At 50.3% G+C, this 140,672-nt stretch overlaps 5 protein-coding genes and 1 long non-coding RNA gene across 9 annotated transcripts; 4 read left to right on the top strand and 2 right to left on the bottom strand.

Annotated features, from left to right (window-relative positions):
• Positions 1-22,501: 22,501 nt before the first annotated feature.
• EEF2KMT (eukaryotic elongation factor 2 lysine methyltransferase) lies at positions 22,502-35,597 on the top strand. Its single transcript, XM_061208653.1, has 8 exons — positions 22,502-22,657; positions 24,517-24,579; positions 26,472-26,552; positions 27,164-27,265; positions 31,674-31,807; positions 31,891-32,186; positions 33,443-33,592; positions 35,342-35,597. Exons 1-8 carry the CDS (start codon positions 22,562-22,564, stop codon positions 35,440-35,442), a joined length of 1,023 nt encoding a protein of 340 aa, XP_061064636.1. The 5' UTR covers positions 22,502-22,561; the 3' UTR covers positions 35,443-35,597.
• On the bottom strand, positions 34,759-47,055 carry ALG1 (ALG1 chitobiosyldiphosphodolichol beta-mannosyltransferase). The gene is made up of 13 exons (XM_061208652.1): positions 46,849-47,055; positions 45,836-45,913; positions 45,599-45,702; positions 44,073-44,221; positions 42,507-42,596; positions 42,059-42,169; positions 41,187-41,308; positions 40,966-41,004; positions 40,585-40,644; positions 39,760-39,870; positions 38,524-38,638; positions 37,546-37,621; positions 34,759-36,429 (listed from the first exon to the last, which is right to left on the bottom strand). Exons 1-13 carry the CDS (start codon positions 47,048-47,050, stop codon positions 36,298-36,300), a joined length of 1,389 nt encoding a protein of 462 aa, XP_061064635.1. The 5' UTR covers positions 47,051-47,055; the 3' UTR covers positions 34,759-36,297.
• Positions 47,056-52,574: 5,519 nt separating this feature from the next.
• On the top strand, positions 52,575-64,439 carry C13H16orf89 (chromosome 13 C16orf89 homolog). The gene is made up of 8 exons (XM_061209853.1): positions 52,575-52,791; positions 56,608-56,757; positions 58,150-58,300; positions 59,604-59,721; positions 61,078-61,213; positions 61,883-61,987; positions 63,455-63,541; positions 64,309-64,439. The coding sequence occupies exons 1-8, from the start codon at positions 52,581-52,583 to the stop codon at positions 64,437-64,439; spliced, it is 1,089 nt and encodes a 362-aa protein (XP_061065836.1). The 5' UTR covers positions 52,575-52,580.
• A 13,525-nt stretch (positions 64,440-77,964) lies between these two features.
• Positions 77,965-90,063, top strand: NAGPA (N-acetylglucosamine-1-phosphodiester alpha-N-acetylglucosaminidase). Of its 4 annotated transcripts, XR_009703165.1 has the most exons (13): positions 77,965-78,056; positions 78,146-78,604; positions 79,598-79,737; positions 80,715-80,823; positions 81,895-82,023; positions 82,508-82,713; positions 82,818-82,865; positions 83,910-84,038; positions 84,200-84,331; positions 84,418-84,481; positions 85,907-86,182; positions 88,577-88,712; positions 89,964-90,063. XR_009703165.1 is itself a non-coding variant. In XM_061208251.1 (11 exons), the coding sequence occupies exons 1-11, from the start codon at positions 77,971-77,973 to the stop codon at positions 86,115-86,117; spliced, it is 1,710 nt and encodes a 569-aa protein (XP_061064234.1). In that variant the 5' UTR covers positions 77,965-77,970; the 3' UTR covers positions 86,118-86,844. The 4 variants fall into 4 exon arrangements, 3 of the variants coding, with proteins under 3 accessions (XP_061064234.1, XP_061064233.1, XP_061064235.1); XM_061208251.1 differs by lacking the exons at positions 88,577-88,712; positions 89,964-90,063 and having other exon boundaries at positions 78,149-78,604; positions 85,907-86,844; XM_061208250.1 differs by lacking the exons at positions 88,577-88,712; positions 89,964-90,063 and having other exon boundaries at positions 85,907-86,844.
• Positions 90,064-93,427: 3,364 nt separating this feature from the next.
• On the top strand, positions 93,428-99,500 carry LOC133103062 (uncharacterized). Its single transcript, XR_009703171.1, has 3 exons — positions 93,428-93,558; positions 93,760-93,882; positions 99,440-99,500. It is a non-coding gene; the product is annotated as an uncharacterized LOC133103062 (long non-coding RNA).
• Positions 96,377-133,497, bottom strand: SEC14L5 (SEC14 like lipid binding 5). Its single transcript, XM_061208293.1, has 15 exons — positions 133,435-133,497; positions 119,011-119,160; positions 118,462-118,593; positions 116,083-116,211; positions 115,312-115,504; positions 111,620-111,732; positions 109,284-109,473; positions 107,632-107,720; positions 107,468-107,538; positions 105,699-105,870; positions 101,920-102,054; positions 101,010-101,144; positions 100,327-100,554; positions 98,791-98,969; positions 96,377-96,511 (listed from the first exon to the last, which is right to left on the bottom strand). Exons 1-15 carry the CDS (start codon positions 133,495-133,497, stop codon positions 96,406-96,408), a joined length of 2,085 nt encoding a protein of 694 aa, XP_061064276.1. The 3' UTR covers positions 96,377-96,405.
• Between the last annotated feature and the right edge of the window lie 7,175 nt (positions 133,498-140,672).

The raw sequence follows: 140,672 nt of genomic DNA, 5'->3' as shown, positions 1-140,672 counted from the left end.
ACTCTGGATGTGTAGACTTGGGTAAGTGTGGTTTTGAGCCCCAGTGGGGGCTGTTTTTCCACCAGTGTCTTGGCTGTAGGGCTGAACTTGTCTGCTTGAGATTGGAGCACTGGGTTGATTTAAGGTGTTTCATTGACTTGATTTAGCAGCTGTTCGTCCTCATTGATTTCATACTAGCTGGTTAATAAGACCTTTCTTCTTTGGTTTGGGGAATGTGAACTTAATGAAGCGCTGGACCCCACAAATCAGGAGGAAAATGAAGACATGTTTACAGCTTAATATGGTAGGTTGGTTCAAAGGAACTACTGAATGAAACAAGTAGGTCCTTAAAATATTGTTAAACAACTGAATGCATAATAAAGTGTGTCTATGCCCAAATGGTCTACTGGCAAATAGTTACTGTTCCACCTGAAAATTAGTAGGTAGGAATTGAGCAAATGTTTGGGGGGGGAAGGGAGATGCTCTTATTGAGTATATTAGGTTATGCATTTTATTTTAATTCCACTAAAGGTTTATTTTATAGGTTTATTTAATGATTTAACTATTATGTATAGGTTTATTTTCATCCCACTACAGTATTTTTTTCCCAAATTGACTTTGGACTAAATCAAGGTCAGCTTCCTACTTCTTCAGTTTGTACCTGGCCGCCTACATATGGGGCAGAGGATGGGAGGGAATTTGTTCAATTAAATCCAACAAACATTTGTTGAATGCCTACTAAGGGCAAAGGTCTCTGCTTTGTGCCAGGGAGACACCAAAATAAATAAGGCACAGCCCTACTCTCAGCCACGCCAGGGAGCAACAGTTGTAAGAAACAGAAGGCAAGGCTCTAACAGGGAAACTCATGAGGATGGGAACCAAATTAGAGGGAATCAGGGAATAGAAACTGCAATTATAGAAACCAAACTTCCTCCTCTGGCTCTCAGAAGCCCTGTGGTCTTTCTCATCAGCCCCATGGGCTTTCTTGTCTCTGCTTCCCTCGCTCGTGACCACCTTTCTCTTTTCACTCCTGGTTCCTCATGGGAGACAGCAGAGCCCACCACCAGCTGGTTAGTTACTGTCTCTTGGTTCAAGTCTTGAGAAAGACAGAATTGGGTTTCCGGCCAACCAACTGAACATAGGGAGGAGACTTGGTACAAATACGGTGCCTAAACCTGCCTTTCAGCAGGGTCTATGAGTAGGGGAATTCCAAGAGAAAATACCTGTGAGTACTGCAGGCACCAACACACTCTATTTTTTAACTCTCTCCCGCCCCCTAGAGGGTAAATACCATGAGACAGTTTACGATAGTACTTGGCTCAAAATATTTGAGAAAGGGAGGGAGAAAGGAAGGGGTTGGATCAAACTCTAGACTTCCTGGCTTCCTAAATTCACTGTGCAAGTATTTGGAAATAAATAAACATCAGTCCCTGAGAACCAGGGGAAGGAGTTGAATCTAGCTGGGTTCTTTCCCAGACCTGAAATGCTCGGCTGGGTGAAATACCTGTACCTTGCCATAACTGATACAGTGTGGGAGTATGCATTGTACCCTGATTAAAGCATAATTAGCAAGCAGCAGGAATCCCATTCACTAGGAGAGCTCATCCTACTTCCTGTTTCACTTGCATAATTACCCACGTCGCCAGACACTGAAATGACAGTAATGACAGACTCTCAGAATGATACAGCCAGAAAGCCCCTTGGAAACCATTAACCACATTCATTCTACATACATGGAAACTGAGGCCCAGAGAGAGCAAGGGCTTACAAGAGCCAAGGCCAGGTGTCCTGCCTCCAAGCCCAGCTCCACTTGTGCAGCATCATGTGACCCAAGTGAAACCAGCTCCTTTGCAGTCTCTGGAACTCCAGGCACAGCCAACACTATCGCCTTCACGTAGTTTTTCCAGCCAGTCCCCCCATGGTCTCCAGAACAGAAAATGCAATTCAAGTAAAACCATGATAGCTGCTCCCTGCAGCTGCTTGTTTCTTAGCTTCCCCTCTCCTCTGTCTTGTTTTGCCCACGTTCCATAACTGGCCCTTGACCAGGATAAAGAGGCCTGAGAGGCGGGAAGGAGGAACTGACAGGGCAGTGGAAACTCTGCTGGGTCTCATGAGTGGTCCCCAGCCACCGGCTGGATTTAGAACATGCCTTTAAGTGTCAGGGTGGAAATAACCCAAACACTTACTGGGACGAGCCATGCCACAGAATGGAAAGGTCATGCTCCCTGAGCTCATTTTAGGTTAGTTGTTTGAAACTTGGGTAATATCGCTTTGAGGGGAAAATGGATTCTATGATTGGTTCCCAGGCTAGCCTACTTAACTGATGTTATAATTGACCTCTGGGTCCCAGGGCATGGAAGCCAGAATCCATAGGGTGCAGGAAGAGGAATTTTCTTTGCCCGTGGCTTCCTCCAATCCCTCCTGCCACGTCCTCCCAGTGGCTCTGGACCCCCATATTTCCCCAGATACCAGAGTGATCCAGGTTCTGATGGCTGCCTGCCCTCCCCCTGGTCCCTTAAGGAGGGGGGCAGTGGGCTACTGTCAACCCAGATTTTGAAGCAAGGGGCAGTCTGCTGGAACTAATCCACATGCAAGTGTGAATGACAAACAGCCCCTGAACCAGTGGTTCTGACATGTCAGCGGGCACTAAAACCACCTGGAGAGACTGTTAAAATGCAGACTCCTGGACCCCACCCCATGACTGTAAATTCAGCAAGGGCTACAGTGGGGACCCGGGAATCTGTGTTTTTAACAAGCTACTCAATTGATTCTAATGTTGATGGTAGAAAATACCGTGGAGAAACACCAGAACAGGTGAAATGGCAGGTGTTCATAATTCCGGAGGGATTTTTCTCTTTACTGGGTGGAGAGTCACATAGACCGGGATTCAGGATATTACAGGTTTAAAAAAAAAAAAAAAAAAAAAGGCAAAGGAGCGCTCCCGGGGTGAATTATCTCTGTGCTTCCATGTCATCTGCTGCGATGGCATGGCTCAGCCATCAGGAAGCTGTAACAAGAGGGTTTCTTGTAGATTTCAAGAGCCTTCCATTATTCATTTGTGAGGCTCCAAAGATTCTTGCCCATTTGGCTTCTACCTACCCCTAACAGAGTACTCTCACTCATGGTATTCACAGGCTGCAATGCTCAACATCATCAGGTATTCAGGAAATGCAACTAAAAACCACAATGAGATACTGACACCTGCTAAGCTGCCCATAATCAGAAAAAGGAAAATAGCAAGTGTTGGCAAGGATGTGGGGAAACTGGAACCCTTGAACATTGGTAGTGGGAATGTAAAATGATGCAGCCACTGTGGAAAATAGTTTGGTAGTTCCTCAAAAAGTTAAACATAGAGTTACCATATGACCCAGCAATTCTACTCCTAGGTTTAGACCCAAGAGAATTGAAAGCAGGGACTCAAACAGATACTTGCACACGAATGTTCATAGCAGCATTATCCATAGCAGCCAAGAAATGGAAACAACCCAAATGTCTATCAATTGATGGATGGATAAACAAATTCTGGTCTATCCAGACAATGGAATATTATGCAGCCATAAAAAGGAATGAAGTATAGATTCATGCTATGATGGGGATGAAGCTGGGAAACATGATTCTCAGTGAAAGAAGCCAGACACAAAAGGCCACATATTGTATGAGTCCAATTATATGAAATGTCCAGAATAAGTAAATCCATAGAGACAGAAAGCAGATTAGTGGCCGCCAGAGGCCGTGGGAACAGAAGGCTGTGGAGTGACTGCTAGCAGGTAGAGTCTCTTCTGGGGGTGATGAAAACGTACTAGAACTAGAAAGAGGTAGTGGTTGCACAACATTGTGAATGTACTAAATGTCACAGAATTGTTCACTTTAAAATGTTAATGGGGTTTCCCTGGTGGCACAGTGGTTAAGAATCCACCTGCCAATGCAGGGGACACGGGTTCGAGCCCTGGTCTGGGAAGATCCCACGTGCTGCGAAGCAACTAAGTTTGTGCACCACAACTACTGAGTCTGCGCTCAAGAGCCCACGAACCACAACTACTGAGACCACATGCCACAACTACTGAAGCCCGCACACCTAGAGTCCGTGCTCTGCAACAAGAGAAGCCACCGCAATGAGAAGCCCGCGCAGCGCAACAAAGAGTAGCTCCCACTCACCGCAACCAGAGAAAAGCCCACGCACAGCAACAGACCCAACGCAGCCAAATAAATAAATAAATAAATAAATAAAATTTTTAAAAAATAAAATGCTAATGGTTGGGACTTCCCTGGAGGTCCAGTGGTTAAGACTCCTTACTTCCACTGCAGGGGGTGCAGGTTCAATCCCTGGTTGGGGACTAAGATCCCACATGCCGCGCGGTGCAGCCCAAAAAAAAAAAGGTAATGGTTAATTTTATGTTAATTTTACCTGGGGTGGGGAGGAGCAGGAGCTGTAATCAAATTTCCCAGGTTCCACACCCAACTCTGCCTCATGACCTTGAGCAAACTCTGTGCCTCCGTTTCCTGCAAAGAGGGAAAGCTCTAAGGGGGCTATAATAGTTCCCACCTTACAGGGCTATTGGAAGCTTTAGATGAGTTAATGTTCCCAAAGTAACTCGGAAAAAGGCGTTGGCGTATGGCATGATGGTAAATGTGTGCCATGATTCCATCACATAGACCCTACTCCCCATTACACATGCAAACCAAGGCTTGTTCAAGTTCACAGAGCAAGTTCAGAAGCCAAGTCAGGGTTGGCACCCAGCTCTCATGGACTCGAAGTCCATGTTCTTCCCCTGTCAACCATCTGACTTGATCCCTGACCAAATCTTGACACCTCGAGGTCCCAATCCCTGGTAGCAGCACAACTGCTTTCTGGTGACCCCACTCATGGTTGGCTGTCAGGCCTGCCGGCAAGGCAGAAGCCACAACTGTGTTTGCTTCTTCCCCATTGAAAGCTTTGGCCACCCTAGGGGGACTTTACCCACCAGCAGTCTGGCAGCGACTCTGACCCAGTGGAGAGCTTTTCCCTTCTCTGTGCCCATGACCATCAAGTTCTAGTCACAGAATGTCCCTCTTACCATGGACATTGGAGACGTCATCACTATCTTATTACAGTCAGTAGGGTCACCCAGAGGCTTCATCTCCCAGGAGGCGAGGGAGTGGACACTCAGCTCTCTCCTTGGATCTTTCAGCTCCCTCTTTAGACTGGCCTCCACGTGCGGTCCCCTTTTCTCTGGTGCAATGTAAGATCACAGGGGTTTTTTCCATATCTGGTTCAATTGTTCTCAAGAACAATCTAGCTTACGTTCCCCCAGTATCTGTCTTCTTTCCCTAAGCAGAAAGAAAGAAGTCTGCACCCATCTATGTCTAGAAATCCTTCCTGGGACTTCCCTGGTGGTCCAGTGGTTAAGACTCCACACTTCCAATGTGGGGCAGGGGCAGGGGGGCGGGTTTGATCCCTTGTCAGGGAATGAGGATCCCACATGCCACGTGGCAAAAAAAAAAAAAAAAAAAAGAAAGATAGATAGAAATCCTTCCTGATTCCCTTGGTTGCCTCAAACAGCGCAGCCTGTGGGAGTCCTAGGAGAAACCCTGGGATGTTTGCCGAGAATCAGGCCCACTGGATGTTCCATATAGAATCAGATCGTCACAAGCAAATGAGGAAACTCGTCCCACAGGAAGTGTCCAAATCCCAGGTTCTCAGCTTCTGGACACAGCATAACCCGAGGAACTTGGCCTCCCCACCCCCTGCCTTCCCCCCTCCCTCATCAGCTTCCACAGCCAACACCAACTTCTCCCAGGGCTGTGAGGTCTGTTCCAGGGAGCAGATCCAATCTGACAGGTGTGAGATGTGATGACCCTTCCTTTGTGGCTGCCAATGTTTACATCCCAGAAAAACAAGTCTGAAGCCCAGAGGGACAGCCCCAGGATTAAGTAGGCCAACCGGAAGGATGTTGGGGGAGGTGGTCTTAAGAACACATGGACACCCCTGGCAGCATCCGTTCACAGAACTTACCAGTACCTTCTCTCCTTTATTCCCAAGGTCGCTGTATCGAAGATCACGGAGTCATTCACAACATGATGTTTAACACAGAGACACTCTGGAAGTATTCCTTCAAGACCACACAGAACAAGACTGAGTGGTGGGACAATGGCATTCTCCCCCTCTGGATCACAGCCCAGAGACAGGTACCACCAGAAACCCTGGGCTGACTTGCTGGGACATCGTCTCTCATTCCTAGGCATGTGGGTGGGGGGTTAGACATTGGGTAGCCTTGGGCAAATGACTTAACCTCTCTAAGCGTCTGTTTCCCTAAATGTGGTATAGGGATCATGATGATGCTCTTATTTAATAGAGTTCATGTAAGGATTAAATGAGATGTGCACTTAATGCATATCTCAGTAAGTTTTAGCTGTTATGGATGGATGAGGCTCCATGAGGGCAGAGTTGGCTTAATCATGATTGCACCTCCAGGGTTCATCATAGGGTCTGGACCCAGCAGCTCTTTAATAAATATCTCTTCATACACTTGCCTCTGACTTAGGCATAAAAGCCCTTAGGAACAAAGTTGACCACTCAAGGCATGAAAACTCTGATGAGAACATTTGCTTGAAAAGTATCCCAGCAGCCATTCATTATTGCTTTGAAAAGGCAGAAATCAGATTTGTGCGTTGAACTCCCAGCCCCAAACCTGTTGCCGGCTTTTGCATTTTCTCAATGAGCTTCCAGAGTCATCACTTCAGAACAGATCTTCCTCCTCTTCCCCCAAGACACCAGCCTTGGCTCCAAAGCTTCCTTGGGTCCTGACACTTCGTCTCTGTGCTCCCAGCCCATGCCATGCACATTACATTGCAAGGGGGTGTAATTGCAGCAGCTCAGAACACAGTCCGTGGACTTATACTCCCAGAGCTGGGTCCAACCAGCTCCACCCTTCTCCAGCTATGTGACCTTCAGCAATGACCTCCACTCTGTGCTTGATTTGCCCCACCCGTAGAATGAGGATGGACAGAATCCCTGCTTCATAGGCTTATTGGGAGGATTAACTGTGATAACGCATTTAAGTTACTTGGCACTAACTGGTCGAAATGATCAGTCATTCTTATGAATGGAGGCTGAACCATTTTAGCAGGACTTCAGCTACAGGTCACTACAGCTCTAGGCCAGAACTATCCAATGGAACATTCTGTGATAACGGACATGTTCTATTCTGCATGGTCCAATGTGGAAGCCACAAGCCACAGGTGGTAATTGAGCCCTTGAAATGTGACTGGTAAGACTGAGGAACTGAATGTTTAATTGTATTTCATTTTAATTAACTTCAATTTAAATCTAAATACTACACAGGCGAGGGGCTACCATATTGGACAACACAGCTCTAGAAGAATCACAGGGGGCTGTCAATGACCCTACTCTACCTCAGGTTCATTTTCTCCCCCTAAGTGTTGGGCTCTAGAGTCCTTCCTCTTCTGTCACATTTTTAAACTTTGAGGCATAGACCATGCAAATAAACTCTGTCCATACAAGAAAAATAACAACCATAGCACTCACTATGCACGAGGCCCTGATTTAAGTGCTTTACGTATATTAAGTTATCACAACCCTGAGGTGGGTGCTAAGGTTATGCCCCTTTAACAGATGAGTAAACTGAGGCACCAGGTGATACCATAACTTCTCACAGTCACAAAGCTAGTGAGAGGCAGAGCCGGGATTTGAACTCACTCTGGGTTCAGCAACTCTTAACTCTTAACCATGACATAATATTTCTTCAGTGGCCAAAGCATTTAGTCATGGATTTCGGAGTGAATCTTTTATCTGCCTAGCTGCTAAGAAGGTCTGGATAGCCTTCCTTAATTCACTATTCAAAACCCAGGGCCTCTCTTGCTAAGGAATTTGTTCACTGGCATGAGGCTTCTGGTGGCATTCTCCCTTCCTGGTGTTTTCTTATACATGGTTCTTGTCTCCTTGTCATTTATTTGCAGGACTTTGTTTCCTCCTGCTCAATTCATAATCAGAGTGCTTTTCTTCTTTGCTGAATTCATAAGCAGTTGTGCAAAAAGAGGGTCTGGTGCAGGGCCAGGTGACTGACAACACACCACTTGTTTGGCAAGCGAATGTCAAGTTGGTGCATCGTGTTCTGCCATTAGCAGCTCCTGCCCGGGACAGGGCCATCAGCCAGCTCCCTGAGGAGGTGGTGCAAAAGCTCCTGTAATCAGAGCAAACCTGCGGCCCCGGGTCAACCCCTCCTGCCCCGGAAACAGGGGGACAAATGCCAAATGCCATTCGGGGGCACATCTGCATTGTCGGGCAGGGCTGCAGGAGGGTGGTCTGCCCTGTACCCATCACTGGAAAATTCCATCCTTCTTCTGAGTTTCTTCCAGGCAGGCTTTGTGGAGACTGATGCGTTAACCTTTAATAGGGCTAAAATGTTTTCCGTCAGTGACATTAATACTGCCAGAGTCTATCATGATTCATGAGAATCGGTGTCCCTTGGCAGATGATGCCTAGGAGATGGGATTCCCAACCACCTTTGTCTCCACCAACCACGGCCCACGAGTGTATCCACACTCCATCAGGACTTCCCTAATGGTCAGGCTCTGAACAGAGAGGCTCCAATGAGAGCAGGCTGGGATTTTAAATGAGCTCCTGGGATAACTGAACCTGATCAATGGCTGAGGTGTTTCACCAAGTTCAGTAAGTCCTAATTCTCAGAGAAAGGCAGACAGCCATGACTGTGAGACCCAGGAAAACCATAAAAACCTAGGAGCATGTTTCTCCTCTCTATGGAAGAGCCACAGATCATATTAAGATGTGAAATGGCAGAGGGATGATGTGGGTGAGATCCTCATGTCTTCCAAGACAGGACCATGGTAGGCTACCACCAGGAGGGGATTTGGAGAGAGGGTGGGGAGGGCAGCTATGGTTCTCGGTGTCAGCCAGGTCTCCAGACAATAGCTTCCAAACTTGGAAGAGGTGTGAGAAAGAGGGTGCCGTCAGCTTCTGCTTAGAAAAGTATTAATAGAAACATAATGCATCCCAGTATTGGCTCAAGCCGTGTCTATCATGCATCATAAAGATTCTGAGAATAATAATCCGACCTCCGAAAACGTGTGGGAGGGGGAGAAAACACAGAATCTTGGCCATCTAGCTTCCTTCTGTTCAGTGACGCCTCCAGAATACAGAAAAGCAATGAAAACACTCAGAACCAACCTCAACTTCTGAATTTCAAAAACATGGAGTCCATCTCTTTCCTCTCAGCCATTCCCTAGAACAAGTAACTAACTCCTTTCCCTAAACCACTAAACATACTCTGCACCAAAGCACAACTGTGATGAACACTTCACAGGCCTTCCTAAAACCCATGTGCTTTTTGACATTAATTCAGTCCCCTAAAAAAGGAGACAAGACAGAAAAAACCAAACTAAAACTCTTTCCTTAATGATTGGTTCTGAAGAGTTTTGGTAGATTCTGTACAAAACCCAACAGTCAGGCTTTGACATAAGAAGTACCAACTCTTGTTTTAAAGAAGCAACTTAAGAGTAATAGCCACACTGATGCAACACTACACTAAGGAAGGATAATGCACCCAGTAAAACTAGCGATTTTCCAACTGCTATTGCTACTGGAAACACTGATTATGCTAATTAAAGGGTAGAATAGTAAATACCCACTCTTTTGCATCCAATTAAGTGCTGAGATTGTTTCTCAGAAGTATCTGTAGAAAATAGCACTTTTGCTTATCATAGGTCCCAAATAAACAGGGTCAAGTGTGTGTGTGTGTGTGTCTGTGTGTACACATGCTCACACACACATTTCTCTCTGAAGCTCATTTCACAAAGCAGCATAAATCCTCAAATTCCTATGGGACCAAGTGAGAAAAATCATAGTTTCCTAAGACTACAGCTTGGGATACCTTTAAAGAAAGAGTAGGTGTTGAGGGACTTCCCTGGTGGCGCAGTGGTTAAGAATCCACCTGCCAATGCAGGGCACACTGGTTCAATCCCTGGTCCGGGAGGATCCCACATGCCACGGAACAACTGGGTCCGTGCACCACAACTACTGAGCCTGTGCTCTAGAGCCCAGGAGCCACAACTACTGAGCGCACGTGCCACAACTACTGAAGCCCACGTGCCTAGAGCCCATGCCCCGCAACAAGAGAAGCCACCGCAATGAGAAGCCCGCACACCTCAGCGAAGAGCAGCCCCCGCTCGCTGCAACTAGAAAAAGCCCACATGCAGCAGCGGAGACCCAACGCAGCCAAATAAATAAATTAAAAAAAAAAGAAAGAAAGAAAGAAACAATATGTGTTGAGAACATAGCACAAGAAAACAATTTCAAGTTGGGAACATCTGAGATTTAATAGGCAAATACTTAACTGGATATGCAGGGCTGCCTAAGACCCTCACAATGTCAATGTCAGCTTATTCTAAATAATAAAATAGCCAGTCAAACTATGTTCTACAAAATGTTAGAAGCTTCATCCTTCCAGTCAATTCCATACTTGACAGCAAAGTCAATTTACATGGATGTTAAAGTACCGTCGCTAAAAACTGAGAGTTATGTCTAATGCCAATCAGAAATGCAATAGATATTAGAGGATTTTCAAGTTACAGCAACCATAGAAATTCTATTATCAGAAAGGAAAATGTGTTACCTGTAGAGGTTACAAATAAGATGCTAGAAACCAAAAGCGAAAGCATTTCTGTAACTATTTCCATAAGTTAATCAAGAGTGAGAATAGGATGGGTTTTCCACCCCTAAAAGGGGACATGATTCATGCATTCGTTCAACACATATTTAATCAGCAGTCAGCACTTACTCTGAGCCAGGCCTGTTCTAGGTCCCAGGAAAAGTACGTTCAACAAGATCAGCATAGCCCCTGATTTCCCAGAGCTCACATTCTAGAGGAGGGAACTAGATAATAAAAAAGTAAGCAAATTAAGGTAATTTCAGGTTGGGGAAAGTGCTTTAGAGAAAATAAAACTGGATCTCAAAATAGGAAATTAATGCTGGAGGGCAGAGGGGACAATATTTCACCTACAGTTACGGATAGCAGAGCTTCTGGAACTTTGCAAAGTACTTAGTATTAAGACTTCTGTCTTAGGTCAAGCTTCCTAAAAGCAGAGCCTGAGGCAGGGATGTGGTGCTCATAATGTATTGAGGGAGAGTTCTCAGGAGATGGGAGTGAGGAAAACTGACAGGGCAGGAGGAGGACCTAAGTGAGACGTGGCCTCAGCTGGAGACCAGCTTCAGCCTGATCTCACGGGGAGCACTTGGAACATGAATTGCACCCCCAAGTCATCCCACCCTGAAGCCAGGGAGCTGGCTTTATGTCCTGACGTCAATCACTGGCCATGAGCTGCTGGGGATAGAGGAGCAGTATAGGATACCTGCCCAGGTGAGGCAGGATTTGGCCACTTGGCAAGGGAATTTTCCAGAACATGGGGGAACTGAGAGACATTAGCAGCCACCCTCATGGAAATGGGTGTGGGTGCAGGCCCAGTAAGGGGATCTGGGTGGGGTACCAACAGCATCCCCTACAACTTCCAAATTTGTTTCCTGCTTCTCTCTCTCAAATGGTACATGGGAAGTTTTGGCATTACGCTTAGTTATGCTTTTCTGCCCATTTGTAGACCAGATAGCCACAACCCAGGTGCCATTATTCCACAATTCTTCCCTGTAATTTAGTCTCCATACCAAATTGACACCGTTACACCAGCACCCTCTCTTGGTTCTTTTAAAGCCAATGAACTTTACAGTGTTTTTCAGAACATCCAAATCTTGGGTGATACAAGAAGTGTCCCAGAACAGCCCTCAAGTTAATAGCCAAGATGAAGGAAAATACTTGCTCCCCAAATAAGCAGGTCAGTCTTTCATGGAACCAGAAATCTATCAAGCTTATACTATGTGCCCAGTCCTGGTTGAGGAGCTGCTTTACAACAGAAACTACTTAGTGAGATGGGTCCATCTTATTGTTAACTCGTTGGTGAGTGTACATAAAATTATTTTATTTTCCTAACAATTTTACCAAGCTTTGTCAAAATCTAGCTTTCTGCTGGGGAGCAAATCACTTAATATTTTCATGACTTTGAAATCACTTGTGTTGTTAACACAGCCTCATTTTCGGTCTTAAGACTCAGTTCGGCTCAGAGTAAATCCTTCATCTTGTAACCAAGTCAAAGCTCTGCTCCCCTGCATGCTCCCTACCCTCACCGTAAGCCCTCTGGTGGCCCCAGAAGCCTGGGGTAGAAGGAGTATGGTCTACTCCTCTCAGGCCCCCCACACCTCTTTCCCTGGTTTACCCACTGGTGACAAGGAGAGGGAAGAGATGGCAGCTCCTCCCATGATGGCTTGGTGGTAGGCCAGGGCCCTTTTCCTGTTGGCTGTAATCTACTGCCCTGTGTAGTTGCCCATGGCCTAACATAGAAGATAAAGGTCACTGGGCCCCACTGACAAGGGCTTCAGGGTCAAGCAGCAACCCCAGGCCCTGCCCGGGCCTTATAAGACTCAGCTGCATTTCATGGCTGACCAACCCCATTCCTCTGACGTAAGGAATCCCATGCCCCATGCTGCAGCCATTTCTGCCATGACTGGAGGCTCCAATCTCATCTTCCTTCTGCAGACTCCAACCTTGGGGTCTACAGGCACATTTCAGATCCACCTTCAGGACCCCTCAGGAGACAGAAACTGGAGGAGATAATCATTGCCCCCTCTTCGTCTGACCATGCGGTCTGGCCCATTGCTCTTTGTTCCTCTCCAGGAAACTAAAAGCTGAGCTCATTGAACACTAACTAACATGCTCCACATGCATTTAGTCCTCACAACCACCCCACGAGGTGGCATTAACATCCCCGTTTTACAGATGAGGAAACAGAGGTGGAGAGCATCTGAGTGACATGCGTCCAAGTAGGAGAGAAAAGATAAACCCAGGCAATCCAGCATCGAGCACACCTTTAACTGCCCTATTGTTGCCTCTGGGTTGGGCGTCAAGCCCAGTGGCTGAGCAGACATCTGCACAGGGAACAAGATGACAGTCTCCCCTTCACGCAAACACCCCCAAATTTCATAAACATTATACATGGGAACCAGTTAGGCAGATTCTCCCCTCTCCAACAGCCCCAGAGGAAATCCACAGATCTTATCTCATTGGCTCTGACTGGGACCTGGGCCCAAGGCTGAACCAATTGCTGTGGCCAGGGAATGCAGCATCCTCTGACTGGCCAGGCCAGAGCCACATCCTACCTCTGGAGCCTGATGTGGACCCAACACATCTTGCATGGAGCATGAGTAGGGAGGAGAGCCACCAGGGGATGTCAGATGCTCCAAACCAGCAGACGGGGGAGGGGGTGCTGGGCAGGCAATCATAATAGCTGTCCACTGCACACACCGGGGAAGGCTTGTGGTGGCTTCTTAGGTCTAGAGGCAAAGAAAAGAGTGCCTACTATGGCCAAAACACAATGCCCAATACTTTATCTTAAAGTTACCTGGATTAACCCTCACAAAAATCCCATCAATTTTTTGGCATTTTACAGGTAGGAACACTGAACCACTAAGAGATTAAACTCACTCACCATCACCAACTTAGAAAGTGCCATTTTTCTTCCATTCTAAGGAACTGTTTTTTTCATTTTGCCGTCCCAAACTGGAACGCATATGCCAGTCACTGGAGTGTCGTGGTTTCATAGGCAGCATTTTTCTTCATAGGAGCACATAACATAATGGCAGGTCTCACAATTAACGGTGTTTTAGATTCCACGAGAGCCTGGTGATGCCAGGAACGAAGCCCAATCCCGTCTGACTCTGAAGCCACATGTTTTCCATGCCTTTGGACTGGGGCAGGGATGCTGACACGTTGGACTTTGCACATTATGAGAAAGATAGGAGAAATGGCCCTGATAGACTTTTCTTCTTGCACTTGCAGGGGAGGAAAACAGCGTCATTCCACTATCCCGGGGGAGGCGCCAAGTACAAAGGGGAGGCCATCCAGCGGTCCCTGGTGGAGCCGTACACCGACCCGGACAGCAACGAGACGGAGTGGAGGGAGAACATCGATACCGTCATGAACTGGTTCAGTAAGGAAGACTTTGACTTCATGACTCTGTACTATGGAGAGCCGGATAACGTGGGACGCCGCTTTGGGCCTGAGACAGAGAACAGGAGGGTGATGACTCAGCAAATCGACAGAACCATCGGGTACCTGTTGGAAGCCACTGAGAGGCACAGCTTGACTGAGCACCTCAATGTCATCATCACATCTGACCACGGCATGACCACTGTGAAAAAGAAGCCCAAAGTCACTGAGATCCTCCTGACCAACTACATCAGCTTCAGGGACTTGGTCAAGTTTGATATTGTGGACTCTGGCAGCTTTGGGATGCTCCTGCCCAAACCAGAGCAAGAGGAAGCCGTTTACCAAGCGCTGAAAAATGCACACCTTCACCTCAATGTCTACAAGAGGGAGGAATTTCCAGAACGCTTCCATTTTGCCAAACACGAGCGGGTCTTGCCAATCGTGATGTATGCTGACTCTGGTTATAACATCAGTGGGGTGAGTAGATTCTAAAATGAATAAATTCCATCTTGAATTTGGAAGGCAGTCACTAGGAAGGACCGTTCTGAAAAAAATTAAAACATAAGTGCATGCATGATGAGTTGCAACCCACTGTTTTCCAAGTGTTCCCCACCCCCTACCCCACATCCCAGACAACCCATCCCGTCCCACGCTACCATTACGCAATGATAATGACACACATCCCTGACCAAGGTTAAGTGCCCAGGGCTATGTTAAAAATTTAACATGAGCTATTTCATTTTTGTCTTCCCAACAACCCTAAAGATAGGTACTCTTATCTCCCCATTTTAACGAGGAAGAAACTAAAGCTAGAGAGAAGTGATTTGGGATTAGAAGTGTAAGGCTGATGTCTGAACCCAAGCCTATGTGTTTGATCATTACGCACAGATCACCAGGAGATTGACCCAAAAAAACACCTTCTGGTTCCCATTTCCATATATCCAGAAAAAGGCAATCCTGTTCACTTAAAAATTTATACACAGATGCCCATAGCAGCATTATTCATAATAAACAAAAGGTGGAAACAACCCAAATGCCCATCAACTGATGAATGCGTAAACAAATTACGGTCTATCCATACAGTGGAATATTATGTAACGATTAAAAGGAAACCAAGTACGATACATGTTATAATTTGAATGAACCTTGAGAACATTATGCTCAGTGAAAGAAGTCAGATGCAAAAGACCACATATTGTATGATTCCATTTAAACGAAATGTCCAGAATACACAAATCTATAGACACAGGGCATAGACTGGTGTTTGTCTAGGGCCGGGGGAAGTTGGAGGGAATGGGGAGTAATGGCTGAAGGGTACAGGCTTTCTTTTTGGGGTGATGTAAGTGTTCTAAAATTGGTTGTGATGATAGTTTCACAACTCTATGAATACACCAGAAATCACTGAATTGTATACTTTAAATGGGTATATTGCATTGTTTATGAATTATATCTCAACAAAGCCATTATGAAAAAAATAAGGAAGCCTAAAGAAGAAAGTACCAAAATCAATGCTAATTGTGAGACATAAGTGAGGTCTTTTTTTTTCTTTTAACTACTAACCAATAATTCATGGCAGAACAAAGTTTAGGTGATGTTTAAATATCACATGACAGAAGACCATCCCAGGTACAGCCTGAAGAATCCTTGTCTAGGACTTCCCTGGTGGCACAGTGGTTAAGAATCCGCCTGCCAATGCAGGGGACACGGGTTCGAGCCCTGGTCCGGGAAGATCCCACATGCCGCGGAGCAACTAAGCCCGTGCGCCACAGCTACTGAGCCTGCGCTCTAGAGCCCGCGAGCCTAGAGCCCTTGCTCCGCAACAAGTGAAGCCACCGCAATGAGAAGCCCACGCACTGCAACAAAGAGTAGACACCCCTCGCCGCAACTAGAGCAAAGCCCGTGCGCAGCAACGAAGACCCAATGCAGCCAAAAATAAATTAATTAATTAATCAATTTAAAAAATAATAATTAAAAAAAAAAAAGAATCCTTGTCTAAGGCTATGAACAGGAGTCAAACATTATGTTTGCAATCTGTATACTCAGCTTGCTACAAGTCCAGAGTATAACAGGTATGTGAAAACTCATAAGCTTATTGTTTATTGTTAGTGGAAACATTCACAGTAAAATGCAACACTTTATTGGTATTTTGTAATCCTTCAAGTGGCCTGGAGCTAAGGCCTTGCCAAGAAAAGATTCCATAGCCACTGGCCTCTTTTTAAACCTGGTTCATGATGTAACAGGTTGAGAGGGACGTTAAGACATTTAATCAAACAGTCATATTCCCAGAGTGACCAACCATTTAGTCTGAGGAACAGGATGCTGTGATGAGTTTAATCTTCCAGAAAACTGACCATTAGACAGAAAATCCTTTGGGTCTCAATGCTCTCGTTAAATCCACTTCTCAGATTCCCACCCACCTGCCTGCCTTGATGGGCGTGACTCTTCTCACTTCAGGACTGAGGAGCTTGCAAAGCACATGAGGCCATCACTGGGGGGCACTTAACAGTTCTTAACAGGCTGCTCCATGGCCTCAAAGGCCGTTGGACCAGTTTGTTTAGACAGGTGAGGGAGCCTAAGCTGAACAGACAAGCGCTTTCCATATTGAACAAGCCAACTAGGAGACCAACTTTTCAATATACAGAGCATCACATGTCTTACATGCCAGAATATATGTTGGTCCTAAGAAAATATAAACAGTGCTGTGCTGTGACTGATGTTACCTAGTCATTTGAAAAGGAGGACAGACAAAAACCTACCCAGCATTCACTAAGCAATTACCTACAGTCCTTACTCCCTCCTCTCTAATCCTCTCCCCGACCCCAAAATGATATAGATAGATAGATGCACTTTTGTGCCTTAAGAAACATACCTGGCTCTAGAACCAGTCTGGGTTCAGAAACCTGCTCCAACACTGGCTACTACATGACTCAGGGCAGTTTCCTCATCTGTAAAATGGGGATGATAATGATAGTGCCCTCACTTTATAAAGCATTCAGAACAATTCACAGTACACAGTAAGCCCTCTATGTTTAAGCCTATTATAACTGTCAGTATTACTATCTTAATGCTGTTTCTAATGGGTATGTTTTTCTTTATTCTCTTCCTTAAAGATCTTCCATTCCTTCCTCTCTCTGCCACTGCAGACAGCAGTGTCCTTCCTTGTCATTTAAGTTTTCAAAGATTTCCTGGATCCAACAAGCATGACATTAACTAAAGGGCAGTTTTCTTTCAGGGGACTGGAATCTAAAATGGCTCTTTTGTTATTATTATTTTTTAGCAAATTATATTTCAGCAAAGGAGATCATGGCTTTGATAATGTCTACATGGACATGAAGATCATATTCAGAGCTTTTGGGCCAGATCTCAAGAAGAATCACCTGGCTGAGCCTTTTGACAGCATCCACATCTACCCCCTCATGTGTAAGCTCCTGGGGGTTACCCCTGTGCCCCACAACGGCTCCCTGGCAGTCACCCAGGAAATGCTTATAGACGCTTATGACCAGCAGCCAGGTAAGATAAAAAAGCCACCACTAAGAGATTGGTAGTGTGTCCTGAGACAGAAAAGATTCAAAAGGGGGTTTCCTGAATGGGGGAAAAGTCAAGCAGAATAATCCTGTTTCCTGGCAGCTTCAGTGCCCCCAGCACAAGATTATCAGCAGCAGCTCTGAACAGGTAGCAGAAGTAGGAAATCCCTCGCTGTGTTGGTGACATTTTATATAGTGCCTTTGGGGCAAAAAGGAAGGCTCTCCACAGAGGAAGTCAGGCGATAATCCTTCTGAGCCTCGGCAAGCATTTGTAGTCTGCCCCCAGATGCCCCTTGTAGATTCTGAATAGCAGCCTTCCTTCAGCAACTCTGTGCATGCGGGTGCCTGGAGGAAAGCTGCTCACAGGGGAGGAACGAAGCCTTAGCACTCTACTCATGGCTAAAGAGAGGGGCAGGGGTTCCTGTAAATGAGGTTGCGAATTCTGAAGACTTCAAAATCCTAAATCTGGGTGACATAAAGGAAGAAAGGAGGCATCTCTGGGAATTCATTTGTTTACAAACACTGGCCAGCTTTTCTTCTGCGGGGAGAGACTTAGAACACTGCCGGATGATTTATCAAATGCTTAGAGCAACCACACTTAATTGAAATGGAGTACAAAGAACAGCTTCCTACACCATTTTCCTTCCTTCCAAGCCACTGCCCACAATCTTCTTGTGAATTTACTGGAAGCAGGCTGTTTTGCAGAAAACTAAGTGAATGAATGCCAATTCTCTTAGTTATGAGAAATTTTTTTTTTAAGTTTTAGAGTTTTGCTACAACTCTTTGGCCCCTACTGCCTGTCCCATAGTCCTGGGAGCCTGAGGTAAGGTGTGTTTGACCACCAGTTACTGATAAGCAGGACATCCCACCAACTGATTTTCAGCGAATTGGCTTTTGGCAAAGTGGTCACTAGGCAAATGGGTCATTTGGCGAAGAGGTTGTTTAGTAAATCGGCTTTCAACTACTTGCCCGAAGAGATTTCTCTACAGTGAGCACTTTCTTAGGTTAAATGTACATTTTGTTTCCATAATTAATATTCACTAGCACCTCGATGGGAAACTTCCCAAGGACCCAGGAGCAGCCTCTTAATCAGATCATTTAAAACCACCTGATTTTTTATTAACAGGAGCGGACAGGCAGAGGGCATCTGCTCTCCAAAACACAGCGATTGGTCTCGGGATTGTCGCAGTTCTTGTGGTTCTGTTTGTTGCTGGTGTGACACTCACGGCCTTTGGTTGGAAAAGAAGTGAGTAGTCTCTGCGGGTCTTCTGTGGTTGATCAGTGCACATAGTAATAATCCATTTCAACCACTTCCTGAGTGCCTAGGGGTCCAGCACTTTGACAACCCAGTAACCAGGGATATCCTCGTGGGCTTGCATCCTGGACAGTCGTACAGGGCCCAGGACTCAGAACAGCCCCCAGCTTGGTCTGATCTCGAAAATCTTGATTTTTTTAACAAAGGCCCCATTTTCATTTTGCAGTGGGCCCCAAAAATTATGTTCCGGTTGCATGCGTTTACCAGGGCTGCTGTAACAAAATAACACACACTGCGTGGCTTATAACAACAGAAATTTGTTGTTTCACAGAACTGGAGGCTAGAAGTCTGAGATCAAGGTATCCACATGATCCCTCTGAAATCTGTAGGGGAGAATCCTTCCTTGCTTCTCCTAGCTTCTGGTGGTTGCCAGCGATCCTCAGCATTCCTTGGCTTGTAGACACAATCTCTGCCTCCACCGTCACACGGCCAACTTCTCCCTGTGTCTCTGTCTTCGCATGGTGTTCTCTCCTCTTATAAGGACACCAGTCATGGGATTTACGGCCCCCTGTATTCCAGTATGACCTCCTCCCATCTTAATAATACCTACAGAGACCTTATTTCCAAATAAGGTCACACTCCTATGTACCCGGGGTCAGGACTTCCAACATATCCTTTTGGGGGAACACAATTCAACCCATAACACTGGTCCTGCCACCAACCAAAGCATTCTATGGACCTGTTGCACCTCTTTCTACATTTCCATAGTTATATCAGGAGATTGAGCCTCCCGCAACCCTTATTACACCCAATCCTGACCATTCCTCTACGTTCAAAGAGTCCCTGACTCAACAGCACGGGGGCCTCCTGAACACTGTAAACAGCCTAAGGAAAGTCAGAACTTTACTTAACCTTAACTCCATTACAAAGCCCACATTTAACGTAATTTATATTTGAACTATAAAATTTTCCTATAAGTTGAAACATGACCTATAAAGGTCTCTACACCCTGAAGCAACATTTTAGAAAGAAATCAGTTGGTCTTTTTCTACAGAAACCATTAGCCATAGGAGAGATAAAGGAAAAACCTCAAGGTACTGATTGAATGGCCAGTCCCACAGCATAATTTCTAGAAGGCAACCATTCCATACAGTTAAAATGCATTAGCTTTTTATCATCATCATTAAAGAAAGCCTCAAACCCAAAGGGTGAACCTTTACTATAACATGTGCACATACACATCTCCTCTGCCACTGACAGGACTGATTGGATATACCCTAATGCTTCTTTAAACATCAACACCACCTGGAATTTTCACTTTTTATGTTAAACAGCAGTCCTAAACTTCACTTACACCTGAACACACCACACCTGTGGGGTCCATGGGACATTACAAATCCCTTCAGTGCCTTGATCCTTCCAAGTTCAGATCTGAGATGTATTACCTTATGATCTTTGTCCCCACACCAAGAGCCCACACACAAAGATAAAGGTATCTTCTGTGTGCGGGTCAGTGGTGTGGCCCACTCAGGGTTCTTCCCCAATCTGCTAGCCATCTATGGCATCAGGAAGGCTGGACCAGCCTAGATTTATTAATATCTTAGTATAACATCATACAGTATCACTTACTCTGGTGTTAACTGTGCATGCCCTTTTGCTCCTCAGAGGAAAGGTAATTAATAGCTATTATGTGTGTTAATAGAAAGTGTGGTATTTATGAGTTTAACTGAGCCATTCCTCTTGGTGTTCACTGTCTACTGCAGGCAGAAAGCTGATCAAAACAGCACAGGTGAACCAGTACGCCTGACCAAGCTCTGACATTGTTCCTTCAGGACAAGATGCAACCATATCATACGTCAGGTGTTTCTACCCCAGGACGCTGTGACTCAAAGGATTTATGCAACATCTCAGACCCAGAAACCTTTAATTCCGTGTAAAAACACAGCAATAACCACAGTCCACCCTCTTTACTTAAATCAAGTGTTGATGGAATAAAACAATTTTTGTGTCAGATGCTGTGCTCACGTGGTTCTGGTGGAAGAAGAACAGATATAAGAGAATAAATGCATTCAACTAGAATTAATTCTCCTCTCTCGTTCTCATAGCTGAGCAAGGCTCAAGTGTTTCTCATCTGAAAGGGATAATAAGATTTCATCTGTCCCCCTCATCTACCTTGTGCAAGCACATTTAACAAATTAGCTCCCAAGACACTTCCAAATGGAGTTTTATGAGAGATTTGTGAAGGTAAATGTATTAGACTTTGAACACAGTTCAAACTCCAGAGGCAGCACCAGTGCCTTTCACTGTTCTGCTTTTCACTCAAGACATAATAAGGTCAAATGAAAGTAAATTTTTTTCTTTTCTTCCCCATCCCCACCTCTGTACCATTCTTACTCTTCTTCCAGATTCCTTTCCCTGCAAAGTCAAAGCTACTACTCTAAGCCCTCATAGTCCCATGTGCTCACCAGCGCGGTACATATTGCCATTGTACTTCTTTGTTTGTGTGATAATTAGTTCAATACCTACTTCCCGCACGAGACCCTGAGCCCCTGGAGAGCAGGAACCACTCCTGGTTCTTCTCACTGTTGCATCCTCAATGCCTGATAGTGCCAGGCACATAGTTGGTGCTTAATAAGTATTTGGTGAACGAAAGACTCTATGGGTTAGAAACAGACCCTAACTGGGGTCTGGGGCTGGGGGATCAGGGGCTCCTACCTTGTGTTGGAGGACGTCATTGAGAGGTCAATGAAATCGAGGGTAATCATTGTTAAATCCATCACACCTGTAGCCTGCCTTCACCGCTCAAGCTCGCTTTAGTTTTTGCTATAAAAGACTGGCAGGTTCTCTAAGCCTAAACAATAAGATATAGCCTAAACAATAAGATGTTTGCCCAAGTTGTTTTCCAGGAACTTGGAATCAGCTGTCTCTAGTTCAAGCTGGTTAAGACTGGTTAGGACCACCGACGACCGATCTATTCACCTTGCGGTGCCCACGACATGCCTCGTAAGTTCCCTCACTTATTAAAACTGCCACCTACCAACCTGGAGGGGCCTGCTGCTTTCTTCGGTCTCTCCTTGCCCCCGTGTACGCGGCAGTTTGCCAACCAACACCTTTGCCTCGGTGCCTTTTACCAAGGCGAGAAAAGTCTGCGAAAGCCTGAGCCCACCGGCCCACAGACCTGAGGAGACCCCCGCACCCGAGGCTGAGCTTGAGGGCGCAGTCCCAGAGGGGTCGGGGGAGGGCTAGGATTAAGCCCAAGGGACGACGCGTCTGCCCAGAGGGCCCCTGCCAAAAAAGACCCTCGAGAAGGCGCTGGAACAGCGAGAATGGTTACCTGGCCCTTGGCCTGATTGTGAGCCTTCGCTGCCTCGCCCGGCGGAACCTGGCGCCAAACCCTAACTCCGCCCCACCGAAGCCCTGGCCCCGCCCCTTCCGACCCTGGCCCCGCCTCCCAGGCACCAAATCTGCCCCAGAGCCCGCCTTCAGGGCCCGCCTCCAATTTTCCCAAGTCCCGCCTCCCAGGACCCCTGCAACGCCTCGACCCACCCCCACCCCCACCCCCGCCCACCTCCGCACGCACCTCCGGCTGGCACCGCCTCCTGAACCCCGGCTCCCTCCCTAAGCCCCGCCTCCCAGGACCTGAGCGGCGCCTGGCCCCGCCCCAAGCCCTACCCCGGCTCCGCGCGTTGCCTCGGGCCGCCTCCCGGCGTAGCCCCGCTCCCCCAGTCTCTCGGGCAACGGCGCGGCCCCGCCCCGCCATGGCGCCTGAGGAGAGCGCTGAGGCTGCGCCCCTGCTGCGAAGTTTCGAGCGCCGCTTCCTGGCGGCGCGCGCCCTGCGCTCTTTCCCCTGGCAGGTGGGCGGTGGGGAGCGCGGAAGGCGGGTGGGGGGGCGCCGGGGTCGCGGTGGGGCGGGGCTCCGGCCTCACACCCCTGCTCGCCTCGCCACGCGGCGGCCTCTGCTCCCTCGCGGGTCCCGGCATCACGTCCGGTTCCCCGGGCATCGCTGGGGCCCGCGCGGGCTGGCGGCGGGGAGCAGGAGGTCCACCTAAGCACCCTTGGGCCCACCCTGCGCTCAGTCCCCAGTTCCCTCCTCCCCTGGGCCCTTCCCGCCCTCTGCTGTCTCTGCAGACCGAGTCCCACGAATTGAAGGAATGCAGGGTTTCCTCCCAACTCCTTTTTTCGCTGGGTTTTTAGGGTCATGGACAGTTTGTGCCTTTTTTTAGCGAGTTATTATCCTGGCCATTGGGTAACAGCTGCTGCTGCTCATTTAAACAGCCCACGTCCTCAGGGCAGCGGGAGACCACGCTGCGTTGAACTTAGCGACCAGGTCACAGACCCCTCGGGCCTGGGTGTTCTCATCTGTGTCAGCAGCATTGGACAAAGCCTTCTCAGAGGCAGCTGATGGAAGAGACAGGGAGGTACAAAACAGTCCAGGAAAGAGAAGAAAGAGCTCACTTCCCTGCCCTGGGGACCTGCCGTTCACACAGAGGTGCATGGCCGAGGCAGCAGCTGCTTTCTTCCAAGGCCAGGGCTCTAATGACACTGCGTCCTTTATAATCCATAATTCAAGTGCGGTGAACTCACTGGGATGACTCAGTTTGGACATGTATTCCTCCCCAGGTCTGCCCCATCTTAAGAGTGGAGGTTAGTCATTTGTGTTTCATTGACATAAACCATTTAGCATTCTGGGAGATCATTTCCTGTCAGAAAGGAATGTGTACATTTTTTAACCCCAAATTTAAACCTTCATGACAGCATCCATTGGGCCCAATTCATATCGACTATAATTGTTCACGAGTGAGTGCTTACTCTGCACCAGTCCCATGCTAAGTGCTCACTTAGGCTCACCCACAGCAACCATGTGGTGAGAACTGTTCTTACCATTGGTTTGACTAGAAAAGAAGTTGAGAGCAGCATCGGAGCACTCAGACCTGGGAGACAGACAGCCTGCTTTGAATTCTGGCCCTGCCCCACCCCACACAAGCTGTGTGACCTTGGGCAAGTGACTTCGTCTCTCTGTGCCTTCATATTCTTATTAGTAAAATGGGGGTATAATGATGCTTAACCTCATAGGGCTGTTGTCAGGATTACATGAATATGTGTTAGCTAGTATTTTTTATTCTGTCAACAAATGTTTACAGAATACCTTCCACAAGCCAGGCACCAGGATCAGCAGAATACAGACAAAGCTCTGATTAGATGGGAGAGCCAGAGAATAAACAAGTAAATGAATAAGCAAGAAAACACAGGGAGATGATGGTGGCTGGAAAGTCAATAAAACAGGGAAATGTATCAATTTAGGAGAGTCGGGAAGGCCTTCCAAGGAGGTGACATAGGAGCCGGGACCTGAACAGTGAAGCAGCCAACCTGCCGTGGGAAGGTTTCAGGTTGCCCACCAGGTGTTAATGCTGTGGCTCCCCCTGTAATTCCCATTCAGCCAGGGAGCTGGTCTGTGACCCAGGCAAGGCTAAGCTGCCAGGGCTAATGCAAACCAAGAGTCTGTCTTCTGATGTTCTTTCTCTGACTCATCCAGGTGTAACCCGGGACTTCTCAAGGTCAGGCTTTCAGCTGCCTGTGCCTTCCACATCATTTGGCTCCAGTTCCCTGGGGAGAGATCACTTAGCACTTTGCCAACATGTCCCACTGCATGTTTAATGCTCCTGTGATAATGCCCTTGAGATTTCTTTCTCTTCCCCCCTCTCTCTTTGAATAGAGCCTAGAAGAGAAATTAAGGGACTCGTCAGGTTCTGAGCTGCTGCTGGATATTTTGCAGAAGGTAAGAATCACAGAATCACTGGAACGCATCAGTGGCCTGATTTGCCCATGAAGATGTAACAGGTGCACACGTATCCTTTCAAAAGAAAGACGCTGCATCTGGGTGTGAGCACCTCAGGCAGCTCCGGCTCTTTTGTTTTCTTAGATAAAGACATCAGAATATACAACAAGCTGCATGAGAGGAGGGAATCTGAGGGATGTTTTTTTAAACCGTCTGCAGAGAAAGTGGAGATGACAGCTGTAGGAACATCTTCTAGCATTTGCTAGCCGCTCAGAGACTTTTTTTCTTTACGTTTAAGGGGAAAAGAAGCAGGCAAGTCTTGCCCACCTGTGTGTCTTTTCTAGTTGTGGATGGGCCCCTGCTTTTTGTAGGTGGGGTTTGGACTCTAAGGTGCATCTGGGTGCGGGTAGAGGAGGGACCACCACTCTGCCTGGCCTGTCCCACTCTGCCTGCCCCTGGCCATGTGGGTCAGGTGTACATCACACTGCATCCGGGCTCTCTACCCTCTTAAGAGTCATGAATCCTTCTGAAAACCCAAAGGTGTGGACACTACCCCAAGGAAAAAATGCTCCAGAAGAGTACATTTTGTGTACAAATGCATGGGAGTCATACACACCCCTCCAACCACTGGTCCTGTCCAAAGAGCCCAGGGTCAGAATTCCTGTCTGGAGGGTGAACCAAGAGTATCCGTCTGACCACCGTGTCGAGAAGATGCAGCCGAGCTAGGGAAGATTCCCAGGAGATCCAGCAGTTCAGGACTGCGAGCTCAGACCTCTCTGAGGCCGTTGTCATGCAGTCTGCTCTGATTTTTCACCCCAAGGTTAAAACCTAACACCCACCAAGCCCCTGAAGAGTTGTGTGGGCATTTTGTTGCCCTTGAGTAAAATCACGTCCCTCCAGCCAGCAGGTCCCATGTGACACAGCCCCTACTCTCACTGTTCCCGTCCCCTGCCCTCCCTCCCAGAATGCCAGGTGGGGGCCTGCACAAGCTACCCAGCTGCCTGGAACTCGTTCCCCTGCTCTCTGCTTCTCTCGGCTTCAGCCGAAGTGTTGCCCTCAGAGCCCCCATCCCTCTCCACTACATCCCAGGCAGAGCCCCCACCTTCCTCTGTCCTGGCCAGCGCAGCACTCCACCCGGGGGTGTGAGCTCCAGGAGGGCAGGTGCTGAATCTGCCTTGTCATACCACTTGGAGCTCTCACCCCTTCCGTGGAGCCAGACAGTCCCACATTTGTCCTCACTACAAACTCTAGTTCCTGCTGACTGCTCTGGGAAGGGGCATGTCTTAGTCCTGCTATAACAGAACCCCACAGACTGGGTGGCTTGTGAACAACAGGAATTTATTTCTCACAGTTCTGGAGGCTGTGAAGTCCAAGATCAAGGTGCCAGGAGATTCAGTGTCCTGTGTGGGCCCACTTCCTGGTCCAAAGACGCTGTCTTCTTGGCTGTGTCCTCAGATGACAGAAGGGGCAAGGGAGCTCTCTGGGGTCTCTTTTATAAGGACACTAATCCCATTTATGGGGGCTTTACCCTCATAACCTAATCACGCCCCAAAGGCCCCACCTCCTGATATCTCAGTGGGTGTTAGAGTCAACATGTGAATGTAGGGTGGACACAAATATTCAGTCTACAGCAGGGTGTTAGCTTGAGTCCATACGCCCTATGTTCCTGCCCAGAAAGGGCATTAGAAACACTGCCATGGTCTGTGCCACTGTAGTGGAGAAATATTTTTAGGAAAGGGCCTATATATTAAACTCTTTCAGATGCATAAGGGTCACCCAGGGCCAGAATTCCAGGAATCGGATAACTGGGGTTTGCCCTGTATTCACTTGAAGCTCATGGGAGACTCAAGGCGGAGTCTCTCCAGCAACCCACACTGTGTTCCTCGTCACAGACCGTGAAGCATCCTCTGTGCGTGAAGCATCCACCGTCAGTGAAGTATGCCTGGAGCTTTCTCTCAGAGCTCATCAGAAAGGTTAGTGATGGGCACTGTCCATCTGGTAACCAGGCAGCATCTAGGACTTGGCTGGCTTTCCAAACATGGGCTTTGCCTGTTGGAGCTCAAATCCGTCCCATACTCTTTGCCTGCTCTACAGATCCCCGTATAGCAGGGGGCTCCCTGGGCAACTGCTCCCAGCTGGGTTCCACCAATGAGAAGCCATGGAGCATGGGAGGAAAGGAGGGGCCAGGGTACTTCCTCTGTGCTTTGAGGGGTCTCCAGCAGTGGCTGCATCTCCTCTGTGGTCCTGGTCCCCCATGGAACCTTCCCACTCCAATCAGGAGCCCCTGAGTGTGGGAAATGCCACCTTCTCCCACTGTCCTGCCAGCTCTCACATATCCCATTTCTCCTGCCCTACACTACACCTCACCCTCACCCTCTCTACACCTCTCTTTGAGGTCCCCCAGGTCCCCCCACCAAGTGATCTGTATTAAGTCAATCACATCCCAAGTCACCCCTCCAAATTTGGTGAAAATCCTCCAGCCATTTTTACAAGTCATAGTAAAAGCAAGCAGGTGGAACCTTGGTTTGATTCACGAGGGTCAACTTAATCCTCTTGCTGAAGCTCTCGCCCTGCCCGCCCCCAGCACGAAGCTATCCACACGGAGCCTTTGGACGAGCTGTACGAGGCGTTGGCGGAGATCCTGACGGCCGAGGAGCCCACCCGTTGCCACCGGAGCTACCTGCTGGTAGGAGACATGCGCCCTCCTCCACACACACAGTTGATTCAGGCTCCAGTCAGCCTCATGTGGCTTCAGTCCTGACGCCTCAGCTCTGTAGTCTTAGACGAGGTCAGTTAACCTTCCTGAGCCTCGGTTTCCCCACCTGTAAACCAAGCACTTCAACAAATAACACCTGTCTTACGGGGTGACTGGCGTTAAATTAGGTAACACACATGAATTGCACAGCAGCGACCTGACGCTCAGACCTCAATAAATATTTGATGGATGGATATTACAAGACAGCAGTCTCTCCCCGCTGTCCACTGCCACCATCACCAGGCTGACCTGGTGCTTGGCCTTCTCACTGGTCACCTGGCTTCTTACCCCACAGAAGTCCATTCTACACACAACATTTTTTGTTTTCTTTCTTCTTTAACCTTTTATTGTAAAACAAAGATACAGAAAACCATGCAAAAGAATTAGATTATCAAATTGTCGCAAGGCGGCCACCATGGTAACTGCCAATCTAGCCAAGGACTTTGGCAGCCAGCCCACAAAGCCCTCATTTGACCCACCCCAGCCCTCCCTCTCTTCAGAGTAATCACTCTGAGGTCGTACCACTGCCATGTGCACCTCTGGACATAGTCTTGCCCATTAACTAGGTCTGGCTCAAAATTTCCCTTCATCCGCAGGTCCCCCCAGCTCCTTCTCTTCCTGGCAGTTTGGCCTGGACAGCTTTCCACAGGCTGGCTTTTGGTCGCACACACGTGGTGCTGTTCAGCTTGTTCCTCTGTCCTCTGTTCCCGAAAAATTGGCAGCTGGATCCACAGGCCCACTCGGACTCTTGTCTGTTTGACCCCTTTGGCAAGAAAACAGCCTGGGTCCTAGAAGGCACATCATCTATTTTTTATCCTCTTCATGGTAGCACTTGTGGGTGCTTAAAGCTTAGACTCATTAATTCATTGAAGGATGCAAAAAGGTGATTTTTCTTATTTATTTATTTATTTATTTATGGCTGTGTTGGGTCTTCGTTGCTGCGCACGGGCTTTTCTCTAGTTGCAGTGAGCGGGGGCTACTCTTCGTTGTGGTGCGCGGGCTTCTCATTGCGGTGGCTTCTCTTGTTGCGGAGCACAGGCTCTAGGCACACGGGCTTCAGTAGTTGTGGCACACGGGCTCAGTAGTTGTGGCACACAGTCTCAGTTGCTCCATGGCATGTGGGACCTTCCCGGACCAGGGCTGGAACCCGTGTCCCCTGCATTGGCAGGCAGATTCCTAACCACTGCACAACCAGGGAAGTCCCGGTGATTTTTCTATCATTTTGTTTTCATTCATTAGCTGGAGAAATTTTATAAGGAAATGCCTCCTTTCATCCGTATTTGGTTACCTACTGGTACAGCTAGTACAGGAAAGGCAGAATACAGACTTCTTTCCTTTTCAAGATAGTGAATCGGTTTCCTGTCATTCCCAGTAGGGGTTCAAACCATTGCAAATCGCGTCGTTACTGAAGCTCAAAATGTGCTATTTTGAGTCACTTCAAATAGGCTTTTTTTTTAAGTAATTTTATTTTATTTATTTTTGGCTGCATTGGGTCTTCACTGCTGCACATGGGCTTTCTGTAGTTGTGGCGAGCAGGGGCTACTCTTTGTTGTGGTGCGCAGGCTTCTCATTGCAGTGGCTTCTCTTATTGTGGAGAATGGGCTCTAGGCGCACAGGCTTCAGTAGTTGTGGCACGCGGGCTCAGTAGCTGTGGCCTGCGGGCTCTAGAGCGCAGGCTCAGTAGTTGTGGCGCACGCGCTTAGTTGCTCCGCAGCATGTGGGATCTTCCCGGACCACGGCTCAAACCCATATCCCCTGCACTGGCAGGCAGATTTTTAACCATGGCGCCACCAGGGAAGTCCCCTCAAATAGGCTTCTGAGTCCTTTGACATCACCTCATAGTTTTCTTACTATAGTTTATGTCAAGCTTTTCCAGACTCATCTTGTATGTTTCCTGCCCCAGACCTGGAATCAGCCATGTCTTCAAGAAGCCCTAGTTTCTTTTAGTGGGAAATGATATTTAGAGACCACAGTCTGGGCATTAGGGATGATCATTGCTGCTGTCTAGGCCTTTCCGTGGACAGAGCTAGGATATGGGTGGAGATACATATCCATACTTTTTAAGAGAAAATACCTCATGAGTCCATACTGATGTTTCTGATTCAGGATCAGAAGGGTTTTCACTCAGCCTCTTCTGCATTGGATCCCTATCTCCTTTCTTCTGCTCTGGAAATTTTGGTTCTCAAGAGCATGGGGATGATGTCAGGATATCCCCCAACTGCCTTTGGCTTATCCCATATTATTCGTGCGTGCAGCAATCTCAGAACAACAGCACTAATCCCTCACACCAACTGTGGTTACTGAAAACAGCGTAAATTTTTATATGTGCCATCCTCATTCTCCCTACATAGTCATCATAGAGCCGTTACATAGTATTACCACAAACTCAGCAGCTCAAGGCAACATAAATGTACTATCTTCCAGCTCTGCAGGTCAGAAGTCTGCTGGGCTCAGCTGCTTTCTCTTCTTTGAGTCTCACAGAGCTAAAATCAGGGTGTCTGTAGGACTGGGCCCGGTGGGAGGACCATTCCAGGCCCTTCAGGTCATTGGCACAATTGCGTTTTCTGCGGCTGCAGGAATGAGATTCCATTTCCTTCCTGGCTCTTGGCCCGGGGTTGTTCTCAGCTTCTAGGAGTCGCCCTGTCCCCCTGACTCATGGCCCCTTGATTCCAAAGCCAGCAACCACTTCAAATCCCTCCTGCCTCTTTTTCTTCTGCATCTCCCAGACATCAGCCCTGATGATTAAATCGGGCCCACCTGGATAATCCAGGCTCATTTCCCCATGTCACGTTCTGTAACCTTAAATGCATCTTCAGAGTCCCTTTGCCAAGAAGCAGAGCACAATCACAGGGTCCTGGGATACGGGCGGAAACATTACCGACCTCACGTACATACCGTAGTCTCTTACTTTTCAGTCTCTGTATTGGTCCGTATATTGATGTCTCTGTAGCCATTTTGGTTGTCTCAAGTTCATTTTCTAGGAGGTTCTGTAAGAAGGGCTCATCGGATGGACCTTCCCGGACTTCTTGCATGTTGATAACAGATTGAGCCATTTTTACTTGAATCTTGACTCACACCTTCTCTCCCTGAGTCTCTTAAATATATTTCTCCACCTTCTTTGGCATAAAGCATCATTGTGCAAAAGCCTGATGATAATTTAATTTTCTTTCCCTTTTATGTCACATGCCCTTTTCTCTTAGATAGCCAAAGCATTTTTTTTCTTTAAAGTCCAGTAATTCTATTAGACTACATCTCGAGGTTGTGATCGTTCTGGGTCAGTGACCTCGGGTGTAGTGTATACTCTTTCAATATTCATTTCAAATCTGTTTGTTTTCTCAGGAATGCTTTCTTGAATTATAATTTTTAGTATTTGTTCTTTGCTTTCGTTTCATTAAAAGTACCTAAAAATTTGTGGCTTAAACAACAGAAATTTATCATCTCACAGTTCTGGAAGTTATAAATGCAAAATCAAGGTGTCGACAGAGTTGGTCCTTTCTGAGGCTGCGAGGAAATGTGCTCCGGGCCTCTCTCCTCAGCCTGCAGATGGCCATCTTCTCCCCGCGTGTGTGTCCTAATGTCCTCTTCTTATAAGGACACAGTCAGATTGGATTAGGGTTCCCTTATGTCCTTACTTTAACTTGATTCCCTCTATAAAGACCCCATCCTCAGGAATTCCCTGGCGGTCCAATAGTTAGGACTCCGTGCTTTCACTGCCAAAGGCAGGGGTTCAATCCCTGGTCTGGGAGCTAAGATCCTGCAAGCTGCACGGTGCAGCCAAAAAAAGAGGAAAAAAAGACCTCATCTCCAAAAAAGGTCACATTTTGAGTTGCTGGGGCTTAGGACTTCAGCATATGAATTTTGGGGGGAAACGATTGAACCCATGACAATCTCTTAATTTATTTTTGATTTTTAAAATTTCGCTTCTTTTCACTTCCTGTTTCTCTTTAAGGTTTATCTGTTTTTATGTTTTGGTTTGTTGTTATGCTCATGCTTTTTTGAGTAGCCTTTATTTCTGAAATGATGTTTTCTGTTATTGTCACACATTTCTAAGTGTTTCTAGTAGCCATTCAGGCCTTGCCCCGGGGCCCTCACACCCCCACTACCGGAGCAGGCAGGTTCCCTCCTCGGCGGGGTCTGGGGTCACTGTCCTCGGGTCCACCACATGCCCTGTTGCTTCCCTCTTCTGTCTCCACTGACACGTTGAGCTCACGAGGGTTGTGTCACCTGCTCAGAACCCACCAGTGGCTCCCCATCACATTTAGACTCAAATCCTAATTCCTTATGTGATCCACGCCTGCCCTGGTTGCTGGATTAATTCTCTCTCCCTGTTTCTGCCTAGCCCTCCGGGGACTCTGTCACGCTCTCCGAGAGCATGGCCATTATTTCCCATGGCACCACGGGCCTGGTCACGTGGAACGCCGCGCTCTACCTGGCGGAGTGGGCCATGGAGAACCCAGCGGGCTTTGCTCACAGGTGACCTGGGGGTGCAGGGCTGGGCACCAGGGAGGTTTGCCACAGGGGGATCACAGACACGGCCGCTTCTCCCCATCATGCAGGACTGTCTTAGAGCTTGGCAGTGGAGCCGGCCTCACGGGCCTGGCCATTTGCAAGATGTGCCGGCCCAGAGCATACGTCTTCAGCGACTGTCACAGCCATGTCCTCGAGCAGCTCCAAGGGAACGTCCTTCTCAACGGCCTGTCATTGGAGCCAAATGTCACCGCCCTGGCCCAGCACCCAGGACACGACACCGCCGATGCAGAGAGCCCTCGGGTGACGGTGGCCCGGGTGGACTGGGACGTTGTGACGGCCCCTCAGCTTGCTGCCTTCCAGCCGGACATCGTCATTGCCACAGGTACCGCCCAGCTCAGGCCACTGGAGTGTGGCCTCCCTGAAGCTCCACCTGGCTTTCAGTGCTGGGAAGGGGACGGTGAGCGCTGCCTTGTGGGAGGAATGATGGGATTTGGGTCGTGTGGGCCTCCAGGGTGACATCAAAGCACAGAGCGTGCCTCTTGGGTGCCCTAAAGCCACAGCCCTCCCATTTGAGACAGTGGCTACGCCTACTGCCACGCTAATGGTCCATCCTATAAAGGAACCAGCTCTTCCCAGCAAGGCCTGCGATGAACAGAACAGGCCCCAGGGCACCAGACTAGGGTGACCAGTCTTAGCCAGGCCCCAACCCAGTGGACAGACTTCACATCCTTCTCCAGCAGCCTGAGGGAGGCCTCTCAGTTGCCATCCAGAACCTAAATGAATAGGCCAGAGCAGCCCCACAAAGCAAGGGAGCCGAGCTGGCCCCACCTACACCCCGTCTTCAGATGGGGGCAGAAGTGGCCACAGCAGCCTTGTCCTTTCAGGACCACAAAGAATGGCATGATCCTGATTCCTCTGCGTGCCCTGGGCCAGGCCGAGGGTCGGGGAAGGAGCTCTGGGTGCCCCCACCTCTGTCAGCACCTGCTTCCTTCTCCGTGCACACTTGTGTGTCCCTGAGGCCGAGGGCTCTGCCTGTGTATCTCTGTCCTAGGTCCTCAAAACGAGTCCCACAAGGAGGGACCACCCACTCTGGTGCAAGGATGGGACCCTTGAGGGAAGGGGCATATGGTGTGGGCACCAACGGGCCCGTTGCCCTCCACAGCGCTCACCCAGCCCCATCTGGCCAATGGTACTGTGCTCTGGCCTGGCCATGGCCCTGAGACCCAGGCCCAGAGCGGCTGGAGCACAGAGGCTAAGCAGCTCACCCCTGCAGGCCCGGCTGGTGGGCGGGAGGGGGCTTGTCCCCCACAGGAAGGAAACGAGAAGTCAGAGGCAGTCAGGGTTTGCTTCATTAAGCATCTTCTAAACAGGCCATAGGCAGAGAATTGATTTTTTCTTTTAAAGGAACACCAGTGAGTCCTGGATATTTTTCACGTGTTGCAGTGTCTTTCAGCAGCTTTTTTTCTCTGCTAAGGGTTTTTTTTACCCCCGTAATTTTCTTACCGTCCAACAGCACGAACCTAATAGAACTGCTGCTTTCCAGGCCTTCACCCTGCTGCCCATGTCGGCACAACCCAGAGGCCTCCATCCTGGGGTCCTGGAGGAGCCCCTTCCAGTAACTTGGGGTTTTCATCGCAGATGTGCTGTATTGCCCAGAAACTGTCCTCTCCCTGGTCGGGGTCCTGCAGAAGCTCTCTGCCTGCCAGAAGGACCAGCGGGCTCCTGACGCCTACGTTGCCTTCACCATCCGCAACCCGGAGACGTGTCAGCTGTTCACCACGGAGCTGGGTGAGCCCCGGGCCCCTGGCCGGGCTGCTGACTCTGAGGGGCTGCCACCCAGGCCTGCAGGGCCACTGCACTGGCCACACACAGGACTCCAGGGAGGCAGAAATCAGGAAAGTAAAAGAATGGGGCCCTGGAGACAAGCCGGGAAGCCCCAGACCACAATGTGCTGAGCTAACGACCCCCCACCCTCCGCCCAGGAGGTCAGCAGAAGAGCCAGGGCCAGGGAGTTGGTGCTCTGGGGAGGAGACGGCTGACGCGGTGATCTCAGAAGTCTGAGACCAGCAGTCCTACTGTGTGTTTAGGGCAGGTTTTGAGAGGCTTCAGGCCTCAGTTTTCTTGCCTGTAAAACGGAAAGGATGGTGGATGCCAGCTGGTATCAGGGTAGATGAGTTCTGGCCACACAGCAGTCAGGTGCAGGCTCTGGAGGTGGGTCCCAGGTGCAGCTGGGCCACCCCTCTCCAGGTCCTCATTCATTGTACAGCAGAAACATCCACCTCAGAGGTGGAACAGGGCTGGCACGAAGGGTGTGCTTGGGAAAACGGCAGCTGCTGTTACTAGATCAAGCGCACAGTAAATGGAAGAGTGAGGGATGCTTTAGAGAAGGGAGTGGGGTCTGCCTGAGTTGGCACTGCTGCAGGCGGGCACTGTTCTCAGACCTGACCCGCGTCAGCCCCTCTAGCACCTGGTGGGGGGGGGGCGGGGGGGCGGCCATCCTCTGTCTCACCCGTGAAAACACCGGGGTGCAGGGCAGCTGAGTAATCACCCAGGCACCCATGGACTGAAGCCAGGCAGCTGGCTCCCACTCTCCACCCCCCCACCCCATGACCCCCACCCTGCAATCCCCACCACGAGCCAGGCCTGATCAGGGTTTCCCACACATGACCGGGCAGCAGTGCAGAGCCCTACACTTGCCCCAAACCCCCACCCCACAAGCAAAGCTCTCCCACAGCTGCCTCTGCCGACAGAGAGGACCAGCGCCCACCCCTGTACAGCGTGTCCCACTGACTGACAGGGGGTGTTCGGCCTCGAAAAATAACGAAGTCCTTCTTCAGATGCTTATGTGAAAAAATATCCACGCTGTATTTTAAGAAAGCTGAGTGCTAAACAGCATATACAGTATAAACTCATTTTTTTAAGGTTATTTTTATTAAAAAAAAATAATTGTCATGTTAATACACACATGCGGAAACTCCATACACACCAATTAACATTATTATTAACATGTTATACCTAGATGGCAGTATCATGACACACACTGTATGTCTAGTATTTCATTCTTATAAATACTAATTTTTCATTCCTAAAAAACTGATGACAAAACAATTCTTGCCAGGGGCTCATCAGACATCTGTGCTTACACAGAGGACGTGAGCCCCTCTGATGCAGGTCCAGCCTCTGAAGGCACCAGGCTGAGCAGTCAGGCAGACGTGGGTTCAAACCTCAGCTCCTACTGAGCTGTGCCCGGTAACGGGATGGAGGACCCAGATGGAGCCATGACTTTCCAGGGATGCACACGGTCCAGGGATGCACACGGCCCAGTGGGCAGACGCGGCAAACCTGGCTGCTGTGAGCTGCTTACAAATGGGATTCCTGGTCCCACCCCTGGAGGCTGATTCCAGGTGTCTGGATGGGGCCTGGCAATCTGTAGTCTGTACTCCCCCCACCCCCAGGCCTGTCCCAAAGCCCCACACTGATAGGGTGGTGTCCCATCCCCAAACCCCACATCCTGAGACGCATATGTTCTGTCTCCAGGCCGGGCTGGGATCCCGTGGGAAGAAGTGCCTCGTCACGACCAGAAACTGTTTCCCTATGAAGAGCACTCGGAGATGGCAATTCTGAAACTAATGCTGTAGATTTATAAATGGTTTTGAAGAATAATGTGAAAATTAAATCACTGTCCTGGAAAGAATCTGATGAAACTTCCACTGGACTTGAACGTTTGAAGAATGTTAAATTCTGAATCGGGAACCACAAACTGTTCTAATAAAATATAAATTGTTCAAACGTGTAGGTACCCCTCTCTGCCAGCTGGCTTAGTTCTTAAGAAAATCACCATAAATCAGAAATGAAATTTTTGGCTCAGAGATAAGCATTTCATTTGCGCAAATAAAAACAAACACATACCAAGTATGTTTCCCCCAACCTGGACGCACATCCCTCGCAGAGCCAAGCCCGCTGCACACGTGGCACATCTGACTGCCCTTGCAGGGCGGTGGGCTGCGAAGTCTGTTTTCAAGGCAGGAATCAAAATATTACGGACACGACCAAGCCATGCTGGGAAAGGCAGACACCAGGAGACAAAACAAGGATGCAGAGATGTTGAAGACGACACAAATATCAGAAAGGTCATAAACTGGGGGAAAGAAAGACTCATAAGACAGGAAGAGAAGAGAGAGAAGGGATTCAGATCCTCCAAAGATGAAAGCAGGCTGAGCCAGCTTCCTGGGCAACAAAAACTCCTGATTATTAAAAGTAACTTCATTCCCCAGGCAGTGCCCACTGCCAGCCTTTCAGCTGCCATCCACCAGGAGGCGCTGCTCTACAGAGTTTGCCCAGGGACTGGCCAGCAGTGGCGGCTGTGAGGAGGGGAGTGGGCCGGCTCCTGGGGAGGAAGATGAAAGGTAAGGAGGGGTGAGTGTCAGCGTGAGGGTCTCTCCATGACGTCGAGCACAGGACACCTCAGAAGTTTCAGTCATTGGCCCAAGGGGTCACGTGTCCGTAATCAAAGGGAGCACTGTCTGCTTCCAGCTCTCATCCCAGCGAAGCTGCTCTGACTCCCGGAGGTTCTTGCAGAACTGGTTCAGTTTGCCAGCAGGATCAGGAAACTTTGAGAAAAGCATCTAGAAGACCAGAACTTAACCTCATCACTGCTTCCTGCCCCCACCCCAGGTTCTACCCTGAGCTGCCCCTCCTCCTTCCCAGCAGCCCAGGCTCCTGCTGCACCCCAAGCCCAGCTGCCAGGCCAGTCATTCTGCCAAAACCCTCCCCCCTTCACCGCACTTCCAGAACCACCACCAGTGTCCTGGGGTCTCCAGCGGGACTCCCGCTCTGGCCCAGCTTCCACACCAGGCCTGGCTAACTAACCCTTCTCAACAGCTCTGACCCCAATGTCCCTGACCCAGCAAGCCCCCACCCTCACCAGGCACAGGGGAGCCTTCATGGCCCAGCTATGCTCTATCTCCTGCTCTGCTCCGACCTGACGGCACAGCCAAGCTGCAGTGTTCACCATCCACACCCCATGCTCTGCCGGCAGCCCCCCGCCTCTGCCTCTGCAATGCTCTGCTGTTCCTTCCACCAAGAGCTGCCCTCTACCCAGCACTGTCCTGCCCACGTGCTGAGAACTAGGTGATGCCTGCGTTCTTTCCAACTCTGCTAAACTAAGGTGTCTGCAGACGCCAGCCTGTGGGCTACATGTGGCCCTCCGCCTGTCTTTGTAAATAAAGTTTTATTGGAACATATCCACACCCCTTCATCCACAGATTGTGGATGCTTTCACGTTACAACAGAGTTGAGTAGTTCTGACAGAGACTATGGCAAAGTCTAAAATGTTTTTTTTCTGGGCCTTTCCAAAGTCTGTTGCCCTTGGTCTCAATGATCAAGAATGATGACGTGTTACTTTTTGTAATTTGTAGTAAGAAATAAGTATCCTTTGAAGATGCCCACCCATCTCATAAGGCCGGTCCAGGAAGCTCCCTCGCTCCTCACTCTCCCTTCTCAGATCCAATCACCCCCTAAACGGCACACGGTCCACCTGGCTCTAGCATCACTGTGTGGTGTGAGCTCCGTAAACCCAGACGGCAGGTGGGGCGAGCCCTGATCCCCCCAGGGCCCAATGGGGCCCAGCCTCTGAGACCGCTGCTTGCTCACCCAGACACAGCCCAGGGCCACCCACCCAGCTGCAGGAACAAGGAATCTCCAAAACCCTGCAAGCCGCAGTGTGGGAGCAGACACGCTACCTGCAGCTGAGCTGCCAGCTCCTCTGAGTCCTCGAAGACCAGGCCATTTTCCTCGTGTTTCACAAGCTCGTGTAAGCTGCAGAGAGAATGGGGGGAGGTCTGAGAGCTGCCTGGAGGAGATACAGAACCCAAGGTGCCCACCTGCTCCCCTGCAACTCCACCCCACCCGCAGGCTAAGCTGGAGGCAGGAACAGTCAGTCTGGTTTCAGGAAGCCTGTTCTTAGATTTGGCGTCTGAATAGAAAAAAGAACTGGCAGGATACACATTAAAAATCCAAACCAATTTGGGGAAGGAGGGACAGTAAAGGGATATTCGGACTTTTTGTGCTACATGCTCTCTTCAGTGAGAACGTTCTTGGTAAGTTCTGCCTTTTTTTTCTTAATTCCACAGCAGAGAAACCAGGTAAAAGGCAACCCTGCTGGAGGCAGGCTCAGAGGTGATCAGGGGGTTGATCCCAACACGATCTGAACTCGGGGTCCAACATCCTGGATTTCCCATTCAGAAGCTGGCTCCTCAGCTCATGGTGGGGCCACTGTTTCTAGAACCTTTTCTAACACCATCGTCTCCAAATGCCCTCTCCTGCCCATCTTTGCCAGGAAGAGCGGAGACAGAAATACACTCATTCAACTGATTCGAACCCAACTACATGAGCTCAGACTAAAGGGAGAGAGAGAAATAAGTCCATGTGAGTTGTGCGGGCAATTCCAGCCACCATTCCACCCTGTGAGCATAAGCCCCCAAGTAGAGTACTTAAGACTCCAATTTTTATTCAACATGAGCTCTAACTAGAAGCCACCCTGTCTGGTGGGGCACAGCCCACCCACAGGGACCAGAGGGCTCCTGCTCCCTAAGGGTGGCAGAGCTGCACAGATGTAGAGGTGGAGCCCTCCAGGGAGCTCTCCTGGGCAATTCTGCTGGTTCCCCCCCAGCTGCTGATTTGAGAACCTAACCCTGGGAGGACTGGGTTTCCGCTCCTACCACTGGAAGTTCACGGCGCACACAGGCAGGCAGCACCCGAACATGTCCACCACCTTCATGGGCAGGTCCAGGCCACTGGAGGACCGGTGCAGGCAGACGCCCAGGTCCGCAGACCCTGCAGGGCGAGGGTGAGGGGGCCATCAGCTCTGGCTGTATGCCCGGTGACCACACATCCTGCAGGACTGTGGACCGAGGCCTGCGGGGAGGAGTGGAAAGGGGGTAATAAAGGCCCCAACCCCGCATACAACTGCCTGGGGTTGGCCGAGCAGCCTGGCAGGAGGCGGGGACACGGAGGTGATTCCCACCTGCCGCTCCCGGCCTCTCGGCCCTTTCTGAAAACTACCTGCCCGTCACCAATGTTTTTCTTTAAACTGACCCCCTTTTTCTCCTTAACCACGCTGTATTTTAAAAGAAGCCGCAGCAATGATTGTTTAATGGGTTCTGAGTTTCTGCTTGGGGTGATGAAAATGTTTTGGCAAGAGACAGTGGAGGTGACTGCAAAACACTGTTGAGTATAATTAATGCCATTGAACTGCATACACTTAAAAATGGAAAAATGGTTAAAATGGCAAATTTTGTTATGTGTATTTTATCACAATAATTAGAAAAAGAACCCAAAGCAGACCCAACAGAAAACCAGCTGTCGCTGTGAAGATAAAGCCAAGGAAGCAACCTCACATCACTCAGTGCCGCTGGAGCTCCTGCCTACAAAAAGGCTCCCCGCCTCCCACTCCGGAGACAGCTTAGTGGCTGCTGAGTCCTATCAGCACCGAGCCAATAAGCCCTCCCCGAGGGGTCAACAAAGCAAGAGAAGGGAGGGCGGCCCCTTCTCACTGGGAGAGTCCACACTGTTTACCTCGTGGTCTCTGTACCTCCCAGACTTGGGAATTGGCCCCAACCCAAGCCCCGCCCAGCCCTTCTGCCCAGGATGAGTGGAGGGCGTGGAGGCCAAGAGCACTCGGAGGTAACCCTGGCAAACAGGTAGGGAGGAGGTGGCACACCAGGAAACAGCCTCATTCTCCAGGAGTCCAGCCAGGGCCCATCCCAGCCTGAGACCTACAAGTGTAGGGCCCCTGAGCAGACCATGGCTTGAAATCATTAAAGGGTTAAAAAAACAAAGAGTATGCAAAAGAACCTGGTAAAACATTCACCATCTGGCCCTCTTCAGAAAAACTCTGTCCCCTGCCCTCAGGTATTCCCTTATAAACCCCCGCCCTCCCCGTGCAGGCCTCTTACCTAGAAGCAAGGGGTAGTCCTCGGCCTCCAGCCATGGGGTACAGACCTGGATGTGCTGGAAATGCTTCTGGCAGATGAGGCGGCTGTAATACTCCTTCAGAGGCCCTTTGCCTTACAGAGAAAACCGGAGTCACTGCACTGGGCCCACGTCTGGCCCTGTCCCCCAGCCCCAGGCCTGAGAAGCCCCTGCACGGGCGTGAGCAGAAGGCCCACAGGCAGCAGCTCCAGTCAGGCCCCCGTCCAGGCCCCTTCCAGAAACGACCCCCAAAGGGTGTGCCCCTTGACTGCTGAGGCCATGGCCGTTCCCCCAGCAGGCCTTGGGCTGGGAACACAGCCAGGATCAACTCTGGCCGGGGACCAGAGTGCCCACCAATACAGCTTCTCACACAGACTGCCCCTGCGCCCCGCCCAGATCCCCAGGTGGCACAGCACGAGCAGTGGGCTCCTGCCGCCCCTGGGCGTCCACGGGCCTGGAGGAGAGGAGTGTCCAAGGTGGGGCAGCTGGCTGAGGACCCTCCTCCTCCAACCAAATCTCCTCTGCCTCTCTTTGGAAACACTTTGACATTGGACAGTGGACTCTCATTTTTTAAAAAAAAATGCTTGGAAACTCAGTATCTCTGAGGTCACGCTATCTGAGATTGAAATCTAGACTCCATGCCCTGCCATGAAGCCCTTCTGAGCCTCAGCCTCCCCCTGTCAAGCTGGTGTAGAAAACCATACATCGGAGAGTTGGGGTGAGAATTAACGAGACAACAAACATCACAGGCCTGACATGCCTCCACTGCCCCGTTTAATACAGGAACAGGGATGGTCCCAGGTGGATACCTGTTATAACACAGACCAGAGGAGGGAGGCTTTCTCCATCGTCGATCAGCTGTTCGAACTCTGTGTTTAGGAAAATAAATGTATGATAACCAAGATCATGTAGTCAGGTGAGTGAGGGGCTGATGCGAGGGGATGGGGGAAGGGAGAGGAGGAGGGAGCACTGCTCCCAACCATGCAATCCCTTCTCCTGGAGGTGGCAATTCAGAGCTAGGCTGGTCACTCGCTGACCCAAATGGGGACTCACGCCTGCCACCTCCACCCAGTGGCCCTGGCCCTGGGGTCAGGAACACTCTGCCGAGGACATCACGCAAGGCCAGGTGAGCCTCCTGCAGCTCAGCAGCCCCCGACAAGCCCAGCTCCTGATCACAGCCATACACCTACTTTCTAATGCTGCCAACAAGATGGAGAAGTCTTCATCCTCTACGGGAAAAGAGAACCGAGTGTCACGGGCCAATTTCTAGATGCCTCCCCACCCAGTTCAACGTGCTCCCCTTTCTCATTGAGGCCCCGAATACGTGTGGGGTGCACGCCTGGCAGCGGCGAGAACACAGGCTCAGCCAGGTGCCCATATGAGCCCCAAGTGCCCGGGCGGGTCCTGAGACCTGTCCAGCTCGTGCTGCTGACCAGAAGGGCCGGCCGCCCGGGAAGGCGGGTCACCGTTCCACTCTGGGCATCCCGCTCCGTGAAGGCCGACCTCTCCATGCCCGGGTCCGAGGGTTCTGAGCTGAAGGAGCAGAGAGAGCCCGTGAGCTGCCACAGAGCAGGCCCTTGGGCCTGAGAAACGGCCATTCTCCCACCAGAGTGAGGCCCGCAGGCTCCCAGTTGTCGGGGTGCAGCCACGTCAGAGCCACCAGGTGGCCCTACCACCCAAGGCCTGGGCACAGACCTGCACCTTGCTTTGTCTCTTATCTGTATTTATGTGTTGCTAGGTGCTGAGGTCGCAACGGCAGACAAGGCCGACTCAGCCCCTGCCTTCACGGGGCCTTACTGTTCTAATCATCCCCTAGACTTAAGATGAGGACGCTGTGACCCCTCCAACTGCCCCCACGTTACTGAGAGGAACAAAGACCAGCTGTATGGAGAGCCGCTCAGAAGGGCTCTCCTTACCCCTGGGACACGCCCAGAGAACACACAGGTGCACAGACACCGCCATGCGGTCAGGAACCACTGGCAGGAGGGTAAGGACACCCACAGCCTAGTACAGGGCAAACACTTCCTTAAAGGGCCAAAGAGTAAACACTGTAGGCTTTGGGGAGCCATACGGTCTCCGTTGCAAAGCCCAGCTCTGCTCTTGTAGTGTGGAACCAGCCGCAGACAACGTGTAAATGAATGAACGTGCTGTGTTCCAATAAAACTTTATTTACAGAAACAGGCAGCAGGCCTGCAGCCATAGTTTGCCATCCCCTGGATTAGATCTCCAGGTCAGCAGCGAGCATAAAACAAGGCAGCTGAAAGCTGAAGACAGCAGACTTACCAGGCCCTGAATGCAGAGTAGGTGCGGCTCAGCTTCATAAAGAGCTGGTGTTGCAGGTCCAAAGGCGTCTCTTTAAAGAAAGATGCTGGCTTGTCGTAGACGGTCACAGCTCTGCAATGAGATCATTGGGGGGCTCTAGGGAGGGGCGAAGAAAGGCCTAAGGAACATAAGACCCAGAAGTATCCAAAATAAGAAGGGTGCTTAGGTATCCAAGTCTCAACAACAAGCTTTAGAATTACTTGGAGAAGCACAGAGAGAATTTCTAACATGAACACTTCCTGGACCATCTGGCTGGCTGGGAAAGAAACTCTAGCTTCCTCCTCCCTCAGCCTCCCCAAACCAGTAACCACCTCCCGGAACCCTGGGAGCTCCCAATGCCTTGCAACATGACACAGCAGCTGGGAGTCAACGGCGCTGGGAGGGACCCCTCGCCTCCCGAGGCCCCTACTTGATGCCCCAGTTCTCTGCCAGGTCTTCCTGCATCGCATTGGTCACACACAGGTTCAGGTGGGATAGGCGTCCGCAGAGTTTCTCATACCTGAAAAGACGTATCAGTGGTCAGCCCAGAGCTCTCTGGGCCAGGAACCACCACCCCAACCCCATGGGACTCGACACCTTCTGATACAGAAGAGGCCGCAGAGCTGGGATCTCCCAAATCAGGTCACTGGCGAGGCACCTTCCCCGTGTTTGCACTGAGTTCTACTGCCTGTACTATTATTTCCCTCACACCTTTCTTTAGATTGCTTTTCAGCTTAAATACAATTACTTTCAAGAGAAACCATATATCACTACAGAATGGAAAATCCAGTCTCTCTTGCCATAAAATGAAACAGAAATACAATAAAATCTTGTTATTAAATCTCAGCCACACTGCACTATTCCCTGCAAAGGCTGTGGGGCTGAGGCTCGCTGCCAATGTGTTACAAAGGGAGTTTAGCAAATGCTAGAAAGGCATTATCAACAGATTAGCTCCAAACTGAGACTTGAGCCCTGGTGACAGGGCAGGACTGAAAAAGAACTGGAAATGAACAGGGTTATTTCACGTGTGTAGGTACCACGGCCTGTTCCTCACTCAGGATGCAGAGAAAGCTCTGGAGTTGGACTGCCTGGGATGGAATTTTGGAGCTCACATGTATTAGCTGTGTGGCAAGTGACATGAGGGCTCTCAGCTTCGGTTTCCTGGTTTGTAAAAAGACAGCTATCACAGGACACCCTTGCTGGGCAGCACTGGAGTCTGAATGGGATAAAGGCTTGGCCTGAGGCCTGGCATGCAGCAAGTGCTCACTGATTGCTGCTGTGACCACCACCCACGAATGACCCATCAGGGGAAACGCCACAGCCGGCCAATGGCTTGAGGCTGCAAGTCCACACCGAGGCAAATGGTATAACTAGGACTCAGAACACAACATTGCTTCCTCCTCCAGGTCCAACCTGCTCCCAAGGCCCTTCTTCCCTCTCCCTGTCTCATCAGCTGCAGCAGACTGTGACCCACGTCCCCATCTGCCAGCAGCAGTCCCCAGTTTCCATTTGGGTATCTGGTATGGGTGCACCTGGGACCCCAGCTCTCCAGTGGAGCACTTGTCCCAAGCCTGAGACAACGGGGTACTGAAGCCCCCAGGCTCAGAGGGGGTCAGAGGACGCCAGGTGAGCAGGAGCCAACCACAGGCCTGCTCTCTCCACTGAGCCTAGTGGGGTGAGGATGAGAGCGAGGGGCTCCCAGAGCGTGAGAAACCCCTCTGGAGGAAGTGTGGAGAGACATGAGAGGGGTCCTGAGGACACCATTTTTGAGCTCAAAGTCAGCCATTTCTCAGGACTTTTCAGTTTCATGGGCCAACAAATGCCCTCCTTTGCTCAGGCCTGTTTCTATCACTTGTCACCAGCGTCAGCCCAACTCCCCAGCCTTGCCCTCACCCCCACAGGGCACACGGGAATCAGCTTCCCCGGGTCTCCGCACTGGCCCTTCTCCCCACCACAGTTTGGGTACGATGTCGGCACCCTCATCCCAGACTCTCACCACTTGGCCAGCAGAACAAGGGGGTGGCCGGGGCCGTGCACCAGACCCATAACGGAGTAGCCGTAGTTGTGCCAGTCGATGACGAGCTTGCTCCCGCAGAGGCAGCCTGCAAACCAGCACACAGCAATGGCGGGCAGGCCCGGAGGGTTCTGGGAAAGAGAGACTTGAAGGAAGAGAAGGAAACCAGACCACGGTCGAGGATAAACCAAGCAAAAATAAAGTACATAGCAAAGAGTCAATTATCTTTACAGAGCTCTTGATAATCGATAAGCAGAAGAAAGACCCTCTTCCTCACCAAGAGGTATAAACAGTCATAAAAGAAAATTGACCAATCTGAGAAGTCCAAGATCACTGATACTCAAGGAAACAAAAAATACTCAAGGAACAAGGAGGTACCATTTTTCACCTATCAGAATGGAAACTCTAAAACACCTAATGATACCTGGTGGTGGTGAGGATGGGGGGAAGAGGCCTCCCTGTTAGGTGGGGGATAAATTGACCCAACCTTACTCTAGGACTATCCAGTAACACATGGACTCTGACCAAGCACTTCCCGTCCTAGGAATTTATCCCAAGGAAGAAACTGAACCCATGCAGAAGACATATGTTCACTGATACTCTCCACCATACAATTTTAAAAGTAAAGGGCTTCCCTGGTGGTGCAGTGGTTGAGAATCCACCTGCCAATGCAGGGGACACGGGTTCGAGCCCTGGTCCAGGAAGATCCCACATGCCGCGGAGCAACTAAGCCCGTGCGCCACAACTACTGAGCCTGCGCTCTAGAGCCCGTAGAGCCCATGCTCCACAACGAGAAGCCACTGCGATGAGAAGCCCACACACTGCAACGAAGAGTAGCCCCCGCTCGCCGCAACTAGAGAAAGCCCACGAGCAGCAATGAAGACCCAATGCAGCCAAAAATAAAGAAATATAAATAAATTTTTTTTTTAATTTTTAAGTAAAAAAATCAGGAAGAATCTGAGTGCTCATTAAGATGAGACTAAACAAATACATTAGGATACATCTCATATCAGGATACAATACAGTCAATTCAAAGAAGGAGCTTCTCTACGTTAAGAAGCAGTGAAGGTAAGAGTCTAAGAGTGGAACTCCAGAACTAGAGTGACAACCTGGTTCAAATCCTGACTCCAGCACTTCCTAGCTGTGTGACAATGGGTTACTTACAGAACCTCTCTGGGTCTAGGTTTCCTCATCTCTAAGTGTAGGTAACACAAGAACCTACTTCTCAGGATTGTTGTGAAGAATTAAATGAGATAATGCATGTAAAACACTTAGATATGTAACAAGTACAAAATAAGACTACCTGTAAAACACTGAAAAACAGAAGGGATGAGTACCATAAATAGAATGGACACATACCATAGGCTCCTACTCATGTTTTTAAAAGTTTATACACACACATGTGAATATGCAATTTATTTACCAATCTGTACATTTTTTTAAACTGGAAAGTAAGGAAAACTGTTAAAACAGTAGTTCTCACAGCAGGAGGTGGAGCTGACACGTACCTGGAGAAAGATGTAAGCTGCTGGCTTCCTGCACATCAACTTCCACAGCAAGTGCACTGCCTGAAACACAACTTTGACTCCATACTGGAGAATGTGGGGCCCAACTGCAAGTCAGAAAACAACCATCACTAGTAAAGGAGTTCTTGGCGATTTGCAGATCCCCCCACCCCGTGCTCCCCACCCTCCCCCCCCACACACACACAGATTCAGAGAAGTCGGGAGTTGACTGCTTCCTACCTGCAAGTCTCTGAAGTTCTGTCAGCCTCACAATTCGAATTCTGTCACTCTGCAAGAGCTCATCGTGGGGTTTGGAGGCTGAAAAGAATGTCCCTTTATATGTGCTGGAGAAGATGATCTAATTTAAAGTCAGATGATCCCCGCCCCACAGGCTGAAGAGGGGAGAGTGTTTTGGAACCTCTCTGTTCCTCAGTAGCCAGAACAGAGAATGAGGCCAGTTCTTGTCCAGATTCCACCTGACCACCCACAGAGGGAGGGCTGGAATCTTAGCCATTTTTACTTAGCACAATGCCTGGCACATAGTAGGCACTCAAGCTGACCTAGATTCCCTGGATGGTGGAATTATCACACCATAGGGAGACCCCTAGGAAGTCTCACTCCAGCCCCTCACCCTGGGGTAGCAGACTCTAAACAGGGACCAGAGGCAACCAGTGCTATTCCTTCTTTCCCCTGATATGGGATAGAGCTACCTTTTAAAGATGTCAAAGTGGGGAAAGATGGAGGAGCGGACACCCCTGCCCCCGCACACTGAGGGAAAACCGCTGGACATCCTGCGAAAAGGAAACATCGCCTGCGTGCAGAGTTCTGCGCTGAGGGTGAGGAACGGAGAGGAGACAAGTTGCCTGTCGGCTCAGACACTGCCTGACAGAAGAAGCCTCAGAGATGTGCTTACCAGCACTTGCCCTGGGGCCACACCCACCCGGGTTCCAGTACATCTTTCCACTTACTAGGAATAAGTGAGACTATGCACTGAGTTCATTTAGCTTAGCGCAGTCCTGGCATATGGCAGGCGCTCGATTAATGCTGACTGTTCCTAGAGACCCACCCAGCAGAGGCTGGGCAGAAACCTGGCAACCGCTGTCCAGGCCACAACCCGGCTCGTCCAATCTCGGAGAGCTGCCCGACGGAGGAGAGGGAAAAGGGGCGTCCCCGCCTCGGCCCCCGTGGGGCGGTCAAAGCCGAGGGTCAAAGGCTGAGAAAGCAGCCTCCCTCCCAGGCCCCTGGGCACTCACTGCAGAACCCCAAGAAGGTCACGGAGAAGCCGCGCTTGGCCAACGACAGTGCGTGGTACTGCATGCGGGGACTGCGGCCCACGTCACCCAGCACCACGACAATCACGTGGCGGGCCGCGCGCCCCCACCGCCAGCGCTTCCACGCCACCAGCAGCAGCAGCGGCAGGGCCAGCGCCAGCAGGACCACGCAGGAAGCCGCCATCTTGGCGGGCCGGCAACCGTCACGTGACCGCGCTCCCGCCGGCTGGGCCAGCTGTCCGCAGCCGCAGACCGAGCCTCCTAGGTGGGCGGAGAGAAGGGAGGCGGGGACGTGGTTCCCTGTTCCCTAAGCCCGCGCCAGCCAACCTCCAACCTGGGAGCGGAGGTTTAGTGGTATTAAGGTAAAGTTGTTACTATGTAGGGATCTAGGAACATTTTTTTCTTCAGAGTTCTAAGATAATTTAAAATATAGTGAGATAACAATTTGGATGAAACGCATAAGCATAATGTTGAGAAAAGAGACCAGCCAGAGTGCATACTGACTGGTTCCATTATATAAAACCAAAACTACTCTTTACTGTTAGAAGTTAGAGGGGTGACCTGCCTTGGAGGGTCGGGGAGTGAGTGGGAGGGGGCAGTGGGGAGCTGGTGGGGGTGTCATGGTCTGTTTCTTGATCTGGGTGCTGGTAAGGTGGATGTGGTCCATTTGGGAGACTTCATCAAGCAGCAAACACTCCTTTTTCAGGATGTATGTTGTACTTGAATAAAGCGTTTAAAATATAAAGAGAAAGAGGGAGTTCCCTGGAAGTCCAGTGGTTAGGACTCTGCACTTTCACTGCCGAGAGCCGGAGTTCAATCCTTGGTGGGGGAACGAAGATCCCACAAGCAGCATGGCACAGCCAAAAAAGAAAAAAAAAAGAAAGTAAAAAATAGAGACAGAGAGAAGGACAATGAAGGAAATAAAAACCAGAATGATTTTAAGTATCCATAGTAAGAAGGGAAAATTTCCCCACTGACCCTACTGTCTCACCTCCCAAAGTAACCACACTAAAGAGTTTTGTGTGGATCTATGTGACAGCGCTTTGACTTTGAAAGGGGTCCCCTTGAAGCCACCCCCTCTGCCCTCGCCTTGGGAGCTGCCCCAGAACCTGCACGGTCAGGCACAGCGACCACCTGCCCTCAGCCCCACCTCACCCACCCACATATTAGACAAATGACACAGCGCCTCCTCCCTTGATGAGAGCCTGGACGGGGCAACACCAGGGACCCTAGAACCCAGCTCAGGACTTGGCATGTAGCTCATTTGCTTCTCCCAATAGCCCTGTGACTCCCCTTCTTACAGATGAGGTCACTGAAGGTCACAACATTAGGGAGTGTGTGGCAGAGGCAGGGCTTGAAACCTTAGGGTAGAAGAGGGTAAGGAAGGACGAGTACATACGTACGGATGGAGGGATGGGCAGACAGACACCATGGGCGGCCTCGTTAATGCCCCAGTTCCCAGGGAGGCCTCTGCCTTCGGTTACATTGCCAGGGGTGTGAAGCTGGAACACATGCCCTGCCCACTCCGGGCACCCTCTGAGGTGGGACGGGGCTGGGATCCAGAGACCTCGGCCTCAGGGGTGCCTTGATCTTGAGCAAGTCACTCTCTATTAGTTGGCTTTCCTGACCTGTAAATTAAGGGAGGGGGACTTCACATCTCAGAGAGCCCCTCTTGTTCTGATGATCTAAGAGGATAAGGACCAGGCGCCATGGTTGTGACAAACCAGAGGTAAACGCCTCGTCCTGGAATATGAAAGCCTGATTGAGGAAGGCATTGGGATCGTTTCTCTAGGGAGATAGAGAAGCAGGATGCATCACAAGCCAGTCCTGCTTGTACTGCTGGCCCACTTGGCCAACATCACACATGAAATTCAGTCCTCCCAGAGGTCAAAAGGGTACTGTTTCCCTTTCCAGAGACAGGAGGCTGAACCTTGGCAGAATTTCCACGATTAAGATGTGGACTCGGGGTACTTCCCTGGTGGCGCAGTGGTTAAGAATCCACCTGCCAATGCAGGGGACACGGGTTTGAGCCCTGGTCCGGGAAGATCCCACATGCTATGGAGCACCTAAGCCCATGCACCATAACTACTGAGCCTGTGCTCTAGAGCCCGCGAGCCACAAGTACTGAGCCTGTGTGCCATAACTACTGAAGTCCGCGCGCCTAGAGCCCGTGCTCCGCAACAAGAGAAGCCACCACAATGAGAAGCCCGGGCACTGCAACGAAGAGTAGCCCCCACTCGCCGCAACAAGAGAAAGCCCCGTGCACAGCAACGAAGACCGAACGCAGCCAAAAATAAATTTAAAAATAATAATAATAAAAATTTAAAAAGAAGAAGAAAAAAAAAGATGTGGACTCAGGTGTTGGAATCCCTGAACCACCTCATCCTAGCTGTGAGACGGGGTCAAAATAAGTCACTTTCCCCCCAGAACCTCAGATTTTAAGTTACAAAAGGGGATAAGAATAGTACCCACTTGAGAGGTTGTTGTAGGGGTTAACAGAAGTGATGATAGTGACAGGCTTCACCTGGAACAGTCGTTCTCAGCGGCACACCCAAGCCAGCAAAAAACGGTTCTTGAGGAGTAAAGAAAAACTTACTTTTTTAATGTATAAAACACAGATATAGATACAGCACACAAACAAATATGCAATATATCTGCAGTATTAAAATTTCACCAGGGGATTTCCCTGGTGGTCCAGTGGTAACGAATCCGCCTTACAATGCAGGGGATGCGGGTTCGATCCCTGGTCAGGGCACTAAGATCCCACATGCCACGGGGCCACTAAGCCCTCATGCCACAACTACTGAGCTCGCACGCCTCAACTAGAGCCCACATGCCGCAAACTACAGAGCCCACATGCCCTGGAGCCTAAAAACCACAACTGGAGAAGAGAAAACTCTCATGCCACAACTAGAGAGAAGCCCAAGCACCACCACGAAGAGCCCGCGTGCAGCAACTAAGACCCAATGCAGCCAAAAATAAATAAATAAATCTTTAAAAAAAAATTTTCAACAGGGGACTTCCTTGGCAGTCCAGCGGTTAAGACTCTGTGCTTCCAATGCAGGAGTCATGGGTTCAATCCCTGGTTGGGGAACTAAGACCCCACATGCTGCGCAGTGCGGCCAAACAAAAATTTCACAGGAGTTCTGAACAAAAACTTGTGCAGGAGGAACCCTCCCACATCGCTGGTGGTTGTGGAAAATGGTGCAGCTGCTGTGGAAAGTAGTCTGGCAGTTCATCAGTAAGTTAAACGTAAGTGTACAGTTACCACGTGACCCAGCAATTGCACTCCTAGGCGTATACCCTAGAGAACTGAAGACAGGTTTTCAAATAAAAGCCCGTAAATGAATGTTTATATCACCATCATTTACAGTAGCAGAAAGATGGAAACAACTCAAGTGCCCATCAGCTGATGAATGGATAACATATGATCTATCCATACAGTGGAATATTTTTCAGGCATAAAAAAGGAATGAAGCACTGATTCATGCTACAAGATAGATGAACTTTGAAAACGTTATGCTCAGTGAAAGAAGTCAGACACAAAAGGTCACATATTGAATGAGAACTTGTGTGAAATGTCAAGAGTAGGCAAATCCACGGAACCAGAAAGCAGAGTAGTGGTTGCCAGGGGCTGAGGTCAGGGGGGATGGGGAGTGATTGCTGATGGATGTGGGGTTTCTTTTTTGGGTGATGAAAATATTTCAGAATTAGACAGTGGTGGTGTTTGCACAACTTTGTGAATATACTTTAAGAGACACTGCCAAAGTGTATACTTTAAAAGGGCATGTGAATTTGTAACAGGGAAGAGCTAAATTGGACTCCATGTTCAATCTGTTTCTTTGACTTTAACCTTTGCTTTTCATTGCTTTTGTTATTACAATCATACATAATGGCCTGCCTCAGGGAACCCTGCCCCTCTGCCTGAAAGTTAAACTGCCTCTGTTCAGCTCACAGGGAGGTAATCTGACCCCGCTCACCTGTGGATGGCTTCAAGAAAGAACCAGGGGATTTTTGCAATTATGGCCTTTTTACTTTACTTCCTCATCTCCTCCCCTTCTCTGTACTATAAAAGAAACTGGCATCCAAACCCCATAAGATGGTTTACCGGAGACACTAGTCTGCCATCTTCTCGGTCTGCCAGCTTTCCGAATAAAGTCGTATTCCTTCCCTCAACACCTCGTCTCCCCATTCACTGGCCTGTCATGCGGCGAGCGGAGCGAGCTTGGACTCGGTAACAAATTATATCTCAAAAAAGCTATTATTTTTAAATGTTCACGGGGAAATGTCTTAAAAGGCTAGAGAAGGGCAAGAAGGAAAAATAAAAAGATTGAGAAACCCTGACCTGGAGCCTGCCCACAAGAAACATCAGATGCACATTTTGGTGGTGGTATTTTTATTATTCTTACAGATCTATAATCTCTTAACTGAAACCCTGGGGACCAAATATGTTTCTGAATTCAGATTTCTTTAGAAAGGGCATATGGCATGCATACACGTAGTAGTCCCAGCGAGGTTCGGGACAGCACCCAGTACTCCAACAGTGACATTTTGCAGGGAAACAGATGTACTTTCACAGTGAGTGAGCTGCATGAGGGCGCCAAGTCCTCACTGTCCCGATACGAGAAGCACACGTGGCTGTGGGGCTCTTGAAATGTACCCAGCCTGAGCTGAAATGTGCCACGAGTGTAATACTCCCCAGATTTCAAAGACTTTGTAGGAGAAAAATGATATTAAAAAAAGAATGCAAAAAGTTAATTTTTATTGATTTTTCATGTTGACAGCAAGTTGAAAAGATAATATTTTGGATATTGGGATCTATTTGTTCAAATAAAATAGATTGTTAAAATTCATTTCACCTGCTCCTCTGCTTTTTTTTAATGTGGCCACTAGACGATTTTGAAGCACCCACGAAGCTCGCCCTTTGTAGCTCATATTCTGTCCCTACTGGACAGGCTCCACTCTGAGAAATCCTCTCTTCAGTTCAGGGGGCAGGTGTGCCCTCAAATGAGCTTATCCCACACTTATTTTTTAAAAAGGGACTTCCCTGGTGGCCCAGTGGTAAAGAATCCGCCTTGCAATGCAGGGGATGCGGGTTCGATCCCTGGTCAGGGACTAAGATCCCACATGCCGCCGGGCAACTAAGCCTGCGTGCCACAACTACTGAGCTCACGTGCCTCAACTAGAAAGAGAAAACCCGCACGCCACAACTAGGGAGAAGCCCACGCGCCACAACAAAGAGTCCGCGTCCTGCATCGAAAGATCCCGCACGCTGCAACTTAAGACCCGACGCAGCCAAAAAAAATAAATAAAATTAAAAGAAAAAAACCAAAAAAAACTTTGCAATCGCTAGATCAAAGATAGCCTGCGGGCCTGGAGAGTCGGGGTGAGAAGGAAAGGGTAGGCCCCTCTCTCCAGCCTTCGGCCAGCTGGCTCCTGCGGGCCTGGAGAGTCAGGAGTGAGAAGGAAAAGGTAGGCCCCTCTCTCCAGCCTTCGGCCAGCTGGCTCCATGTCCAGGGCTGCCACCCCCAGAGTCAGTCCCCTGCAGCTGCCCTTTGCGAGCTCTCCCGCCCAGGCCACCCCCAGCTGCTGGATCAGCCCTACCCGGCCACTCCTCTGCAGCTCTGCAGGGAAAGGGGGAGGAGGAGGAGGGAGTGTGGAGGCGGGCTGGCCCGGGGCTGAAGCACCCCCCAGACTCTCGCAGAAGGCCAGCCATGTCCAGCCCAGGGCTCCTGCTCCTCCTGCTCTTGTTGCTGGCACCCCGGCCACTGCAGCCCTCCTTGCTGCCACCGCCGGACACCCCAGAGGGCAAGGCCACCATCACGGGCCTCATCCTCTCTGCGCTGGAGAGAGCCACGTCCTTCCTGAAGAAGAGGCTGCCCGAAATCAACCTGGATGGTGTGGTGGGCTTCCGGGTGCTGGAAGGTGGGTGCACTTTCGTTGTCCCGGACTGGCCACCGGGAATCCAGTTCTCTGCCTGTCACCTGCCTGCTCTGCACCCCTGGGACCTGCCCACCTTCTGGTCCCCAAATAGTCTGCTTTAACTATAAGGAAAGAGGGGCACAGGGTGGCTTGCTCCTTTTGGGTGTCTGGAGCCCCGCTGTGATCAATTTTTTTAGAAGCAGGAAGGAGTCAGAGGCCCCTCAAGAAAAGATTTGGAAATTATTATTTTCCCAGGAGGAAATGATTCATTTGACAGTCCCTTCCTCCTGACATGCCAGGACAAAAGCGGGCAGAGGGAGTGTGCCCTGTGAAGGGGTAGTCACAGGAGGGTGGCAGCCTCAGCTCCCACCACGTCCAGCCAAAGCTGCCTGAAGTCTCCTAGAAAAGGGCCAAGTGTTTGTTCAGCTTTGAGGGATATAAGATCTCCAAGGAGGGGGCTGGAGACAGGCCAAGAAAAACAGGGAGCCACCCCACACACACACCACAGGTTGCAGGGAGCCGCTCCCTGACCCAAGTGACAAAGAGCCAGCTTGGTGTCGGCCTGGGGCTCTGGCTGGCCCCACTCCTGTATCACCCCTTCTGCGTTGCCAGGGCTGCTTTCCACCCACCAGGACTCCAGATCCCAGCAGGAGGTGGGGCTCTGGGATGGGTCTGCACCTGCATCTTGGCCTCACTGCCTCGGGGCCTCCTTGTGTCCTCCCCACACGCCTGACCCCCCCCCTCCCCCAGGCTGCATCCTGGAGACCCTCAAGATCCCGGTCCCCTCCCCTCCAGGCCAGGACCAGTGTGCGGCAAGACAGATGCCATGGTCTCCTTCTTTTAACCCCAGCCCTGTCTTAATCCTCTAGAAATTAATCATAATAAACACGCAGGGCCAGTTTCCCCATTAGGTGCACGATACTTTTAGGGACCCATGAAAATGTTTTAATTTCTCTGAAAATAGGAAGAAAGATGTGAACTTTTTTTTTTTTTTTTTTGGCGATGCCACGCAGCTTGCAGGATCTCAGTTCCTTGACCAGGGATTGAACCCAGGCCACAGCAGTGAAAGCTTGGCCACTAGGCTAGGCCACCAGGGAAGTCCCAAAAAGTGAACTTTTAGGTCAAAGAAAATGCTTTAATATATTACATTCCATCTTTATCTGTCTTTATACCATCCCAGTTGTAAAGCAATCTTCAATGTACTTTTTTAATGGAGGAGGGGGCCAACAAAGGCAAAAGCGTCTCGGGCCCACGAAGCCTCGACAGGGCCCCACAAACACGCCTGGGTGCTGCCTGGGCACCTGCCACATGTAATCACCCAACAACCCAGAGAGGGTGCTCTGTTTTGCTCCTTCTACAGGTGGGGAAATTGAGGCACAGAGAGGTTCAGTGGCCTCCTGACACCTCACAGCTGATAAGAAGGGGGTCTAGGATTCAAATCCACCTGCTGTAACACCCCTTGAGGGCAATGTGGCCATCGTCCTGACTTTTATGTCCCCCCTGGGTGCTGAGCACAGCACTGGTCGTGGAGAAGTGGTTGAATGAACATTCCAGATCGTGGTGACAGGCTCTTAGTAGCAGCCCCATGGGTCTGTGTTTCCTTATGGAGAGGGAGGGGAGGGGCAGGTGGCTACCTGGGCTCCGTGCCCTCTGGGGTGCCCGCGACAGTAAAAGCTGATGTTCACTGGGTACCCGCTAAGCACTGGCAGACCTGAGTGCACACGTGGGGTGTTCACTGACTTCTCCCCATAACCCTTGACATAAATCCATTATTATTATCATCCCCTTTTTGCCAAGGAGGGGATAGGCTTTAGAAAATGTCCGAGGTCACACAGCGAGTCAGAGGAGGTAGATTCGAACCCTGCACTGTCTGACTCTGCACTGTTCTTTGAGTCATTCCAGGGCAGCAGCAGCTGGAAGGAGGGAAGCGGTGGTCCAAGTGGGCGCCACGTAACAGCCTCAACCAGGGCCGCACCCTCCTCCCCTCTCCACGGTCGCTGCCCCTTCTCCTTGCAATAACCGATTGCTGCACAACAAATTACCCCAGGATTTAGCTGCTTGAAACCACAACAGTTGTTATCACATGGTTTTTATGGGTCAGGAATCCAGGAGCAGCTTAGCTGGGTGGTTCTGACTCAGGTTGCCATCCAGAGGCCAGCGGAGCTGTGGTCATCTGAAGGCTTCACTGGGGCTGGAGGAGCCACCTCGCTCACTCACAGGCCTGGAGCGGTGGTGCTGGCTAGTGGCTGGGGGCCTCGGTTCCCCACAACACGGGCCCCTCCCTGGGCTGCTTGAGCATCCTCACAATGTGGCGGCCACTTCACCCAGAGCGAGTGACCCAGGAGAGAGCCAGGTGGAAGCCTCAATGTCTTTTACAACAGAGCCTTGGAAGTCACGTGTCACTATTTCCCTAAGTTCTTGTTGGTTTCACAGGTCAGCCCCATTCCAAGTGGGAGGGGGCTGAAGGGGCGTGAAAATTAGCTGCCTACCACAGCACTCCTTCTGAGGGTCCTGCCTGCATTCTCAGCCTTCGCAGGAGAGAGAGAAGGGGTTCACATTCTGGAAGGAGTCCAGTAGCAACAAAATACCCATTGATCGCCCGGGTCCTCTCCGCTTGGGGCTAGACAGGTGGACATTGACCTAAGAGAGCAAAGGGTCCCTCCAGCTGCCTCTGTCAGCCATGAGGGGGTTCCAGAATGTAGCAGCAGCTGCCACACATGCAGGAAGAAACAGAAACAAGCCTCAGGACCCAGGATCACCATGAGGCCAGGTTGGGTTCACCTGGTCTCTTTGATGATTCAGCATCCCTCCTGGGTGCCACTGCAGGACCCTCCATCTACAGGTAGAGCCAATGGTCTAGAACAAGGCTTCAGAACTAGACTGCCTGGTTCGAGTTCAGAGAGGGAGCCAAGTTGGGGGAGGGTGTCACAGAGCCCATCACCCCACAAGACTAGCTCAGCACCCTCCTTAAACCTCGTCCACCCTCCCCCACACAGTGCCCTATCTAAAGGCAACTGCCCTACATCATCTCACCCTCTCAGCCCTGCACTGATGCTCTCCCTCACATCTCCTCTCTTTCTGGCTACCTCGTGACCTCCTCTTCCAGCCACCACCATCCTCTCCTACCACTGCTAGTCCACAGGGCACCTCTGGGAGAATTAGAAAAAGGTGCCACCTTTCTTAAGTCACTTGACTGCCATCTGCTGGAAAATTGTCTTAAAGCATGTTACAAACCCATGATATTAGTGTGTGCTGCCTTTGTGCAGTGTACAACCTGCTCAACTGTACACAGTGGCTCTCCACTCTGCAATCTGGGTCCCTCCCTCATATTTTTCTCCTGGACCGCAAACCCTAAGTCTCTCTGACTAATAGTAATAGCTAAACTTTATTAAGTGCTTCCTTTGCACTCTGGACAATGTTAAGTCCTCTGTATGCATTAGCTCATTTAATCCTTATGACCCCCTTCCCCAAGGAGTAAGGACTATCATTATCTTCATTCTACAGATGAAGAAAGTGAAGCAGAGAGAAATTAACTGACTTTCTCTGGTCACCCAACAAGAAAGCATTAGAGTCAGGATTTGGACCCTGGCCCCCCTCCAGAAATCAAGCTCTTAGCCACCACTTTCCCTCACTCTGGCCCCACCCCCAGTACCCAGCTGAGCCCCACAGAGGCCTAATTTTCAAAAAGCTCAGCGAATTTTTTCCCCTCAGGAGCTGGAAGAAGCTGAGAGGCTCAGTAAGCATTATAACTGGGGATATTTTTTTCCTGCCCATGTGGTTTGTCCAATGTTGGAATGAATGAACTCTGCTCTCGCCCAGTGCAGCTCAAAGGCATTCAGGAGAAGTGGGCCCGGGACCCCCAGGTGCAGCCACTCGGCCTGCGTGCGGGGAAGCTGGCGGAAAAGCTGGCTCCTCTTCTCCACAGATCCATCTTCTACCTCAACCTGAGTGACCCCAAGTACCTAAGAGGTAAGAGCGTGGGTGGAGTCCTGTTTCTTCAGGAACACAGACAGCTTCTGGGAGTGTCTACTGAAATAACCTAGTGGAGCTCCTTCCGGTGTAAGGGAGGGTCCAGGATGATCTGTAACCAGCTGCCCTGGGGATGTTTGGTCATCCTTGACTTCAGCTTGAGATGACCTCTCCCACCCACACAGAGCCAGTGGAAAGTAGGGAACGGGTCTCCCTCATTTGTTCAGCTCACGTCCAGGCTTGGGGGCCTCCATCCTAAACCAGAGGAGAGGGAGGTTAGAGATCTAAAAGGTAATCCGGCCCTTTGCATGGCAAACATTAGTATCTTTTTTTTTTTTTAATTTTCTTCTTTTTTTTTAGTTTATTTTTTGGCTGCATTGGGTCTTCATTGCTGCACGCGGGCTTTCTCTAGTTGCAGCAAGCGGGGGCTACTCTTCGTTGCGGTGCGCAGGCTTCTCATCATGGTGGCTTCTCTTGTTGCGGAGCACAGGCTCTAGAGGGCACGGGCTTCAGTAGTTGTGGCGTGTGGGCTCAGTAGTTGTGGCTTGCGGGCTCTAGAGCGCAGGCTCGGTAGTTGTGAACGTGGGCTTTGTTGCTCCACGGCATATGGGATCTTCCCAGACCAGGGCTCAAACCCATGTCCCCTGTATTGGCAGGCGGATTCTTAACCACTGTACCACCAGGGAAGTCCCCAAACATTAGCATCTTGCTAGCATCTTTCTTGTGCCCTATAATGCAGAGCCTCTGTCTCTTTGTCAGCCTTGAGTCACCCTACCAAGAGCCCCACCCTATAAGCCCTGGCCTGAGTTGTTCCTGGGTGGGGGTGGGTGGGTGGGTATATAAACCAGCTCCTTGTATGGTCCAGCCCTGCCTCCCAGGCTCCCAGCTCCCAGGTCCATGGGGGTGAGTGGGGAGATAACTGGCCAGACATCATGACCAGACCCCAGCCCTCCCGAGCTTCGGCCTGCCCCTCTGCAGTCGGCGTCCCCCACCCTCTCCCAGGCCTGGTCCTTAAGACCATCCCAACCCGTATCACCGTGAAGTCTGTTCCCTAAGAGCTCCACATTCTAACGGAACAAAAGGTGGCAACTAAACCTACTTATATGTCTCAAGCTTCCATGAGATGTGATAGATTTAGTCAGAGCCCGTCCCAACACTGTTCCTAGTGATTTTTTTAAATTTTTTTAGAGAAAGAGCTTCCTGAGTGTTTCAAATGCAGTGTCCAACCCTCAGGCAAGGCTTGGAGCCCTGAAGGCACCCGAGTGTGCTCAGGGCTGCCGGGGGGAGGGACAGCCAGTTCCTGGGCTCAAAACCACAGGAACCTGGGGGGCGGTTAAGCTTGGCATGGCTCACTGCTCCTGGGTCTCCCTGCAACCCTCTCCTCTCTGCCAGAGTTCCAGCCAGCCATTGAGCCTGGGTTTTGGAAGCTCCCGCACGTCTGGATCCGCACCAAGGCCTCCATGGTCTACGCCACGTCTGAGCAGCAGGGCTCCTTCTCAGAGGAGCACAGTGACCTGTGCCTGGTGCAGCTGCTGGGAGCCGGGTGGGCCCCCTGGATGGGCCCCGCTTCCTGAAAACCCCAAAGTGCTTGCCCCCCGCCAGTCCTCCCAGCCCACTCGCTCTCCAAATCCCCAGGGGTTTGGGCAAAATGAGGCGCTAGCTCCCCCAAGAGCTGTTCCTTCTCCCACCCTCATCACTGTGAGTCAGCCCCCCTCTCTCCACCCGAGGCTTCCAGCCCGCTCCAATCACCTACCTCCACGCCCTGCACTCCCCAACTGGCTGGTCTCCCCACACCAGAGGGATCTTTCCAAAAAGCACATCTGAACACCCCACCCCAGTGTGAAGCTTCCTTGTTCTCAGGAAAAGCCCCAACTCCTCTGCCCTTCCAGGTCCCCAGGCCACTCCGGTCCAGGCCCTGGGGCCTCTCTTCAGACTCTCAAAGGCACCAGCTCCCTCCCACTTAAAGCCTTTGCCTGTGCCCGGCAGTCGCCTCCGTGGGGCCTCCTCCCACCCTGCCCTACCCCAGGCCCTGTGCCTAAGTAACTCTGCTCACACTTGAGGGCCAGCTCCAGCATTCTTCCTCCAGAACCTTCCCTGACCCCACTGCAGGGGGCTGACCACCCATGGTGGACCGGTTCTCCTCTCCAGATGCAGTTCACATTTGTTTTATGGTTCTGTAGAACAAATGTGAACTGCATCTGGCTAGGAGAACCAGTCCCAGAAAGCAGGACAGGGCTGTAGGCCCCAGAAAGAAGGACCCAGCCTAGTTTAGCTCACCTGCTGTGCAGTGGGCTTGGAGCAAACCCCCGAGGGGCAGCCCTAGGTGCAGGGACCCATGGAACCCATGAGCAGAAGGGGCAGCAGGTGCCCGAGCTCCCACCCTCTTAGCATCCTTCAGAGAGGTGTTCGGGCCAGGACACAGCTGGGCTTGCAGAGGGACTATGCTCCAGTGAGGGACCTGCCCTGTCCCTTCCATGGGGCAGGCCAGGCCTGGCACGGGGGGGTGGGCATGCCAGGCCCAGGGATCTGCTGTTCTGGGTTCAAGGATCTGCTGTTTAGGGCAATTCTGGGAAAGATGGTACTTGGGGGTCCCACGGAGAAATGGGAAGTCGCAGCCCCCGGTGGCTCCCCTCACCCAGGATAGCTCCAGCATCGCCTCCCCTGTGCCGGGGGGAACAATGTAGCCAATCCAGACACAGGACACCTGTGTTTATCTGGCACAGCTGTGTGCCTGGACCCTACTGGGGGGTCTAATAACTAGAGGGGGCATCAGGACCAAGAAAGGCTCCATGCCCTCGGGCTTCATTCAGGACGCTTTTAACAGCTTGGAACCACTTCTGCCACAGGACAAACAGCAGCCAGCCCTGCAGGCTCTCTGATTTCTGCAAGACCCTCATGACCAGGCCCGGCTGCTCTGGCTACTGCCTGTCTCATCAGCTGCTCTTCTTCCTCTCGGCCAGAATGGTGAGTGCCTGGCGTGGGCTCAGCCACAGCCCAAGGAGGAGGAAGAATGACTGAAAGGGGCTCGAGACAGTGCGGTTTCGTATGTTCACACCTGGAAAATAAGCAGGTTTTAAACCCCTGCTTCAGACCTCAGGAGGCGGAAGTGAGTAGCCTGTCATTATTCAGCCATGAAATCCAACGACAATGGTGGGGGTGTGGGGATGAGATTCTGTTGCACAGAGAACTCTGCATGCTGAACTGGATCATAGGGCATTAGAAAAAGAGAGAGGGAAGCAGCAGAAAGAACTCAATAAACAACAGATGGAAAAAGGTCTTAGAACAAAGTCAGTAGCTAGCTGCTTCCAGAAAACCAAACCAAGACCAAAACAGCCCCACCATCACTTCTCCTGTGCCCAAACACTCTTCCAAGGCCAAGATTTGCTAGATACACATTTTATTTTATTTTATTTTGGCCTCACCATGGGGCTTGTGGGATCTCAGTTCTCCGACCAGGGAATGAACCCGGGCCATGGCAGTGAAAGCACCGAATCCTAACCACTAGACCACCAGGGAACTCCTGCTAAATACTCATTTTAAACATATATTTATTTATATACAAAGTAGGGCTTGCTATCTCCATTCAAAAATGTTACTCAATGTCCAGAAATTCTTAGCCAAGAAAGGACTTGCTGATTTTGTCTAATAGATTTTTTTATTATTATTTATTTGTAAGCTGTCACAGCCCAGTGTTTTTGTAAATACAATAAAAGCCAAGTTACAAGGAAAGTTATTGTGATTACTAGATTCAGCAGATAGAAAGTTGCTCTGACATATTGCTATAGAAGTTTCCAAAGCCTGTTCTCATCCCCTGTCCTCTCCGTGCAACCGCTCCGCGGCCCAGGCTTTGAGCAGCACTGTAGCTGCCTGCTTGCGGGGTTAGGCTGGAATCAGAATGCGGTGACAGAGCGCTTTAGAGCGCCCCCTAGTGTCGGGCGTCGTGTCAGGCACTTCCAGGTTATGGTACCGCCCACCCCCCCTCCCCGACACGAGCGCCCCTCGGGTGCAGCTCCCATCGGCATCGCCCTTTCCCCATGAAAACCGTTGAGGCTCACAAAGGTTAACTTAGTGGGTGGAAGTCGCACAGCTCCTAAGCTGCAGAGCCGGGGGTCGAACTCAGCTCTCTCTGTCCCCCAGTGACTGAGCCCCACCAGGCTGGGAGTGTGGATAGGGAAGAAATTTTGGGAAAAGGGAAAGGACCTGCCCCAAAGGCAGCCACTTAAAAAACCGTTTCCGAACAGCAGGTCTTTTCCTGTAACAGCGTGCATGTGTGTCGCTCAGACCACCAACTTCCTTGTCTCTTGGTGTTTGTTCCCCCAGAGGGGATGCACGAAGGGGCTGTTCCGCCAGAGCCAGCACTACATGAACCTCTTCTGTGCCAACATGATGGACTTGAACCGGAGAGCTGAGGCCATCGGATATGCCTACTCCACCCGGGACCTCTTCATGGAAAACAGTGGGCCCCCGCATTCTGCTCTAGGAACAAAGCAGCGGGGTGTCCCTGATTCTGGGCACACACACAAACACACACACACACTAGGGCTGCCAGGTTTAGCAAATGAAAATATAAGAGGCCCAGGCAAATTTGAACTTCAGATAAACAACAAATACATTTTTAGTATAAGTGTATCCCAAACATTGCATGGGCTATACTTAATTTTTTTCTTTTTTTAAATTTTTTGGCCACACCGTGTAGCATGCTGGATCTTAGTTCCCCAACCGGGGATCGAACCTGCGTCCCCTGCAGTGGAAGAGTGGAAGCACTTAGTCTTAACCACTGGACCACCAGAGAAGTCCTACTTAACAATTTTTAATTTGTCATTTATTGGAAATAAATTTAAGTGGGCATCCTGTATTTTATCTGCCACTGTTTTGACTGCTTCCTGCCCCAAAAATCTGACCCAGTGACGGAGCTCTGGACAGACTGACCAAGGCAGGACCCAGGTTTCGGGGCCCCTGCTTACTAAGGCAGACCCTCAGGGCTGCCTCCTTGCAGCCACTGTGTTGAGTGCCCACCTCCTGGTGCCGCCTCTCTCTAGCAGGTGGCACCATGGTGGCCTTGGGGAGGGGTAAGAGGTGGGCCTGGGGGGTAGGCCTGCAGAGGGTCCCCTGTCTTTGCTTCCAGTCATGTTCTGTGGAATCGGTGGTTTCTCCGACTTCTACAAACTCCGGTGGCTGGAGGCCATTCTCAGCTGGCAGAAGCCGCAGGAAGGATGCTTTGGGAAGCCAGGTGAGCTGTACTTCCTCCCTGGCTGGGAGCAGGGGTGGGGGTGGGGGCGCTGGGCTTCTATGCCAGTTGGGGAAAGGATGCACTGGTGTTGGGGGGGGTGCAGAGAGAGATGGGCAACATGCATGTCCATGCACACACATGCACGTGCACACACACACACACACACGTGGAAATAGGCTCGGAGTTTTGGAAGCCAAAACTTTGCAGGATGAGAGGCGGTCTTGTTGGAAGATATTGGACCCCTGCACCTGTGTTAACAAATTCATTTCTTCATCAAGTATTCCCTGAGCACCTACTATATGCCAGACACAGTTCTAGGCTCTGGAGAAACTAGGCAGGGAAAAGAGGAAAGAGGAAAAGAGACAGAAACCACCTAAACAAACCAGTAAGTGAAATTCGAGTTCTGATAATGGTTGTGAAGGATACATCAGGCTGAGAGAGAAAAGAACACTGGAGAAGCTTCTTTAGGCAGAATAGTCAGGGGAGATGTCTGAGAGGTGGTGACATAGAAGCAAGGGTGGAGGGAACTATATTCAATATCCTATGATAAACCATAATGGAAAAGAATATGAAAAAGAATATGTATATGTATAACTGAGTCACTTTGCTGTACAGCAGAAATTAAACACAACATTGTAAACTGTACTTCAATAAAATTTGTTTAAAAAGAAGAATCTGGGACTTCCCCACCGGTCCAGTGGTTAAGACTCCATGCTTCCACTTCAGGGGGCACGGGTTCAGGGTTTGATCCCTGGTCAGGGAACTAAGATTCCTACATGCCACTAGTCGTGGCCAAAAATTTTAAAAAATAAAGAATAAAAAGAATAGAGGAAAAGAAAAAGAAGAAGAAGCAGAGGGTGGAAAGGCAGAGGTTGTAGCCCCTTTCCAGCCATGTGACACCAGACAGCTGGTCCTCTTTGGAGTAAGTCACTTCACCTCTCTGAGCCTCAATTTTCCTGTCTATAAATAAATGAGCAAAATAATCTCCACCTTCCTGAGCTGTGAGGAGTAGACATAATACAGATGAAACCACCTAGCTTTTGCCAGGTACAGACAAGGCTCCCAGTAAATGCTGGCTTCCCAAATGAGAAGCTTAGGATGCTCAAAGACCAAAGCTTTTGAAATAAGATAGTCTGTTTTAAAACAGAGGCATTTATAAAATGAAGATTCTCAGGCCTCCAGACCTATAGATTCAGCAGGTGGAGGGGCTGCAGACCCCCATTTTCAATGAGCTCCTCTGGCCATTCTGATATGGGTGATTGGGGGACCACAATTTGGGAAACATCAGTAGATGCAGATTGAGGTGGTGTTGAAGTATCTCTACCCAGGGGCACGAGGAAACTTCCGGAAGAGCCTCCAGATTCAAGAGAAGACTTGAGTTGCTTGAGGTGTTGTGAAGAGTAGGGGGCTTAGCCAGTAATATTTAAAAATCCATCTTGAGAAGTTCACCTTTCATTCTTCTCTCAGCTGCTGAAGATGAAGAATTACCCAAAGCCATTCAGTACCAACAGCATCTTTTGAGAAGAGTGAAGAGGCGAGAAAAACAATTTACAGGTAATGAAAATAACCAAGACATGAAACCAAAACCTAGAAAGGAAACACACGGCTTGCACTCAAGGAAAACAGGCTCCCAGCATCACCCAGGAGCCAGGGTGGAGGGCCTTTGTGTTTGGGAGCTAGAGGGAAGGGTAGGAGTCTCTGATGCCCTCCTCTTTGAAAGTGGGGAGTCCAGAGATGCTGTCTCCAGTGAAGGGAACATAAAAGAGAAGTTTTGGTGTATTACACACTGAAAGTCACAGAGATAACTCCTCTCGGTCAAAGTCTAGTCAGGAAAACAGAACCTGCATCAGGAACTTCAGCAGAGGGAATTGAATATAGGGAACTCAGAGGTGCTGCAAGAGCTGAAAACAGAAAAGGTGAGAAAACACAGACATTAACCACTGCAGGAAGCCCCCATCCTCCCTGGAGGCAGAGCTGGAGGGACCGTGAGAGGAGATGGGGTGAGTGGAGCCTGCAGAGGCTGGACGCAGAGGAGACAGAGAGGGGCAAGGGGAGAAATACCCTGGCTTCTCCCCTCACCCCACCTGTGCCGGCCCGTGGTGGGCAAGGCAGTCTGGGAAATGTAGTTTGGAGGGGTTGGTGCACTGGGGTTTGGAGCAAAGAAGGGCAGAGGGGGGGATCGTTGAGCCAGGGGACAAGTGACGAACACAGTTCTGGTGGCCGCACGTCCCCAGGCTGGCTTCGGGAACATCTGAAAAGTACTCTCAATGGAACGGTGGCCATCCCCCCCAGCACTCACAGCAGGGCCTCTGCCTCCCCAGATGGCTGCTCTTCCCACAACACGGCCATGGCTGTCGCGGCCCTGGGTGGCTTCATCTCCGTCCTGGCGGAACTCCCGCCAGCAGATGGAGAGCTGCAGCCGCCCACACCGACACCACCCAGTAGCCACTGACAAGGATGGTTCCACGCCTGCCACCCGCCAGGAAGGTGAAACGCACGCCTTTCGTCATTCCTTCCTTAGTCCTGGGGCCTGGGTCTCACCCTGAGAAGGAGGCAGCCGAAGCAAAGCAATCCAGTGTCATCCCCTCGGGGAGCAGGGCTGGGGAGGTGGGGCTGGAATGGACCCAGGCGCGGAGCAGATGAATAAATTTAGAGTGCAGTTGAGTGGGGAGTTGGGTCTTGTTCCTCAGCCTTTCAGACAACTTCACTTGGGATAATTATAGCACCCATCCCAATATTACCTCCACAGCTGTGACAGTTATGTCTGTAGAGTACTGAGAACGGTACCTGTAATGTAGTAGGTGCCAGGTAAATGTTACCTGCTCCTGCACAGTGATGATGTCGCATTCCGTGGGAGCTTGTCCCGAGGCAGTGGCCGGGGGTTGGGGGGGAGCTGGCTCATCAATGTTTCTCTCATTCCCAGCTTGCTTCTCTTCCCTTCTGTTCTGCTTCGGTGTGAGTATATCTAAATGTGTCAGGTGGAGCCCTGACACTAATCTCGTCTGGGAAAAGACCTGGAAACTAATTATAGGTCCAGGTGTGTCTATGGTGCTGATTTCAGGCTACGTGCACATGGGCGTTAAAAAAAAAAAAAAAGCTAAAAACCCAGTCTTCGGACTGGAAGGCTCTTAGTGGCTGATGGTCATATTTATGTGACAATTTAAACATATTTGAGAATCTGAATTAAAATACCCTTTGCTCTTTCTGTGCCCAACTGAATAATCCAGTGGGAGGAATAGTTCTAAATCTGTCCTTTGGGAGTTGGTCTCCTCTATCTATTCCTCTTTGCTGCTGCCCCTGGATGCCTTCCCGAAAGTGCTCTTAAACTGTCAGGCCCACAGGGACATTCCTGGATTTTGTTGGCAAGTGTGACTTGCTTTTGAGATTGTAGTTTTCTTGGGAAACCAGGAGCCAGAATTTAATACCCACTTGGCACTTTGTATTCTTCGGGAATTTCTTCCACATTACCTCTCAAACAAAATTTACCAAGAGAGGCACAGAATCAGATTGGGTTGGGCCGGGTAGGCCGGGGCGGGGGGCGTTGGCGGGGGGTAATATAAGATTAATATGAATTTGTGATGGATTAGTTGATGGAGCCTGACACCGATTCATTTTTGGAAGGCTTGAGTTACCAAACCAGGACGGAATGATCTAGGAGAAACCTGAGTTTACAAGTCACTTTCAAGGAAAGGGAATCCTAATCCAAACGGGGAAGAAAAATTTACAAGGCGAACCCCACCTGAATCACTTCTTTGGATTTCTGTTGCCGCGGGCACTGAAGAGAGGTGAAAACCGTGGATGAGTCTTTTCACCTCAGCTTCTACTGAAGATGGATCCTGTGAGCATTTACCATGGTGTGGAGGGGGGGCTTCATTTCCCTTGTTCTGTCACTGCTCACGATCTCCCTAGAAGAGTTTCTCAACCTGTCACTGCTCACTACCTCCCTAGAAGAGTTTCTCAACCTGTGGCCTGTGGCTGCCTGCATCAGAACCACCCGAGGTCTCCTGTTAAACATGCAGGCTGGATTCTCATCCAGCCACCAGGAGGGAAGGGATGTGACAGCGAGAGCTAGATTAGCTTGAAGTCACCATGTCCCATTCTCTGTCCCTGGGTTCTCTGTCCCTCAGCGACTGTGCCTCTGCTCTCCTCCCACACCAGTGGTCAGGGAGACTGGACCCGGCAACATTTCACCAAGACACTCTGTGTTTCCCAGGTCTTCACTGTTCCCTTTCTTCCATCTGGATTACCCATCCTGACCCCATCCCCCAGTTCAGTTAAGATTTTATTTGTCCTTTAAAATTCACCTAGAATGCCACTTGTCCCATGAAGTCTTCTCCCATTCTCCCACCTGCCTCCCTCTTTTTTACACGGCTCTTTGGGCACCTTATTCTGACACTTGTGTACTTGTGGATTCTATCATCAGATGCTAAACCACCTTAGGGCATGGGCGATATGGTGCTCTCTTTATGTGCCCAGCTCCTACTGTACTGCCTGGAGCAGAGAAGTGTTTAATAGATGTTTGCAGAATTAAATAGGAAAAAAGAAAAGAAAAACCGGGCTCTTTAGGATGTGTGTCCAAGTCTTAGCTGGTGGAAGAGGGCTTGGGCTTTGAGCTTTGTTGAGCCTGGTCTGGCAAGTCCACGCAGGATGAGGGCCCCTAAGGTCACCCCCACACATGGAGCGTATGACAGAACCTCCTGCCTCTGGAAACCTCAAAGCCAGGTTCTAGCATATTGTAAATACCCTCATAGCACTTTACATAAGAGATACAGAACACAGTGCAGACAGAAGAAATTGATCTTGGTTTATAATTCCTAAAAGGGTTTTATAAGAGCAAGTTTGGTTTCCCAGACTCCAAAATAAACATGCATCCCTGCCCGCCACCCCCCAGAAAGAAGTTCCTCCTGGGCAGGAGAGCAGAGGGGCTAAGGGCTCATGCTTCAGAGCCAGCTGCCTCCTCTGCTAACAGCTGTGTGACCTTGGGCCAGTAGCTTGCCCTCTCTGTGCCCCCATTTCCTTTTCTGTATAATGGATAACATAATGGTACCCACCTTCTAGGATTCACAAAGGGATTTGATAAAACGGTGCAGGTTAAGCCCCTTGCACACTGCCTGAGGCTTAGATGAGCTGGGGGACTCTTAGCTGTGACTTTCCTTAGAAAACCCAACATCCACACCACCTCTGGGGTGTTATCAGTCGCCTATTATTTACGAGCAAACAATGTCATTCCCAGACAAATACTCCACCCATTCATTCAATAAATATTAAGAACATACTGTGTGCCAAGCTGTGCTCTGGGCATGGGAAATACAGCTGAAAATACAAACAAGGACCCTGTTCCCATCCATTTATTCAAGAAATATCCATGAAACACCTCCAGTGCACCAGGCACTGTGCAAAGTGCTGGGAAAAGCAGTGAAAAGCAGAGGTGGTCTCTGCCCTCATAGAGATGACAGTCAGGTGAGAAGACAAGCATAGGAAACAATCGTAATCAAGCAGATTGAGTTTATGGTAGGCAAAGACTGGGTACACTGCTTAAACTTTCTTCTTTCTCTCGATTGATTAACGTATACCAATGCATAAACGTTGTTCGTGTTCTTAGTGGGGGAAACGTATTTGCTATATTCCATGCCCTGCCGGGGCTCAGAGCTCCCAGCCAGAGAGCCTGCTAAAATGTATGAACAAGGTAACAGCAACAGAAGAGGCATCTTCAGGAGATGTATGACTCAGAGCTGAAGAGTACACGTAAACCACGTCCACCATAAACCATCACACGCTGTGGACTGAGGGCTCCAAGGAGAGGCCACAACACCCAACCCCCATCCTGTCAGCTTTATCTTAAAACTCTCTGGGGTCCTTTGCAATCACTCCCTGTTTCCACCCCCGGCCCTCAGGCAACCACTAATCTCCTTGCTATCTCTCCAGATTGGATGTTCAATACAAATGGAGTCAAATTCAGGACTTTCAGGCGTGATTAAATGCCCTAAAGTAGATTAAAGTGATGCTGTGATATCTCCGTACATTTACTAAAAATTATGAAGTGTACACTTAAAACAGGTACATTTTATGGTATGTAAATTATACCTCAATAAAACTGTTAAAACAACAACAACAACAACAAACTTCCAATGGTTTCCTGTTTCACTTGGGCTGAAATCCAAAGTCATTTCCCTGGGCTGCTGCAGGATCTGGCACTGGCCTGGCTCTCCCATCTCCACCCTCCCGGCTTTTGCCTACTGGCTGCCTGATCCTCCTCTTCTCCCCAAGCTCTGTCCGCCCTCCAGGTTCTGCCGTGCCCTCTGCCTGCAAGGCTCTGGCTCCCATCTCCACACAGCTGTCCCTGCTTCCCTATCCTTATGTCTCTGTCTAAATGGGCTTACAGAGGCCTTGTCTGCCACGCCTGCAATATCATTCTCTCCCTGTCCTGCTTCTTCATGGCTCTCACCACGCCTGCACTGTGTAGTGTCTCATTCACATTTAAGCTCCACGAGGTCCAGGTCGGTCCTCCTGTTTCATCAGCATCACAGAGGAGGTGCTCAATCTGCCATATCCACAAATGATTGTAGAGCCCAGATGAGGATGCTCAGAGGGGACCAAGGTTTTCAAAAAGAAGAGTAGGTGTGGAGGCAGAGTCAAGATGGCGGTGTGGGAAGATGTGGAGTTAGCATCTCCCCACAACTAGGGCGCTTGCCAGCCGCTGGTGGGGGACTCTAATCCCCAAGGAGAAGGAAGGAACCCCACAGTGAACTGGTAGGACATAGGGGGACCGGGGGGGAGGAGAAGTGGAGGCCAGACAGGATCGGTGCCCCTGAGGCCGGGGAGATCAGGAGAGGCAGGTGGTAGGGACTCTCCAGGAAGAGGGGAGAGGAGTGGAGGGCAATCGCCTGGCCCACTCGGCCCGGGAAGCCTACTGAGCTCCCAGGCCGGTACCCACCCTCCAAAGCCCCATCCAGGCCGTGTAGGTCCTGGGGCCATAGGAGGGAGGCCGGGAGGTCAGGAGAGGCAGGCGGGAGGGCCCCTCCAGGAGGAGCAGGAGAGGAGAGGAGGCCGTCTGCCCCGCCCACTCGAGCCCAGGAAGCCTGCTGGGCTCCCAGGTGAGGTCCCCTGCCCTCTGAGACCAGGGGTGGGGGGCACGCCTGGGCCCCTTCTGTTCCTTGAGCCTAAGCCCCACGCCCCACAGACCCCAGGGCCTTTTCCAGCCCTGTGAGTCCTAAGCATTGGCCCCGCCCACCACCCAAACTTCGCCCTTACTTAGGCCCCGCCCTCCACAGCCAAGGCCTTTCCCCCCAACCTTTTTTTTTTTGGCCACCCCAGCAGCTTGCAGGATGTTGGTTCATGAGCCTGGAGTCGGGCCGAAGCTCCTGTGGTGGGAGCTCCGAGTCTGAACCACTGGAATAACAGAGAACCTCAGGCCCCTGGGAATATTCACTGGAGTGAGGTCTCACGGAGTTCCTCATCTCAGCATCAAGACCCAGCTCTACCCAATAGCCTACAAACCCCAGAGTTGGAAACCTCAGGCCAAACAACCAGTAAGACAAGAACACAATCTCACTCATTAGAAAAAAAAAACAAAGAGAGACAGCAAAAAAATATGTCACAGATGAAGGAGCAAGGTAAAAACCTACAAGACCAAATAAATGAAGAGGAAATAGGCAATCTACCTGAAAAAGAATTCAAAGTAATGATAGTAAAGATGATCCGGAAGGTCGGAAATAGAATGGAGGCATGGATTGAGAAAATACAAGAAATGTTTAACAAAGATCTAGAAGAACAACAAACAGAGATGAACAACATAATAACTGAAATGAAAAATACACTAGAAGGAATCAATAACAGAATAACTGAGGCAGAAGAACGAATAAGTGAGCTGGAAGACAAAATGGTGGAAATAACTGCCGAGGAGCAGAATAAAGAAAAAAGAAAGAAAAGAATTGAAGACAATCTCAGAGATATCTGGGACAACAATAAATGCACGAACATTCAAATTATAGGGGTCCCAGAAGAAGAAGGGAAAAAGAAAGGGTCTGAGAAGATATTTGAAGAGATTATAGTTGAAAACTTCCCTAACATGGGAAAGGAAATAGTCACCTAAGTCCAGGAAACACAGAGAGTCCCATACAGGATAAACCCTAGGAAAAACACACCAAGACACGTATTAATCAGACTAACAAAAATTAAATTCAAAGGAAAAATATTAAAAGCAGCAGGGGAAAAACAAAAAATAACATACAAAGGAATCCCCATAATGTTATCAGCTGGTTTTTCAGCGGAAACTCTGCAGGCCAGAAGGGAGTGGCAGGATATACTTAAAGTGATGAAAGAGAAACACCTACAACCAAGATTACTCTACTCAGCAAGGATCTCATTCAGATTCAATGGAGAAGTCAAAAGCTTTTCAGACAAGCAAAAGCTTAAGAGAATTCAGCACCACCAAACCAGCTTTACAACAAATGCTAAAGAAACTTCTCTAAGGGGGAAACACAAGAGAAGGAAAAGGCCCACAAAAACAAACCCAAAACAATTAAGAAAATGGTAATAGCAACATACATATCCATAATAACCTGGAATGTAAATGGATTAAATGCCCCAACCAAAAGACACAGACTGGCTGAATAGATACAAAAACAAGACCCATATATATGCTGTCTACAAGAGACCCACTTCAGACCTAGGGACACATACAGACTGAAAGTGAAGGGATGGAACAAGATATTCCATGCAAATGGAAATGGAAAGAAAACTGGATTAGCAATACTCGTATAAGATAAAATAGACTTTAAAATAAAGACTGTTACAAAAGATAAGGAGGGACACTACATAATGATCAAAGGATCAATCCAAGAAGAAGATATAACAATTATAAATGTTTATGCACCCAACATAGGAGCACCTCAATACATAAGGCAAATGCTAACAACCATGAATGGAGAAATCAACAGTAACACAATAATAGTAGGGGACTTTAACACCCCACTTACACCAATGGACAGATCATCCAAACAGAAAATAAACAAGGAAACACAAGCTTTAAATGACACAATAGACTGGATAGATCTAATTGATATTTATAGAATATTCCACCCAAAAGTGGCAGAATACACTTTCTTCTCAAGTGCACATGGAACATTCTCCAAGATAGATCACATCTTGGGTCACAAATCAAGCCTCAAAAGTTTAAGAAAACTGAAATCATATCAAGCATCTTTTCTGACCGCAATGCTATGAGATTGGTAATCAATTACAGGAAAAAAAAAAAACTGTAAAAAACACAACTATATGGAGGCTAAACAGTGCACTACTAAATAACCAAGAGATCACTGAAGAAATCAGAGAAGAAGTTAAAAAAATACATAGAAACAAATGATAATGAAAACACGATGACCCAAAACCTATGGGACGCAGCAAAAGCAGTTCTAAGAGGGAAGTTTATAGCAATACAATCCTACCTCAAGAAACAAGAAAAATCTCAAATAAACAATCTAACGCTACACTTAAAACAACTAGAGAAAGAAAAACAAAGAAAACCCAAAATCAGTAGAAGGAAAGAAATCATAAAGATCAGAGCAGAAATAAATGAAATAGAAATGAAGAAAACAATAGCAAAGATCAATAAAACTAAAAGTTGATTCTTTGAGAAGATAAATAAAATTGATAAACCCTTAGGCAGACTCATCAAAAAAAAAAAAGGGAGAGGATGAAAATCAATAAAATTAGAAATGAAAAAGGAGATATCACAACTGACACTGCAGAAATACAAAGGATTATAAGAGACTACTACAAAAAACTATATGCCAATGAAGTGGACAACCACGAAGAAATGGACAAATTCTTGGAAAGGTACAATTTTCCAAGACTGAACCAAGAAGAATTAGAAAGTATAAACAGACCTATCACAAGTAACGAAATTGAAACTGTAATTAAAAATCTTCCAACAAACAAAAGTCCAGGACCAGATGGCTTCACAGGCGCAAATTCTATCAAACATTTAGAGAAGAGCTAACATCGATCCTTCTCAAATTCTTCCAAAAAATTGCAGAGGGAGAAACACTCCCAAATTCATTCTACAAAGCCACCATCACCCTGACACCAAAACCAGAAAAAGATATCAAACAAAAAAGAAAATTTTAGACCAATATCACTGATGAACATAGATGCAAAAATCCTGAACAAAATACTAGCAAACAGAATCCAACAGCACATTAAAAGGATCATACACTATGATCAAGTGGGATTTATCCCAGGGATGCAAGGATTCTTCAATATATGCAAATCAATCAATGTGATACACCACATTAACAAATTAAGGAATAAAAACCCTATGATCTTCTCAATAGATGCAGAAAAACCTTTTGACAAAATTCAACACCCATTTATGATAAAAACTCTCCAGAAAATGGGCATAGAGGGAACCTACCTCAACATAATAAAGGCCATATATGACAAACCCACAGCCAACATCGTTCTCAATGGTGAAAAACTGAAAGCATTTCCACTAAGATCAGGAACAAGACAAGGATGTCCACTCTCGCCACTCTTATTCAACATAGTTTTGGAAGTCCTAGCCACAGCAATCAGAGAAGAAAAAGAAATAAAAGGAATACAAATTGGAAAAGAAGAAGTTAAAACTGTCACTGTTTGTGGATGACATGATACTATACATAGAGAATCCTAAAGATGCCACCAGAAAACTACTAGAGCTAATCAATGAATCTGGTAAGGTTACAGGATACAAAATTAATGCATAGAAATCTCTTGCATTCCTATACACCAACAACAAAAGATCAGAAAGAGAAATTAAGGAAACACTCCCATTTACCACTGCAACAAAAAGAGTAAAATACCTAGGAATAAACCTGCCTGAGGAAGCAAAAGACTTGTACTCAGAAAACTATAAAACACTGATGAAAGAAATCAAAGATGACATAAACAGATGGAGAAATATACCATGTTCTTGGTTTGAAAGAATCAATATTGTGAAAATGACTATACTACCCAAAGCAATCTACAGACTGAATGCAATCCCTGTCAAACTACCAATGGCATTCTTCACAGAATTAGAACAAAAAATTTTACAATTTGTACAGAAACACAAAAGACCCCGAATAGCCAAGGCAATCTCGAGAAAGAAAAATGGAGTTGGAGGAATCAAGCTCCCTGACTTCAGACTATACCACAAAGCTACAGTAATCAAGACAGTATGGTACTGGCACAAAAACAGAAATATAGATCAGTGGTACAAGATAGAATACCCAGAGATAAACCCACACACATATGGGCACCTAATTTACGACAAAGGAGGCAAGAACATACAATGGAGAAAAGACAGCCTCTTCAATAAGTGGTGATGGGAAAACTGGACAGCTACATGTAAAAGAATGAAATTAGAAGACTACTTAACACCATACACTAAAAATAAACTCCAAATGGATTAAAGACTTAAATGTAAGATCAGACACTATAAAACTCTTAGAGGAAAACATAGGAAAAACACTCTTTGACATAAACCACAGCAAGATCTTTTTTGACCCACCTCCTAGAGTAACGGAAATAAAACCAAAAATAAACAAATGGGACTTAATTAAACTTAAAAGCTTTTGCACAGCAAAGGAAACCATAAAGAAGACAAAAAGATAACACTCAGAATGGGAGAAAATATTTGCAAATGAAACAACAGACAAAGGATTAATCTTCAAAATATACAAACAGCTCATGGAGCTCAATATCAAAAAAACAAACTTTCCAGTTAAAAAATGGGCGGAAGAACTAAATAGACATTTCACCAAGGAAGACATACAGATGGCCAAGAGGCACATGAAAAGATGCTCAACATCACTAATTATTAGAGAAATGCAAATCAAAACTACAGTGAGGTATCACCTCACGCCAGTCAGAATGGCCATTATCAAAAAATCTAGAAACAATAAATGCTGGAAAGGGTGTGGTGAAAAGGGAACCCTCCTGCACTGTTGGTGGGAATGTAAATTGATACATTCACTATGGAAAATACTATGGAAGTCCTTAAAAAACTAAAAATAGAACTACCATATGACCCAGCAATCCCACTACTGGGCATATACCCTGAGAAAACCATAATTCAAAAAGAGACATGTACCACAATGTTCATTGCAGCACTATTTACAATAGCCAGGACATGGAACCAACCTAAATGTCCATTGACAGATGAATGGATAAAGAAGATGTGGCACATATATACAGTGGAATATTACTCAGCCATAAAAAGAAACGAAATTGAGTTATTTGTAGTGAGGTGGATGGACCTAGAGTCTGTCATACAGAGTGAAGTAAGTCAGAAAGAGAAAAACAAATACCGTGTATGCTAACGCATATATATGGAACCAAAAAAAAAAAAAGAAAAATGGTACTGATGAACCTAGTTGCTGGGCAGGAATGAAGAGATAGACATAGAAAATGGACCTGAGGACATGGGGTTGGAGGGGGAAGCTGGGGTGAAGTGAGAGCAGCATCGACACATATACACTGTCGAATATAAAATAGTTGGCTGGTGGCAAGCAGCAGCATAGCACAGGGAGATGGGCTCGGTGCTTTGCGATGACCTAGAGGGGTGGGATAGGGAGGAGGGGAGGGAGGCTCAAGAGGGAGGGGATATGGGGACATGTGTATGCATATGGCTGATGTGCTTTGTTGTGCAACAGAAACTAACACCGTATTGTGAAGCAATTATACTCCAATAAAGATCTATTTAAAAAAAAAAAAGAGTACGTGTGAGCAAAGGAGGAAGTCCTGGGTTAGTTAGCTGGTTTGGCTAGAACTGTATTTTGGGGCTTGCTAAAAGACAAACTGAGGGACTTCCCCGGTGGCGTAGTGGTTGGGAGTCTGCCTGCCAACGTGGGGGACAAGGGTTCAATCCCTGGTCCTGGAGGATCCCACATGCTGCGGAGCCACTAAGCCCATGCGCCACAACTACTGAGCCTGCTCTCTGGAGCCCGCGAGCCACAACTACTGAAGCCTGCTCACCTAGAACCTGTGCTCTGCAACAAGAGAAGCCACCACAATGAGAAGCCCTCGCACTGCAACGAAGAGTAGCCCCCATTTGCCGCAACTAGAGAAAGCCCATGTGCAGCAATGAAGACCCAACGCAGCCTAAATAAATAAATAAATAAACAAATCTATTTTAAAAAATAGAAAAAACACTAAAAGGGAGTGGGACTTCCCTGGTGGTCCAGTGGTTAAGACTCCACACTCCCAATGCAGGGGGCCTGGGTTTGATCCCTGGTCAGGGAACTAGATCCCATATGCCTCAACAAAGATCCTGTGTGCCACAACTAAGAACTGGCACAGCCAATTAATTAATTAATTTTTAAAAAGAGGGAGCAAAGTCAAACACTTCCTGGATTGCATCAGCCTCCGGAGGAGATGTGTTAATTTCTTCCTCCCTGCAGTCATTCACAGGTGGGCCTGGTCAGGATGTTTCCTGTGAACTAAACAAAGGTATTTTAGCTTAATGCTCATTACCTGGGAGGCAGGGTTCCCAGAGATCGGCTATTATGTATAATTTAAGTTTATAAGCAACATGCCTTTAGTGGTTAACTTGTAATAGAATACAAAAGGTTCTTCCTTATTACATAGTGTCCCAAAGACCCATCTTACCCAAATTAGAATTCAGGCTTCTTTTATACTAAAAAGGGAAAGGGGTGTTGTTGGTTGTTGCAGACTTCTTGGTGCCAGAATCCTTTGTTCTTGCAGCTGCCCACAAAGGTCAGGTTACAATGTTCATGTAAACCTCCAACAGGACAAATGTTATCCTCTGTTCTGCAACTTTTTATCTCTATATGAATGGAAAAGTGTTATACCTTTAAAGGTCAGAGGCTTGAGAATGGGCTATCCTGTATATTTCAGGCTATAGGCAACATTCTTAACTTGTAGCAAAAGCAATAGAATACAAAAGTTAAACAGATCTAATGTGGAGTCAGATTTGTTCTCCCTCTTACACTTACCACAACTTGGCAAAGGAGTGAAAAACATCTAAGTAGGGAGAAGAATAAAGGTCAGAACTTGCCATAGACTGCCTGCCACCTGCAACTCCTAGTTGACTGAGAACAAAGGACTTCCAGGGGCAGGGAAGTTGGTGGCAGACTTTGGCTTGTTTGCTGATGATTTTTGGCACCTGGATATAAAGATCAGCAAGACATTCACTCCATATCAATACATTTGCATCAGGCCAGGTCATTTAACTCCCAGAGGATCAGTCACTTTGAATGTGATTCACTAAAGTGAACTAATTGTGGTTCCCCCAAGGCCCCAGAGCCAGTGGTGGGAGCCCATTTGAGGTCTCTGACAGTATTAGTTCCGAAATTAAGGTGTCAGCAGGGCTCTGCTCTCTCTCTGAAGCCTGGAGGGAAGAATATTTTCTGTGCCTCTCTTCTAGCTTCTGGTGGTTGCCAGCAATCTTGGGCATCGCTTGGTTTGTAGCTGCATCACTCCAGGCTCTGCCTGTCCTCACGTGGTCTTCTTCCCTCTGTGTGTGTCTCTGTCTCTTCTCTTCTTCTAAGGACACCAGTCAGATTGAACTTAGGGCCCACCCTACCCTAGTATGACCTCATCTTAACTAATCACACCTGCAAAGATCCTATTTCCAAATAAGATCACATTCTAAGGCTCTGGTAAGGATGTAAATTTGGGGAGACACTATCCAACCCAGTATACTGACCCTGACTGGCTCTAAGGGGCACTGAAGCCGAATCCAGCCTCTGTACCCTGACACTAAATTAAATCTCGGAGACAGAGTTTTGAGTGAAATAGGAAAGAATAGACTTATTGCTTTACCAGGGAAAGGGAGCCCCAGCAGGCTAATGCCCTCAAAACTGTGTGTCCCAACCTGGAGGGGGTAGTGAGGAGTTTTACAGTAATGGTTCAAAGACGGTGTGATCAGCTCGTGGACATTCTTCTGACTGGTTGGTGGTGAGGTAAGTGGGAGTCAGCAACATCAACCTTCTGGTTCTAACCGGTCTGGAGTCTACATGCTGGTGGGCAGCATACTGTTAACTTCTCCCACCTGGTGGGGGTTTCAGTATCTGCAAAGCAGCTCAAAGATATTATGGGTGTCCCTTGAGGAGGAACCAGGACTCTGCCCCGAGGCTGCACTACTGTTTCTTGACTGCTCCTCCCTTATCTCCGCATCCCCTCCCTTCCCTGATTAGCAAATGTTTGAACCTGCCCTTTGGAACTCAGAGAAGGTCACAGAGGCTGAATGAAGCCTATTTCCTGTAGTCAAGAAATAGGGGACACAGAAAGGTTGTCGTGCCCAGGAGCCCCACAGGGTCCTGCTTGTTATCAGCAGTGGCTCAAAGAAAGACCTGAGTTCAAGCACTAACGGTGCTCACTGTGGAAAGAAAGGGGCTGGCCTGGCTCTGAGTACTCTTGGCACTGAAGGACAACTAGACTTGTGCCAGCGCCTGGGTGACCCATGCATTACAGTGGCACCAAAAGGCCACCTAGCCCTGGACACTGCCTTGGGCGAGCTACAAAGGACGCTATGTGGACAACTGTCAACATTTGAACGTGACCTGTGGATTAGTTAATAGAACTCTATCAATGTGAAATGTCCTAATTTTACTTGACCTGTGCTTATGTAAGAAAATATTCTGTAGAGGATACAAAAAGTGTTTAGGTGAAGGCTCACGATGTCCATAGCTTGGTTGCAAATGGTTCAAAAAAAAAAAAGTCTATGAATAAAGCGCAAACGTTAACAATTGGTAAAGATAAGTAAAAAGTATACGAGAATTCTTTATACTACTTTTTTTAACTTTCCATAGACTTCAAATTACATCAACGTAAAAACTTCCCGCCACCCCAGCGCCCGCCCCTTCTAAAATAAAATAGTAAATTACAGGAAGCGATCTCGGGATTTCCAAAAAAGTATAAGCAACTCAGAGCTAAAAGCTGCCACCAGAAGTCCTGAGTCATGTGCGGTGGGCCCACGTGACCGGAGGCCCGAGTCCAACATGGCGGCCTCCATGGGTCGCTGCCTTCTCGTCTTCATTTCACTGCGCGGCTTCCTCGGTGAGGCGTCCGGCGACCTCGGCTCGGGGTGAGTACAGCTGCCGGGGGCAAGCCTCGTCGGGGGGGTTCCCCCAGATCCGGGCACAGCACTCCGAGCTCACGTCTGCCCCATCCCAGCAGGGCCTCCCGCGACGATGACTTGCTGCTGCCTTACTCCCGCCCGCGGGCGCGCTCTGCCCGGGACTGTACAAGGGTGCGCGTCGGCAGCCGCGAGCACGAGAGCTGGCCGCCGTCCCCCTCAAACCCCGGCGCCCGCGGTCCCGCCGTACGCATCTTCGTCTCGCACTTCGCAGACCGCGCGGTGGCCGGCCACCTGACGCGGGCCGCCGAGCCCCTGCGCACCTTCTCGGTGCTGGAGCCCGGCGAGCCCGGCGGCTGCGCTTCAAGGCGCCGCGCCACGGTGGAGGAGACGGCGCGGGCGGCCGGCTGCAGCGTCGCTCAGAATGGCGGCTTCTTCCGCATGGACACGGGCGAGTGCCTGGGGAACGTTGTGAGCGACGGGCGGCGGGTGAGCAGCGCCGGGGGGCTGCAGAACGCGCAGTTCGGGATCCGCCGCGACGGGACCCTGGTCACCGGGTGAGGAGGCAGGGAGTCCCGTGACTGTCTAGGCCCTAGATTCTAGAGCAGAGGGCCTGAGAGTTGAGGTGTAGCTGTGCCGCCGTGTTCAAGTCCCCTAGCCAAACTGAGCCTCCGTTTTCTCATCTTCAGGATGGGGAAAGTAATGCCTTCCTTGTAGAGTTTATTCATTTTCCAGTATCGTGTAGCGCTTGCTTTGTGTCGGTCAATGTGCTGCGTACTGGGCATATAGCTGTGAAAAAGCACAGTTTTTGGCCTTCAAAAAAGGACACCCCCCCCCATTACTAGGAAAAATAAACAAAACCCAGGGAGATAATTAAGTTAATTCAAATTGTGTATGTGCAGTGAAGTAATGAACAGGTTGAACAGATTGTAAATAGAGTGTTGAGTTTCGGGAAGGTGATCAGGAAAGACTTGTCTGAGGAGGTGACCTTTGAGTTGAGACATGAAAATTAATCACAAGTCAGCCAGAGTCAGAACTGGAGGAAGAGCATTGCAGTCAGAAGGAACAGCAAGCACTAAGGCTCAGAGGTGCAGAGGGGCTTGGTGTGTGTGAGGGACTGAAGGAAGGAGCAAAATATCAGAGGAGGACAGGACCGACTTTGGTCATTTATTTATTTTGACTTTGGTCATTTAAAAGCTTGCTCTGATCCTGCTGGATACTAGGCTGGTTGGGCCGTAGTAGAAGCAAGGAGGCCAATTAAGAGGCTGTCGCAGGTATCAGATGGTAGTTTGGCTGGGGTGACGGCCTGAGAGATTGAGGGCCATACGTGGACTTGTGATCTGTTGGGGATGGTTGTTTCTGTTCAATGAAGTGGAGATTGGGATGCGCAGACTGTTTGCAAAGATTGCTTCCAGGACCAGGCAGGTTCCTGGGCATGAGGAGGAATCAAGTAGCCAGGCAGCGGGGCGGGCGGGGGTAGTGGGGGGGGGAGGGCAATACCTGCAGCTGCCACTGCTGTTGACTGAATCTCGTGCCTTCCCTGTGTCCAGGTACCTGTCTGAAGAGGAGGTGCTGGACACTGAGAATCCGTTTGTGCAGCTGCTGAGCGGGGTCGTGTGGCTGATTCGCAATGGAAGCATCTACATTAACGAGAGTCAGGCGGCTGAGTGTGATGAGACACAGGAGACAGGTGGGGGAGGGGCAGTGAGTATGATGAGATGTGGGTGATGAGTGGGGGTGTTGGCAACAAGCCTCTAGAAAACCAGGATCGGTGGGGTGGTGGGGAAAGTCTTTCAACAAGTCCTATTCTAGGTATTGGGGATCAGTGGGGATTAAAGCAGGTAAGATTTCTGCTTTGTGGAATATATAAGAAAGGAAATAGATATAAATATACTGAAAAGAAGTGGTAAGTGCTAAGAAAGAAAAGGTGGAGGAAAGGAGGTATGGATAAGAGAATAGAGAAGTGTTCCTAAAATGTCTGTGGACCAGCAGCATCAGCATCACCAAGGAGCCTGTTATAAATGCAGAACTTCAGCCCCTACCCCTGTGCCTCAACGCTACAGAATCAGAATCCCTGGGGGTGAGGCCCAAGAGTGTGTGTTCTAAGGAGCCCCCTGTGTGATTCTGATTGACATTCGATCTTGAGAACCACTGGGATATGGAATACTGGGACAGGGAAGATTCTCCATGGCCCTGATGTGGAAATGGGCTGTTTTAGACTGTGCAGTCAGGGAAGGCCTCATGGAGGAGGTGACTTAGATCAGAAGGCGCAGCCATGGGAAGAGCTGGGGAGAAGTGCAGTCCAGCCAGAAGTAGAAAGTGGCTGCAGGATGTTCAGAGGGGTGGGCCCCCAGGAGGTGAGGTAGAAGAAGCAGGCTAAGGAGGTCATGCCAGGCCTTGGTAAGGCATTTGGATTTTGTTCTAAGGACAGTGGAGGCCGTTGGAGCGTTTTCGCCTGGAGTTTGATCTTGATTTACATTGAAGAACAGCTCTTTGGCTACTCTGTGGAGACTGACTGGGGCGGGGCATGGGAAGGGAGATGTTGCATGCATAGACCTGGAGGTGGAGAGTGGTGTCTCTGTGGAGAGAGACTGGCAGGAAGTGGCAGGCAGAGCTTAGTAGGCCTCCCGAAGGGCCAGGTGATCAGCCAGGCTGCCTCTCCTTCAGGTTCCTTCAGTAAATTTGTGAACGTGATGTCAGCCAGGACAGCCGTCGGCCACGACCGGGAGGGGCAGCTGGTGCTCTTCCACGTGGACGGGCAGACGGAGCAGCGGGGGTGAGTACTGTGAGCCAGGGCCTCTAGGCCTGGGCTGAGTCCTGCTCTGAGGAACTTCCGCCCACCAGCAGCTGCCCTTCTGACCTCCAGCTGTTTCCTGGGGATGTTCGCACCCATCTGTTCCCTGTCTTCCCACATGCAGAGGGTTCCTAGATCTGTCCCACTTCCAAGAACTCATCATCTTCCACACACTTGCTCTCAGTCTCGCCAACTTAGGGCCTCATCTCTCCTGAGCTCTGATTGGGGTGAAAGAAAATTATCACAAAGTTAGCTGGGAGTAGACCTAGGTTCCAATCCTAGCTTGGCCATCTGTTGGCTCTGTGGCCATAGACAAGTCATTTGACCTCTGTGAGCCGCTGTTTCCTTCTCTGTAAAGTGAGTGTGCTAGTCTGCTGTTGCTGTGTAACAAATTAGCACAGGCAGCACTGATCGATCAAAGCTCTGTAGGTCAGGAGTCAGTGGGTGGGGGGGCCCAACTGAGTTCTCTGTTCAGGGTGCCCCACAGACAAAATCCAGCTGTTGGCCAGGCAGGGTGCTTATTTGGAGCTTCTGGGGAAGAATCCTCTTCCCAGCTCATTCAGGTTGTTGGCAGAATACAGTTCCTTGGACTTGTAGGACTGAGGTCTTTGTGTCATTGCTGGCTGGGGGCCTCTCCACTCATGAGGCTGCCCACATTCCCCCTTACTCTCCTCTTGTACATCTGCAAGCTGCAAAAGGTGTGTCAAATCCATCTAATTCCTTTGTATTTCCAATCTCTCTCACTTCCTCTTCTGCCTCAGCCATAGAAAGTTCTCTGCTTTTAAGGGCTCCTGTGATTCCATTGGGGCCACCCAGATAATCCAGGATAGTGTGCCCATTTGCAGACAGCTGTGCCATGTATCATAACATGATCAGGAGAGTGATCTCTTGTTATAGTCATAGCTTCCCGGGATTGGGACAGGACACCTTTGGCGGGGCACTTAGAAATTTGCCTGCCATAGCAGGTGTGTGATACTGTCCACTGTGGAAAGTAAGATGCATTAACCCAGAAACGGCTGTGGCAAGGTCACCAGCACTGGTCTTGTGCCGCAGCATTAACCTGTGGGAGATGGCGGAGTTCCTGCTGAAACAGAACGTGGTCAATGCCATCAACCTGGACGGAGGGGGCTCTGCCACCTTCGTGCTCAACGGGACCTTGGCCAGTTACCCATCCGATCACTGGTAAGCATACCAGAGCCCCCTTGTTGAGGTCCAAGGCCAAGCTTGTCCCCGACTGTCTCATTCAACAAATATTGAGTACCTACTCTGTGCCCAGCTCTGGGGATTCAGCAGAGAGCAGGAGGAGCCAAGACCCCTGCTTCTCGCTGCTTACAGGAAGTATATGTAGCGTACCAACACTGCCCAGGTCGATGGAAGGGGGTGATTGGTCAGGGAAGACCTGAGGATAGTGAAGCATGAGCTGAGATTTGGAGGATGAGGGGCTAGATGGGCGTGGGAGAGCCTTCTGGGCACAGAAGAGCATGTGCAAAGGCCCTGGGGTGGAAGGGATTGTTGGGGGTGGGAAGAACCTGTAAAAGGCTGGAGAAGGGACAATGAAGAGAGGCAGGGAAAGGCAGCCCTCAGGGGCTGCAGTGGGGGGGGGTTTGAGGGGTTGCTGGGGTGGCCAGCACTTCAGCCTCTCTTCACACTCCTGTTTCCTCTGCAGCCAGGCCAACATGTGGCGCTGTCCTCGCCACGTGTCTACCGTGGTGTGTGTGCACGAGCCCAGCTGCCAGCCGTCTGACTGCAACGGCCACGGGACTTGCGTGGAGGGGCGCTGCCAGTGCACGGGGCGCTTCTGGCGGGGCGCCGCCTGCAGCGAGCTGGACTGTGGCCCCGCCAACTGCAGCCAGCATGGGCTCTGCACGGAGAGTGAGTGGGGCTCTTTGGGAGGCAGCTCCAGCCCGGGCTCCCCGCTCTCACTGCCCCAGCCCTGCCTGGGCCCTCACCTGACCTTCTCGGTCTTGTCTTGGCAGCCGGCTGCCGCTGCGAAGCTGGATGGACAGGGTCCAACTGCAGTGAAGGTAAAAGCCACCAGGCCAGCCTCCTCCCCGGCCCCCTGGGCACACGGGAGACGGTGAGCCTGGCAGCTGTGAGCCTCAGCTGCCTTTATCCCTGCCCCCTGGTCTGCAAGTCGCTTCCCTCTTGTCTCATGCTTTTGCCTCACGTGTAAATCACTGTATTAGTGTCCTGGGGCTGCTGCGACAGATTCCACCAACTCAGGCTTAAAACATTACTTTATTCTCTCACAGTTCTGGAGGCCAGAACTCCATAATCAAGGGGTCAGTAGGGCTGCACTGGCTCTGAAAGGTCTGGGGGAGGGTCCTTCCTGCCTCTTCCAGCTTCTGGGGGCCCCATGCACTCCTGGGCTGGTGGCTGCATCACCCCCGTCTCTGCCTCTGACTTCACAGGCACAGCCTTCTCCCCTGTCTGTCTCCAGTCTCCCGCTCTGTCCTCTTACAAGGACCCCAGGCCACTGGACTTGGGTCCCCCTTAAGTGCAGAATGTTCTCATTTCAAGATCCTTAACTTAATTGCATCTGCAAAGACCCTATTTTCAAATAAGCTCACATTCACAGGTTCTGGGGATTAGAACATATCTTTGGGAGGACACAGCTCAACGCACTTTTAACCCTCCATAGTTAAATCCTTAGTGGCTTTCTTTGGCTCTGAGTGAAAAATTTGAACTCCTCAGCACGACCTGCCAGGCCCTGGGGGCTCCAGCCATGCCCTGCTCTCCAAGCCTCAATGTCAGGTCCTCAGAGGCCTCCCCACCCCACCTCCTCAGTGCTTTGCTGCTGCCACACTCGGTCCCGTCCCTCCAGCGTGTGTCCTCCCTTGTCCTTTGACACCTGTTTTCTGGCTTGCTGGCTGCCTGCCCTCCATGACACCACAGCCTCGGGACCTGCCACGTACCAACTTCTCCAGAACTATTTGTTGGAAGAACATGTGAACCTACAGGGCCACTTGGGGCAAGAGAGATGCATTTGCAATCCCGTTGGCCTCAGCCTGGGGTGGGGTTGGGGGGCAGGACCAGATTTTGCAAAGGCCCTGCTTCCCCCATCCCAGCGTGCACCAACGGCTCCTTCGGGGAGGACTGTGCCAAGAAGTGTCAGTGTCATAATGGAGCCACCTGTGACCCAGTTCGGGGGACCTGCGCCTGTCCCCCTGGCTTCACTGGAGACATCTGTGTGCAGGGTAAGCTGGAAGGGGCCCCTGACTCAGCCAGGAGGGAGCCCTGCCCAGGGGATGCTTCTGCATCAGCTCAGCTCAGCACACCCCTGGGCCCATCCCGGCAGTGCAGAGAGAGGCCCTGCCACCGAGGCCTCCACCTCTGTCCTCCTGGCTCCTCCCTGCAGAGTGTCCCCTCGGCTGGTACGGGCCAGGCTGCCAGAGCCCTTGCAAGTGTGAGCACCAGTGTCCCTGCGACCCCCAGACCGGCAACTGTAGCCTCGCCTGGTCACGCACCTTGAACAGCATCCTCTCCCGAGGTACGGCCCCTCCCAGGCTCCCTGGGGACAGCAGGGGGCAGACCCCCTCCTCTCCCAACCTTCAGCCTCTCCCTGGCATCTTGCAGTGAAGCAGTGTCTCCCGCCACCCGAGGACACCGTGCGGGCAGGAGAACTCTCCCTTTTCACCAGGTAGGTGCTTTGCTGGGAGCTGCTGCAGGGGTGGGAGGAATCCCCCCTCCCTCTGCCTTCGAGGTGTGGCCTCCGCTCAGGGTCTGGGCAGGGCTAGGAAGTGGCAGCTGGGCACCAGATGACAACTCTCTGACATAAGCACAGGGAGAGTCCTAGGTGATGCTCGCAGCCACCTGTGCTGTCCAGGGAGATGCTGAGAAGGACCCTGGCCACCACCCCAGTGGAATCTAGGGGGCAGGGTGTGGGCTTTTTTCCTCAGCTTCCGGTGCAAGAAGCACGAGGCCCTGAGCAGTTCACGTCATTTCTCTGACACCTGGGGGTGTTCACCCCTCGTGTTGGGTCTTTATTTTCTAGTGCAGGGGGTCTTCAACTTGACCTCCAGGGGAGTATATTAAAAGAGAGAGCTGGGTTCAAGAACCAATGCTGTCGGTCTGGGAGCCCCACTTGGAGAACCTCTCTTCTCATGGTTCTCACGTCCAATAGCCCCCTGGGTGCCCGGCCCTGCCCCGCCCCATCCCCTCAAAGTGGGAAGCAGGTGTAGGTGTGAATGAAAAGCCCCTTGGCCTTGTCCTGGAGGCAGCACCTGGGAGCTCATCACAAACACAGATCCCAGATCCCTCTTGGAGGTCCTGACCCTGTGAGTCGGGTGGGGCCTGGAGGAAAATCCTGGAAGTGTGCTGGGAAATGCAGCGGAGCAGGGACAGTGGTTCCCGGGCGCCCTGCACCCCAAGCTCAGGCTCCTCGGGTGTGAGACTACGTGGTCCTGCAGTGAGGGAAGGGGAGCTATGGGGTGCTGAGGGGCACGGCTGCAGGCCCTGCTGCCCGAGCAGTCTGCTTTTGCATTGAGGGCTTCAGACAAAGACTCACGTGAAGGAAAAAAGATCATTGAAGGACCCCACCCGTCTCCACCAGCTCCCTGCCTTGGAGGAAGGGGTGCAGGTCCTCCTTGCTCTGTGTGCTTTGAGGACCCTGGAGAGAACCCAGCCTCTGTTGTCAACATCCCCGGAAGCACAGAATGCAAACTGCTGCCTCCTGGGGCAGATTAGGTCCTCAGCTGAATCATATGTGGCCTGTACCCATTGAAATTAACACTTATTAGCAACATCTGAAACTCAGTAACGTTCACGTAAAAATCTTTTTTTTTTCCACGGCTTCTCTTGAAATATCAGGAGATGTGGCCGCACCGGCCTTAGTCCCACATAACAGCTGTCCCCGCTGCTCCCGAACATGCGTGGAGTGTGCCCCCCACCCCACCAGGCCCGTTTGTTCCTCAACAGTTCCTGTGTGGTCCCTGGAGGCCCCCGACCCTGTGCCCCTGTTCTGGGAGGAGGAGCCAAGTGAGGGGAGGGAGGGAGCCCCTCCAGGACACCCCCAGCCCGAATCGCCCAACAGTGTCCCCGTTTGGGGTTTCTCTCCTGCCCCCAGGACCACCTGGCTGGCCATCACCTTGGCCCTGGTTTTCCTTCTGCTGATCAGCACGGTGGCAAACGTGTCCTTACTCCTCGGGTCAAGGGCAGCGAGGAGCCGGCACCTGGATGGGGCCTACGTGTACCACCCACTGCAGGAGATGAACGGGGAGCTCCTGGCTGCTGAGAAGGAGCCAGCAGGTGACACCTGTAACCCCTTCCAGGACTGAAGCCTCCAGCTGCCCGTCACGACCTGTTCTGGAGGCTCATTTCCATGAGCTCTGGCTTCTGCAGGGTAAGTTCCAAGGCCTCTGACCATCTGGGTGGTCTCGACCCACATGCCGAGCCAGGCTTCTGACAGCACCTGTGCCTCAGCCCCTCACCTGGCCGCCTGCCGTGGCACATGCAGCCCTAGCAATACAGCGCGCCCTGGAGAGACTGCCTCCTTCCCCGCCTGCCTGTGCCTGCTGCTCACGAGGCCTGTCCCCCAAGGGCCTGCCCCGCTGCTGCCAAAGAGCCTCCGGCCTCCGGGGGCAGGGGTGGCTGCCAGTGGAACTCATGATGACTGAACCGTGGCCAAGTGGCAGGGTCCAGCCAGCCCCCTCGGATGGGGTGAAGAGACTATGGTCACATCAGGGGACCCTTTTTTACAGACCTCATCACGGAACTTGCCAACTAGAATTCTATTTCCTGTCATGGGAAGCTCCTTAAAGGGAAGAGGGGTGAAGTCATGTTTACAGGCTCTCTATTTTGTTCTGCCGCCCAGAGGGTTTTTCTACCACTTGAATAAATTGATATAATAAAAGGACCCCTGGAGCGGCATCCGAATGCGGAATCGTGGAATTGAGGGACCCTTAGATTTTGACAGGTGGGGCTGCTCAACCTGAGTCAGGGGCATGTCCAGCTCCCTTATCTATTTTGTTTAATCCAGGGGTTCTCACTTTAAAGTGTACTCGAATCACCTGGAAGAGCTCGCTAAAAATGCAGATTCTGGCCTGGGCTGGAGCCTGAGAGTCTGCAGGTCTCACTGAGCTCCCAGGTGATGGCTGCAGGTGTCTGGACCACACTTGGAAAGAGGAAAGTTTAGTCCGCACCATGTTTTAGTAGAATTTAAATTAGTTACCAACGCTTAAAAAGTCAAGCGATTAACTCCAGTTTTCTGGTTTCTCTCTTTTTTTTTTTATAAATTTATTTATTTTATTTTTGGCAGCGTTGGATCTTCGTTGCTGCGCACGGGGTTTCTCTTGTGGCAAGCGGGAGCTACGCTTTGTTGTGGTGCGCGGGCTTCTCACTGCAGTGGCTTCTCTTGTTGCGGAGCACGGGCTCTAGGCACGCGGGCTTCAGTAGTTGTGGCTCGTGGGCTCTAGAGCGCAGGCTCAGTAGTTGTGGCGCACGGGCTTAGTTGCTCCGCGGCATGTGAGATCTTCCCAGACCAGGGCTTGAACTCATGTCCCCTGCATTGGCAGGTGGATTCTTAACCCCTGCACCACGAGGGAAGTCCTCTGGTTTCTCTTTAAAAGAAAGAGAGAGCTCGAAGCCCCAGCTGATGCCCTCCTGCCGCAGCAAGGAGGCAATGACTTGTCCGAGCTGAGAATGGCTGGTGCGGTCTGGATCTGTCCTCTCCAGCTCAGAACAGCCCCAGCAGCTGGCTTCCCTCGCCTGTGACCTGCATCCCTGCGAGTATTAGAGTTTGTAACTTGTGGCCTCGAAGGGTCTTTAGGAAGTGCCTGGAGACACCCTGCCCCATGAATATATATCACACTGTGTGCTTAGAAGCTTTGGGGGGAGGGGAGGTGGGGGAGGTGCTGCTGTTTCCAGCAGGTCCTCAAATAGATCCAGGCATGTGATGGACTGAATGTTTGCGTCCCCCCAAGGTTTGTATGTTGAAGCCCTAACTCCCAATGTGATGGTATTTGGAGGTGGGGCCTTTGGTTTAATTAAATTAGGCTTAGATGAGGTCATGAGGGTGGTGCCCTTTATAAGAAGAGGAGGAGGGCTTCCCTGGTGGCGCAGTGGTTGAGAATCTGCCTGCCAATGCAGGGGACAGGGGTTCGAGCCCTGGTCTGGGAAGATCCCACATGCTGCGGAGCAACTAGGCCCGTGAGCCACAGCTACTGAGCCTGCGCGTCTGGAGCTTGTGCTCCGCAACAAGAGAGGCCGCGACAGTGAGAGGCCCGCGCACCGCGATGAAGAGTGGCCCCCGCTCGCCGCAACTAGAGAAAGCCCTCGCACAGAAACAAAGACCCAACACAGCCAAAAATAAATAAATAAATATTAAAAAAAAAAAAAAAAAGAGACAAGAGAGCACCATCTCCGCGTGCACACAAAAGGACAAGGCTGTGAGAACACACGGTGAGAGGATGGCCGTCTACAAGCCAGGAAGCGGGCCCTCACCAAGAGTGGAATCTGCCAACACCTTGATCTTGGATTGTAACTTAGCGGTTACCTAGTGCTGTGCAGAAAACGAGCCCAAAACTGGTGGCTTTAACCAGTCATTGCTTCTCATGAAAAATAATTGTTTCTTGTGCTTCTAAGGTCAGCTGGGTGATTCTGTTGATCTGGGCTAGGATCATTGAGTCCAGCTGGGCTCACTTATGTGCCTGCCATCAGCTAATGGGCCAGCTGGGGCCTGGTCTGGGGTGGCCACGGCTGAGGACATAGCTCTGGTCCGCGTGGTGTCATCCTCCAGGAGGCTGGCTCAGGCTTGGGATGAACATGGAGATGGGGATCCAGCGAGAGATGTGAAGCCTCTTGAAGCTTCACCCCTTGATGAAAAGCTGCAAAGGAACATGAATGCAGGAGGCTGACTGAACCCATCACTGCAGGTGAGCTACTGTAACACGGGTCTAGTTTCACTTTAGAAAGGAAGTATTTGGTTCAGAGAAGTGAAATGTCACAGGCCAGCTCCCAGCCTCCAAGTTGCTGCAGGGATGCATCTGTGGGTCTGTATGTCTTTGTCTCCCCTGGAGACAGGGTGTGGAGAGCTTCTGTGCCAGCCTGCGACATTCCCTACAGGGAACAGGACGTTTGGGTCCTACAGTAGGTGCCACAGGCCAGGGTCTGTCGGTGTCCTGGGGCACATCTCATCAAGCACCTAGTGGACCCATCAGCCCACAGCCCACAATACCCACCACCAAGCCACCAAAAGTTCTCCCTTCTCACTCAGTCCCTGTCCTGAGTTTGTGACCAGGTTGGAGGAAGGAGGGGAGTGGCTTTCACAGCATGTCCAGGAACTTGACTGCCACTTGTCCAAAGAGCCAGGAGAATGCTACAGGTTTTTATTCCTCCTTCCAGAAATATAAACAACCAAGTTCACGTGTTCCTCCAGGGACCTTGTGTTTCATCTCCACCTGGAAGTTTAGTTTTGTATTTTGCTTTTATTTACTTATTTTTTGGCCACGCCGTGTGGCATGCAGGATCTTAGTTCCCTGACCAGGGATTGACCTCATGCCCACTGCAGCGGCAGCGCAGAGTCCTAACCACTGGACTACCAGGGAAGTCCCATATTTTGCTTTCTTTTAATGAACCCCTGGGCTGCTTTGATGTTTTGCCGCCAGTGTTCAGGGGTAGGAAATAGTTTCAAGAGCTCAGACAAGTTCCCAGGCACCTTAGAATCGATTTGGCATATTCCTAAGACAGCTCCCAAGCCTGGCTACGGGTCTGAATGTATTCCCCCAAAATGACCCACTGAATCAGAATCTCAGGGGCGGGAGTTGGGGGGGGTCAAGGAATCTAAAGGGAGCACCCCCGGGGGTCCTGAGGCAACAGGCTGTGGAAACCCTTGTCTTGAAGGGCCTGACGTCCACTGAGTGCATCTTTGTTCTCAGCTGTGCTGGCAGCGGGCTGGAGAGTTACAGTGCTGGGCACAGGCCTAGTGGACTCCAGGCCAGAGGGAGCACAGCAGTAGCCGGGGAGGGTCCATCGTGGCGTGCCTGAGGGTCCCTAGGACACTCTGAGCTATGTGAGTCCTGCCCACATTCGCCGTCCCTGTGGCCCATGGATTTTTAAAAAATTTGTCACAAGCGGGTATCTATCTTTTTTTATTTTATTTATTTTAATTTTTTTTTTTTGGCCAGGCTGTGCAGCTTGCAGGATCTTAGTTCCCCGACCAGGGATTGAACCCAGGCCACAGCAGTGAAAGCGCTGAATCCTAACCACTGGGCCACCGGGGAAGACCCACTGGTATCTCTCTTCTTTCAGTAACTTCCCTTCTTAGGCTGGGTCCCCTGGCAGCAGAACCTGACACTAGGATGTGAGGGCAAGTAGTTTATTTGGGAGGCGACCCCAGGAAGCCCTGCTGGGGGACAGAAAAGTGAGTCTGGGAAGGGAAGGCAGCCCGTACATGGTACCTGAGTGAGCAGCTCGCACTGTGGGCGGCCAGGCTCAACCCCTGGGACCTCTGGGGGGTGGAGAGAACACCTCGGAGTTGGCCACCTGCTCACGGGGAACTGGGGGTGTTTATCAGCCTACATTCATTCATCAGGTGGAGAACTGCTCCTGGGGGTTAACTCCCTGGCACTTCCAGTCTGCCCTTCTCAGGGACGGGGGGATGCTCCAGCCACGAGAGGTAGCCATCAGAGAGAGAGTTGCAGGTTCATATATCCAGATGTCCTCTGCCCAGGGAAGGTGGGCAGGGCATCGAGAGCCACAGCCGAGAGCCTCCCTCATATTGCCTTTAGGTAATACCTCTCCCCCAGTCTCCATCCTTGTGGTTTGGCTGGCACCGTCACCTCCCTCCAAGTCCCAGGGGGTCTCAGTGGATGGTTCAGAGATAGGCATCTGTCCCAATCGGCCAATCAGAGCCCACCCTGGAACTTCTGCTGGAAGTGGGGGTGAGAAACTCTGCCAGGATTGTCCAGCATCCAGGGTGTGGGCCACATGGAGGAGAGTGATGCCAATATGGAGAAGAACCCAACAAAGAAAGGGGGATGTTTGATCCCCTGGATCCAGCTATACCTGAAGCATTCTTGGACTTCCCAATTACATGGACCAGTAAATCCCCATTTTGCTTGAGAGAGTTTGTGTTGGATTTTGGGGTCTCTGGCAACCCCAAGAATCTGAAACTCAGGACACGCCACCCCAGCAGGGGCACATTTTGGACTCGGGAATTTGCAGAGCTTAGATGGGACATGGAGCAGGAGGCAAAATAGTGTCTGAGATTCCAGTACCTACTTGTGGTGTTGGGGGAACACCTGTGACACGAATATACAGGAGCCTAAGTCATTGGTACTGCTGGTCAGGGGTTAATATGGACTAGTTATGGCAGTGCAAGTGTCCCTTCCCCACCCCATGGGAGTGATGGAAGACTCCCGGGCACAGAATGTGTACTAGAAGTCCTGGGGGCCTGACTTGGAACCCCAAGAGTTCTGTGTGTTGGGCAGTTGCCATGGTGATATGTGTCTCAGCTGCTGGGCTGCTCCTTATCTAATTTTAGTATCTGGAAAGACCCCAGAAAAAGATTCCAATCCTGGGGTCAACGGGTGGGCTCAGGGGCACTGAAATGGAAACGGGATTCAAGCGTGATGCCACAGCTTTCATTGAATTCTCGAAGGGTCTGTGTCCTGGCTCCAGGACTCTTAGGTCAGGGGTTTCAAATTGTGCCTTTTGGGGACCCGCATTTCTCAGCAGTGCCTTGGTGGGCGCTGAAGGGAGGGGAGGGGAAATGGGCTGGGGAGAAGTTTGACAGCCACCCCGTGCCTTTCCATCCCGCTCTTTCCAGCTCCTTCCAGGCTCTGCCCAAACTCCCACAAGAGCTGCTTGCACCCTGAGACCCCACCTCTTCTGCAGAGGCCCCTGGCCTCGGAGGGAGAATTGGTCCCAGAGGAAGCCTCTGGGCCACAGGGAGGCTGGGTGTGTTGTGTTCTGCCCTCTCTGGACCGAAACCCCAAGGGGCCTCCCAGACGTCAGCAGTGGGACCTGACCCCATCTCGCCTGCCACAGGGAGCTCTTCGCCACACCCATGGCGGCTGGCTGTTCTGAGAGCCCCTGCCCAACAGCTCCTGGGCAACCAGTGGAAAAGCAGCAGCTGATTGCTTCCTCTCGGGGGGGGGGGTGCATGGGGGGCGCCTAACGCAGCCACAGGAACCGCACCTCCTCTGCTCCCCCGACAGCCCTTGGCCTCCTCCAAAACAAGGGACCCTTCCAGTGGTTAGGACTCAGCGCTTTCACTGCTGGGGGCCTGGGTTCAATCCCTGGTCGGGGAGCTAAGATCCTGCAAGCTGCACGGCTGCGGCCAAAAAAAAGGAATCCCACAATGCCTGTGACACCTTACTCCGTGTCCCAGGGGAGCTCGCAGGAAGGACAGGGGCCACCCCAGACAGGCCCCTGCCCCCTCCTGATGTCAGGACTTGGCTGTCCTCTGATGCAACTCTGGGACTTGGGTAAAACCCAGGGGAGAGGGCAGAGCAGCCCAGGAAGATGGACAGCAGGGCCCTCACCTTCACCTGGATACCTGGCAAGTAGAATCCAGGAGCCCACTCCCAAGACTCGGTGTTGGCAGTGATGAGTGGGGCCTAGAGGCCCGCATTTAATACACTGAAAACTGCACGTGTGACTGTTCATGCACTGTATGCATATGTGGTGGGTTGAATAGTGTCGCCCCAGAATTCGTGTCCACCCAGGACCTCAGAATGTGACCTTACATGGAAGTAGCATTCTTGCCAGTGTAATTGGTTAAGGGTCTTGAGATGAAATCATCCTGGATTTAATGGGCCCTAAATCCAATGACTGGGTGTCCTTATATAAGAGGAGACACAAAGAGGTGAAGGCCAGGTAAAGACAGAGGCAGAGACTGGAGTGATGTGGCCACAAGCCAAGGAACACCAGGAGCCTCCAGAGGCTGGAAGAGGCAGGAAGGATCCTCCCCTAAAGCCTTAGGAGGGAACACAACCCTGCCAACACCTTCATCTCAGACTTCTGCCCTCCGGACTGTGAGGGAATCAATTTGTACTGTATGAAGCTACAACTCTGTGGTAATTTGGTACGGCAGCCCTAGGAAACTAATACACTATATATGTGCTTTATATGTTAAAAACGTGATTTTTTTGTGCCCCCCTCTTCTGTCCGAGAACCAATCTGCAGCCCCTTGAGGGTGATGTCACCCCTGTTGAACACGCTCTTGAGTCTTAAACAACAGCTGAGTAATTCTTGAACAAACCCAGGGAAACCTCCAGGGTTCTAGGAAGTGGACAACAGAGATATATCCAAATCTAAAACGTTTAATGCTTCTGGTTGGAGCAAATGGTCAGGTGAACAAGAAACATCGTGTTTTCCTGGCTGAAACAGACTGTGTGATCAGTTCATTTTACAGGGGGAGAAATTCCAGACGCAGGGTAGGAAAAAAAGTCTCAACCCGTGGGGAGAACATTCTGTAGCTTGTTGAGGGAAACACCACTTGGAATGATGCTCTTACAGATGAGTGGATGTGCCCAGAGAACACAAGCAGTTTCTAAAAAGGGAAAGTCAGAGGTAACTAGTATCCCAATCTCCCACTTTTCTCCAGATGCAGTGTGTAAAACAGTGACGGTTGTCCTCACAGGAAGTCTGGAGTCTTTGGATGAGAAGCATTAAATAATCAGAATAACCACTGACTTTTATCAAGAGCTTTCCATGTGCCAGGCTGAGGACTTCACAGCCACTCTTGTTTCATCCCACTACAACCCAGTGAATGAGGTAGGCACTGCTATCCCTATTTTACAGATGAGGATATTTAGGCAAAGAGAGGTTAAGTCACCTGCTGGAGGTCACACAGCTAGTGAAAGGATGGCTGGGGCTTGAACCCCACTTTGTCGAGATTTTACGACCCAGGCTCCTAAACCCAGTGCCTGGGCAGGTCCGATTGCTAATGGGCCATTTCTGTCCTGGCCACAATAGGTTAACGAACAAGATGGAGAAAGAAACCAAGCCAAGGAGCTTCCAGCCCTGGGGTCTGGGGAAATTTAGAAGCCAAAAGCTTGGCAGTGCTTCCTTGGATTTTTAACCCCAAGCCTCCCAAAGGTAAGAAGAATGGCTACTGATTGATGATGCTCCAACATGGGCCCCAGGGATCTCCAGCACAGAAGAACAGTAGCAGATGCCACTGTGGTCACCTGCTGCTCCTGTGGCCCAGCTCCCTTTGTCCATTGGGTGACTGGCCCTCCCCTACTCCACTGTTGCTTCTGGAGGGAATGTCGATCACAGGACCCCCAGCCTCTTGGCCAGTATGTCCACAAGAGTGAGCACGTGACTTGCCCAGGGCCAGTCAGAGCCTTCTCTGGGATTTGAGATGGAGTCTCTTTCTGGCTTAGAGATTGAGAGCCCTGTGGTTGTAGGCTAGGGGCTGCTGGCAGCCACCTTCCCCTGCAGGTGGAGGAGAGGACAGGCCAGCATGCGAAGTGATGCAGAACCAAGAGGCCTGGGTGAGGCTAAGGATCAGCACATGAGCCTGAGGACACTGGGCTCCTGGATGCAGCCGTACCTGGAGCAAGCAAGCACCACCCTCAGCCATCCCAGTTACAGGAGCCAGGGAATTCCCTTTGTTGCTTAAACCTGTTTGAGCTGGGGCTTTCCCGAGGGAGGGAGGAGAGCAAGCTCTCGAAAAGAGAGGGCTGAGGCTCCTTATCGCTGCTGCTAAGTCTGGACAGCTGATAGCCGACCTTCCTCTCTGGAATCAGCAGATCCAGGTACCACTTGTCAAAAGCCACTTATAACCTCAAGTGAAGGAAAGGCTTCTCCGTCCTTCACTGGGGGCTAGTCCTAGACACTAAGTGTGCGGGGAGTGCCAGGGCAGCTTACCCCAAAATGCTTCTAGTTTGTAGAGGCAAGCTAGAAACTCACCTAAAGATAGTTGAAAATATCGCAGATTGCTCCCAGCGATAAACGCCTGGTGACATGGGAGCAATTAGTTTTAAGAATGTCTCCAATCTTCCTCCCTCTCTCTCTCCCTCATGCATGTACACATACACCTTAATGCAGGATGCAGAGTTTGGGATTTTTGTTCCTATATCTGAGAAGTGAACTGAAAACCTTAAAGGTGGGCAAGGCTCCCTCTCTGCGGGGAGAAGGGGTTCTCTGAGGATGGCTCCTTCCCTCTACTCCAGGTATGGGGTTGAGGGTGGCATGGAAGTAGGTCCTTGCCCTGTTATGCCGAGCTTGCATGGAGGTGACATCCCCGTGGTTGTGAACTCACCCCTTGGGCAAGGCCCAGCGACTCTGGGTGTCAGCCAGAGACGACCCCAACTGTAAGCAAAGCTGTGAGATGAAAGTAACGCTGAGTCTCTCGCCCCAGACTGTGGAGCTATTTCAGTGAAGTCCCTCCCAGGCAGATAATGCAAGTGAGTGATGTGGGCTAGGGGTGGGTTGATAGAGAGGGGTGGGGGCTGGGGTGGCCCCATCCAGGGGCGCAGCTGTGTTGTCTTTTACACAGCAATAGTGGCTCTGTTTGGCCAACACTCCTATATGCCTAAGTGAAGCTGTAAATCCTGATTTCTGTGTGAAATGCCCCAATTTTTAAACCTTTTGTTTAGGCAAAAAACAAAAACACTAAAAGCAGGCCAGATCAGACTGCAGGCTGCCAGTGGTGACCTCTGACCTGTTGCCTTTTTGCAGGCCCAGGAAATGAAAGGAGAAATGTCCTCAGACCCCAAGGAGACCCACACCCCTCCCATGCAGGAACTCAGGGAAAGTCTTTCAATATTGGAGCTGGTTCTGGGGGTCAGATTTGCCCCAGGGCAGCTGCAACAAAGTCATAGCCCTCACCCCACAGGGGAGTCCTGATGACACATTGAGAGCCTGGATCCAGCCTTACCTGAAGCAAGTCCTCCTACACTGGCCAGTTACATGCACCCATGAATGGTGACCCTTTTTTGTTTAAGCCACTGGGAGGTGACTTACAACCAAAAAAGTTACAATTAAACACATTCCCAGGAGAGAAAGGGACCTCCAGAGAGTATAAAGATAGCCAGAGCTGCTTTATCACTGCCTGGAACTCAGCAGAAAAGCTGGGCCTTCCCACCCTCTTCAAGTCAGGGGTGGTCAGGGTTAGGCCTGCCCAGTCATGTGCTGGGAAAATGAATTTCAAGTCCAGGGTAGACGGCTCCCCCACAAAGTGGAGCCTGTAACTCATATAACTGCTCACCAGCATATCCTGGGACCCAGGGCATCGCTACGGGTTTAGATGCTATGGTGAACACCCAACATTCCTGCTTCTTACGAGGGGAACCCCAATAGTCTTAGAAGGCCCCTGAGAAGGAGGCCACTCCAGGGAAGCAGAGCCAGAGGTGGCGGGGGGGGGGGGGCACTGAGCCTGATGACATCCCTGAGCCCCCAGACCTGAACGTGGTTAGCCCACCCCTTGGCTTTTCGTACGCAAAGCCCCATCGGAGATGATTCTGTTCTCACCACTTCAAGAGCCCACGGGGCTCCAGCCAACCCGACTTTGGCTATGTCCAGATCCAGGGCTGCAGCCCACATGGTCCCAGGCCTCGTGGATACTTGTGGATGTGGGAGGCGAACAGGCTGCCCCGCAGGGCTCGGTCCTGACTATCTGGAGACCAGGGAGCTGCTGTGGGACTGGCTGGAGGAGGAGGTGGTGCTGCTGAGCTGGGAGAAGCGGCTGCTGCAGGATTCCAGGCTGGACATGGAGCCCCTGGGGAGGAAGCACACACATGTTGCCTTCTGGTGGTGACACAGGCCTGGGTGCAAATGAGGCCCCAGGGCCCTTTCCACAAGGCTGGTAACCGCCCCAGGCACAGAAGGCAAGTGCAGAGGGAAAAGCAAGTGAAGCTGTGATGAGAAACGAAGCCCAGCCCATTTCCCTGCTCCCCCTTCCCCCTAAGAAGAGCCCAGCCTTCCATCTACCATTCAGGGGCTTTCCTGACCCGGGGGCCTAGCATGGCCCAGAGGGGACCCCGTTATCTCCAGCCTCCCCTCTCCACCTCCTTTCAGCTCCTCTGACACCTGCCTCCCATCTTCGGGCCTTGTGTGTCTGCACCTGCTGCCAGAAGCCTTTTCCTCCTGCCCAATTTGTCCAGTCAAATCCCACTCCAGACTACGGAGCAGCACTGTCCAGGAGACCTTTCTGCTATGACAAATAACAGATGTCCCATATCTGCACCATCCAACACGGCTGCCATTGGCCACATGGGGCTGCTGGGCATACTAGATGTGGCTAGTGTGACCAGGAACCGAACTTTTAATTTTATTTAGTTCTAATCGCTATGTTTAAATTGTTACCTTTGGCTGGGAGCTACCGGGTTGGAGAGTGCAGCCTTAGGGCCCAGCTACTCAAAGTGTGGTCCGGGGACCAGCAGCACCAGCGTCTCCTGGAGCTTGTTGGAGCTGCAGACTCTCAGGCCCGCCCCAGAGCTGCACAATCAGAGTCTGCATCTTGACGAGCCCTCCAGGTGATCGTGTGCACACTGCCTAGATCTCAACTCCAATGTCACTTCCCAGACACCTCCCCCACACCCCCACACCCCTGCCCACCCTGTGCCAGGCCTGGTCCTGGGCTCTGACAGCACCCTATGTTAAGGCCTCTAGCACCTCCTGGAGTGTGACCTTGAGCAAGGACCCCAGGCTGGAATAACTTCATGGCATCTATCGGTGCTTGGGTGTGGTTACATGGTCTCCTGCTCCATGATGGCAGACCCTATCTGTCTGGTCCCCCCAGGGCCACTGGTTGCCCACAGAGCAGCCTTGAACTGGTTCTCTCCTGACACTATTGAAGGTCAGGGCAGCAAGGTTCCCCCACACTGACCAGACAAGACAGGCTGGCAAGCAGCGTCTGGCCCACCCCTCAGCCTCCACCTGCCCTTCCGAAGGCAGCAGCCCCCAGATGCAGGTGTCTGTGTGTCTGAGTCCCTCTGGACTTCAGTCTCTCTCTCCCACACTGAGCCCCAATGGCCAAAACAGGCTGCTTCCCAAAGGGAATCACCACTCTCTGACACCCTGTGGGGTCTCCCTTTGGAGTAAAGATGCTGGCCCAGCGTTTCTTTTCTTTTTTGGGGGGGTGTGCTTACGGCTTGTGGGATCTTAGTTTCCCGACCAAGGATTGAACCCACGTCCTCGGCAGTGAAAGCGCGGAGTCCTAACAACTGGACCGCCAGGGAATTCCCAGGCCCAGCATTTCCTGTGCCAGCTGCATGTGCCCCTAGGATCCCTGGAGCTCTGCCTTGGATATGGGTCCAGACTCAATACCCTCTTGGAGCCTCAAATTTACTCATTGGTAAAGAATTTAAAGCGTCATTTTTAGAAGGAAACTACACAGATATATCACGAAGCAGGATGCAAAATCACACTTGTTTTTAAAAGATAAAACACAAGGTCTGGAAGAAACCACTATTGAGTGCTTACTGTATGCTCAGGTGAAGGGCAGGTTTCCCCCAACCATCTCATCCTCAGGACAACCCCATGACGTAGGGGCTCCTATTTAACAGTTGGGGCTCAGAGAACTAAAGTGACTTGCCTGAGGTCACAGAGCAACCAGGAAGTGCTGGAGGTCTTAACCACTACACTTCCCTGTCTCTCTGACAGCAACACTTGGGGAGAGTTGTCTGTGAGGCATTATTCTAGAATGTTCTAGAGCAGTCCAAATCCAGTTTTATGGATTCTAGGAGGGGAGGTACAAATAGGAGGGCTCAGGCTCCCCTTCTCCCCCCACCAATCAATCTGGTATGTTAGGCTTCTGTCTATGGTTTCATTTGAAGGGAAGGTTCTGCAGCTGAGGCTGAAGCAGCATAGTGATCTGATCGCTCATGAAAAGGTGCTGAGCCACTGGCAAGTTTAACAACACCCATGCCAGGGCCCCACCCCTGGAGAAGCTTGAGGGCAAGTAGAGGAGGTGAATCCAGTGTCCCTAGCCCAGAAGAAAGTGGCCTCAGGCGTGCTGTGGGCCTGGCCTGGAGGGGAGTCCGGGGCCCCTCGTACCTGAAGTCCTCAGACGCCAGCACCTCGTAGTAGTAGAGCAGTTTGCACCTGGGGCCAGGGCTGTGCAGGGCCATCAGGACATCCTCCACACCCGGGAGGCTGCAGGCCATGTGGCCAGGGGCGCTGTGCATTTGCCACTGGAGCAGGTAGACGCCAGGCCACTGGGTCACATGGGAGCCCTGAAACACAGCAGCCACACGCCTGAGGCCCTGGTCCACCAGGTGACAGGAGCCCCTTTCTAAACCAGTCCACCAGCAAATCCTTCCTTTTGGGGTGTCCCAAAGCCACCTTTGCTTCCCCTCTGCTGTTACCCCATATCCCTGGCAGCTGAGAGCCTTCCTCTTAATCGGGATGGGGGGTGGGGGTTGAGGCTTAGGGGGTGCGGCTATAGGACAACAGAGGTGTGGTTTGGTTAAACACCTGGATTTTGTTGGGCTCTTGTCCTGCCGAGTGGGATTTACAAATTGAGGAGACCTGGAAAGGGAGCTTAAATGTGCTTAGAGTTTGTTGAGGGCAGAGGGACAGCAAGAAAGGAGGGTGTTAGTTTTTATAAGAAGAGCAACTTTGAAAAAGGGCTGGGATGTTCGGTGGGACCCTGGGGCAGGGGTGCTGGTGTATGATGTGATAGCTGTCTGCTCAATTCCCTTAGGAAGCCTCCAGTAAGATCTGCACTGCTCGCCAGTGCGTGCGTGCGTGCATGTGTGTTTGAGGCCGGTGATGTTTGACCTGCAAGCACCGGCCTCATGGAGAATATGGGGGTCAGCAGGGGTGGCTCATGTTCTGGTGACACGTCCGAGTGCTGTTCCCAGACCTACAGTTTCTCTGCTGCCTGGGTTCTGAAAACTTGACTGTGCATAAGGAATCACAGTGAGAGGTGAGGGATACAGACACCAGGCCCCACGCCCAGAGGTTCTGAGCCGTCCCTCCTGCCGTGGGCCCCAGCAACCTGCATCTTTGACAAGAATCTCGGGATTCTGAGGATGGGGCCCTGCCAGAATCTGTCTTTCTCCCCAACTGTCCCGCAGGGTCTCTGAGGCCAGAGACCAGGTCCAGTTTGTCCATTGCTGTATCCCCAGAACCCAGCACACACTGGACACTCAGTCCTGAATGATGAATGAATAAATGAACCAAAAAACAGAACCTGGGGACTTCCCTGGTGGCGCAGTGGTTAAGAATCCACCTGCCAATGCAGGGGACACGGGTTCGATCCCTGGTCCGGGAAGATCCTACATGCCTCGGAGCATCTAAGCCCGTGCGCCCCAACTACTGAGCCTGCGCTCTAGAGCCTGCGAGCCACAGCTAATGAAGCCCATGCGCCCTAGAGCCTGCACACTGCAACTACTGAAGCCCACACTCTCTAGGGCCCGTGCTCCGCAACAAGAGAAGCCACCGCAACGAGAAGCCCGCGCACCGCAACGAAGGAGTAGCCCCCGCTCGCCGCAACTAGAGACAAGCCGCGCACAGCAACGAACACCCAACACGGGCAAAAAAATAAATACATAAATAAATTAAATTAAAAAAAAAAAAAAACAGAACCTGGATGCTCTCCCCTTCCCGGCAGATGAGGGGGGCCTCCACACGGCTGTAATCTGCACCCAGGGCCCAGCCTTTGTCTGTCAGCTGCCCGCCAGCCCTGGCCCTGGGCTCCCGGGGGCCCGGCTTGGGCGCCTGCTTGGTGTGGTACAGACTGAACATCACGTCCCCTTGCAGGATGTCAAAGTCCCAGGTGATGACTGACTCCCTCTCCAGAATCTCCACTGCGACCTACGTGGGGACAGGTGACAGGTGAGGTCTGAACGTCCAGTCTGGCGGGGGCTGGGGTAGGGAAGTCGGCTGCAGGGGTGTGGGTGCCCACCCCGGTCTCCATTCCCTCAGCCCCGACCCCAAGTCCAAGAATTGCTCGGGACAAACAGACCCACCTCTGTCTGAAATGCCCGGGAGGATCCACCCTGAAGCAGGGTGACCGCAGGGTGACCCACAGCCAATGACTGGCTGATGTGAGGGTACAAAAGCCTGGCCCCCTGCCATGCTCTCCTCGTGGACCAGGCTGGGCTAGACCGTGGCTGAAACCGGCTCTTGGCTTAGCTTCTGCCCCCGCCCTCCTTACAGGTTTCTCCTGAGCCCTCAGCCTCTGCAAATCACTGGCACAAGAGCCCTCGTCTCAGACTCCGCTTCGGGGTCCCAGTCCAGCAGGCCCTCCCAGGCCAGGACCCCGGCACCTCATGCGGGGCCGCACGGAGCACACTGGCCGCCTGGTAGGTCTCTCTCCACTGCCGCAGCTGGTCTCTGTGTTCCTGATCCTCTTCCGTCAGATAGAGGGACTTGGGGACCAGCCCTCCTTCAGGGACGTTACACTGGGGGACAAAGACACCAGAGACAGTCAGGGCCCAGCCAGGCCTGGCTGACCCACAGAAAGGTGCTCTGTGACCCCTGAAACCACACTTACAACATGCATACATATCCTGACCATTGGGGAGACCTGGGTAAGCTTGGCAAAATTCCTAGGAAACGTCTTTCTTTACCCTGAAATCATGAAAGCTTGCTGTTTGAGATTTGTGTTGGAGAAAGGAAAAGGCCTGCCCTCCCACAGTCATGAGATAGGGTCACCCCTGCCTATCATCTCACCCCCCAGGGCAGGCAATAAAAGTGGTCTGGGGGGAAAAAGGGGGTCTGGGGCCGCCTCCCCTGGAAGCAGTTTCCTGATCATCCCCTGCCATGATGAGGCTGTGGGTTAGGGATAAGTCCCTCTGGGTACACCAGCTCCGGGGTTCAGGCCGCTGGGACATTTGAGTCCCCTCCCCTTGCAGCAGAGGGTGCAAAGCCAGCAGCTAAACTCTAACTGCTGCCTAGCAACGTCCTGGATGGGAATACAGAGGGGTAAGCCTTTGCCTGGCCTGGTCTCTGAGCTTTGGGAAACTTCTGTTTCGCTCACTGTGTTTGAAAGAACCAAGGTCAGGCCCCTCCTTCAGAGAGGACAAGCTCTGCCCCAAAGAGCCAGCAAGGCCCTCCCCAGGTCAGAGCACGCACAAAGGGCCTGCCCTCCTCCCACCTTCTTCCATCCGCAGCCCTGCTTCTCCCAGGCCACAGACCCTCCCCGTGCCGTAAGCGCAGGGCCCGCTGGGGCCTTACTAGGCACTCTCCCCCGAGGAAGTCGGGGATCACTTCTTTGTCCAGGTAGTCGACAAGGCCTCCGGGGCCCTGATAATTGCTGCCGCTGTAGATGAGGAACTTCTGCCTGGTGTTCTCATTGATGAAGGGGCTGATCTGAGAGGGGGAGATGAGGCAAGATGGAACGTTGTCTTTTTTTTAATTGAAGTGTAATTCACAGAACATAGAGTTAACCGTTTTAAAGTGAACAATTTGATGGCTTTTAGTTCATTCACTATGTTGGGCAACCATCACCTCGAATTCCAAGACATTTTCATCCCCCAAAGGAAACCTCAGACCCGTTAGCAGTCACTCTCCTTTCCTTTCCCCTCAGCCCCTGGAAACCACCAATATGCTTTTTTTTTTTTTTTTTTTGGCCTATTCTGGAGATTTCATAGAAATGGGATGACACAACATGTGGCCTTTTGTGACTGGTTTCTTTCACTGAGCGTCATGTTTTCAAGGTTCAACCACGTTGTAGCACGAGTCAGAACTCCTTTTTCACCTAGAGATTGTCATACTGAGTGAAGTAAGTCAGAGAGAAAAACAAATATATCACTTGTATGTGGAATCTAAAAATGTGGTACAGATGAACTTATTTACAAAACAGAAACAGAGTCACAGATGTAGAAAACAAACTTTGGTTACCAAGGGGGAAATGGGGGGTGGAGGGATAAATTGGGAGATTGGGATTGACATATACACACTACTAAATATAAAATAGATAACTAATAAGAACCTACTGTATTGCACAGGGAACTCTACTCAGTACTCTGTAACAACCTATATGGGAAAATAATCTAAAAAAGAGTGGATATATGTATATGTACAACTGATTCACTTTGCTGTACAGCAGAAACTAACACAACACTGTAAATCAACTATACTCCGATAAAAATTAATTAAAAACATAAAAAAGAAAACAAAAGAACTCCCTTTTCATGGCTGAATAATATTCCATTGTGTGGATGACCATGTTTTGTTTATCCCGGATGGAAAGTATTTCAACACCAAGCTCTAAGCTGCACGTCAATGTGGTTTTTCACGGCATCCCAATGCTGGGGTGGTGCCTGACTCAGGAAATAGTTGGGGAAGGAAGGAAGGCAGGAAGGGAGGGAGGGAGGGAGAGAGGAAGGGAAGGAGGGAGGGATGGGGGAGGGAGGAAGGCACTTAGCACAGTAGAGCACAAGCCAATTCAGCAAGGAATGCCACAGGCAAAAGATCATTTGGGGGACTTCCCTGGTGGTCCAGTGGGTAAGACTCCGCGCTCCCAATGCAGTGGGCCTGGGCTCAATCCCTGGTCGGGGAACTAGATCCCACATGCATGCTACAACTGAGAAGTCCACATGCCACAACTAAACATGCTGCAACAAAGACCCCGCATGCTGCAGCTGAGACCCGGTGCAGCCTAAATAAATAAATATTTTTAAAAAATCATTTGGGAACTAGAAATCCCACCTGCGTGGGTCACACTCCTTCAGCCCCCACCCCGGGAGGTGGTCCCTGTGGGCCTCAGCAACCTGGCTCTGTGCACTGGCTTTCATCTGGTGTGGCCAGTGGGGGAAGGGGGGCGGGGGCAGCAGGAGATGGGAGGTGGGTGCGTCTTCCCCGCTCCCTCCCTGCTCCAGTGCCCCTGGCAGCTGCGACCCTCACCTGCTGCAGCTCTCTCAGGGCTCCGGTAACAAGGACATTGCCTCCTCGTGTCCCTCCAGCCCTGGGGTAGTCAGGGCTTACGGCAGTGGCCAGCCCCTGGGGCCTCCCCATCCTGCCCACACCCCTGCGAGGAGTTCTGGTGTGTCACACCCCCACTGGAGTCACCTGGGTGAATCTGCTTCTGTCCAGGACCCCGACCGACTGGCTCCCACCTGCACCCGACGTGCATCTTCTTAGGAAATCTCCAGACAGCAAAGAAACTTAATTTTCACAAAGATCAGGATATTTCAAGATAAAATGCTACAGCAGCAGATCCTGCCTGTGCCTCCCACAGCTCCTGCTCCCCAGCCCATCCCCAGCAGAGCTGTAAAGCAGCCCAGAAGCTAGGGAACTTTCTGCCCCAGAAGTCTGCTCATGTCCTGTCCTCCAACAGTCCTGCCATGGCCCCCTACTGCCCCAGGACAAGGTCCCATCTTTGCCACAACCTGGACTCAGCAGGCACTGGGCCCTGAGCATCTTCCCAGCCTCCTCTGGCCACTGCTTTTTCAGTCCCTCAGAAGCACCCAGCCGGGTCCTGCCTCCAGGCCTTTCTTTGTCCGTGCTGTGCAGGTTACCCACCACACCCTTCCTCCCGCCCTTCTCCCGCTTGACTCCCACTCCTTCCTCAGGTCTCAACCCATGTCACCTTCTCAGTGGAAGCGTCTTCAGCTCCCCAATCTAAATTATACACCCCCATCGCCCCCTGACTTAGTCTCCCCAAGAACCCTGAACGTCCCCAAGCCCATGTCACAGGGCCTCGTGAAGCAGTTACTCATGTGGGGCTATCGGGTTTCTCTCCCACACGCACCCCGTGACACAGGGGTACACACTCTGCATCCCCAGGGCCTGGAGAGGTGCCTGGCACACAGCAGGCGCTTAGTAAAACACTGAATCCATTTAACTTTCAACTCACAAATCTACCCTGATTGAACCTTTAGGTACAGCAGAGATTCTCAGGCTTTCCCAGGCACCGAATCCCGAAGGCACTCGGTGAGATGCTGACCCCGAGTCTGTAGGATGGAGAGGGACCTGACATTGCTCTGGCCTGCAGACCACACTTCGGGAGCAAGGCCTCAGGGCGGTGGTTTTCAGCTGCAAGTGATAACCTGGTAGTGGCTGTGAAATCAACTTGGCACCGTGACTAGCCTATCTGGAGTGGAGTGGACTAGAAAAGAACAGCGAAGAGCATGCTGTAAATAGTTACGATCACCGTCACTTAAGAATCTATTGTTTCGGGTGTGTGTGTGTGTGTGTGTGTGTGTGTGTGTAGGCACGAGCCACACGAGGGGACCAGGTGGCAACATAAAGTGGGTTGTGGGCAAAAAGTTTTAAAATCCCAACAGCACAGGATCCCAACGCTCTTCGGAATCAGCTCACAGGAGTCCCAGGAACGTTGTACAATTCTAAGTGTGGCTCTCCCGTCCACGAAGCAGGACAGTGGGTATGTAAAATGTGGTCCACCCATACAATGGAATATTATCCAGACATAAAAAGGAACGAAGAACTGATTCTTGCTACAACATGGATGAACCTGAAATCATTATGCTAAGTGAGAGAAATCAGACACAAAAAGCCTCATATTGTATGATTCCACTTACATGAAATACCTAGAACAAATCCACAGAGACAGAAAGTAGATGAGTGGTTGCAGGGGGCTGGGGGGAGGAATGGGGAGGAACTGCTAATGGGGACGGGGCTTCCTTTTTGGGGTGATGAAAATGTTCTAGAACTAGCTGGTGGTGATGGCTGCACAACTCTGTGAGTATACTAAAAACCACTGAATTCTATACTTTAAAAGGGTGAACTTTTTGTTTTTTGGGGTTTTTTTTTGGCTGCGCCACGCGGCTTACAGGATCTCAGTTACCCGACCAGGGACTGAACCTGGGTCATGGCAGTGAAAGCCCGGAATCCTAACCACTGGCCACCAGGGAACTCCCAAAAGGGTGAACTTTATGGGAAATGAATTATATCTCGATAAAGCTGGTCATTAGAGGAAACAATGCAGGATAATCGGGCGGAGCAGCTCACAGAGGGACCCCCTCCCGTCTCAGCCTCCTGCTCTCTCTTACCAGCGTCCAGAGCACAGGGAAGACGCGGGGGGCTCGCACGATGAGCAGCCGGCCCAGGGTCTCAGGATAATTGTCCTCCACCACCTCGATCATGCGCAGCAAGGCCTTTATCCCCGGCCGCCACAGGTGCCGCAGGCTGAGACCCTCCAGGTCCACCAGGCAGGTCCAGGAGCTGCGGCAAAGACGCCCCCTCACTCCACCTCGCTCGGCCACCTCCCAGGGCCCCCAACACCATCCTCAGGGACCTGGGGGCCCACAGACAGGGATGGAGGGAGAGGCTCAGTAAGGCGGCGCTGGGAGCAGAAGGGGCAGGGACCACAGGGCACTCTTGTGGACCCTGCCACCGTGGGGAGGCCACATGGCATGGAGGTTCTGAGTGTGCACACCGAGGCTGAGCACCCAAATTCAAGTGCCTGAGAGCCGTGTGACATGGGCAACTTCCTCATCAGGACAGCGGCAATCACAGTAACAGTCCCCATCTCGCCCATTGTTAGGATTGAATGAGATGGTCTATGTAAAGCTCTCTGCAAGGACAGGCACATAGCACATGCTCATTAAAAGCCAGTTTTTACTACTAATTGCTGAAAAGATGCTGACTGCTAAACAGAGCACACACTCCAGAGCCAGATGGCCTGGGTTCAAATCCCAGCTCTGGCATGTGCTGTGTGGCTTTGGCTAAGTTACTTAACCTCTTTGTGCCTCCATTTCATTAGCACCAATTCATTAGGAAAATGACTGTTTGGCTGTAGCAAGTGGTCCCTGGGAGCCTGTCCATCAGCTTCATTCCCTTCACCTTGCCCACCCACTCCTAGGAGTGCCTTCATGACACCCTGTCATCTGAGCCATGTCGGGGGCATTCCGCTTCTGGCCAGGATGCTGATTGATCAATTCCCCACTCCAAACTCAATGGACGCCCCTTTAGGAAAGCTCTAAATAGCAAAGGAACTTAATTTGCACAAAGGTCAGGATATTTCAGGATAAAAACTTCAGTAGCAGGTCCTGCCTGTCCCTCCCTTGTAGGCTGTGGTAGGGTGACATGACTCAAGGAGCTTGGAAGAGTCCCTGCTACACAGGAAGTGCTATGTGGTGTTTGCATCACCTCTTAAAGTCATGGCTTGCGGGATCTTAGTTGCCTGACCAGGGATTGAAGCCAGGCCCCAGCAGTGAAAGCGCCAAGTACTAACCACTAGACTGCCAGGGAATTCCCATTAAGTCATTGTTTTTGATAAGCCATAAAGAAACCCTAGGAAGGGTTTACAGAAGAGGAAGCCACAGCTCAGAAAGGTTAAGTGCCTTTGGGGGCAATGCCACCGTAAGGACTGGTGTGGGAAACTCAGCTCAGGAATGGGAGTTTGGGGCAGCCCAAGGAGGTGGTGGGTCACTGGATGGGCCATGACACCTGCGAGGTCCTTCTGCCTGGGAGACTGGCAGGGTGGCTCTTGGGGTGGGAGAGCTGGTCTCGAAAAGCCAAGTCCAGGAGGCTGCGTGGCATGGGGAGAAAGTCCGTGAGCCTGAGCCAGATGGGACCAGGTTCAAACTCCAGCTCTGCCCCTTCCCCGCTCAGCAGCCTTGGATGACCTCACCACTCCGAGCCTCAGTTTCCCCTCCATAAAGAACAGGGATGCTGAGAGTCCCTGCCTCGTAGGGTCACTGTAAGAATTAGGTGAGGACATTTCCGTAAAGCATCTAGCAGGCTGCCTGGCATGGCATCCATGCCCAGTGAACTTTGGCTGTTTTTACTGTTTGGGGGAGTTTGCCTGGGTTCTTGCCTGATGGGACGGCCAAACTGTTTTGTGTTCCCTTCACACCGCTTCTGTCCTTCCTCATTGACGCAAAGAACCTGGAAGGCAGAGAAGGTGCTGGCGAATGTTCACTTGGCTGCTCCAGCCGCAGGCAACCCCGGGGGCTCCCAGGAGCGGGGACCCCAACTCACATGCTGCAGCAGCACCTCCTCCCCCGCGGCCTTCATCAAGCCCTTGGTGTCCATGTGGCCCAGACGCAGGATGTACAGGGGGCGGCCATCTTTGGGGCGGGGCCGAGCAAGTGGAGGACAAAAGGGAAACAGAATTACATACTTATACATAATCCTTCATATATATTATATATGTACAATCAATTCTTGTTATTTGCGGTAGTTAATTTCTATAAAGTCACCTCGAACACTGAATCAAGGAACTCAGAACCACTGCTTCTAAGGGGGGAATAGGAGGTTAAGTTTCCGCCAGCCTCTGGTCATGACATTTTTGTCAGTCGATCGATCAGTATGTAACTTTGTCCTGCGTGTGTTTCTATTTGAGGACACCTTGTTTAATTTACATTGTTGATTCCTTAACATTGAACGCATGGCCAGCAGCAGTGTAACTCGTGCCTGAGTGGAGTTTATCTGACATGAATTTTCTCCATAAGGTGCGTCACAGCCTTCTTGCACTTAGGAACACAGTGCTTCTGCACGATGCGAAATCAACGCAAAAAAGCACAAAATGCGAAAAAAAAAAAATGGCACTAAATAGGCTGCAGAAAGGATACTCATTTACAGTAGGAGCTGAAACAAGGAGGCAGAAGGACACTTGTTCAACCTCAGCCGGGGATGGATGCGCACGTCGGGTGACTCAGATTTTTCGTCACTCTGTCCGTGAAGGACAGTGAAAGCGCCCTGAGTATTGATTTGGGAGTTACAAATAAATTGTAGTGAGTAGGCAAATTCACAAATACAGAATCCATGAATAACACAGACCGACTGTATATTGAAAGCAAGCATGTCAACCGGTTCTTCAGGAGACTCAAGCACTTGCCCTAATCAATACATATGAATTTTTAACTAAAGGACATTGAAAAGCATAACAGGCGCTGGCATCAATGGCAGATTAATACAAAATCCAGAGATGATATTTGTAGTGGGTTGAATAGTGTCCTCCCCAAAGTTCATGTCCATCCAGAACCTCAGAATGTGACCTTATTTGGAAATAGGGTCTTTGCTGATGCGATTACTTAAGGATCTCAAGATGAAATCATGCTGGATCAGTGTGGGCCCTAAATCCAGTGACCCGGGGTCTTTAAAAGATGAGGAGAGGACACAGAGAGATACCTAGAGGGGAGGCTGTGTGAAGACAGACGCAGAGATTGGGGTGACGTGGCCACAAGCCAAGGAACACCTGAGGCCACCAGAAGCTGGAAGAGGCAGGAAGGATCTCCCCCAGAGCCTTCGGAGGGAGCACCGCCTTGTTGACACTTTGATTGTGGACTTCTAGCCTCCAGAACAATGAGAGGATAAATTGCTATTGCTTTAAGCCACCCAGTTTGTGGTAATCTGCTAAGGCAGTCCCAGGACACTAATGCAGTCAGTATTCATGCAGCCAAAAAGTAATGGTGGGCTGACCCAGCCCCTGGGAGAAACATCTTGTCTCCAGCCCAAACGTCTATTCCAGCTCTGCCTTCACGGCTGGGTTGTCACCTCAAAGGCATCTCCAGATGCCCAGAAGAGCCAAAAGGAAAAATAATAAGATGCTAAGATAAAAAGGGGCATTCAACGTGCATTCGACAGTGACCCAAGTGTACACTCCATGTTATGTAGGTAAAGAGACGCACCTATGTCCTGGTAGTGCCAGCCCCCTGCGTAGAACTCCTCCAGGAGGGCAGGGGGTCGCCAGGTCCGAAGGAGGAGGTCAACCTGGTGTTGCTTTCGCCAGCTCAAGGACTGGCACAGCATCTCCCGGGCCCTGTCCAGGTGGAAGTCTCGAGCCCGCAGGAACCTAAGGATGTGCTCGTCTTTGGGGACCTGAGAAGAGAAGGAGGAGAAAGGCTTTAGCGTGGAATTCCCTAAGCCGGGTGGTGAAACTGGAAAATGAGTCTCCTGTCTTATCTGACAAACACTTAGCTGGGAAAAGGACGTTACACTCAACCACGACGCAGCCAAGGGTGGACTGCAGTGAATGTCTGAGTTTGGGCTTCCTAACCTCCCCCTCCTGTGCTGTGGGTGACATCTCTTTTCTCTTGGGGAACTGCTTTTCCTGCCCCCTTCCCAACACCAACGGTGGTTTTAGTTAGCGTTGCCAATCACAGGACCCCACTCCCACGGCCTCCGGTGGACAAAATCCATGCCAGGCCAATCAGGGCGTTTAGACAATTTTAAATCTGAAGAAAGGGGCATGAATCCCTTTCTCTACGGAGGCAAAGGGGAGACTGAAAGCTGTAAGCAGCCACAGATCCAAGCTCAACAAGGAAGCGTGTCTGAGGGGATGAAGCAGACATAAACGGACACAAGAACTAAGGGGTCCCAACAGCATTTAAGTCCTGGTTTTGTGGGACTTCCCTGGTGGTCCAGTGGCTAAGACTCCACACTCCCAATGCAGGGGGCCCGGGTTCGATCCCTAGTCAGGGAACTAGATCCCACATACTAAAGATCCCGCGTGCCACAACTAACAAGATCCTGCATGCTGCAACCAAGACCCGGTGCAGCCAAATAAATAAATAAGTATTAAAAAAAAAAAAAGTCCTGGTTCGGGACATCCCTGAGACAGGCTCCGTGGTCAGCTGAATGGTGTCCCACCAAGAACATGTCCACCCAGAACCTCGGAATGTGACTTTATTTGGAGATAGGGTCTTTGTACAAGTAATTAGTTAAGATGAGGTCATACTGTATTAGGGGGTGCCCTACTCCAATGTCTGCTGTCCTTATTATAAGAGGGAAATTTGGACACAGACACAGAATGTAAAGAGGGGAGAAGGCCACGTGAAGACAAAGGCAGAGACTGGAAGTGACATATCTACACGCCAAGGACTGCTGACAGCCATCAGAAGCCAGGAGAGAGGACTGGAACGGATTCCCCCCAACCCACCCAGCCTCCAGAAGGAACCAACCCTGTCGACACTTTGATTTCAGACATCTGGCTTTTAGAACTGTGAGAATAACTTTCTGTTGCTTTGAGCCACACAGTCTGTGGTATTTTGTTTCAGCAGCCCCAGGAAACTAACACACCCCACTTAACAGTTTGTTATATGAGCCAATTAAACCCCTACCCCTGCTTTTTTTGTCTGGTTGATTCAAGCTGCATTCCTAACACATATAACCCAGACTCTAACTAACATGCAGAGGTGACAAGCTAAAGCCCACCACTCTCCTTCCTTCCCTCAGGCAAGTATCAACAGTCAAGGGAAAGCCAGCCCCCATAAAAAGTGCACTTTCCTGAGTGCTGTGCTGAGCCAGACACGGAGTGGATTGTCCCTTGTAATTCACTCCGGGGGCAGGGGGTGTGCTCACATTGTACCCATTTTACAGATGAGGAAACAGGCAAACAGGTTACATCCCAGCCCAACACTAAAGTAACTCCCTTGTCTGCCCCCCGGTCGGGGGAAGGGAGGAAGGGCAAGCAACTCACGACCAGGATGGATGCTCTTATTCAACAGAGCTGAAGGTCAGGCCCGTGATTGGGACCTACATGCATGGTGGACACTCATGTGTGGGGCTTAGAGTCTAAAGGCAAAGTCCATGTGCAGTCAAAAATCAACCCTCGCAAATCATTAAATCTCTTAGAAAAGAACAGTAGGCATGGTTTTGTGAACACGGTGACTGTGTGGTGACTGTGCTCCCCAGGGGACATTGGCGATGTCTGGAGCCACTTTTGGTTGTCACAGCTGGGGAAGAAGAGCTCCTGACCTCTCATGGGTGGGGTCCAGGGACACTGCCCAATGCCCTATGGTGCACAGGACGGCCCCCCATAAAGAACTGTCCGTCCTCAAATGTCAGCTATGCCGAGGATGGGAAACCATGCTATCAGTGCTACATACAGAATGCATGAGACAGGATATAATAAAAGAAGGCAAAATGGAAGTGTCCAGCATTGCTAATTACACAGACTTACTTACCTGGCCCTTCCTCCCCCCATGCCTGAGGCTGAGTCGCTACAGCCCCAGCCCTGACCCACCTTGCCTTTGTGGGTCTCCTGCAACCAATGCCGCAGCTGGATCAGGCAGCTCTCCTGCATGGGTGTGAGATGGCCCAGGCACCTCTCAATGTAGTCCGCATCCAGCTTGTCCCCTGGAGGAGAAAAGGGGGTTCAGGACAAGCAGGAGATGCTGCATGGTCTACCCTTTCTGAAACCCTTGCCTTACTGGCCACCTTGAATCCAAAACGTAGCTCCAAGCGCACGGTGACCCTTTCACCAAATAGCCACTGGTCTTCAGATCTTCTAGTGCTTCCAACCCATTTCCAAGGTGATTCTAAAAACTCATGCTGGGGCAATCACTGTGCTGAGTGATATGTCCCTTTGACCCTCAGAAATCAAGATAATTCCTACCCTCTGGGAATGTAAGTTGATATAGCCACAATGGAAAACAGTATGGAGGTACCTCAGAAAACTAAAAATAGAGTTACCATATGATCCAGCAATCCCACTCCTGGGCATATACCCAGACAAAACTGTAATTCAAAAAGATACATGCACCCCTATGTTCACAGCAGCACTATTCACAATAGCCAAGATATGGAAACAACCTAAATGTCCATCAATAGATGGTTGGATAAAGATGTGGTATATATATACAATGGAATATTACTCAGCCATAAAAAAGAACAAAATAATGCCATTTGCAGCAGCATGGATGCAACTAGAGATTATCTTACTAAGTGAAGTGAGTCAGAAAGAGAAAGAAAAATACCATATGCTATCATTTATATGTGGAATCTAAAATTTGACCCAAATGAACCTATCTACAAAACAGAAACAGACTCACAGACAGAGAGAAAAGACTTGTGGTTGCCAGGGGGAGGGGGAAAGGGAGAGGGATAGACTGGGAATTTGGGGTTGGTACATGCAAACTATTACATTTAGAATGGATAAACAACAAGGTCCTACTGTACAGCACAGGGAAATATATCCAGTCTCCTAGGATAAACCATAATGGAAAAGAATATTAAAAAAAGAATGCATATGTGTATAACTGAGTCATTTTGCTGTACAGCAGCTTGGCAGTGTGATGCTTGCAGTGTGACTCTTTCCTACTCCTGTGCTGTATTGAAATGATGGGGACTGGGCTGTGTTGCAAATAAATCATTTTTTGTTGTTAAAAAAAATCATTGTAAAACATTGTAAATCAACTATACTGCAATTTAAAAAAAAAATTCCCACCCTCTGAAGATTATTGACAATATGAGCTCATGTCCACTGACATGCGTCATCTGAGCCAGCTCCCAACAGCCCTGGGAGGCGGGTGTCACTATTGTTCCCACTTTAGAGAAGACAAAAACTGAGGCCAAGAGAGGTTCCGTAACTCAAACAGGTAAATGCCTGTGGTGTGCCCAGCATAAAGGAGGCGGCGGATAAGTACCAGTTCTGTTTGCCTTCCCACCTCCCAGCCCCCTTGTGGGGTTCGAGGTTTTGGGTAGACAAAGCCCTGACTCCAAAATACAGCCTTGGGAGCTGCATGGATCATGCCCACTGTTCAATCCTGTCTCGCATAATTGGGCTGTTTGAGGTCAGCATGTGCCGGCATTTAGAGGCGGGACTCGGAGCTGAGGTCCTGTTGCCCACTCTGAACTGCTGTGGTGGCAGAGGCTGGCATGGGGAGGCATCTCGGCATCTTAGCATCTCAGCCCTGGGTGCAGATGGTCCACAAAGAGCAGCCTTCATGGGTATAGACTGTTCTTTGTGTGCAGAAGGCACAATAAGAAAACAAACGGAATGTGTGCACATCCAGCAGCAGGACCCAGCATTTCCCTCCAAAACAAAAAAGCCCAGGGCTGGTGGTCATGGCAACTGCACCAGTAGCCTCCTGGGTAAACAGAGTCAGGAGGAATGCTGTGGAGGGACCGCCCAGACCCTGCAACACCTCAGACTGGTCAGAAGCGGAGATGCTGAAGACAGGGAGGGGGCAAGGAGGGGATGAGGGAGGAAACACGAGGGAGGCAGTAGACGCCAGCTTCCTTCCGGCCTCCAGGCAGATGTGAGGCCCCTTTCTCCTTCTGAGCACAAAGGCTCAGTGACACACAGCAGGGTGGAAGGGGCATGATCCTGCCTCCCTCCAGCCATCCTGAGTACTGGCTCTGCTGGTGGACAGCACAGACAGAAAGGGAAGGGAAGGCCTAGTGCAAAATGGGGAGGGCACAGGGCACGACACGCAGAGTGTGCGCACAGAAAAGGGCAGAAGAAGTGCAGTAAAAAAAAAAAAAAAATTTAATATTTTAAAAGCATATGTACAACAGCAGCCATCTAGTGCACACAGTTGGTGCAGAATAAATATTTGTTGAACAAATGAATTTTGTTCTCCCTAAACACAGCCCCAGATGTATTTTTGTGGCATATCTGTGTGTCAGGAAAGCGCTTACACTTCAGTGGTCCCAAAGAGAAAACAGTCATTGCGGCATTAGTGCACATGGTTAAAACTGGATTCATGAGGCATGTGCAATTGTGTGTCCTAGGTTTTTTCCTTTAACACTATATTGTGAATATTTTCCATGTCGATGAGAGTCTGAAATATGACAAAGGGCTAATTGCCTTAATATGCAAAGAGCTCTTACAAGGCAATAAGAAATTGATGGAAAAACAGGAGAATGGACATAGGACAAGAAAAGGAATTCACAGAAAAAAAAAGAAAAGAAAAGAAAAAACAGTCGCCAAACATGAAAAAATAAAACGACCTCACTCATAAAGAAAGAAATGGCCACTAATCTACCATTGGTCACTCTTTGCCCTCCAGAAGTTTAAAACATTTACTAATAGTCTCGGGGTAGCTGGGGTAAAGTCCGGAATAGATGCAGCTACACATTTTTGGCGGGAACATTAACTACTATACCTCTTTGCAGGCCTAATTGGTAAATCTACCAAAATTTTAGTTGCATATAACATTTGACTCAGCAAATCAACTCAAAATTAGATGTTATATACATATGCTCATGAAAATATTTTTTAAAACCTTAAGTACAAAGAGGTACCACATTATTTGTATTTTAAAAAAGAATGGAAACAATCTACATGTCCATCAATTGGAGACTAGCTAAAAAAAAAACTAAAATAATAAATAATCAATCTTTATTAATAAATAAATAATGGTGCAACCACACCACAAAATACTGCAAAGTGCCAAGACACATGCACTGATACAAAAAGCTGTTCAAGCAACACTAGTAAGTGAAAAAAAAGCAAAATATCGAATGGAACGTATATGTGCTCTCATTTGTTCAATGTAGGTTACACATGTGTGTATGAGTGTATACACGTGTGTGTGCATATTATGTACATATATATGCCTAGATAATTTCAGGAAAAACTGTAGTTGCCTCCAGTAAGAGGAAAGGAGTCTTACTTCCTACTTCACATCTTCTGAGCAGTTTCAATTTTTTTTCTACCATGATCATGCATTACTCATTTAATATAGAATATTAATAAAACAGAGGAAAGCCCTGAGGCACCAGATCAGTCAATTCCTGATCTAGAAATAAGTCACTTCTGGCTCTTGGGCTGGAGCACAGAGAAGGCAAAGCAGCCGGGAGAGGGAGGAAGCTGAGTCCCAACACCAAGGGGACCCTTGGCAACTCTCCCCACTCCTACCTCCTCCCCCCAAGAGTGAGCAAACACACTGCAGACCCCAGAACAGACCTGGCTGGCTGGCTGAGACCTACCGTCAGTACTGACCATCTCGGGAGCAGGGCCCTGGGCGCTGCCAGGCCCGCAGAACTCCAGGGAGCCAGGATCCCTCAGCCCAGCCTGGGAGTGGGTGTCCTCCTCTGGGACTGGGGCAGGTGTCCACCGGGGAATGTGAGAGGTGCCCTGGGAGATGAGCTCGTTCAGGTAATGTTCGATCACCTCCTTCCCCTGGAGGTCAGAGAGACACATCAGTACCGCAGAGTTCAGCCTGGGAGTCGCCCCCACCTGGCTCCGGCCCCAGCCAGCCTGACATGTGGCTACTGAGCAGCTGAAATTCAGCCAGTCCAAAGGGACATGTGCTGGGAGTGTTAAATACACACCGGATTTCCAAGACATGGTACCAAACGAGGAATGTAAAATAGCACGCGAATAAGTTTTATATTGATAACACGTGGATAAAATATATTATTATTAAAATGAAGTTCACCTGTTTCACTATACTAACAGGCCTCCACTCAGTGATGGGTCTGAGATCTTTAAACCAAGCAGCGCACAATGTCCCTCTGTCTAGAGAGTTCACTGCCCAAGCCTAGGAGCTTTGGGACAATGACTATGGTGTCCCCATTATGGACCGGGTGTTTTCCATCCATTATCTCATGTGATATGCCTTTGATTAGAATACCCATTCTACGGATGAGGAGACTGAGGCTGAGGAAGGTTAAGGGTCTTGGGGTGGCAGATCGGGATCTGCAGGCTCTGAGGTCTGTGCACCTTCCTCTGCATGACCTATGGAACCCGTCTCTTACCCTCTTGACATTGGCTGTGTACTGCTTCATGGCGATCTTCTCCAAGGCACTTTCGAAGCCAAAGAAGGACCGGATGTCGAGCGAGGCAGATTGCTCAAAGCATGTCCAGTCTTCATTCTCAGGGTGGACCTGAAAGCCAGGCAGGGGCAGTGACATGGTCTCAGTGTGGGAGACGCCATGCCCTTCCCAGGGGGCTCTCTTGGAGACCTGGACCAGCCAGAGCATGCAGTGGACAGCACGTCACAGCCTGGCAACACCCAAGGGCAGCAGCAGTACCAAAGGGCCCTGCCCAGAACAATGCAAGGTCTAAAGCCTAAGAGAACAGAGAGCCTTCTCAGGAGGGACCAGAAGAAAGTGAGACCAATGTTCTCGTCCCTTAAAAATTGTACATAGTGATATATTTAAATAACATATTTAATATATCATTATAAATAAATTATACATAAATACTATATTTTATATTTTAAAAATATGTATTTATATATCATATCTTTATTATAAATAAATATGCATATATATATAAGCAAAGACAAATTTCATGGACAGAGCTACTGTGCAGACCCAGGCTTAGTGCCTCTCAAACTTCCGTGGGCAGAAGCATTAGCAGGGCATCTGTTAAATATGCAGATGCCTGGGCTGAACAGGTCCAAGGTAGGGCCTTAGAATCTGTATTTCCAAGCAGCCTTGGTGATACTGCTCACCAGCTGTTGGCAGAACTCACTCTAAGAAACACTACACTAAAAGTGACTCATAAAAAACTACCACCAACACCTCCCCAGAGGTAAACATCCTGGACCCAGTTTCCAGGAGGCTCCAAGAGGAGCTGAAAATGTGGAAGGAAAAAGCGGTGACCATTTACTGGATGCCTGCTGTATACGAGGCACCACACAAAGTGTCTAGGGACCAGACAGATGAATGAGGCAAGGTCTCCCGTACAGGAGGCTGGGCAAAGACACATCAAAAACACCCAGGGGACTTCCCTGGCGGTCCAGTGGTTAGAACTCCACGCTTCCACTGCAGGGGGCGCAAGCCACGCGGCACAACCAATTAAAAAAAAAAAAAAAACACCTGTAATGGGCCACATTTTTTACCCTGGAGTTACCACCTTGAGCCAACCATCTGGGATGTAGCGTCAGCTAAGGGGCTTCACCTACGTTACCTCATTTTCTCCTCCCAGTGCCCAGTGACGCGGGTTCTGCTGCTGTCCCCGTTTTACAGATATGGAAGGGTGGCCCGGGGAGGGGAAGCAATTGCCCAGTGTCACTCAGCAAGAAAGTGGCAGAGCTGGGTTCATCCCAGCAAATGCCTCCAAACGCCTCACTGCAGCCCCGAGGCCAGCAGTACTCGGCCCCCGCAGCCCCCATTCTCAGACCTCGCTCATCCACCTCAGGGTCTTCACACATGCTGTTTCCTCCTCCAGAACTCTGTTCCCAGCCCTCTCATCTTTCCGATCTCGGCTTCAACGGCATGTCCTCAGAGAGGCCTGGGGGACACTGTTACCTAAGACACTGTCACCTCCTCTTATTTTCTGTAATTCTGGATCCCTTCTTAGCACTGTGACAAAGTTGTAAGTATATATTGATTTTTTTTTTCTCATCTGTGTCTCCCACTGGAATGGAAGTCCCGTGAAGGCAATGGTCAGGCAGATTGGTCCACTGCTGGGTGCCCAGGACTTGTCAGGTTGCCTGGCATATAGTAGGTGCTCAATCAGTATGTACTGGAGAATAATAATCATTAATTATATTAAAAGTTAACATGAACTCTACTCATTACTCTGTAATGGCCTATATGGGAAAGAGTCTAAAAAAAAAAAAAAGAGTGGATATATGTATAACTGATTCACTTTGCTGTACACCTGAAACTAACACAACATTGTAAATCAACTATACTCCAATAAAAATTTTTATAAAAAGTTAACACATATACAGGACTTAGTATGTGCCAGGCACTGCTCTAAGGGGTTCGGATATTTTACTTCATTTAATCCTCACCACAACCTATGTGGTAGGTACAATCATTAACCCCATTTTACAGGTGAAGAAACTGAGGCACAGTTTCATGAAGGGGGTGGGGAGGCAGGGTTGCCAGGTTTAGCCAATAAAATACAAGATGCCCAGTCACACTTGAATTTCAGATAAACACGAATAATATTTTAGTAAGTATGTCCCAAGCAGTTTTTGAGACTGCTTAAACTAATACATACATATATATGTATATATCAGCTGTGTATGTGAACTGCTGATAGAAGGAGCGTCCTGCATCCCAGCTGACATCTCCGTGGAAGGGCGGAAGTGGGCGGAAGTGGGCGGGACCGCACGGACGTCAGCGCGCAGCCCGGTGCGGGCGCCGGGATCCCGGGCCTTCCAGCCCGCTGCTCACCGTGTAGCTGCAGTTCTCCTTGACCACCACGCGGCTGGCGAAGGTCTCGTTGTGTGCTTCGATGAGGAGAGTCCTCTCCTTCCAGTTCAAGACGTTTCTTTGCACGAAGACCACGTGCTCGACGCCTGCAATCTGCAGGGAAAGGGCAGCAGGGACGTGCGTGCTGGACGTGAGGTGGCAGCTGGGGGCGTGAACCCGGAGGGTTGGCCCCTGTCACCCTCGGACCCCGGGACCCCCGGGCCCTGCCCCGCGCCTGCCCACCAGCCAGAGCCCGGATCCCCGACTTTTCCCCCTTCCCCCGACTTCCCGGACCCCGGGACTCCCTCTTGGCCCTGGTCCTCCTACAGTCTCAGCCCAGCCTCCCGGCCCTCGTCTCTCCTGGACACGGGAGGCCCCCAGCCCAGAACGCCCTCCGGGTACCAATACACACTCACCCCAACGCCTGAGCGCACCCCCTGGTCCCAGGTCCCCCGCCCGCCATCCCCCACCACCCGTCCGGTCCCCTCCTCCGCGGGGTCCCTGGTTCTCCAGGACCCCCTCCGCGCCCACCTTCCGCAACAGCCGCGGGGCTTCCACGCGCAGCCGGCAGCTCCGCTCCACCAAGTGCACTGCCCCGTCGGCGCTGCGGGACTCGCGTAGGACCTCGCTGCCCAGGAAGACCGGGATCTGCGGGCAGGTGGGGAAGCGCTTCTCATAGGCCTGGGGACAGAGGGGCGGGGGTGAGCGCCAAGGGGACTGGGGGCAGCCAGAGCACAACCCTTCTCCCTCCAGCCCTCCCTGGGCTGTTGTCTCAATTCCGAGAGGGGGTATCCAGAGAAGAGAAGAGCGTCCTGGCCTGTGGAAAGAGCAGTGACCACTGCCTGTATTACCAAGACCACCATCTTAACATCTGTTCTAGAGCAGTGACGCAGGAGTGCCTGAGCTATGACTTGGCAAATCACGTTTTGACTCTACATTTGAGTTTTTGCCCTGGGAAGGTAGAGTGGGCTAGCTTGGGGCATTTTATTTAATTTTTTGTCTTTTATTTTTTTATTTTATATTGGAGTATAATTGATTAACAAAGCTGTGTTAGTTTCAGGTGTACAGCAAAGTGATTCAGTTATACATATACATGTATCTATTCTTTTTCAAATTCTTTTCCCATTTAGGTTATCACAGAATATTGAGCAGAGTTCCCTGTGCTATACCGTAGGTCCTTGTTGGTTATCTATTTTAAATATGGCTTGGGGCATTTTAAAAGAAGATATCTTTTAGAAAAAAACAATCGACAAAACCAACACCCCTTCATGATTAAAAAAATAAAAAGCAACACTCAACGAACTCGGAATAGAAGGGAACTTCCTCAGCCTGATAAAGGGCACCTACAAAAACCCCAGCTAACATCATACTCAATGGTGAAAGACTGACACTTTCCCCCTAAGATCAGGAACTAGGCAAGGATGTCTGCTCTGGCTGCTTCCATGCAACATTGTCCTGGAGGTTCTAGCCAGGGCAGTTAGGCAAGTAAAAGAAAGAAAAAGCATCCAGATTGGAGGATGAGAGCTCAATTCCAGAAGTGCCAGGGTCAGAGCCGCGGGGGGGCATACCAGCATCCGTGGCTGACTGTATTCAAGCGGGGTTTGCTCCAAGAGCCTGTCACAGCCACGTGTCCCAGAATCAAGGATCAAAGTGAGCTCCAAAAATAGTGCCGGCATCTGAGGACACACACCTCCTTCCCATCCCTCCTGGCTCCTGGCAGGGAGGCGGGACCACCCAGCTCAGAAGGGCAGAGGCATGGGAGGGACAAGGAAGAAATGCTTGGTTCTCTTGGTGTCACTCAAGGCCCCACGAGGCCAGCCCAGCGCATCGTCCGCCAGGGTCAGGAGGACAGGGCTGCCTCCATGTGTAGAGGCTGGTTGCTTTGTACAAACACACCAGGGTTAGAATAACTCTCCTCAGGGGAGAATGCACAACGGCACTCCTGGGGGCCTAGCCTCAGGGCTGGCAAGGGAGGCCCCCTGAGAACTGTGTCTCCCCTACACATCTCGGGCTGCCTTGAACCCTCTTTCAAAGGAAGGCATTTCTCCACTGAGGAAGGAGCTGCATAGCAAAGTAAGCAGAGCTTGGGGTGGGGTCAGGCGCCTGGCATGAAGCCCAGCTCCACCTCCAGGAGAAGCAAGTCCCTTCTTTTCTCTTAGCCGTTTCATCATCTGGAAAATGGGTATATACCAGGTTGAGTATCTCACGCAGAGTCTGGAGCATAGTAGGCACCCAGGGTTTTTATTCTCCAGGCACCAGGACTCAAATGGTGGCACAGTACACATTTGCCAGAACTGCGAACAACTCCCTCCCAGTCCCTTCTGAGTAGAGGGAGGCAGAGGAGCTGGGCTCTGCCCCACCTCCGTGATGGGCAGAGGGATGCTGACATTTGTTTGAAAGTTTATGGAGGGAAAGGGGTGCATGTGTCAGAACTGGTCAGGCTCAGTTTGAGTTCCTGCTACCTTCTCACTGCGTGACCTTAGGCAAGTCGCTTGCCCTCTCTGAGCCTCCGTCTCATCATCTATAAAATGGGCTGGTGGTAAGGATGTCACTAGGTCACGTCTCAGAGCAGTTGGCACACAGTGAGGCCTCGACTCTGCTCCTCCAGCTGTGTGCCTTCTTCCATTTAATCCTCTGAATGGCGCCCTCATTTGACAAATGAGGAAACTGGAGCCCAGAGACACTAAGTAACTTACCCAGTGTCACACAGTGCAAAATGGTGAACCTGGATTTAAATCCCAAGCCGGCTCAGCCCCTGCTCCCTCAGGAACCCCTTGCTCAACAGCTTGGAAACAGCCCAGGCATTTTCCCCCGGGGCCATGTGGTCTTGATTTCTCCACCCTCAGTCCTTCAACTCCTGCCAAGCAGTGGCCACACTGCCCCTGAGCATCTCCAATTCCTCTGTTCTGCAATCTCTCTCCTGCTCCCCAGATGGAACAACATACTCAGAACAGGCCTGGATGCCCGGAACAAATCCCACTCTTACTCTTACACTCCTTACTCTGTGCCACCATCCCACCTCCCACTGCAGCCTCCTTTTCTCTGCTCCAGCCTTGCTGTTTTTGGAACATGCTACCATAGGTTGAATTGTGTGTCATCCACCCCTAACAAAATTCATAGGTTGAAATCCTAACCCCCCCAGTACCTCAAGATGTGACCTTATTTGGAAATAGGTTTGCTGTGGATGTAATTAATTAAGATGAAGTCATATTGGAGTAGGGGGCAGGCCCCTAATCCAATAGGACTGGCGTCCTTTTAAAACAGGGAAATTTGGACACAAACACACACACAGAGAGAATGCCATGTGAAGATGAAGGCACAGGTTGGGGTGAAGCCAAGGAACACCAAGGATTTCCAGCCACACCAGAAGCTAGGGGAGAGGCACGGAACAGATTCTCCCTCGCAGCTCTCAATAGGAACCAACTCTGCCGACACCTTGATCTCAGGCTTCCAGCCTCCAGGACTATGAGGTAAAAAATGTCTGCTGTTTAAGCCACCCAGTTTGTGGTACTTTGTTACGGCAGCCACAGGAAACAAATATACCCACCAAGCTTGTTCCTGCCACAGGGCCTTTGCACTTGCTGCTCCCTCTTCTTGGAACACTAATCAATCCACTTGACATTAAAGGGGGAGAGAGGTTTGAGTCACAGGGGCTTCCAGAAGGTAGGAGACCTGGATTGGAGGCTCAAGAGATGTTCTGGCTTCAGGGACTCATCTGTGCTGGCCCCCCTTCCTGGGACATCCTCCCCTACCTTCATCCCTGCAAGGCTGCCTCCTGTACTGTTCTCTGTCCTGTTCATTTTCTTGGTAGCACTTATGGCACCTTCTAACCATATACTTGCTTGCACATGGCATACCCAAGGCCTGGGCTACGTGTTTTTTTGCGGCACTGAACTCAGACCTGTGCCCATCTCAGTTCTTGGGCTAACTAGGGCTAACAAAGAAAAGCTGATGGGCAAGGAAAGAAAGAATGCAAACTTGCCAATGGCCCAAAAAGCCCCAAGAAAGGGGTCCAGGGAGAGGAATGACAGGCCGTTAGCTCAGTGCACACAGCCAACCGAGCTTCACCGACTTCCTCTTGTTACAAACCTCTTGTTGGAAGAACCCCGTCTGGCACCCCCAGATAACGGCAGAGCTGATCAGCAGCAGACGGGCTCTTGGACCCAGCTTTCCCTGACTGTGTGAGGGAGGGCACTGCTGTTTCAACAATGGTGCCACCCCAAGCACTGAGGGGACCCCAGAGCCCAGGCTCCATCTGGAAGGCAGGGGGCCCCAAAATAAGGAGTCTACCCCAGTGCTAATTCTCCAGGGTCAGAGGCTGTCAGCCAGAGATTCCTTGGGGTTGTGAGGGCTGGTGTTGGACATCGTTGTTATGGTGACATTTACAGAGGGCTGACTGCACCATTTTGTCCTCATGACATCCTGTTGGGATGGAAACTAGTATTTCCCCATTTTACAGATGAGCAAGTTGAGGCTCGAGAAGGCAGAGTGACTTGCCTCTGGCATCACAGGGCCACTAAGTGGTGGGGTTGGATCGCAGGTCCATCTGACCCAGCCTCCAGCCCTGAACCTCCCAGTCCTGCCTCTCAGGGGACACTGGCTACATCACAAATGTCAGTGTTTTGGAAATCCTGAATCCTGCTGGCCCAAAACCCTCAGATCATGGCCCCTTTGCCTTTAGCAGGTGACAGGGTCTTACAGGATCATGTAGTTCACAGGACCCTCCCTGTGTTGGAAACCAGCTCACACAGCTAGTTTTATCCCTACCTGAGAGCCTCAGACGCTGACTGCTATCCCCACAAATCAGGCCTGAGCTTCTCCCAGCTGGACAAACACATGCTGTGGCCTCCTCAGGGACAAAGGGTAGCAGAAGGATTCGGTTTCAGCCCTTCCGCCAAGTGATTGGAGAGGGACACCCACGCGTGCCAGCTCAGAAATGGAGCTGGTCCAAGGCCCAGAACCTGCCCAGGCAGGGACAGGGCTGGGGCAGGCAGAGGCCAGTGGAAACTTCTATTGAAGGTCTCCTATGAGCTGCCCATCCTGCAAAAATCCACATCAACACACTAAGCATGTGGAAAGGGGAGCCTGGATTCCTAGCTAGACTTGCCCATCTCCAGGCTGGGTAACCTTGAGCACAGTACTTCCTGTTTCTCCCTGAGAACATGATTAGTCTATAACATGATTACTCTATAAAGGGGAGTAATCATGAAACCTCCCAATGAGTGCTCAGTTGTGCCTCTTTCCTTCTTTCCCGTGTCACAACTGCTGAAGTAAAAAGTCATCAGCCCTGAATCCCTAGTGCTTAGCAAAATGCCTAGCATGCAGTCGACACTCAATAGACATTACATGATAAAGGAGTGAATGACAGTGCAGCTTAGCCATGAAGGGTGTGGACTCTGGGGCTTGGGTTCGAATTTCTGCTCTGCTTACTACCAGCTCTGTAGCCTTGAACAAGTCATCAAGCTCTCAATTCCCTCCTTCCTTCATTTGTTAAAAGGAGAATAAGAAAAGTAGTTCTCTTACTGAGCCATCAGGGGAATAAAGGAGTCTGTTTTGGTTAAGAGCTGAGACCAGTGCCTGGCACATGGTTCGTTCTACATAAGCATTTGTTCAATAAATTTAAATTTTAAAAAAGAGTGAGATTCTATAAAGTACAGAAAAGCTATTTCTGCTAATCACTTGACAGCTGCTCCCTCCTCCCCTCCCCTCCCTCCTTCCTTCCTGCTCTTCCTCATGCAAATTCAAAGGAAGCTGGAATGCTGCTTACCCCAAACCTTCCGCCAAAAGTGGGAAAAGAGTATCCAAACCACACCAACATATTCTAGCCCAACACTTCACCTTCTCTTTCCGTGCTGCAGGCTGGATTCGGCACTGACAACCGTGACCACTGCACAAAGTGTACCCTCCCTGTCACACTCCTCAGGGGACTTTCTTGTCCACCCCCAGCTTCCCCGGCAAGCCTGGGAGACCCCAGGACAGACGTATCAATCCTCTCAGCTCCCCCAACTCTTTTTTTAAATTGCGATATAATTCTCATACCATAAAATGCACTCTTAAAAAGTGTACAGTTCAGGGACTTCCTTGGTGGTCCAGTGGGTAAGACTCTGTGCTCCCAATGCAGGGGGCCCAGGTTCGATCCTGGTCAGGGAACTAGATCCCGCATGCCACACCTGAGAGTCCGCATGCCACAACTAAAGATCCCGCATGCCACAACAAAGATCCTGCGTGCCTCAACTAAGACCTGGCGCAGCCAAAATAAATAGATAAATAAATATATTTTTTTAAATAAAAATGTACAGTTCAGTGGATTTTAGAACATTCACAAAGTTTTGCAACCATCACCACTCTCTAATACCAAAACGTCTCATCACCCCACAGAAACCCCACACCCATCACAGTCACTCCCCTTTCCCCCCACCCCAGCCCTAGGCATCCACTAATCCACTTTCTCTCTCTATGGATTTGCCTTTTCTGGACATTTCATGCAAATGGAATCATACAATACGTGGCCTTTTGTGTCTGGCTTCTTTCACTGAGCATTATGTTTCTGAGGTTCATCCATGTTGTAGCCTGTGTCAGTGCTTTATTCCTTTTCACAGCTGAATAATATTTCATTGTGTGGATCCCCCGGCTCTTGGCAGAGTTGCTCAGTGTTGCTGAAGGAGCCATCAGATACCCGATGGCAGTAGTTACATCCCCGCTGATGAAGGCAAGCAGACATGGGTGAACCAGAGCAACATCACTCTGGAACCTTTTGAAATGACTGCTGTATACAATCTACAGAAACAGCTGTACCCAGATGGCCCTGTAGCTGAGAAACCTGCTGCTATTCTAGTCAAAGGCAGCTCAGGAGACAAAACGATGGAGACAAAGAGTCAGAAGGACCCTGCAGGGGGCAAGGCTGGGATATGGTGAAGTGGCAGAGACAACGCATGGGGTTTAGATGCTGCCTCTGCCACCTGCCAGTGGGGTGATCTCAACTTAGTGCCTCTGAGACTCAGTTTCCTCAGAAAAAAAAGGATGATGATGATGACGACAATGATACCGACTCTGTAAGGGTTGCTGAAAAGATTAAAGGGAGATAAGATGTGTGAGGCATTTAGCACAGTGCCAGTCACCACATAGTAGATTTCTTTTTTTTAATGGACAAGGGTAAAGCAACAGGTTCTTGAATTGATATTTGTACACCCATGTTCACAGCAGCATTATTCACAGTAGCCAAAAAAGTGGAAACAACCCCAATATCCATTGACAAATGAATGGAAAAACAAAATATGGTCCAGCCATATAGTGGAATATTATGCTGCCATAAAAAGGAATGACATACTGACACATGCTACAACATGGATGAACCTCGAAAACATAATACTCAGTGAAAGAAGCCAGACACAAAAGGACAAATACTGTATGATTCCACTTATATGAGGTCCCTAGAGTCGTCAAACTCATCGAGACAGAAAGTAGAATGGTGGTTACCAGGGACTGGGGGAGGGAGAGAACAGGGAGTTAGTGTTTAATGGGGACAGAGTTTCAGTACGGGAGGATGAAAAAGTTGTGGCGATGGATGGTGGTGATGGTTGCACAACAATGTGAATGCACTTAATGCCACTGAACTGTACCCCTAAAAATGGTTAATTTTGTGTTATGTATATTTTACCACAATTTTTTAAGAGGGTAAGCCATCTTCTGGATGGTTTATAGCCCTACAAGATCGTGATTTGGAATAGGGTATCATGTCTGTGTTTATTTGTTTATAGTCAATGCCTCTGTCTCTAGGTCTGTTTCCTTCCCCACTGGATTCCCCAGTGACCTCGTAGCACACCTGGGACACCATAGACACCCAGCCAATATTTGCTGAAGGAGGGAAGGAAGGAAGGGAAGGAAGGAAGGAAGGAAGAGGAAGGAAGCCAGCCTCCCTTTGCCTGGCTGGGACCTGGTGTCCTCCTCGTGAGGTCATGCCAGGGGAACGTCTGGCCTCTCCGGCCCTGCGGGAATGTGCAGCCCATCGGCTGGGCCAGGGCACTGCACAAAAGCCTGCTGTGGCTTCTTACCCACTCGTGGGGAGCGGAGAGGGGAGCTACCCTCCTCTGAACATGCTCCGCACCCACGGACTTCCGGGATCAGCTGGTACCCCTGATGGTTCAGGGAGAGGCAGGGCGGCAGCGAGGCCAACCCAGAATGTCTTGACACTTAGTGCTATGTCAGGATCATGATGGGAGGGAAATGCTATTTTATTTTTATTTTTATTTTTTTATATATTTATTTATTTATTTATTTATTTATGGCTGCATTGGGTCTAGAAAGCGGCGAGCAGGGGCTACTCTTCATTGTGGTGCGTGGGCTTCTCATTGCGGTGGCTTCTCTTGTTGCAGGAGCACGTGCTCTAGGTGCGTGGACTTCAGTAGTTGTGGCACACGGGCTCAGTAGTTGTGGCACATGGACTTAGTTGCTCCGAGGCATGTGGGATCTCCCCGGACCAGGGCTCGAACCCGTGTCCCCTGCATTGGCAGGCAGATTCTTAACCACTGTGCCACCAGGGAAGTTCCGAAATGCTATTTTAGGTTTTCTAAGTGTCTCAGGAATGCACCCGGCCTTGGTCAACTCTGCTTCCCCAAGCTCTCCCCACCTCTGGGATGGAAATCCCCCCTCCAATCCACTTTCCACACCTTCCCAAGCTCCCAAAGTCCTTGAAGAAATGAACTGACCCCACCAGCCACTTTCTAAATCACAGGGGCCCAACTAAGCCACATTCATTTCTTCAAAGAAACAAGTTCTGCCGCAATTACAAATCCTGCTACATGGCATTGCCTGGACACTCTCTGTCTCATAAACACACACACACACACACACACACACACTGCAAGCTCTATGAGGGCAGGAAGGGATCATGTCAGGAGAACCAGGTCAAGACAGAACGAGAACAAGACAGACCAGGTCTCCCCCTTTCTGAAGCTTAATGTAATGAAAAAGACCCATATAAACAAATAAACAAATTCCATATAAACAAGTAGGCAAGCAAATTAACAGAATAATGATGCATTTCAAAAAGTGCTAAGAATCACCTAGTCTGTAGCCCCTGCAACCTGGCACGGTGCTTGGCACACAGTGGAAACTCAGTAAATATTTGTGGAATGCATACGTGCAAGAATTAACGCATGCATAAACTAATGAATGAGGGCCTAAAGTTGATTTCAGGGCCCTCTGAAATCAGATTACTTTGCTGGGCAGTGGATCACCTCGGTTCTCCCAGCCCAGATCAGAGCCCGTCAGGGCCCTGTAAGAAATCCAGGGTGGAAAATGTTGCTTCCCTTAATCTGTTAGCAATGGGATCAGATGACAGGCTCCAGAGAACTAATTTAAACTCATTTAAATAAGGCCCCAGCTGCTTTATTAAAACTACATCCATAACAATGATTCCAACTTTACCTTCAGAGGCTGCTCCTTATTAATAACCCATTTGCTAAATTACAAGCTGTTTATCAATACAAAGTCCAGGTCTTTAAATATTTTAACACTTAATTGCCACCAACAGCCCTCACCTCTATAACCCTTCCTCCGGATGAACAGCCAGCCTATTGCTTAGGAAATTCTACTCCGTGCCGTCGTCTTCCTTCTTTAGGTTTGCAGAATCTGAGATGACCTGAAACCGCAGGGCTTTGAGCCCCACAGGGACCCCTGGGCAGTGGACGGACAAGAGGCAGCCAGGTCATTTCTGAAGCCACCTCAGCCACTGGCACACAGATGTTTACTGAACGTCAGAGACAGAATCCAGAAGGTCTGGCTGTGAGCTCAGGCTATGGGGTCAGATTCCCTAAATTCAAATCTCTGCCATTTACTAATGATGCCATTGACTGAGAGTTATGGGCTGAATCGTGTACCCCAAAAAAGCTATGTTGGATATCTAACCCTGAGTACATCAGAATGTGGCCTCATTTAGAAATACAGTCTTTATATAGGTAATCAAGTTAAAATGAGGTCATTAGGATGTCCTTATAAATCCAGGATGACTGCTGTCCTTGTAAAAAGGGGAAATTTAGGGAATTCCCTGGCGGTCCAGAGGTTAGGACTTTGCACTCTCACTGCTGAGGGCCCAGGTTCAGTCCTTGCTCAGGGAACTAGGCTCCCACTAGCTGCGCAGCGTGGTCAAAAAGAACAAAACAAAACAAAACAAAAAAAAGAAGAAATATGAACATAGAGGTGCACACACACAGGGAACATACCATGTGAAAGTTGGAGTTATGCCGCCACAAGCCAAGGAGCTCCAGAAGCCAGGTGAGAAGGCTGGAGCAGATCCTTCCCAAGCGCCTTCAGAGGGAACACGACCCTGCTGACACCTGGATCTTGGACTTCTGGCCTCGAGGACTGGGAGGCAATACATTTCCGTTGTTCTAAGCCACCCAGTTGCGATGCTTTGTTACGTGGCCTTAGCAGACAAATACACTGACACAGGGACAGTCTCCTTAACCTCTCTAAGCCTCAGTTTCCTCTTCTGCTGCAGCTGAGGCTGCTATTAAAGTACTTGCCTCTGAGCTGGCCTGAGGGGGTGGGCACACAGAGTGTTCATTAAACCTTTCTGGGCTGTTGTGATCAGCTGCCCTCCAAGAAGCCAGGGACTGTAGGTTTTGGCTCTGCTCTCCTTTGCAGGGTTCTGATGGGGTGTGGATATTCCAGACACAATCCTGATGGTAACTGCCCCATGGGACGGCTTACTCGGCTCAGAGGCCACCCCAATAACTTCAGATCCTCAGCCCTGAGAAACATCAGAGCTCATGGTTGGAGATGCAAACTCTGGAGCCAAACTGCCTGCAGTTAAGTCTACACCTGCCATGTGTTCGCTGTGTGGCCTTGGATAATCCATTCATCCTTTCTGTGCCTCAGTCTCCTCAACTGTAAAATGGGGCTACCTACCGAACCTAGCTCATGGGGTAGTTCTGAGAAGCACATGAGTTAATATTTGAATGAACTCAAAACTAGTAGGTGCTGTGTACATGTTTGTTAAATAAAATTTAAAATAGAATCTGCCTAAATATTCTAAATAACAACCACCATTCACAGCAGGGGTTTCTTTGGAAGGAATAGGTCCACACAAAAACTTGTGCATCAGTGGTCACAGCAACGTTATTCATAATAGCCCCAAATTTGAAACAATCTAAATGTCCATAGGCTTGTGAATGGATAAACAAATGTGGTCTATCCACATAACGTGAATATTATTCAGCCACAAAAAGGGTTGAAATACTGATAGATTCTACAACCTGGATGAACCTTGAAAATATTATGCTAAGTGAGAGAAGTCAGTCACAAAAGGCCACATAGTGTATGATTTCATTTATATGAAGTGTCCAAAATAGGCAAAACCATAGACAGAGAGTAGATTAGTGGTTGTCAAGGGCCAGGCGGGATGGGGAAGTTTAGGAGATAATGATTAAAGGGTATGGGGTTTCTTTCTGGGGTGATGAAAATGTTCTAAAACTGACAGTGGTGATGGTTGCAAAACTCTATGAATATACTAAAGACCCTTGATTTGGACCCTTTAAATGGGTGAATTGTACGGTAGGTGAGTTATAGCTCAAAAAAGCTGTTAAAACAATAAATGATAATAATACACTTAAGGGATATTTTATGAGCATTAAACAACGTGCCAGGCTCTGTCCGGGTACACATGTCCCTTCACTTAATCCTCACTTCAGCTCTCTGAGGAGCAGCGGCCTTTATTATCTCCATTTCACAGGTAAGAAATTGGAGCAGGGACCTGGCCTGGAAGATCTGGCTCGTAACCTCCACCCATTCAGGAGAAGAGCCCAGATGAGCTGGAAATCATTCACAACGGGCTGTAGGCTGACCAGAGAGTGGCCTTCAGGGCTCAAGTAACCACAGTCCACAGTCCAAAACATGGTCTTTGTGTTCTACATACTGGGATCTCCACAAAGACCCCCCACCTTCGGGGACCCCACATTCAAAGGGACAAGGGATTCTCTCCAACCCTGGATAGGGAGCTGCCTCCATTGTCTTAATTGTATTCCTCTGCTTACCAAGATAATACAAGCTCATTGTTTTGAACCCAATAATACAGAATACTATCAAGAAAGGAGAAAGCAAAGGTCCCTAGAATTCCATCCTTCAGAAACAGAATTCACGTCAAGGAATTTGGCCCAAGGAGAGAGATACCCATTCAGTGGATTAGTTACATTTTTGAAATGAAAGAGAGAAATCATTTTTAAAAAATTTTAAGCTGGCTCTAGAAAGGTTGCCTTAGTACTATTTTATAACCAATTCCACAAACCCAGTTTCAGTGGTTTGTGAACTTCAGTGGTTTGGTGGATTTCTGAAGAAGTGAGGGGATGCTTTGATTCTCAAGTCAGTTTTGTTAAACAGAAAAACCAAAAGGCCAGCTTGTCTGGTCACTCGGATATGGTCAAAATAGCTGAGTTCATCCGAAACTTCCCTGGCATCTGACCCAAACTGAGGGCAAGTGTTTAGCTGAGAAACAAAGACCGACATTAAGTGCAGAAAAACCCTTTTGTGCCCACACAGCGAGCAAGTTATGTTGAGTTATGCAGCTATTCTGGGGACAATGCTGTTTTGTAAACAGTTGGCAAAGCGGCTTTGTCGACAATGTTGGGGCAGTTTGGGGCCCTTTCACCAACAAGGACTGTATGGAGATAAGGCGACATAGTATTTGAAAAATACAAATGACAAATTAGTACAATACAGATAATAAATATCTGAAAACTTTTGTTTCCTGTCGTACCCACAAGCATTTATCCATCAACCCCTAGAGATTGTTAACAGCTAGGGGAGTAAACTGAGTCAATTATGGAACTCAAAGCTGACAAAATACACTTCACATATTCCAACAGTCCTATTAATACAGTCTTAAGTGCTAAGTCTTAAGTCTTAGCAGGCATTTTTATTTTAAAATGCAATGATTGTAAATATTTTTTTGAGAATCCTAAACATACTAAATTAAATTTACATTTATTAAGCCCATGCAATAATAAAAATTTGCTAGTTTTCCATTCTATAGTCATTTGTCTCAGCTTCTTGGCTTCATGGCTTTCTGGGCCATAGGTTATCCCAGAAAAGTGGGGACAGTGTCTCTCTTCTATTGAGTGAATGAATGAATGAATGAATGAGTCCTAGGGTCAGAATATGTGAGCTGTCTGGAGCCTTAGACAGAGGATGATTATTTATATTTAGCTGCCATTTATTGTCCACTAAGTATAGACCAGGCCCTGTGCTGGCCACCTCCCCTCCCCACCCCCCACCACACATGCACTCTAATCACCTTCAATCCTAATTACAACCTTATGAGGTGCATATAACCAGTCCTATTTCACAAAGGAAGAAATGGGGGCTCAGAGAAATTCAGTGACTTTCTAAAGACACACAGCCAGAGCACAGCCAGGCAACGGCAGGGACGCAGCACTTCTGACTGCACATCCCTAGGTCTCTGGGGTGTCCCACCCCCATTACAAATGAAGGAAGGTCACACAGCCACAGACAACAACACAATAACAGTAACAATAACAGTAATAGCATTTGGTCTGTGCCAGACCTTGTACCGGGAGCTTTACATGTGTTGACTCAATTAATCCACAACAGAACCCCAGATTTGGAAACCATGTAATCCTCATTTTAGAGACAGAAAGTGCAGGCTCAGAGAGGTTAAATAACTTGCCCAAGGTCATCCAGCTTGTCAATACAAGCCCAGGCCTGCTCCTGCTTCTTTCCTGACCTGGAACCATCTACACATTACAGCACGACATGTATGGATTACTGCAATGATGCTTTTTCATCTTTTACGTGACTATAAACACATACGTAGGTAGATTCATAGAATAGGTTAGGGGAGGACACACACACAGAGCCGTCAACTGATATGAAAGTCCTCGGATAGAAGGCTGGGATTAAGCAACCAAGGGTGGGATGAGGACGATGGGGGTGGATTCTGGTGTTTCTTACACTTTCAGTACAATCATTTAAAACACCATGTGGTGTAATAACAGGGACAGTTGCATTTAGTGAGCACCTACTGTGTGCCAGGCACTGAGCCAGAGGCACCAGGCACTATTTCATTCACTCCTCACCACAACCCCATAACATTGCCTCTGTTTTACTGGGGAGGAAAGCTCTGAGAGGCAGAGTGATTGGCACCAAGAAGGAAACCCACGTCTGCCTGTCCCCCGCACCTGCCCCACGGTGCACAGACCATTGATCCAGGAGGGCCTGGGAGACAGTTCTATGTTGCATAGTTAGACAACTGCTCCCAGACCCTTCCTGCCCACTCGCGCCCCCTCTCCCCCTGGTCTCAGCTTCCTTGAAGGGGAGGGGAGGGGGCGTGTGAGCAGAGGGAGGACATGGGGGGTGTTGTGGTCCTGGAATCCGCCCCCCCCCCCGACCGCCCACCGTGCAGATCCGAGCCCGGCTCTACCTCTTCCTGGCCACAGAACTTAAGGCCATTCCTTCACCTGTCCAAGCTTTGGTTTAATGGAGGTAAAATGAGAATAATAAGAGCTTCTGGGAATTAAACAAAACAACGTATGTAAATTTACCAAACCCTCAGTGAATGGCTGCTGTCATCATCCTCATTAGAATACGTACCATTATTATTATTATTATTACTAACAGTACACAAAACGACAGCCAGCAAACAGCTCGGCCCTTGATAGCCTTGTTTTCTGACAAAGGAGACCAAGATGCAAACAGATAAGCTTCAGTAAGGAAAAGAAAGAAAGAAAGACCTTGTGTTTGGGTCAGTGGGCCAGTGTTCTAGAAGTTGTGGGGAAAGGTGGGATGGCCTGGTTAGAAGCTGGACCCACCAGGTTAGTGGAGTAGCTCATTAATTCCTCCTGATCTGGGGATCCGAGGGTCTCCGTCTCCCTCCCATCATAGCTAACCTCTTGTTTCCCTCCAACTGTTACACAAGGGGCCCCAGGGTCAGGGGTCACTCACCGCCATGACCAACTCAAATGGGTACTTGTAGACGCAGACAGGAGACTGGTACTTCTGCACCATGTTCTCGCAGGACCACCAGCGGAAGCCAGCCAGGCAGGAATGGGCACAGAGCCTGGGTGAGGGCATCTGGTGAGGGAGCAGCTCCCTCCATGGGAAGCAGGAACCCTGCCCACTGCTCCCCCAGCAAGGGGCAGGCCCATCCCTCTGGCCCCATCCGCACATCTCCCCAGCCCTCAAAGCAAAGGGGCCGATGTGATCCCCAAATTACTTTGGGCCATGCCCCAAACACTTGCCCTGTCCATTACTCAATGCCCCGGACCACACTCGCTCCTCAGGAGCAATCAGTACCCCCAAACGTTCCTCCATCCTCGTGCTGAGGGCCCCCGGAAAACCTCATAAAGCCACCCACCTGGAAACACACACATTCGCAATTCTTCCACTCCCACAATTCATTCACCCACTGCACCCCACAGCTTACCATGGGCGTCCCGACCCTGCAGTCTCCCCAAGAATCATTGCACCTACCCTCCCAGTTTCCTCCAAGACACCCTAACATACGCACACAGTCTTCACCAGATTTCACACGCACTGTCTCTGCCACACACGCGCACACATGCACGACTCCCCTCCCACACGGGACCGCCCTTGCACACGCACTCAACTTTGCACACAAGCCCAGCTCCCTGGAGCGCGCACCTACTCAACTCCATGCTCGCACATAGCTCCCCGGATGCGCATAGAGGTTCACACACACGCACACACACTGATGCATGCGCCCACATGCATGCACGCACAGGCCCCCCGAAGCCCCGCTCACCCTAGCCCTCGGAGTCTCCGGGACGCAGCCCCGCGGCAGCACGGAGCTGAGCCCGCCGGGATCCCCCGCGGCCGACTGGCCCAGAGCGCAGCACCTGCGGCGGGGCGCAACCGCGATCGCTGGACCCTGCAGTCCGGGCCGGCGATCGCCGAGCGTGGGGCGTCCTGACCTGCACACCCTGCGTCCGGGCCGGTCAGGGAGGGGCCTGCGGGAGGGGGGAGCGCTCCAGGACCCAGGACAGCGGAGATCCCGGCCTGGCCTGGCCCCGCCCCCGCCCTCCCACTCCGCTCAGCCCCGGCCCCGCCCAGATTTACCCTCATGACAGGCCCCGCCCCAGACTGGCCCCACCCCAGTCTTAGCCCCTCCCTTCATTTTACGCATCCTTGTTTGACCACGCCCCCACTCCGGCCCTTTCTCCAGACTGGCCACTCCTCATGCCCGCCACGCTTCCATAGGGTACCGCCCCTAAAGCACGCAGCCTCGGGGGTGGCTCAGCCCCAGGAAGACCCCGCCCCAAGGCTCCAACCCCAGTCTACCTCTGCTCCCAGGCGAACCCTTGCCCCGCCCAGCTCCGCTGGCCCTAGTACAGTTCACGTTTGGCCCCCTTCCCTAACTCGGGTCAACCCCTTCCGCCTGGGCTCTGAGTCTGCTCCCTCCACTGGCTACGCCCCAGAGCCCTTTTGGCCCTGCCCTAAGCCGCCAACGTGCATCTTTCACTCACATGCTTGCATTTACAGAGCTCCTGCTAAGTGTCAGGTCTTTCTAGGCGCTGGAGAGTCATCAGTGAACAGAACAGGTAAAGAATCCTTGCCCTCGTAGAGTTTACATTTCAGTGGGGGAGACAGACATTAAATAAATAAGGCAAATATATAGTACTATGTGAGATGGGGGAAAATACCAAGGTGAAAAAATAACCAGGGAAGGGATTCAAGAAGCGAGCAGAGTGAGGGTACAATTTAAAACAGGGTGGACTGGGACTTCCCCGGGAGGGTGACGATTTCCCATCCTTCTCATTTTAGCTCACACGTAAACCCTCCCGGCCCTCCCAGGATCCCGGGGACCCAGCCTTCCTTCCATAGCCCTCCCTTCCCTCTCCGCATCTGTTTGTCCTGGAGGAGCCAAGAAGCTGGCTCTGGACAGCCTTGTCATCCGTGTATTCATTCACTTGACATTTACTAAGCACCTACTATGTGCCAGCACTGTGTGACTTCACCCATTTGCAAGAGAGAGTCAGATGAGCTGCTTGCCCTTGCGTGGCCCACAGTTCTGGGCAGGGAGACTGTGTACAGGGAGACAGACAGCGCTCTGTTTAGCAAATATATCGTTGCACCTTGTGATAACCAGCCCGTTTGCTTCCTTCCTAGCGTGTGTCACACTCTGTAATCACCTTATTTATTCATTCATTTTATTTATTTGTAGGTCTGACCCGGGAGACTGTGAGCTCCGCAAGGGCAAGAGACCGTGTCTGTCTTACTCATCTGCCCCACGTTCGCAGGATCTTACTGGGGACATGGCACACGGTAAGTACTCAGTGCGTTTTCTTGATTAAGGTTGTCAAGAATGGAAACGGAGCGCACGGTTCCCATCCCTGCCACAAGGTGGCAGCAAACGACAGTCCATGGCTCCTGGGGTCGCCACCAGGGGGAACTGTCGTGCAACATGGGAGTCCGGGATGTATCGCTGGACCCGGGTTTCATCAGGGAAACTCAGGCTCCTCCTGGGCGTCAGTGCAGGACGCGTAGTGAGCATTCACACTGTTGGCTGTTGTTACAGCACGAAAGGCATTGAGTTGGCACAAAGTAACCACAAATTGGGATGTTTACACCTGGAAAGGTGGGGCGGAGCAATCTATCCCAAACTCTCCAGCTCCTAAGACAGCTCAGCAGGGTGCATGTTGAAATGCAGAGTCCCGTGCACTGCTCGAAGAGCCTGGGAACGTGCTTGTTTAACAAGCTCCCCAAGTGGTTCTTCTAAGTGGACAGGCCTGGCAGTGTGGGGGGATCTTGGAGGTCATTCCTAGTGCCTGGGGATCCCAGGATGCTTGGAGTAAATGCCAGCCCTGGGGAGGGAGCTGGTGCGCTCATAAGTGGGGGAGGTCCGCTCGCAAGAGCTCCTCCCAGTTGTGGGCGTGCTCACGCTCCTATTATTCTCTTCCACCCCGGCTGAATCATCCTGGCCACCCCACTCGTGTCTCCTTGGCCACAGAAGGTGGCAGCTTGGGGGAGTAGGAGCTGGCGTGGGAGATGCAGGGGTTGGGGGCAAGAAAAGTCTCGAGGAGCAGAGGAGAGGCCCTGAGACTGCGGGGAGGCTCCAGGTCTCCTGGCTACCATCAGCGCCTCCCCTGCCCGCAACTGGTGAGGAGGCCACTGGGTGGGGGGGAAGGGGTGCGACCGCTGCGTGGGTACAGAGAGCTCAAAGTGGAAAATGGGGCCTAGAAGGGAGTGAGAGCCTAACTCCCTCCTCCTCCAGCCAAGGGAAGCGAATTAGTAATAGCACTACCTGCCCCGTGCTTCCTATTCCGTTTTCCTATCAATCGCTCCTACAGTTTATTGAGCACTTACTTGGCACGTGCTGTATCAGGCACAGTTCGAAGGCTTTACAAACTTTCACAGATTTAATCCTCAAAAATAAGCCCTGTAGTGATGAAAATGTTTTTGCACTCCACAGAGGTGGTGGTTGCACAACACTGCGAATGCACTAAATGCCACTAAATTGTACACATTAAAATGGTTAATTTTATGTTATACGACTATACCTAAATTAAAACAAACAAAGCAAAAAACCTTTTAAGGCCAAAACTGTTAATCCTTGTTTTAAAGACAAGGAAACTAAGGCACAGGGAGATTGAGTAACTTGCCCTAGGTCACACAGCTAGTAAGGAACTCAAACCCAGGACTTCTTGCTCCAGGGCTGCAGCGGAAGTACCCAGAAGATGTGATTTCCCAGCCTGAGCTGCAAAGATATCCAGGCATCCTGGTTCGGGACTGAGGAGGTACCAAAAGAATGGGCTGATTCGATGGGAACACTGGAGGCATGAAATCAGTCTCAGGGGCAAGACGTTCAGCCTCTATCTGCCGCTTCCTTCTTGCCCTGTGAGAATGACCGAGCCACAGCTGCCTTTTGGTATGGTGGGTTTTGAAGACTCCAGAAACCACCTCGCATGTTTGAATATCGTCCCACAGTTGGGCCACTGCCACAGGAAACTCAACCATCAGTAATGCATTTATTTGAGTAAAACACTGGGCCCGATCCAAACACAGATGCCCCCAGAAGGCATCCTGCAGGGAAATGTCCTTGGAAAGCTCAATGTGACACTGCGGGAAGGGGGCGGGGGAGCTGGTGGGGAGTGAGAGGGTCCAGAGTCCAGACCCTTGTGGGGACACAAGTGGCCCTTGATCTGGGCCCTAGAATACATAAAGGCCCTGGGAGGGTGCTGAAGCTGGAGAGAATGGGACATTTTTTTATTATGATAAAACATACATAACATAAAAATTACAAATTTTAACCATTTTCAAGTGTACAATTCAGTGGCTTTTAGTACATTCACAAGGCTTTGCATCCATCACTGCTATCTAGTTCCAGAACATTTTCATCACCCCAAAAGAAAACCAGTACCCATCAAGCAGTCACTCCTCCTTCCTCCCTCCCCCCAGCTCCAGCAACCCTCAGTCTGCTTTCTGCATCACATCTCGTTTGTCCCGGGCTGCTCCTAATCCTGTTCCTTCTTCCTCCTCCCAAGAGCAGAGCTCAGAGACCTCCTAGATTGGGGACCTTCCAGGGCCATCAGGGTCATTGGCAGGGTGGCCATGTACAGGTGTGCAGGTTGTAGCCTGCACAACTCTGTGTGGTTGTCCTGGTCATTGGGCAACTTTAACTGAGCGGAGGCTGAGTCCAGGGGAGCCTCACCCAGAGGGCCACACAGCCAGGCCCCACCCACCTCAACCCCCAGCCCACCCCCAAGCCCAGTCACTTCCATACACGCTTTGGGATTACAGCAAGCGCTACATGTGGAGTTGGGGTCCAAAGGGGAGTAAAGCCTCTGAGCCCCAGGAGCTCTCAGCGAGGAGGGGAGGAAGTGAAAGGAAGGTAGGATACCCCAGGGGAGTCAGCAGGGAGCTAGGGAGGGGGCTGGGTGGTAGAGTGGTGAGCGCTGGGTGCCAGAGTCAGGTTGGCCTGGGTGTGAGTTCTGGCTCTGTTACCTTCCAGTGTCCCTGCAGTGTATGTGGCTGCAGTGTCCCCTCCTTTAAAATGGGGATAATGCAGAAATTATTCAGCCTTAAAAAAGGAAGGAAAGGTTCATGGATGAACCTTGAAGACATTATGCTCAGTGAAAGAAGCCAGACACAAAAGGACAAATATTATATGATCCCATTTATATGTGATACCTAGAGTTGTCAAGTTCACAGAGACAGAAAGTAGAAGGGTGGTTGCCAGGGCACGGAGAGGGGGAGTGGGGAGTTAATGTTTAATGGGTGCAGAGTTTCAGTTTTGCAAGATGAGAAAGTTGTGGAGCTGGATAGTGGTGATGGTTGCACAGCAGTGTGAGTGTATTTAATGCCACTGAACTTGCACTTAAAAATGGTTAAAATGGTAAATTTTATGTTATGTATATTTGATCACAATAATAAAAAAAATAACATTGGAAAAGTCTGAAACAAAATAGTGGTAAATAGTGCCAGCTTGGAGAGAGGGTCCATCTCCCACCAGACTCTGTTGAGAGCGTGGCGTTGAGATGGAAGGGGAAGGAGACACCCACTCCCCGACCCCCTACTCGCCCACCTCCGCCCATGACCTTCCTTTGGCCCAGAGTCACCATGATGGTGGCAGATAAAGTCCCCTGTGGGGAAGGGAAGAAGGGACCCCATGTATGAATTTCCCACTGCTGCTGTAACAGATCAGCACACTCTTTAGTGGCTTAAAAAACAACACAAATGTATTATCTTACAATTCTGGAGGTCAGAACCTGAAATCAGTCGCGCTTGGCTACGATCAAGGTGTCGGCAGGAATGTGCTCCTTCTGGAGTCTCTGAGGGGAGAATCCGTTTCCTTGCCTTTTCCAGCTTCTGGAGCCTGTGTTCCTTGGCTTGTGGCCCCTTCCTCCTTCCTCAAGCCACATCTCTCTAATCTCTGCCTAAGTCGGGCATCCCATGGCCTTCTCTGCCGATGTGTCTCTGTCTCCAGTCTCCCTCTGCCTTTCTATTATAAGGACTCCTGTCATTGGATGCAGGGCCCACGGTAAATCCAGGATGATCTCATCTTGAGATCCTTAGTTTAATTACATCTGTAAAGACCCTTTTTCCAAATAAGTTCACATTCCCATGTTGCAGGGGGTTAGGACTTGGACTTGTTGTCTTTGGGGGACCACCATCAGCCCACTGCAGGGCCCAGCTTGCAACTGTACCCTGGGTTGATTTGCCTCTCCTGGGGTGCTCTCCCCCATGTCCCTGCTCCTGTGCCCAAGGGTCACTTCCAAAAGCAAAGCCCCTGCACCCAAGCTCTGTGTTCAGGGGGACCTGGGCCAGGACCGCTGTGGCCTCTGACTCCTCTAGGTTGAAAGAAGGAGTGTCGCTCTTGCCTTTCAGCAGATTAGATGTTACGCCAGCCCCCCATCCAAGTCAGAACAGCGCCAGGGAGTAGGGACGAGCAGAGGGAGAGGTAGGGCTGCGATTGCGTTGAGTCAGAGGTCTGGGAGGGATGAAGGAGGCTGGCCCATGGTGCTGGAGACGGCACTCCAACATCAAGAGGTCAGCTCGGGTCATAATTCTGCCCACCAAGCTGGGTCAGACCAAGGGGCTAGGGGCAGACAGCCTCAGGCTCCAAAAGCTAAACTTGGCCTCTTCAGCAGACCCCAAGTGACCCCCACAGCTCAGTCCCTGAGGCCCTAGCTGCCCAACCAGCTCCTACCCCAAGCTGCCCCTGCTTTGAGGAGAGGCCAGGGTTCCAGGCCATCCACTTCTCCCCTCTGCCTGGGGCCACCCAATGTGACAGTCACCAGTCACAGGCAGCTAGTTATTTATTTATTTGGCCACACTGCACAGCATGCGGGATCTTAGTTCCCCAACCAGGGATCAAACCCACGCCCCTTGCAATGGAAGTGCAGATTCCTAACCACTGGACTGCCAGGGAAGTCCCAAAGGCAGCTATTTAAATTCACTAAATGGATATGAACATGTCATATATTCATGTAAATAAAAAAATATAAACAACAAAATTAAACATCCAGTTGCACAAGCCACATTCCAAGTGCTCAATAGCTCCATGTGGCTCGTGCCTCCCTTAAAATACAGAATATTTCCAGCATTGCAGGAAGTTCCTTTGGCCAGGGCTGCTCCGAGTCATCCCTGGACCAGCAGAGGCTGGGCCCTTTCTTGGGAAGAGGATGAACTGGGTGGGCGTGGAGTAGGGACCCCAGGGCCAG

Source organism: Eubalaena glacialis, chromosome 13 (assembly GCF_028564815.1).
Source record: "Eubalaena glacialis isolate mEubGla1 chromosome 13, mEubGla1.1.hap2.+ XY, whole genome shotgun sequence".
Lineage (NCBI taxonomy): Eukaryota > Metazoa > Chordata > Mammalia > Artiodactyla > Balaenidae > Eubalaena > Eubalaena glacialis.
This window is presented reverse-complemented; position numbering and strand designations above follow the sequence as displayed.

Excerpts from the sequence above, each read along its gene's own strand:
- ALG1 (XM_061208652.1), bottom strand. The coding sequence starts at position 47,050 with ATGGCGGCTTCCTGCGTGGTCCTGCTGGCGCTGGCCCTGCCGCTGCTG. Across the intron at positions 44,222-45,598 it reads CAGCTTACATCTTTCTCCAG|AACCCTCCGGGCCTGCCCGC; the intron begins GTACGTGTCAGC and ends TCTCTTTCCCAG. Across the intron at positions 39,871-40,584 it reads TCTGGTCTGTGTTATAACAG|GCAAAGGGCCTCTGAAGGAG; the intron begins GTATCCACCTGG and ends TTTCTCTGTAAG.
- EEF2KMT (XM_061208653.1), top strand. The coding sequence starts at position 22,562 with ATGGCGCCTGAGGAGAGCGCTGAGGCTGCGCCCCTGCTGCGAAGTTTC. Across the intron at positions 22,658-24,516 it reads TGCGCTCTTTCCCCTGGCAG|AGCCTAGAAGAGAAATTAAG; the intron begins GTGGGCGGTGGG and ends CTCTTTGAATAG. Across the intron at positions 24,580-26,471 it reads TGCTGGATATTTTGCAGAAG|ACCGTGAAGCATCCTCTGTG; the intron begins GTAAGAATCACA and ends TCCTCGTCACAG.
- SEC14L5 (XM_061208293.1), bottom strand. The coding sequence starts at position 133,497 with ATGGTGCAGAAGTACCAGTCTCCTGTCTGCGTCTACAAGTACCCATTT. Across the intron at positions 109,474-111,619 it reads AGGAGACCCACAAAGGCAAG|GTCCCCAAAGACGAGCACAT; the intron begins GTGGGTCAGGGC and ends TTCTCTTCTCAG. Across the intron at positions 100,555-101,009 it reads TCCGTGCGGCCCCGCATGAG|GTCGCAGTGGAGATTCTGGA; the intron begins GTGCCGGGGTCC and ends GTCCCCACGTAG.
- C13H16orf89 (XM_061209853.1), top strand. The coding sequence starts at position 52,581 with ATGTCCAGCCCAGGGCTCCTGCTCCTCCTGCTCTTGTTGCTGGCACCC. Across the intron at positions 61,214-61,882 it reads GGACCTCTTCATGGAAAACA|TCATGTTCTGTGGAATCGGT; the intron begins GTGGGCCCCCGC and ends CTTTGCTTCCAG. Across the intron at positions 61,988-63,454 it reads AGGATGCTTTGGGAAGCCAG|CTGCTGAAGATGAAGAATTA; the intron begins GTGAGCTGTACT and ends TTCTTCTCTCAG.
- NAGPA (XM_061208250.1), top strand. The coding sequence starts at position 77,971 with ATGGCGGCCTCCATGGGTCGCTGCCTTCTCGTCTTCATTTCACTGCGC. Across the intron at positions 82,714-82,817 it reads GCATGGGCTCTGCACGGAGA|CCGGCTGCCGCTGCGAAGCT; the intron begins GTGAGTGGGGCT and ends TTGTCTTGGCAG. Across the intron at positions 82,866-83,909 it reads AGGGTCCAACTGCAGTGAAG|CGTGCACCAACGGCTCCTTC; the intron begins GTAAAAGCCACC and ends CCCCCATCCCAG.